Here is a 143,173-nt window from a genome sequence, read left to right as displayed (position 1 = left end):
TCAATCTAACAATCTTGCTGCCTAAAAGCATCCACGTTGAAAAGGAACTGAAACAACTTACAGTAAATGTTTGTACCTCTCATACCATTTATATGCTGCTGCTATTATTTACTCATGGACGTGCCCCTTCTCACATCTTTCTTACACAAAGTATTTCTATTAATTATGCAAAAATCTAGTCAACATTATATTGAAGAACCAAGAAACAAAACATAAAGAAATACAGTGCAAATTGTGGACAGAAGCTCACATATGACAGGCTAAAAAAAGAGGTGGGTCAGATTGTTTATTGCAATATTTCCACAATTTCAGCCTAAAGACCATCATGAATTTGAAGATTCTTTCCCTTAAGACATCACCAACCTTGTTCCGCTCTTTGTCTAATCCTGCACGTACAACTTTAATGATCTCAGCTGTAAAAACAGAACACGTACGCATCTCCTCCTCCTTGCCCTGTCCTACAGCGGGTCCCTGGAGGCCGGTTTTGGTGAGGGGGAGTTTGCAGGGATTTTAGGGTGAGGGGGATCCAGATGCGTGGTTCCAAGGAAGCTAAATAACTTCAAGGTTCACTTGGTTAAGCGCCGTAAGACATACTTCAGCACTTCCTCGCTTTCTCCCTCTTGCTCTCTGTGGGTGCGCCTCAACTGTATGTTTCTCTAAGGCAGTGTGAGAGAGTGAAAGTTTGTGTTATTCTTCAGTGCATATCAATCCTTCTGCATTTATGCAGCCAAAAGGTGTCTCGTTGAAGGAAAGAAAACCCAGAATCAGGTGCATGATAACACCATTTTAGGGAAAGAAGAAGAAAAACAAACACATAGAGAAGAGGTGAATAGAAATGCTATTGTGTATGAGTGTGAGCGGAGCAGTTAAACGCTTCCATTGCTCTCGCTTTCTCGCTCCTCCTGCCCCTCAGGCTCCATAAAATGGCAGTGGATAGCAGTCTGTCCCTGCGGAGCATCACTAGGATAAACACACACTCATGAATGGCCTGCATTGAGCCAGGGCTGGAAGGAGATGCAGGGGAACATAGAGGTCACAACAGGACCCCTCCTACTGGGGAGAGGTCACCACACTGACCGCCCTCATAGCACCACCACGCAGAAAGCCAAAAACCAGGAGGATAAATTCTTTGGTGAACACCTCCAATGCCATCAAGCCTGGTTCCCTCCGGCCCTCCCTCCTGCATCCCTAAAGAGAGAATTGATAGCCATACGAATCCCCCAGCTCTGCTACTGAGAGACTGATTATTTGTTTAGACTGGGAAAGTCATTAAGTATTAACGACAGAGTATCAATCTGTCAGGCTGTTTAACAGCCAGCTTGTGCTACACTGAAAGAGAATTGAGCTAAAAACAATGGAGCTCCTCCTATGTGTAGCTAAATAAAGTGGATTGTGATTAAATGATGAATTGCTTTCTTCAGCGAGATCAAGAACAAACGTGCAGTTTATAGTCAGCTGCTAACATGGAGGTAATGTGGCAGGAGAAGATGAATGCGTTTGACAACTGAAACTTCAGGCTTATTTTGTTTGCGTCCCCATACTTCCTGTTTTAGCCTGGGCAGAACTGCCGCTCAGGTTTTTGTGCTGCTTGACTGATACCGTGCACTCTTAAATCTGTATGGACACGGGAGTGTAAAGAATTATATTAGCTCCAGAGGTGCTGACAGGATTTCTCTTTTTAGGCAAGCTGTTTCCCCCGCTTCTCATAGAGTTTCTGTCTCATGTGAATTAAGTTAAATTCAGTTAAAGCATCAAACAGCCAAAAACTATATAGTAATTTGAGATGTTCTAAAAGTCTATATAACACTGTTTTATAGGCCACTGAATGCAACATCACAACTTAGGTAATGACTAAAAAGCGCTAATGTTTTATTAGACTTTTTAGTATGGTGCCATGAAAAACTATTTGCCCTCTTCCTGATGTTGATTTTGCATATTCAAATCATTATAACATTATTCAAAGATAACCTGTTTGGATGGAAAATGTGTTTAGAAAGGCATTTCTCTAGGCTTTGAGAGCCTGGTGGACAGCAAAAAGTCTTTTTTGCAGACATTATCTGCAAATAGAGGGAACAGTGGTGAACCTTCACAGGAGTGGCTGGCCTACCAAAACTCCTCCCAGAGCACATTAGTGATTCATTCAGGAGGTCACAAAAGAACCCAAAACAACTTCAAAAGAGCTTCAGGCTTCTCTTGTCTCAGTTATGGTCAGTGTTCATGATTCAACGATAGGAAAGAGACTGGGCAAAAATGGCATCCACCGGGAGAGTTCAAGGAAATAAAACTCTGCTGACCAAAAAGAACACAAAGGCTCGTCTCACATTTGCCAAAAAACATCTTGATGATCCCCAAGACTTTAAGGAAAGTATTCTATGGACTGATGAGACAAAAGTTGAACTTTTGGGAAGGTTTGTGTCCTGTTATATCTGACATAAAACTATAAAAAGAACATCATACCAACAGTTAAACACAGTGGTGATAGTGGTGATGGTCTGAGGCTGCTGTGCTGTTTCAGGACCTGGACGATTTGCAGTAATTGATGGAACCATGAATTGTGCTCTCTAAAAAAAAAATCCTGAAAGAGAATGTCTGGTATAGGTTTGTGCCTTCAAGCTCAAAGCCGCTTGGCTTGTGCAGCAGGATAATGATCCAAACACACCAACAAATCCACCTCTAAAATGGATTCAAAAAACAAAATGAAGGTTTTGGAGTGACCTGCTCAAGTCCAAACTTAAATTAGGTTAAGATGCTTTGTCATAACCTTAAACAGGCCATTCAAAACCATTTGAAACCCTCCAATGCAACTGAATTGAATTCTGCAAAGAACAGTGGAACAAAATTCCTCCCCAGTGATGTGAAAGCCTCATTACCAGTTATCGCAAATGTTCAATTGCAGTTCTTGCAGCCAAGGGTGACACAACCAGTTATTAAGTTTAGCAAGCAATTACTTTTTCACATTTGCCCAGATCAGTTGGGAAAACTTCTTTCCATTAATAAATAAAATTGCCTTTTAAATACAGCATTTTGTATTTACTCAGGTAATCATTGCCTAATGTTACAATTTGCTTGACGGTCTTAAACATTTAAGTGTGACAAATATAAAAAAGACTAAAAAAATCAAGAAGAGGGCAAATACTTTTTTGTGGCACTGTAGGTCATAGATGCACAAAGTTTGCTGCAGCTGCTTAAAACGTGACGATGACAATGGTGTCACATTTTGACAACAAGTAGACTGCCCAAAATTTCACTAACTTAACAGAGAAATGGCCTTTTCTATATTTTAAAGAACCAGTTCCAGCTCTATCTTTACCTCATGGCTGATTGTTAATACAACTTTCTGATTTCTGCATAAGAAAGCCATTTATGCATTTTAATAGTCTGAAATGTAAACTCCAGTCTAAAACTACCCAGTTTAAGGGTGGCCAAAGACGGTGTGAGAGAACTGATGAAGTATGTTCAGGAGAAGGAGCCCCACGGCTGAATAATGACCAGCGTTTAGATGCAAAGATTTATATATGCTTGTTTTGTGACGTCCTACTGCCATCCAACCAGCGCTGTATTTCACCCCCTCTCATCAGTGCACAGTAACTCTATCCCTTCTGGTGACGGGCAGAGAAATGGAAGCATGCTGATCTGTGTAACATATGTGCTCGTGCTGGGTGGAGACCCCGTCCTGGACCCCCTACTGCCTTGTTCCACCTGAGTGCAGAGTGACGAGAGAGGATGGAGAGATCAAAAAGAGGAGACCGGAGCAGCCAATGAATCAATTAGGCTACTGTGAAAACGGCACATGTAGGCAAGAGAGGCCACAGCTGTTAGAGCTGCTGCTACTGCTGAATCTCGGCCTCCATGCAGTATGCTTCAGTGTCATTCTTGCCTCTTTGATACCTTTAAAACTACAATAAAGCTGCACTTTTTATTACTTAAGGCATCATGGGTTCCTTCAGATGACCTTCAGGACATGAAATAAGATGCTTTTATTCTTTTTAAAGCCATTTTTCTGTCTCACTTCTAATCACATTTCCAAACTATTTTTATCTGTCACCTGGTTTCTTTGCTTTTACAGCAAGAGCTCACCATGTAATCCAGTTTTGTTTAAAGTTTCCACATATATTATTGTTAGATGTTTGAGTTGGCTACACGAGCTGCAGAGCTGTACATGAATCAGTAAAAAATAAACAGTCACTGAAGACCATCCAGGGCATCGTTTGAGGAACTGCCTCAGGCCAAAGAAACAAATACAGACGTCAGATGTTGTTTTCTTAGGCTTCACATACAATAGACCATAATTAGTGAAACGTTGCATATGTTCAGCAAAGCCCACCCGAAATATTATTAGAGGAAGATGAGGACATGTCACAGTGTTTATATTATGCATAGATATAGATTGTAGTAATTCTTTTTTTAATAGAAAAGAAATTACGAGTATGTAAGAATACCTGACCAAATACACAAAAATCTTTCACTGAACTTCTACACTCCATGTGTTAATTAAAAGTGTATTTTTTCACATGTAGTTTTCAGATATTTGACAAGCAATAATATCACAAGTGAAGCCCACAGTTCAGATGAGAAATATTCTAGAAATATTCATATATGCACCTGCATGTGTCTCTTTGTGAGACAGATGGCTTGTCCGGTGTTTACCCCGCCTCCTACTCCATAATATCAGTGTCAGGCTCCGAGTGTATGTGGTCCAGGTTGGACAAGCTGTTAAAAACAATGCATGGATGGATATCCATTCTTCCATTTCCCTCAAAATACATTTTGAGTTCACATATTAATTTGTAAACTCTTTCAGGGTGTTAAATCAACCAAATTCCAAAACACGATAAGAGCATGACCTCTGTGTCTTCAGTGCTCTGAATGCCACTAGAATACACTACTCAGCCACATTTAAAACACTGACACCTTCTTGAAGTGCTTATGATTAATTCTAATGGGAGGTATTTTGGTAATACTGTGCACATGGATGTTACTATATAACAAACTGAATGTTGTTGGAAATCACCACATAACTCCCAGACCAGGCAAAAATGTTAGCGATGATTTCTCCAGCAGGACAATGTGTCCAACTACACTCACAAACAGTTCAAGGAGCACAAGGACGCACACAAGCCCTTTAAAAGCCCTCCAAACTCCTTGGATTCAAATCCAATTATCTATCCATGGGATGTACCAGAGAAAGCTAGTTACAGGGAGGGACCTACAGAACCCAGAGGATCGGCTCCAAACATCATGATCCCAAACAATTCCTCAGTGACCCAATTTCCATGTCCCAAAAGGTCAGAACAGGTGACCAACACAACATGAGGTGGTTTTAATATTGTGTACGATTACTGTATATCCTCTTTGTCATTGTTTATAACCTGTTGTGTGTACAGCTTAGAAATACAAATTCATACAAGTAATTAGTAGTTGGCAATTAGTGCCTTTGACCAGTGGCCATGCCATCAGCATGTTACTGACGGAGTAACTTAAGTGATTCCTGGTAAAAGAGATATTTTGCTGTTTGGAGAAGACCGCTTGTATAATGATCGCACTGAATTACCATTATTTGATGGTGGTAATTAGTCTTGGTTTTCGCATTTAGGAGTGTGTGTGCACAGAGGGTATGTGGGAGTGTAAAAGCCACTTTTCCAGCTTAGCCATGTACGAGAGGGCAAAATGGAATCATAAGTGAGGCACTCTAAGCATTGGAGATAAAACATGTGGACCCTCCCTCCCCCAGAGTAACTGTAGATTCAAATGGGATACAGAAGGCAAGTTGACATTATGATAATTTAGTAAACACACAAGATGGACCTCTCTCACTGCTTTGGGAACTGTTGCACTTTGTGTGAATTGAGTAGCAGTGCAGATTTTTTTTTTTTGCCCTGATCGAGTGTATTTAGCTTACATTAGCGGCAAAACTACATTAGGATTCAGATGGTAAATTTAGCCTGCACTAACACAAGAAGTAGATGCCGGTAGTCTAGATGTCAGTAAGTCTGCTGAGCTCTGAATATGTATTCAGTTACCAGCCAGTGGAGCCACCAGAAATGGTTGAATTGACCACCCTGAAGCACAGGGGTTGCTGGACACCCCCGACGGTGAAGCTATACTTTGATAGAGGCTCCTGAAAATGTTGTGACGGAGCGCAGGAAGTTCCTGCTGCCTGGGGAGGAAATATCAAATAAAACAGAATTTTTTTTTCTACTTTGGTGTGATCTTGCCGTTCAAAAAAATTCATGGGAGTTTTAACACTGGTGCAAAGATCAGAACCGAATACGGCATTTATGCACTTTCATTCCCCTGTTTTAGAGAATCAAACCTGTGGAAGAAAAAGAAGGCAAAGGAAAAAGATTTGGTTAAAACTTTTCTTGAATTTCATAAAGATTTCGGAAAAGTTCTCTAAGATGATTATATATCATTGATAGGAGACACCTGAAAGCTGTTTACGCACCCATGCATAAGCTGTGTTGGTGCTCAATCTTTTGCTCTTACTGAGTTGTGATTTTGAAGACCTTTAACAAATAAAGAATATGCCTTTTTTAAGGTGAAGTGTGTGATCGGGGAATCAGAGCTCAGACTCCTAATATGGTGCAGGGAATGATAGTTTAATGTGGCATACATTTCAGCAAGGACCGTATCCATGAGTTGCAGGGCTTGTGTGTTTGTACCCTAACATCTCTGGATCTAATTGTGGGGTTGATCCATTGCTGTGTGAGAATAGCACGTCTGTCAAATGCTTAGGCAGATTTGGGCAAACCTCCAAAAGCTTGAGAAGATACAGCGACACAGAGAGGGGTGCGGTGACTTGAATCAACCACTTAAATATTCAGCTCCAGCGTCTCCCTGTTCCTCTTAGAGATCTAAGGCATCTCCCTTATAGACACTTTGTGGTTGAGTCAATGAAGCTAGAGCTAGAAAGGAGGATGGAAGGAAAGGATATGAAGAAACTGAGGAAAATGATCTGGGGAGGAGATTTAGACAAGAGGCTAAGGAGCAAATGGCCCTACATGTGTGACTTCCAGTTTTAATGTGTCTTTTCTTTTCTTTCTTTCTTTTGAGTGACAAGGCCATCATAGCTGCAAAATCAATGACATGATGCAGAAAACGAGGACTGAAAGTTCAAACTCAAAGTTTGAACTACACCCCACCTGCTAAATTTACCCCTTCCACCAATTTACACATATGCATATACAAAAGTGCAAGATGTACATGAACAAAAAATGTTGGGATATTTTGCTGTGTGCAGCGGCAGACTGTGTTTAGAGGCAGGTTCTGCTCAGAGGAAATGTTTGGGGTCTGCCTTGTGTCAGCTGCAGCCATTGGTGTGGATTACCTGTGGGCGTCATGATGATGAACGGGCTTCTGGAGCTCGGTGAAGTGTTTATGACCGAAAGGCGTTGTTGCATGTAACTAATCAGGCCTGACGCTGGTAGGCGAGCAATGCTTCTTTGGAAGTTCCCTTTGAAAGGCAATGCAACGATGCTTAATGATGTGTAGGATGCAAACCGTCAGCGGATGTTGCAGTGACATCACACAGCTGCTGGACTCAGAGGTATTTGGAATGACCAAGATTGGAGACTTGGCGGAGATGCTGGGGGTAGCCAATTTTTATTCTATTTATTGTTGTAACCTAAGTAGGAGAAGTCTAGGTAACCTCTGTACTTTATTTCAAGTGGACAGAATAATAAATCCTGCTGCAACAAATGGTTTGTTTCAAGCCGCCTGTTATTTTATCATCACATTCTGCACAAGCGTGATGGATAAGCTACGGATCCTAGTTGTTTGCACGAGTGGATAACGTGCCAAAGCAAACACGTGCAGTACTTAAAAAAGAAAAAAGAAAAGAAAGTGAAAAATGCGGTGAGAGGCAGGCAACATAATTCTGCAGCAGATCCCGGATCGGTGGGTTCACACTGAGGTGAGACAGGCAAGATGTAGAACAAATAAAAACACCCCTGAAAAGTCTTCAGCTAAATAAATTATGTGCAAGGACTTGTAAGCTTGCACTTCATGAAGTGGTGAAAGCTCAGAGTTCCTCCCTGGCCTGTCTGGAGCGATGTGGCCTGGAGCCAGAGTCTTTAATTCCTCTGTCAAACAGCACCTCATGCATCTCTATAGCTGTTACTGTAACTGAAAGTCTCATCATGTGTGCTCATCACTGGATTTTCACCACCAATTTGGATCTGTAGGATGGCATCAAAAGAGCTTAAAAAATTATAAAAAGCTTTGTTCTGCTGAAAGAAAGAAAGAAAGAAAGAAAGAAAGAAAGAAAGAAAGAAAGAAAGAAAGAAACGATGTCATTACAAAAGGGGAAAAGCAGAATTTCTCCCAAAGCCACTCTTGTGTAGCAGGTCCTTGCAATTCTGAGCAGCCTCTAATTAGGGTAGTATTCAGGGGTGGCATTAGTTCCCAAACTTTTTAATGGGGTGGAAAGCGGAGCTCCTTTTAGAGAGAGTGGATAAGTGTAGCCACTGTGCCATACACTGAATAGCAGATGGAGAGATTCTGCACCTCCTGGGAGGTATTCACTTTTTTTTTTTTTTACATTGCTCCTTAAACTCCCCACTTTTCCAACCAATCTTATTTTTAATTTTTTTTTTTTTTTTTTTGTATTTTACTTAGTTTTTTTTTATACACATCTGTCTTCACATCTGCAGATACCACAAACTTCAGGCAAGTTGTTCTTAGAATTCCGAAAACATAATTTAACGATCAAGAGTCGAAATTGAGTTTCACACTTTCACATTTACTGTGATGTTGATCACAAAGTGTGTCCTTTTTCACATTTTCTAATAAATGGTTTCTTCATTTTCCTTCATTTATATCAGATGCTAAATAAAAATCTAATGAAATCTTGTAAATTTAATATCTGAAAAACTCAAAAAATGTTTTATGTGCTTTTAATTCAGAATCTTTAATGATTCTTTTGATCAGCATATTTTCCTTATTTCTTTCTTTCTTTTTTGGCATTTAACATAAATGGAAACTGGTAGAAGAATGTCTTTCTAATATATTGTCTTATAGAGGTTAACAACGTCTTTTTTTAAACGTTTTCTTTTTTAAACATAATTACAAAATAGTGATAGAGGTGATTTTTACTATATAGAAACACAGACATACACACGTTAACAACTTTCTTTCCCTCATTGACGACAAAAGACTTCTGGCTTCACGCAGATGGGATATAAATAATTTCACATTTTACAGATTAAAACATTAAAAACATGAAAAACATGACTCTATATACATACACACACACACACACACACACACACACACACACACACACACATATATATATATATATATATATATATATAGAGAGAGAGAGAGAGAGAGAGAGAGAGTTTGAACTTATTTTTTTATTTTTTGGTATAATCTTTGTTATTATTTTTAATCAAAGGACAAAATGCTTCTTACATTCCGTTTAGATAATTAATAATAATTAATAAAGGCCTCTTGAATATTATCAAACGCTTATATTTTTCTCTTTCCAACCGTTCTGTCGTGTCTGTTTTATTTTGTACGGTTGCAAAACACATTTTATCCCAATACAATCGACTATGAATCCTATTTTACATCAGGGGTTTCACCTCAAATCCATTCGATATGACCTTCCAGAGTAGCTGTGCTGCACTGTCGTGTGTGTGTGTGTGTGTGTGTGTGTGTGTGTGTGTGTGTGTGTGTGTGTGTGTGTGTGTGTGTGTGTGTGTGTGTGTGTGTGTTTAAATGATGACTAAATGTCGAGGTTAAGAGTGAGCGAAATAACTTATTGGTCATCTTACACAGAAGTCGTTAAGTGTCCTTATTTTTTTTTAATTATAGATTATTATCACTGCGCTGAATGTTTTTTACGCATGTTCCCAAAGTTTTAGTGTCTTTTGTGGGCTGAGTGTTTTTGCTTTATCCCCTCTCCTCATGACCTGTGACCCCCAAGTATCGGCTGCTAAACTGAGCTTCAGTCATGCTCACGGAGGCTGATGACCACATGATCCGTGACATTTCGTGAAAAGACCCTTCTTTAACACAACTGCAGGACTGTGTGCTGCTGCTGCAGATCATCGCAAAACATTCATTGAGATCATTTCTGAGTTCGGCTACTTGATCCACAAAATAAGCTTTAGAAAACGTTCCTCTCTCTCTCTCTCTCTCTTAAGCGATTCAACTATTCTTTTTCTCCCGAAGAGTATTACTGTCAATTACTTTTCTTTTTTTCATTTTTTTATTTTACATAGACAGCAAACTTTCTGATCCATCTGTTACGCTTTCTTTTATATATTATTTGGCATTTTTATTATTATGGCGGCACTGGAGCCAAAGTAGTGAGAGTTAGCTACAGAAGCTGCTAGTGTTTTAAAAAAAATAATCATTATTCTGCTTAACATCGTAAAATTGAATTTTCAATTTAAAGCGTAGATTTTAATTTTTCATGAACTACCTTAACCAGAAAAATTAGTGCACACTTTACTATTAGATAGATAGATATATTACCATCTGGCGTCTTTATGTAGCAGCTTCTCTTGAGATGCACTGTATTTTTGACATAACTGGCAAAATTATACTCATGTATATATACGTGTATATCTGTAATATTAACGTAATTAAAACAGTGTCATTTTTCAAGTATAGTGCCCTGAATACAAGGATAAATTCTTCCTATGAATGCAATTTCTAAATTATAACGGAGCCCTGTTGCATAGTTTGGATTCACACTTAGTCTCTAAAAGAAGAACTCTTAACGTTAATCGGCAGAGCAAATGTGCAGAGAAACTATGTTTAAAATGAACAGCAGCTTAACTGTTGTGAGTTTAGTATTATTCAAATAAAATCCTGTAGAATAGAGATGTCTAATGTCAAACACGGCGTGCAGACCCATGAGAAGGAAACTCAAACACACATGCTTTGAATACCCGGATATTATATATATATATATTACAGGCCGTATAGACAGATGCTATTTAAACCCTCTAGGCTAGGCCTTAATTACAAGCCACTGCTCAGCAGACACAATCTCGAGTACATGCGTTATTATAATGTGCTACATCACGTTCATCTCTTCATTTTCGCTGTTTAACCTCCTGTATTTGTAAACAAGCCCACACAGTACAATTGACCTCCTTCCCTGCTATAGTCACTCTCTCTCCAGAGTGTAAGCGCGTGCGTGTACCTTTTTCTCTCATTGCGTGTTACATCATCACGCAATAGCTGTTCTCTCGTGGCCTAGTGAACTGGCTCTAAGCGCTGCACCAATTTAGCCATTCTACTACTTAAACACACACACGCACACACACGTCGCTTTGAATAAAGGGAGGCAAACGCACTTACAGTCACGGAAGCAGCAGGGCTGTACAGTACAGGCAACATTATGAAAGCTTATAAAAATTTTAAAAAGCACAGCTCTGACAGACACAGCATCACGACAGCGCAGGTGCTTGGGAAGGCTTTTTCTTCTTTTCTTTCAAGTGTCAAATTAAATGCCCGTGTATTTAAAAACAACACAGTCTGCTTGGATCCATGTGTTAGTGGGTTCTTGCGTGTGGGGCAAATAAAGCTGCATTAAGGCTGTCAAACACTGAAAACGGTGAGTGGATTAAAGGTGATTCTAACCTCCGAAACATCGTGAGCGCTGTTGACTTCAGGAGCAACATTTCATTTTTCTCTCGGGTCTCATACGAGCAGATAATGAAATTCTGGATGAGTAGTGTTTGCTCAAGAGCCCAGGCCGCCTGTCGACACCAGCACCGGGATAATCGCTGAGCTGAAGCAGGCAGAAATACAGCCCCTGTCTCACCCCTCCGACACACTCCTGTCCGCTCACTGTAATTACGAGGATGAGTGTGAAAGAGGTCAGATGGACACCCAGGCCCTGTGCGCATGTTCCAAAGGGCACAGCAATGACTTTAGAGTGCAGTCAGATTTAATGCATTTGTAAATATTATCTGACTGGCACGCACATGTGTGTGTGTGTGTGTGTGTGTGTGTGTGTGTGTGTGTGTGTGTGTGTTTGTGTGTGTTATAAAGAGTTTTGTCTGTTTCTTAAAGCCATTCAGTGGTTACTATATTTGGATCATACAGTTATAGTTAACACATCCGCAGTGTAAAGACACAACAACATCAGCAACACGTCTGTTTCAACAGTAACCGCCAAGAAAGCTCAACATCAATTCATAAATTTATTTCCAAACAAATTGCTTTTTTTCTTCTTGTTTTGCAAAACGAAATTTATTCTTGTTGGAAAAAAACAAAACAATAAACTGTGTAAAAATATCACACTTGAATTACACAATACTTGCCAAAAATGTACAAGGTTTAATTACTGAAATAAACACTGCATATTATTATAAATGTATGACTTTGCTCTGCGTTTCTCTTTAATACAAACATCAAATCAAAACCTTCAAAAAAGGTCGCTTTGATTGGCTGATAGAAAACATTGACGTGTTTGACACAAATACATTATAAGCCTGTTTCAGACACGTGATCGTTTGTAACCTGTCCGTTATCCTGAGACGCCTTTATACAGTGACTGAAAACGAATCACTTCATGGTAGGGAATTTTTTTTAAAAAAGGCTGGAAAGTTAAATTCGTGGTCGAAAGTCTGATTCACACCGAAATAAACAAACAAAAACAATGAACATAAATATATCTTCATGAACAGCATGAATATATAGGCACAAATAGTGTTCTGCATGTCCATCATTCAGCTGCGTGCTAGCAAAACAAACATACAAAAATAATCCTACCTTCAAAGAGGGGCGTTTTTGTTTAGGTTGCTGTCTCTTTTTTTAAGTGTCTTGAAAAGTTTGGAGTTAAGACATTTAACAGGCGCTAGTGCCGCTGACAACTCTGCTCGGAAAGTTTTCAACCGGATGTAAAACCGCTCCAGGATGTATGGTCTGCGGCTGGCTGGCCACTGCAGGCCCCAGAGAGGACGGTAAGACTGGGACAACGACAGGAGAAGTCCTGGAGGGGCTAAGAGACCCTCCGATGATGCTCTCTATGGAGAAGGGGGACCGCTGCACCGGGGAGCTCGATTTCTGGACCGGTGATGCTGCCTGCACGCCGGCTGAGCCCAGACTGGAGCTGAGCTGGGGATAAAATCTACTTCTGGTTAAGTCCGTGGTAGTGCTGGTGGGCATCAGGGACGGTGCAGGGATAATGGTCCCCGAGTGTGAGTGTGAATGCCTCGGGTGCTGCTGCTGCTGCTGGAAAGCAAAAAGCGCAGAGTGTGCGTGGTAGGACTGGAGCTGGATGCCGTATCCCCCGCAGCCGTACGGTCCGTAACCATAGGCAGCGGCAGCGGGCAGAAAAGTGTTGTGCTCGCGCAGCAGGTCTTGCGTCTGCTGCCGCTTGAAGCGTTTCCTCCGCCTCAGAAAGCTTCCGTTGTCAAACATATCAGCCGACTCCGGGTCCAAAGTCCAGTAGTTGCCTTTCCCTGGGTTCCCGGGCTCCCTCGGTATCTTAACGAAGCAGTCATTGAGGGATAGGTTGTGCCTGATGGAGTTCTGCCAGGCCGGGAACTTCTCCCTGTAGTACGGGAAGCGGTTGCTGATGAAGTCGCAGATCTCGCTGAGAGTGAGCCTCTTTTTGGGACTCTGAAGAATGGCCATGGTGATTAAGGCGATGTAGGAGTAAGGTGGCTTCACCAGGGTGTTCTTGCCCGCCGGCTTGTAGGTATCCCTTGAAGAGGTGGAGCTGTCCAGGCACGGAGGTGGAGAGCCGGCCAGGAGGATACCGTCATGCATCTGCGCTACTTCATCCACGTAGGAGCGCGTCTGGCTGTCTCCATCCTCGCCTTCTCCGACCACGTCTATGTCGGTCTCTTCCGAAAGGATGGAGGCATCCGACATCTCTGAGCTCAGAGTCATGGCTCACGCACGGCCGTGCCCCTCCGACGCCAGATGAGGAAGACCGTGAGATGCACAAGCTGTCCCTTTCCTCCCTCTTCAGCAACTCATATGAGGAGGGGGAGAGGAGAGGAGCACGCTTCGCCACCGGTGAGAATTGTCCCTCCGTTTTGTTGCTATTTCCATATGTTTACAGGCTGTTTCCTTTTCCCAAAAAAAAATCAACAACTATGAGGAGCGACCCCCGTCGATGGCAGGCTGAGAAACTGTGCTGTGAAACCTGCAAAAGGGCCAAACCTGAATCAAACAAGGGGCGGACCTTCTCGCGGTATTTATACTACTGCTCTGATCACATGGCGAGGAAACGTCACCACGACGAATGAAAAGAGAGGAACAAATTCAATCACAAAAAGGGACTGAAAATGAGCTATGAGTGTTTTTATGGAAAAAAAAAAAGTTTGGTGTGGCCTGCATCCTTTTTAGTGGCCATTCACGGTGGCCTACACTCCGCACATAACTAATCTAAAGCTTTTATTCCACGCAGTGTTTTCAACATTTTTTAAAAAAAATCTTTAGAAAAGTCTAATTGGCAGTGTGGTCGTTGTAGGATCCGAGAGGATATTTTGACAAGCTTTTTTTTTTTCTTTGTTGAACTTTGTTAAGTTACCGAATGACATAAATTAATGGAGGCAACATCTGGATTTTTAATTTCCAAACAAACTACGCAGCGATGTATATATAAAATCATAAAGGCGTGAAATACACGCCCCCCACCCACGATATTTACATTTCTTATCAAACAGCCTTTGTCAGAGCCTGCTGCACCATACTCAGGCAGCTCGGTTTGCGTGATCCGGTAGTTATCTAGATTATCCGCGAGCCATTTGCAATGGAAAAGAGTCAGCTGTTAACTCGAATCAGTCACGGGTCACGCATGCAAGGCACAGAAAGAAGGCCGTGCCGTGCGTCTGGAGCACTTTGCACTGTGTGTGTACGTGTATCTGTGCCTGTTTGGACATTATTTGGCATTTTCAACATTTTCACTGAATTACGGCAATTAGGTGGGTTTTTTTAAATCAAAATTTATTTTAATGTATTTATTTTTATACTGTGTTTATTAGATTTAAATTATCAATCGGCCTGCGTTTTAGGAAGCAGTATAAACACGTGATAAAAATGGTGTCAATAAAGTTAAAATTTTCAGAAGCTGCAGAATTTGTGTAAGCCAATTAAAACCCACGGTAATATATATTATACTTCTAACCTAATTGTTCTCCTTGCAGATACAGTTTGACTCTACCAGCATATAGTTTAGTTTATATTATTTGTTTCTTACTTCGGGGAAGCTGCAGTAAACCAAGTCAAGATGAATATGTCTGGCTTATTAAAATATGAATATCGAAGGACTGTGTTTTACGCGCCGCCTGACTTTACCTCCATATGTGACAGTTTACAAGTTGTCACCCTGCCACACTTACCCATTTTTATAGGAAACAACAGCAGACGTGACAAATAACTAAAAACAAAGCACGCACATTTAACAAAACAGCCTTTTAAATTATTTAGTTAATTGAATTTGATTTTTAAATATTTTTCTAAATTAAAAAAAGGAAGTCATCACTCAGGTTTTAATAAAGGCAGCTGACTTTTAAATGAAATTTCCACTTGGGGTATAAACGTGTGCTTCATTAAGTCTGACAGATGCTTAGGTCCTGTGTAGGACCTCTCGAACCTTTTAGACGTTCCCATTTGTCTAACGCCATCTAGTGGTGAACTTGTCTCAAAATTAACAAAATACTACCGGTCTACCTCCTCCAAGGATTCAAGCTCCTTTAACTGCACAGAGAGCCAGAAATATGGCATGTGGTATTTTTTAAATATGGGAAACAACATTTTTGAACAGTTTAGCATCCTCGCATAAAGCTTTAGGTTCCAACCAGCCCGTTTAGATTATTCATTATTTATAATGATTTACTGTCATGGATCAAACTGTATTTCTGATATCTCTGCTTACGCCAGTGATCGTGGTCCTGCTTACCACTTTTGCCACTTTCCTCTTTGAAATGATGTGTACTATTATTGTACCAACAGATAAAGTTCGCTATGATTAAATGAACTTTTTAAAATGAGAGATTTCAAATAAATTCATCTGTGCTATTTATCGGTGCAAAATAGGCCTATGAGAGGAATTACTGCAACAGCTAAGACTGACGCTTCTAAAACGATTATATGTTTTAAATGTAAGCCCAGTTTACCTGCATTAATAACCAATTATCAGTCTGTAAGGATCATATTTCTGTTCTCATCACGAATGATAAGGTAACACTCGAAACATCCAATCTTTCGTATAAGAGAATTCAAAACAAACAAGCAAACACAATCAGTTTCAATGAACTGAAGAGGAATTTGTGTTCATTAAATAATTACATTTTACTCTTTGCATTTTAGTCTTTCGTAGCTTATCCCCCAGTTTTGAAACCATATGCGCAGAAGATGATGACTCACGAGTCACCGACATTTGGAAATCCTGAAACTTGACATCAGATGTGACGTTTTATTAGCAACGTTCCTGGACTCCTTTGACGCTACGAGTTGTTAATTTGTGTGATGAGTTAATGAGTCCTCTTTTTTCTGTAATGTACTCGGAATGTAAGTGACCCAAAAGAGTCAAGACGGAAGAGTGGTTTCATTAATGGTCGTATCCAACCATCCACTATCATTAAAAATAAATAAAAATAAAATAAATAAATAAATAAATAATAATAATAATAATAATAATAATAAGAATAATTATTATTATTATTATTATTATTATTATTATTATTATTATTATTAGTAGTAGTAGTAGTAGTAGTAGTAGTAGTAGGAGTAGTAGTAGTAGTAGTATTAAAAAGACACCTCTAAAGTGTCTTTAAGTTCAACCAAGAAAGCACTTTCAGTAGCTGTTTCAAGGCAACCCTGCCTGCCTCGATCTTGCTCTGATTAAAACTCCTAATGTCACCAAAACGCTCCGTCTGAGTGGAGCATGTGATTAATGTGTATCACATGCAGAAAAGGGCAATGATGTGTTGCCTGGAATGTGTGTCTATAAGAGCCGTCATAGACAAATAATTAATAAGCTAAAAATAAATAAATAAAAACACTCAATAAATTGAATTCAAGAGAGAGTTTTTGCCCTGAGAGGACACCTGATAGAATACTTTGTCGAGTCCGTTTGTCATATTTTAAGATTGACTGCTGACATTTTATGCTGATGTTTTTGGTTTTGCGCACACTTTCCGTGCAGACACAAAGTCGTTCGACTTTCCCTCCCGATCAGTCATCAAACCAAATGTATCGACTTAGTGAAAATTAGTCGACTAAGTGCCTTCATTTGTAAGACTTAGTGGAAAAATGTCGATCTCAACATCTGAGGCTTTGGAAGCGTTACAGTGCGTATATGTCTCAATGCATGCTCAATCATCCAGGTAAGGAAATCTCAAAAAGTTGATTCTGTTCATCTGGACGTAGTTGTCAGTGGGAGAAACCTTCAATCACTCATCCAAGTGATTTCTTCAGTCTCGGGAAGTTGGCATAATTTCCCAAGTTTTTTTCTCGCTCTTTTTGTCCCTCTCGGGTCCTGGGACCACTTCAGCGCGACTCCTGTTACAAAATCACGCTTTTTACGTTATATGGTTACACGAGGACAAATGACCTGATGTAGACTCATTTGAAGTGTAGTAGATATACAAATATACAAAACAAAACAAGGTGCGAAGTATTGTAATAATAATAATAACGATAATTGGCTTAAAACAGGTGCATAATGTAATTTGTTCATTCTTTGTTTTCGCAGAATATGTTTAAATGAATATGGACACATTCCCCTGTGGCACACTATATGTAACTTTAACTGATTGGTTTTAGTGTTTGCTATTTGTAATAACAGAAAGCATAAATATATTCAAAGAGAAACCCCCAAATTAAGACCAAACAAAAAAGACATAAAACTGAGCTGAAACTAGAACAAAATACAAAGAACAAAGAACAAATATTAATGAACACCATAAGCATGAAACAATAACAGAAACAAATAAATATTTCCTTGCAATTGACTTGACTTTCTTTGACTTACTGTTCTTTTTTGACAGCAAGAGTAACTCGCTTTGGCACACAATCTAAGCACCATTAATAGAACGTGATGCAGACATTTGTGAATATGAATGAATACCATGCACATGAAGCAATAACAGAAATGACAAGCAAGACAAGTAAAGGATGACAGACATCGAGAAGACTGAACGAGACAACGTCACATGAAAAACATATAAGAAAGTCGTTAGGAATGTGTTTTTGGAAGGGATTTTAATAAAGTCACTGATTCTGTGAGCTTTGTCTTATTGGGCAGCGCTAAGGGTTCATGTTGGCAAAAACAGGACTTAGATTTACGCTTCACAGTTGGACTGTGAAAGGGTTCATATGGGGGTCAACATTTTGGCTATGAAGCTTGGAGACTCATTCAAATGTGCTTTAAAAGTGATCAGTAAACTTCGTTATTTCATTAAATTTCATTAAATTTCATTAAAATAAATTGAGTTAAGAAACATTTGTGCCATCCAACAGCTTACATCAGCGAGCCCTTTTTCACTCATCTGTACAGCAATGAAAAGAGATGTTGTGACTTTGTCTAATTTGCCCAGTGGAAACATATATATAGGGGGGGGGGACCTATGAACTTTGTGGGACACCATAGGTAAGCTGCTGCTGGTGAATAGTTATCCTAAGGTGAGCCAGCAGTTTGTTTCTATAAACCAACTAACTTCAGTATCCTCAATGCCAACCTGGTATTCAGAATGACTTATCTACCATGTCAAAGGCTGCATTTATGCCTTAAAGAATCAAAATTACACCCTTTTCCCTATCATCTGCTAAAAGGACATCAGTGGTTAACCTGAGGACTAAATAGTTTGAATAGTTTCTGTGTTCTAAAGCCTGACTGATATATCACATATTCTATTATAATACATTAAAGTGAATATGAGCTGGATAGGATACACCACGTTTCCCAAAATTTTGCAACATTAAAAAAAATAAACTAAACTTAAATCATTAAGAATAGATCTTACAAGAGGTGGACTGGGAAACTGCATGTTTAAAAGCCCAAAGACAATCAATTAATACAAGGATGAAACTCCTCCAATATAAGTGGTTGATGAGAACTTACATAACCTCAGTCAAACTGAATCGCTGGTCGCCTGTCATCCCAGATAGCTGCAGTAAATGTTTAGACGAGAAGGGCACTCTGCTCCACTGTGTATGGAGCTGTCCAAAATTACAACAGTACTGGAAATTAATCACGCAAACTTTATCTAAGATTGTTGGAGTAAATATACCTGTTGAAGCAAACATGTGTGTGTTGGGTATATATCCAAAGAACTGTGACTTTAGCACCAGACAGCTAAAATTAATTGACTTTGGCCTCCTGCAAGCTAGGCGCTTAATATCTTTGTATTGGAAGAAAGTGGATGTACCCTCAAGTCATATGTGGGTGTTGGTGAAGGAGATGGCATCATGTATTGTATTGGAACGACTTACTTATATTGTCAGAGGAAAGGGAGTAGATTTTGAAGAAATATGGTTACCTTTAACTGAGTTTCTGAGATATTATGAAGGGAAATTAATTTAGAAAGTGATACTTGGTGCTGAGTTTTGGGTTTCTTTGTGTGTGTGTGTGTGTGTGTGTGTGTGTGTGTGTGTGTGTGTGTGTGTGTGTGTGTGTGTGTGTGTGTGTGTTTTTTTTTTGTTTTTTGTTTTGTTTTCTTTGTTATCTGTTTCTTTGTTTTTGTTGTTTTTATGTTTGGTTCGCGTCTTGCTTTGTTTGTTTTACCCATGCTGTGCATTGGTTTTGTTTTATTTTATTGTTTATTTATTTTTATTATTATTGTTGTTGTTTCTTTTAATTTATATTTGTTTATTTTGGGGACTATGTTCTTTAATATAAATCTCATGTTAACTGTACTATTATTCTTTGCTTGTTCTGTAATATAAAAGTCAATAAACATAATGTTTAAAATAAATTTAAAAAAAAAAAAGAATAGATCTACTGAGGCTTGGTTTCTTTTATAAACATCAGCCACTTTGAGGAATTTCACCTTCGAGGTTGTAGCTAATCCCAAACCAATTATAATCTTGTGGCTCTAAGTAGGATTTGGATATAATCCCTCATCTTTTTCGGTTCATTACAAAGACCTGAAAACAGAAAATAACCTAATTATAAGACATACTTCAGCAAGCAATCAGCTCACTTTACAGGCATTAAATTTCACATTGTTCAGGGTTGGGGTGCAGTGGTTAGCACTGTCACCTCAAAGCAAGAAGGTGCTGGGTTTGAACTGCCTGGTTAGCTGGGGGCTTTCCTTGTGTTGTTTGCATATTCTGCTTCTACCTTTGTGTATCATCGCACAATTAAAAGACATCCTTGGAGTCCTTGGTAAATAAATTGGTGATTTAAGCTGACTGTAGGTTTAGATTTAAGAGTGTAATTATCTGTCTATCTCTGTAAATCAGCAATCAGTCCCAATTACTTGATGATAAAGGCATTTCACACAGTGGGGCTGAGTTGGGATGGCATGCTTGTTACCTGATAGTGTTAGTCTAATCGGACTATTCATTTGTTTTAAGCATTGCCACATTATGGTCATGTTTAAAAATGTATCTATTAGTACAAACCCCTTTGAGATATCTCATTTTCATGGCAATCCAAGTGCATACAGTTGTTCAATAGCAACTACTTAAGAGATGGCAGAATAAATAATAAACTTTCATTCATTAGTAATCCAGCATAGAGACAGACATCAGGAAATCCACAACAAAAGCTGGCCAAAGTTTCCAACAATAAATAAACAGTATGGTGTGATGATCACCAAATATAATTGCATATAATCCGCAGGTATAAAAAGCAGAAAGAGCAAGCAAAACTGACATCTGTGTTGATAGAAGGAGCTCTCAATCTTTCTCAAATTAGATTAATTCTTAAACATGCAGATAATGAAACAAAGTTTTCATGGGACTCTGTGAAAAAGAGTCCCATAAAAGCACACCCCATCATTCAGTAGCTTGTAGAACCACCTTTAGCAGCAATGACGTGAAGTAATTGCTTTCTGAATGACTCTCAGTCTCTCAAATCATTGTGAAGGAATTTTGCCCCCCTCTCCATTACAGCGTTCAGTTCATTGAAGTTTGCAGGCATTCATTTATGCACAGCTCTCTTAAGGTTCCTCCTACAAGCATTTCAATTGGGTTAGGGTTTGGACTTCGGCTCAAGCATAGCAACACCTTAATTCTTTTCTTTCTCAGCCATTCTGCTGTAGATTTGCTGGTGTGCTTTGCTGCAAGGTGCCCAAGCCCGTTAGTAGGAAAAAAACCAAATAGTCACCCCTCCACCACCATGCTCGACAGTTTGTATAATGTGTTTGTGCTGATATGTTGTGTTAGGTTATCACCAAAAGCGGTACTGTGCATTATGTCTAAACATCTCCACTGTGGCCGCGTCTGTTTAAAGGACCTTATTCCAGAAGAGTTGTTGTTTGTTGCAAACCTGGAATTATATCAAAATTATCCCACTTTTCTATGGCATAAAATAGCCTGTGTAGTTACAAAATGATTCTGTATTGTCTAAGAGGCTTTAGGCCTTAAACTCTCATAAATAACAAGTCCCTAAATTTACCCTAATCAAGAACTTTCAGGCATGGTTGGCAATGTGCAAGAATCTCGAAAGCGTTGCCTGGAAAGCAAAACTCAGGGCAGGAAACCCAACTCGTGCTAGTTCGCTCTTCTTCTACTACGTCACTTCCTCCCTCCTCTCTCGCTTCCATCTTGCTCCCCGCATGTGTTTGCTGTTAGTTTACAGGTCAGTCAGGAGCTTTAAATACCTTCTTCTCTCCTCTTTTTTCCACTGATCTGACGGCAAGAGGTAAACGAAAGCCTTTTCTGGCTAGATGGCTGAAATCTGCCGTGGTGTGAAGCTAACCGTACTGACGGGCTTGTGAGAGGCTGTGACTGACAGGCCGATAATTTCCCCAGTTAGCTTAGAAGCTAGCAGAAGTTAGCCTGCAAGTTCTGGCACAAAAGCTAAACCACACCTCGTTTCGGTTCAGTGTTCATCAGCTAAAATAGACCTGCTGTTACCGGTGGTGCTTTCGCCTCAATTTATTTGAGCAACAATAACTTAATATTGGTCTACCTTTGGTAGTTCACACTTCAGGGAAAAGGCGTTTGCTAATTAACCTGTGAAGCGAGCAGCGCTTGCTGTGACGCTCACGGCTCCTTTCTGGCTTTTTAAAATGTCTGCTTGCTGTTTTTAATATCTTATTTTACCGCTTGTTACCACAGCCACACCCGCCTTACTTTTGTTTGTTTATTTTCATCTAATTTCCTCACAGGCATGTCTTGCCCAGCACTGTTGTTGTGAATTTTCGCGGCACACAGTATATTTTTTGTGAGTCATTAGCCAAAGTGTATAGTGGGGGGAGAAAACGAAGTTTTGGTTAGAGCCAATTGGTCACGTGGTTAATTAGAGGCCATCAGCAGGTGTGAACGTAATCAACAGAACACGTATTTAATATGACAGTTTCTTAATACGCAAATTTGTGCTATTTAAACAAATGGATCAGTGTACGCAGCTCGGTTTATTAAACATTTAAGTTTACAAAGGCATACAAAAAACAAACAAAACAGAGAAGATAGCTGGAAATGCCAGAGTGGCCTTATTAAATGAAAAATAAGAACAAATACAAACCAAATATTTTGTTTTGTAGATTATTTAGAATAACACCACTGTGTGTGTTTGACCTCCTGTAATTCACGTGGTCACATACACAGGAGTTTGTAAGTCAGGGTTGTCAAACTCTAGGCCTTGCTGTCCTGGAGGTTTTACATATCACCCTGGGTCAACACACCTGAATTAGTTATTACCAGGCCTGTGGAGAACCTTAAGACATGTTGAGGAGGTAATTTGGCCGTTTAAATCAGCTGTTTTGGATCATGGAAGCATCTAAAACTTCCAGGACACCGGCCCTCAAGGCCTGGAGTTCGACACCCCTGTTGTAAGTGCTTGGTTAGCGTTTATTATGTAGGTAAGACGGCCTCTGATCAACACATGGAAGGACCAAAAATACAGTCTGTGTGAGCCAGTCAGTGACTGGACTAGCTAGAGTTAATTTCTAAACAGCAGACTGGGAAGTGACTGTATTTTGCCAGCTGGCTTTTATTAAATCTGGTCAAATGTTAAGACCGAAATGTTTCAAGTCGGTGTCCGGCCAGATAACGCTCTGCCTTAATAATGGGGCAAACCATTATTAATCTTTTTACTGGTGTAGATGAGTATAAAGGTGTCATTTTAACTGCACTGCTGTCTCAGGGTGCTGCTTTCTTATCTGCATGTTGCACTTTATTTTGGTGCCTCCTTTGGGGTGGATTAACTTGTTTTGCTTACTTAGTTTTCGGATAATTACATTTACATACTGACATAATAATATGCAACTTTCCTGCCTTTCAGATGAAAGAAGCAATAATGAATCAAGAAAAACTTGCAAAGTTACAAGCGCAAGTCCGCATCGGTGGAAAGGTAATGCACGCAAAGCAGATCTAGCATCACATGAAAATGGGTAGATTTTTTATTGCAAAGCATTTTCTGAGTGTAAATCTGCTGCTGTCTTCTTTTCCCTTTAAATGTGAATCTAGGAACATTAAACCTGAGCTCAAGCAGCTGAATTTTCTATAGTTAGTTTCTATGACAACCAACAGTTTGATCTATAGTTTTGTTGTATTGCAGCAGTAATTTTAGGCAGCGTTGCGTACAGTATATAAATAGAATAAAAACACCCTCCCTCATTTGGGCATAAAACATCACTCAGGTTATGTTGACTAAGAAACATGTTTGTGCGAATGCCCACATTCAGGGAACAGCTCGCAGAAAGAAGAAGGTGGTCCACAGAACAGCAACCGCAGATGACAAGAAGCTACAGTTCTCCTTAAAGAAACTCGGTGTGAACAACATCTCCGGCATTGAGGAGGTGGGGCATATATCACTCTTGAGTTATCCCTTTGCTTGTGATTTTTCTTACATGCACCAGTACAGATTGTTATTTTTATCACTAAGAATGGGAAATGTGTTTTGATCGGTTCCAGGTCAACATGTTTACAAATCAAGGAACAGTCATCCATTTCAACAATCCCAAAGTGCAGGCCTCCCTCGCAGCCAACACCTTCACCATCACCGGCCACGCTGAGACCAAACAGCTGACTGAGATGCTGCCAGGCATCTTGAACCAGCTGGGAGCAGACAGCTTGACGAGCCTCAGGAGACTCGCCGAGGCTCTGCCCAAGCAAGGTCGGTAGCCTCAAGTTATAATGTAGCGTGTAGTTGACCACACTTTAGACTCTGAGCATGTTTAGTCAGATTTTTAGCGGTTTTCAGATATCCACTTGTTTCTGTTAATCTGACACACATTTTATGGTATCAGCTTCATGTCTGCTTGCACAGCCATTTTTTGTAAGAGTCAATGTTTCTAATGCATAGAAACTGTTAGCCAACTAACAGTAAATCAAAGAAGTAGAGGAAGAATCCTTACTAGCAGTTAGACGCTGAGTCTGTCGTCAACGTCTGACTGCTTGTAAGCTGTCAATCATACAGTGTGGTTAGATCTGATGGTACTGTACTTTAACCCCAGAACAATAATTCTCCGTTTTTAACCCCACCACTTACATCTGGTGACACCAGTATACCAAATAAAACATACCTCCCATCAAATTAAATACAACAATACTTAGCAAACTAAAGACTGAATGCGCATCTGAGATTACAGGTTCACGTCTCTCCTGCAGCTTGTTCTGCAGTTTCAGGTCCGTTGCAGAGTGAAAATGCAATAGTTCTAAAATCTGACTGCAGTGAAGACCACATCTGTGACAACAGAATAAGAAGACTAGCTGTTAATGTTTGTAATCTGTGTTTTGACAGAATTTCCATAGCAGGCTTTGTTGCCACTAGCCGTTCCTAGAAGTCCTGTATGATTTTTTTATTTATTTATTTTAAACCTGCTGCAGCAGACGGCAACACAATCCATCCATTAGCCAATTGAGGGGCTGGAGGCCATTCCAGCTGTTATAGGGCGAGAGGCAGGGAGGACCCTAGGCGGGTTGATACTCTTATCACAGGGCTAACAGAGAGACAGACAACTGTTCTCACTCAAATTCTCACCTATGGGCAAATTAAGCTTATCCAATAATCTAACCCAAATAATTTCATGCCTTTGGACTGTGGGAGGAAGCCGGAGTACCTGGAGAGAACACACAGAGCTCCACGTAGAACAACCCCGGCCAGATGGTGGATTCAAATTTAGAACCTTCTTGCTGTGAGGCAGCAGTGCTCTGTTTAAGTAACTTTTAAAATGTAATCTGCAAGAGAGAAAACCCACGGCCTCATGCGTTATATTTTGCTTGTACCATATTGAACTAGCACTGTGGATAGTTTGGTCCGTGTCCTGGTAAAGTCTCAGTGAAGCCATGAAGAATGCCATCAGTGTGATGGACTGATGAAGCCAGCTGTGTCTGAAAAAAGCTTTGGTTTAATTTGTGGCTACTCTAAGGCTTCTCACAGATCTGTTCTCTTCTTACAGCTGCAGATGGAAAAGCGCCAATTGCTGCAGTAGAAGAAGAAGATGATGTTCCAGGTGAGCAATTTTCATATGTTAAATCCAAGTGTCTGAGCATTTTGCTCCACCACTCAGAATCAAAGACATGGCCGACATTTCTCGAGAAAAATCTGTTTCCCTCACATTACAGATTTTTTGCGGTTCTGTTTGGAAATCCTGCTTTACACTTGTCATTTATTGCTGCGGGATTTTTTTCTTCTTTCTTTCTGTTAGCTAAAAAAAAAAAAGAAAAAATCATGGTGGGTTTGCTTTTCTTTCTGGCTCATAAAAAGGGGTCATATGAAGGGGACTCATCAGTTACTTTTTGACAATGGTGCAGTGCTGGGTTTTGTTTGAATCTCATGTTCTTTGTTTATAGGATTGTAAGATTCAGTTTGCTTTTCTTTGTGAAGAAAATGGACCGAGCACATGAGGTTGCCATTACAATAATCTCAGCTTTTTTTTTTTCCCAGGGCTTCTCTCCCTCCAGCTCGAGCTCTCACTAACGTAACAAACGATTACATATGTACTCTGCAGTTGAAGCCCGATGGCTCAGGGGTTAACATCCATTGCCATCACATTGTTTTTGGAGTTAAGGATTTCTTTTTGTTCTCTCACTGAAGGAACATGTTTGCTCAGACCTTTTGAATTGTTTCCATTTGAACCCCCGACCCTCAGAGCTTTGAGTTGGATAGGTGGGTTTCTCACATTTCACGGGGTAATTGGAGCCAACTTTTTGATGCCCTTTGCTGTCATTTTTACAGCTGCTTTCAGTAGTTATAAGGGCCTCATATGTCGAGCACATTGCCGTCTGTGTGTAGGAGTGGGAGAGATGAGCAAAGAATTGCATTACACAAAGTATCCTGTTTCACATAAACACACACTTCCTGAATTGTTCTCCAGCACCTTTGAGTCACTTGTGCAGATGGGATACGCATTTACTTTCTTCCCCAATCAATCAATTTAATGTCTAATCTTTTGTTTCAGATCTGGTGGAGAATTTCGATGAAGCATCCAAAGATGAGGCCAACTAGAGGGGCTGGGACTCCAGAGTGTTGAAACTTGACAGGACCACGTGGGGCACAAGATGTTGTAATGTCCTTTTTCAAGGGGTGGAAAATTTAACAGTTAAAGTACCTGAGAAGATGGAAAAACACGTCAAATTATTTTTGGCTTGTGAGCATTCTGTAACATGTGCAACACCTGAAAGTACTTGCATACTCTTAAGTGAATTATTTTTGAGTAACTTTTTTTTAGAATAGTACTCTGTGTTAAATCTCGAGTAGCAGTATTTCCGTGAAAGGTATTTTAGTACTCATTCCACCTCCTCTTTGCCACCAGACTTCCTTAATGCTTGATGTGCTGTGTGGTCAGAGTGAGAGAGTGTTTGTAAAAATGTGGTGTTAAAGGCTCACGTTGTCCTTCTGTTTCCTCCATGTTACTGACCCACTAAATCTGTGGCCTCTCTAAAAACACCATATCTGGAATAAACCTTTGCTACTGTCAATAAATAGCTAAAAATTCTGTTTTTGTCTTTTGTGTTCTTGGTCAAGTACAGTTCTACAATTGAAACACTGCAACTGCTCTTCTGTAGCCATTCCCAAACTCTCTGTGAATGGTACTCGTGGCCATTGATCAGTGGTTGTTGATCAATGGTCATGAGAATTTGCATAATTATGACGAAGGAACTGACCTCCCAGCCCATTGTTCCTTCACTGGGCTGGTTTCAGTCATTATGCAAATGTGCTGTTTATAAGATTGGGAAAACCTGCAGTCAGCTGAGACTGAAGTCACTTGGATCAGTGACGAAACGTTTCTCCCACTGAAAACGTCCAGATGAACAGAATCAACTTTTGGAGATTTACTTACCTGGATGATTGAGGATGCATCAAGAAGATGCTCTTCTGTAGATTTGGTGAGAAACCATAAACTGCAGGTTAAACTTGTAACATTGTTTAGTTCCTGTAAGGTCAGGGCAGTTGCAGACATTCTTTGTCTGCAGATAGTAACAGGGAGGTAAAGTATTCAGTAAACTTTAGTATGTTCCACAATTTACACTTATGAAAATGAGGGTAAGAGGCATGTTTTTGCTGGGCGAGTAACGAGGGCTGTCAATCCCTCAGTTTTACTTTATGGTCAAGAAAATGGGGAGGGTGAGTGTGACCGTAAGTGTATATTAGAATACAGTTATAACAACTACAGAATTATCTATGATGACAGAAATATGAAAAAGTCTTGAATCATTATATTTTGCTTCTAAGGAACCATACTTTAATTTTGGTTGAGTGACAAAACTGTCGCGCACTGTTTTTAAGTACTTTACTAGCAGCCTGTTGCAAACACTTTCCCCCCTCCATTTGTTTAGTTGTCTCTATGGAAAATGCCAAAAATAACAATTTAACAGACAGAAAATTGTATTTTTCCAGCAACGCTATGATTCCCAGAGACCTTGGATGAAAACCTTGCATATCTTGGTATGAAGTGTAGCGTGCCCTTAAAGAAATCAGGGAATCTGGACAAGTGGAGGACAAAAATGGCATGCTTAACACATGAGCAGTATCCAGTCCCAATACAAGATCGAAGATATGCATCTGGTCCTTTGTGTCATCCATCTACTTTTCACTGATGCCTCATGAGAGATGGTCAGTATGAAAGTTTGACTTGACAAGCCATACTTAAAAATGATCACTATATACGGAGGAGATTGGGATTTTGATTTCACCATAAAGAACACATCTGGAAACACGGTCATAATCATGGATAGGCCTCCCCAAAGTCCAGACCGCAACAGGGGTCAGCAGTCTGGGATCATCAGCCAACATCCAAGGAGCTTTGGGTGTCTTTCAAGAAGCTGGAGAACTATTTCTGAAGATTACTTAAAAAAACAGAAGCTCCCCTAAGAGAGTTCAGGCTAAGCACAAAGCATGTTGAATAGAAAACTATTTTGAAATGCCACAACAACAAAGATGGTTAAAGATAATTTAGACAACGCTTTAAATAAAAGACCAACGGCCTTTGAAGATGGCTGCTGAAGAGTCAAGATTTGCTTCAAGGACTCTGCTTGTAGCTAAAACTTAGGTCAGAGAGGCAATGCTGATTTCACAATTTTATTTTTAAAAAAGCCATTTTCCAGTTTTGTGAGTAGCTGACGCTGCAATCTGCATGAGCAATTTTGGAAATAAAACATTTTGGATACAAAGAAACAGCAGCTAAATGAAACAATGTGTCAAATTAATTAAACTTGGCAAAATAACAATTTTACCAGCCATTTAGGTGTGTGTTAAAATGATCCAGGGAGGGGGCATCCCAGCAAATCCCCCCCCCCCCCCCCCCCCTCTCTCTCAAACTGACTGAAACGCTGTGGCAGGAGCTTAAAAGAACCATTCATAAACGAATGCCTGCAAATCCCAATAACTGAAGTAAAAGAGAACTACTAAAAGAAGAGTGGGCCAAAATTCCCCCACAATGATGTAACCGCATACAGAAAACAAGCGCCTCAAGTTATTGTTGCAAACAGTGGATCAAACAGACATGTTAAAACTTATTTTCACAACTGTACCTTTCATTTGTAATGAGTATGTTTTTATTTTTTCCCCATTACATTTTATTTGCTTGGTTTTTTTTTTTCCAGAGCATTATGGCCATTGAAGCGTGAAACTCAAATTTTCTAGTGCTTTTCAGGGTAAAATTGTTCAACACAGGCTTTTCTTCCCATCTTATGAACAATATAAAAAGAAAAGCTTCACAGAATCGCAGAATGTGATGCTGTTGGTTGTACTTTCAAAAGTTTGATGTTTAAGTTAAACTGCTTAACTTCATTGACTCTTGCACATCAGATAAATATCTATAATAAACACAAGTATTACTATTTTCATACAAACAGCACCACAGCATTTTTGTGTGTCATTTAATTTTTGTGTGATCTCTTTTAAAATTCACAACACATCTGAACATTTTGTATCACTACACAAAGAAACAAACTGACATCATAACAGTTTAAATTATTAAAATAAATAAATTCAATACATCAAACACAAAGATCTTCAGTAAACGGACCACAAACAGCTTGACAGAGTCATAAAATCTCGTGCCTCAGAAATATCCCGAGTTCAGAGAGTGTGAACGTGAAAATATTACAATAAAATAATGTAATAGAAGATAATAGGTTAGTCTTAGAACACAAAGATGGGCCAAAGGTATTAAATTACAACAACGTAAAAAGTAAGCTCTTTGCTACTTTAGAGCAAAGTCAATTCCAGTCTGCACTGCTCATTTGGCAACATACTACAGGTGGAGGGGAGTGGGTGGTGGGCTGTACTGAAGAACTCAGCATGCTCTTTGACAACCAATCAGTGTACATTGATTGGATATGCAACTCCACAGTCAATGTTGAAAAAAGGAAAAAAGTGCAGAGCTTTAAAGAGGGTTAAAACTGATGTTTCACACACCACAAACCTTCACTTGCATCATGAATAATATGAAGCAACGCTGATGAAATATCTCTTAAGGGAACAAAATACTCCTGCAGGCTGACAGACTGGCCATGCTACATGATTGTCCAGCGCACAGCAGCATCTCTTCAGTATTTGTTCTCCCTCAAGCGCAGCAGTTCACTCTCTGATCCCCATCAATAACTTTAGCAAGTGTGCCTCCATCACCTGTTGAACTAAACAGAGAAACATACACTGAGGTCATTTAACTGAACTGTGGGCTTTGTGGAAACAAATCCTGATTACCGCGATAGTTTAAGCATTAAAAGTGAAAATTAAGAACAATATTTACATTTCCATGTGACCATTCTTCACTCTGAGAAAGGAGAAAGTGTGGATCTGGCAGGAAAAGGCGACTTTGTGTTTATCTTAGCAGACTTTTACTTTTATGGAAACAGCAGCACTGTCAACAAATTCAAATCAAGTTTTACAGGACAAACGCCAGGACACTTACTAATTTTGGGCTTTGGCAGCAGGACAAAACCTAATTTTTTTTGGTAAGTTCATGCCATGACCGAATGATTCATTATAGGGAAAAAAAGAAATCTCAAATCTAATTTCGCTGTCCTCAACCCATAAGGTATCAAGTTTTTACAGAGGGAATATGCCTGTATATATTTCAAGCATCCCCCTCAGAAAAGATCCACCACAAACTATGTGGCAGATATGGAACAACAGCGCTGTGCTGACCAGTTCCAGCACACGCGGTGAATGGAAGATGGCCTCCTTCACTACATCCACGAATCTTCTCTGTGGTCTTCCTCTTTTCCTCCTGCCTGGCTGCTCTATATTAAACATCCTTTGTTCAATTGATCCTCTACCCCTCCTCTGCATGTCCAAACCCTACTCTCTCTAAAGATATTAGCTGAACAGGTAAAATGAAATGACGTCATAACAGTGCCTGGTTGTTTATTCCTTTGTTCCTAGAGTATTTAATGTTCCTAGAGTATTTAAAAGTAGAATGGGAGGCAGAGCCTTCAGTTTTCAGGCCCCTCTTCTGTGGAACCAGCTTCCAGTTTGGATTCGGGAGACAGACACTATCTCTACTTTCAAGATTAGGCTTAAAACCTTCCTTTTTGCTAAAGCATATAGTTAGGGCTGGACCAGGTGACCCTGAATCCTCCCTTAGTTATGCTGCAATAGATGTAGGCTGCCGGGGGATTCCCATGATGCATTGAGTTTTTCCTTTCCAGTCACCTTTCTCACTCACTATGTATTAACAGACCTCTCTGTATTGAATCATATCTGTTATTAATCTCTGTCTCTCTTCCACAGCATGTCTTTTATCCTGTCTTCCTTCTCTCACCCCAACCGGTCGCAGCAGATGGCCGCCCCTCCCTGAGCCTGGTTCTGCCGGAGGTTTCTTCCTGTTAAAAGGGAGTTTTTCCTTCCCACTGTCGCCAAAGTGCTTGCTCATAGGGGGTCATATGATTGTTGGGTTTTTCTCTGTATCTCTGAAGTGCCTTGAGGCAACTTTTGTTGTGATTTGGCGCTATATAAATAAAATTGAATTGAATTGAATTGAATTAAAGAAACACACTCTCTCTCTCATTTTTTATAAATAAAAGTATAGTTCTGGGGTTTGTGCAGCAAACTCTAAAGTTAATACATATTAGAATATAGTCAGGGTTACTCCAGAGACAATTTGGTTACTGAGACTGTTCCAGCATGTTTCTCAGCTGTGTTTTGCTCTTTTTCTCACATACCATTTCGGTGGCCCATGGCTACAGCCATGTCCATCGCATTGAAACCAGAATCTGACTCTATGGTAGGATCAGCACCGCTCTCTGGAAGACATGCAAACATACAAAATTTCAATCACTGTACATCATTTTCTATTAGAACTCAACACAACTGCTTTGCTTACCCTTTAACAAATATGAACACAGATGTTCCTGCAAGTCAAAGATTTCTGCTCACCTAACAAGATTTCAACACAGCGCACATGGTTGCCATGGACAGCGTACAGCAGAGGGGCTCCTCCATTCTAAAAACCCACAGAGATAATAACATTTAATACCAAGATCACAAACTGAGCGGAGGCACTACTTTAAACTAACCACACTTTTTTATAATAACATACCCAGTCATATTCATTGACATCGACTCCACAGTCAATGAGCATCTTCACAATATCTGTGTATCCCTTACTGCAAGCCAAGGACAATGCGCTCTCTCTCCCTTTGGCTAGGAGGTTAGGGTCAGCACCCTACAGCAAAAAGTGTCACAGGATGACAAACAGACAGTAAGTGAAGAAGTCTTGCTCGGATATAATAAACATACAAACAGAATAAAAGGTTTTCAATGAATATTCCATACATTTTGGAGCAGAAACTCCACCACAGCGATTTGTCCGTGTGCAGCTGCCCACATCAGCGGGGTGAAGCCCTCCTCATCTTGCAGATTGATTACAGTCTCTGTTAAAATAAATATGGAAAATAAAACATAATGGTGTATTTAATCTCCATCTACTGGTCTAATTACATTTTTAAACTTTATATTTTGCATACACAAGTAATTATCAAGATTCAATATCTGCTGGTAAACTGATGAAGAACTGTTGTTTTTCTCTTTTATGTGAAGGTGAATTCAATGTCTGAGAAAGAAGGATTTAAAAATTCTGAAAAAGCAGAACCTTTAAACATTTACAGTTAAAAAAAATACACGCTTATCCAACAGCAATGAAAAATAGAATTAGTCTCTTTTGGAGATTTGGAAGAAAAAGGTCGAGTTTCTATTTACTATCCCTACTAATATCTACTTTTAAAGTCTCAGCAGTGAACAAGTTAAATGCCCCGAGAAGCAGCAGATAAAAGGACATATATGAAACAAACTGGAATGAGGCTTGTCTAAAGGCACAAATATAAATAAAGCATCTTCAATATAAGTAGCTGATGTGGACTTAACCTAAACATGTTTAAATGAAAAAGGAATCATTCTTCACTTTTCATGGGAATGTCCAAACATTCATAAATTCTGGAAAGATGTCATCAACTGTCTGTCAGAGGTGTTCAACTTCAACATCCCTCTAAATGCTAAACTGTGCCTGCTGGGAATTTACCCAGTGGGCTTCTGACAAACACAGAAGCACTATGCTGGAAGAGTATGGATGCTCCTTCTATGAAACATGGGATAAAGGAACTTTCAGAATGTATTAGTCTGGAAAGAATAACATTGTTAAAGGAAAATGGAAGAAGTTTGTTCATATGGTTGGTTCATGTACAGTTCACACCTCTGCGAACTAAACATTATAGAAGATTGAAAGTAGACCTAGTCTGTAAAAATGTGGAATCATTTATATTAATTTATGTGTTTCTATTTTAAAGTGTTGCACTTCATTGGTATATAATTTATGCATGCTTAACGGTGTATGTATGACAGTGATGTTTTTGGTTATTACTGTGGTGCAATTTTTCATTTAACTAATTTTGGATGGCTTGAACTCCATGACAACAAAAACTGTAATCCTTTGACAGCCTACCTTGTTCAATCCTGCTAGCCAAAAACACCATCTCCCCTTGGGCTGCCAGCTGATGAATGGATAAAGCTGAAAGGAAACAAATGCATGTGTAACATTTACATTTTAACAATTCCGCTCACATAAAAACAACGAAAGAAACTGAAGTTGAAAGAAATGATGGTACTTACAGTGCACCAGAAGAGGTGTGGAAGACACCTCATTGCCTCGATGTTTATTGGTGAGAGTGGTGGACTGTTTGATTGGCGAGAAATGTTTGGTGGTGGATGGTGTGTAAACATGACGCACTTGTATACCCGGGGAAGGTGAGGTTTGGATGTTGCACTCGGCTGACAGAAGTAAAACACGTTTATTAGTATTGTGTATTCGACACAATCACAAGTTAATCTAAGACGAAGAAACAGGGTTTTGCTTTTTTTCTTACCTTTAAACAAAACGGAAGCCACCTCCAGATCAGAGTTCACCTGATCCTGGATGTTCTTACTGTCCTCCTCGTTGAGCGACTTTACAAATCTTGAGCAAACATTCATGTCGAAGCGGTTGGGTAATATGAATTTGATGCCCATAGCCACATTTTGGGTGTTTGTGTCGTCTGGGCTTGCACCCACCGACTGCTCAGTCTTTATGGCACTCAAGTCAGGCATTACACAGATCCCCTCCATGTCCTCGGAGACCAGAGGGCACTCTGCGGTCCCATCTGAGGCTGACACCGTAACGTTGTCCATCCCCGGATAACTTACTGAGCTTTCACACTGAGGTTAAACGGTGTACTATGCACGCTTGAAACACGGAGGAAATTTATGCTAAAAATCGATGGAAATCAGCACTCTGCGTCAGAGTCATTTTCATTTATCCTCGCCTGCGTACTAAAGGGACACAGAAAAGCCTTGCAAACAACAGCGTGTGAAACATATTAACTAGCAAACAACTGACGGTGGTTAACCAGTACTTAGCATGCTAGCTACTGTTAATGTAACCTTCGGCCCGGTACGCTGTGTATGGAGAACGGATTGCTAACCTTTATACAAATTAACCGCAACTATCAAGAAAGAAATATTTATTTTATAAAATCAATTAATCTAAGTCCATAAGACATTTTTTTCTAGATAAATTCTATGTAAGCGTCGCTCTTTTGTCGGTGTTTTGATAGATTGCACATGCGCAATTGGACGTCTTTTAAACGTCGGTGCATCATCTTTTAAACTCCCCCTAGTAAGTTCCGACCGGAAACTACATCACACAAACAAAATACCAAAGCTGTTATTTAATGGTAGGCCATTTAATTGACGGTCTGTTACAGTTTGAAGCAAAGTTACCATAGTTTTGTATCTTCTATTTATTTTTTATTTTTATTTCATTTAAAAAAATTTTTTAACTCAGTTTAGTTTTAGTTAGTTTACAGAGTGAATTTTCTTATTTTAGCTTTTAATGTTTGAATTTATGTTGAATGTTTGAGTTTATTTAACAAATTATCATATATTAAAAGTGAGGATATTTCCTCTATATCTTTGTTTTATTTGGTTTTATTTGGTTTTCCAAGTTCACAAAATCATTTAGTGAAGTCTGGGGAAAAAAAGGTTATTTATCTAATGCTTCAAATATATTTACCATCTATCCTGTTCACTCAAACAAAATATCCAGTGTGCAGCAGGTTTCTGGGCAGAAATGCCATCTTGATCCTAGAGGTCAGAGGAGAATGGCCAGATTGCTTTGAGCTGTAGACAACAGCCACTCAAACAACCACTTGTTACAACAAATGTATGCAGAAAAACATACATTGAACACAAACACTGAAGCAGATGGTCACAAGACCACAATTGGCGCTGCTCCTATCAGCTAAAACCAGGAATCAAAGGCTGCAGTTGTCACAGTCTGTGGATTATAGAGACTGGATGTAGAGAAAAGGACCCACATGCAGTCGTGTGGAGGTAGCCAGAATAAAACAAAAAGTGAGCCCCTTTTCTGTTCACAAAAGAGCAAAGTGGCCATAATCCAAAAAGTGAAACATAAATCCAAAAAGGGGAAACTGAAAACTACAGTATAACCACTAGGAAACACACTCATGCTGAAAACCACCAGGGGCAAGAGAGACAGGAACAGAAACACATGGTCTGACACAGGACAATGGGGGGCTGTATATGTGCAGAAGGGCAGTTAAGGGAAGCGGAGACAGCTACATTACACTTTAAAGTAACTAGGAGGTGCAAGCTAGAGCAAGTACACCAAGAATACATGAAACATACATGAATACCTGAAATATAAACATTAAACAAACCAGGAATCAGAACAGAATATTCAAATAAACACTAGAAAGTCCAAAAACTCTGAACCACTGGGTCAAATCCCCCAATACCATGACAACAATTTGCACAGGCAGGCTCATCAAAATTGGACAACAGAAAATTGAAAAAGTGCTGCCTCATCTGATGAGTCTCGATGTCATCTGTGAATTTTGGAGGGTAGGGTCAGAATTTGGCATAAAAGAGTATGGATCCCATTCATCCTGCCTTGGAGCAACGGTTCAGGCTGCTGATGGTGATGGAGTAATGGTGTCGGGGGATATTTTCTTGGCACACTTTGGGCCCCTTAGGACCAGATGAGCATCATTTAAACACCACCAGCCTGCCTGAGTATTGTTGCTGAACATCTCAGCCCATTTATAAAGACAGTGTAACCCATCTGCTGATGCCTGCTGCCATCAGAATAACACACAAAATCCCAAAACTCAGATCATCTCAAATTTGTTCCTTGAATACACCACTGAGTTCACTGTACTCAAACGGCTTCCACAGTCAGCACCTCTCAGCACACAGTACAGCACCTTTGGGATGTGGTGAAATGGAAGATTGGTGTTGTGGATGTGCAGCCCACAAATCTGCAGCAACATGTGTGCTGATGTCATGTTAATATGGACCAAATTCTCTGAGGAATGGTTCCAGCACTTTTTTGACTTTGAAGAATTAAATCAGTTCCAAAGGCAGAAGTGGGTCCAACCCAGTACTAGCAAGGTGCACCTAATAAAATGCTTAGTTTGCATATGTCTTTGGTTCAAGCTAAAGTCTAAGAGAAATTAATCCCACCTTGTGGATGCATGTTCTAAATAATATTCAAATTATATAATTAAATAGGGGCTTATGTGAGAAAAGCTACAAAAGCTGAAGAATTTGAGCTTGTTTACTTATTCCTTTTAAACTGTTTGCTACACTAATGACAGGGAATTCAAATGTCCTGCCAATCGTGGTTATTTTCATAGCAAGGTCAACCTCACAACACAATAATCCGATTTAAAGGCCGCAACAACTATTTCCTCAGAATGAGTGAAATCCTTTTATTCAGAAATAAATATGGAATGATCCTTCCCCCCCGTCCCCCCTTTCTCGTGTTATGTTGTTTGTTTCACAATCTGTGTATTTCCATATCTTGCTTCCTTGCTTGCTGTCGATGTTCTGAAAGCGTTTGTGTTCTTTGACTTTCTCTGTTTGTTTTGCAAAGTAGAGATTTCTTAATGGTGTGATTAGGCTTTGGAGGATAAACAGTATTTAAGTCCCTGCAGTATTTATCCCTGCGGTCCTAAATAGAAGGTTTAATAGTGTTTTTACTGTATAATTTCTTTAAAAAAAAAAAATCAGACTAACTGCCTGGTATCCATGCCAGCAGCTTTTCTCTAATGCTTCTGTGAGCAATGTTTACTGCTGGTTGATGGCTAATTCCTCACTCATGATTATGCAGTGTTTGAGTTAAACTTGGTAATCTATCACCGTGTTAAACTGCAAAGACACAGACATTACAAATTCTGTGAGAGAAAACAAATACAGTTATTTGAATTATTGCCTTTGAAACCCCTGAATGATTTTTTGAAATGCTTTACATATTTAAGAAATCAGAGGAGGATTTGGAGATTGAAGTTATGATTCAAAATCTGTTTTCATTGGACTGTAACTGAAATGTCTTTTCAGCTGGGGAAAAAAAGGCTTCATTGAAACAGTGTGATGGCAGCTGCGCTGGGACAGAAACCCTTCTTGTTTTGTTGTTTTAATTGTTTTAGGAAAGTGCTTTTGTATCTAAAATATTAGCGCCTTTGTTTCCTGTTGTTTTGAAGTAAAAAAGTGATGGCGATGCTTCTCCCGAGGCCTTTTTGTTCTGTTGGTTTTGTTTCTTCAAGCTTCTAATGAGGAGGTCAAGGGTCCTGGGATGTCCATGAAGTTGCTCCAACAACACCAGGGGGTCTTGATGGAAAAAAAAAAAAACCCTTCCAGGTCAGTTGCACTGAGGAAGCTGTGCCTTGTTAAATGTGACTCAGTGAACCTCAGTTTTTGTGTACCGCTCTTGCCATCTAAAGGAAACGGGAATTGCATGCAGAAAATACAGCAGATTACTGCACCTTAACTACTTTGGAATTTAGTGTATGACATTACAGAGGATGGAAAAGCCTCCTGCACAAGTGTTGTTTATTTTAGTCACTTCTTGGTTACACCAGCAGATGGCACCATAGTCTTATGAATTCTGAAATCGGAGCTTGAACTTGAGGGAGGCTTTGTTCTTCTTTCAAACTTTCTATAATCCTTTGATCATCCAATTAAGCAAGACAGCACTTTTTGGTGGACAGGGTGAAATTAACTGATATTGCCAACTGTGTGAAAGCTGGACCGTCTTTTTAGTTCATCTGCTGCTCATTATTAGTTAGTGGGGGAACAGGGTTTACGAGTGACCAGGGAGCAGGAATTGTGGGAAAGTTGTCTTCTTTTTGTGTTTCTTATTAATGTAAAATGTCAATATAAATTGCCCTCCTCTGTGTGCAACTAAGATGAGAATCCAGCTGAGAATGAAAGAGGTCTTTTCCCCCCCGAGCCAGTTAAAAAGTAAGTATAGAGTCCCTAGTTCTTTTTTCATAAAAAAGAAAATAACTCCTAAAGTAGATCGTGCAAAAATCACCAATCAGCTTACATATTAAATGTGAGTTATGCTTGATACACCTGATGTCACTACATAAAACAGCTGTAGAGCCACATTTATTGAGTCAATAGTTCATGCTAAAATACTAAAAAGAAGAAGAATCATCTCAAAGTCCAGAAAGGCCCTTTCATTTTTACTTTTCCCTCATGCACCTGCCGATGTAAAAAGTCTTGAATAATCAGGCCTCATGTTATCGTAAAGACCTCAAAGTAGCACATCACCTCTGTAGAGCACTTTACACTCAGCCTGTGAGCTTACTTGTGGTTTTAGAGTATTTAAAAGAACAATGGGAGGCAGAGCCTTCAGCTTTCAGGCCCCTCTTCTGTGGAACCAGCTCCCAGTTTGGATTTGGGAGACAGGCACATCTCTACTTTTAAGATTTGGCATAAAACTTTCCTTTTTGATAAAGCATATAGTTCAGGTGACCCTAAACCCTCCCTTAGTAATGCTGCAATAGATCTAGCCTACTTGGGTTTCCCACAATGCACTGAGTATTTCTTCTTTATTCACCTTTTTTCACTGTCAGTGTGTTTATACATCACTTTGCATTGAGCCTAGTTTTGCTGGAGTTTTCTTCCTGGTTTCTTCCTTGGCAACAGTGGAAAGGAGGTTTTCCTTCCCATTGTTGCCAAGTGCTTACTTATAGGAGGTCATCTGATTGCTGGAGTTTCCTCTCTACTATTGTAGGATCTTTACCTTACAATATAAATGGGGTTTGTGGTTGTGATTTGGCACTACATAAATGAAATTAAACTGAATTGAACTGAACTGAAAGCTCGCCTTGATTGATGAGTATACATCAGTATATAAGATTTGTTTCAGCTGATATTGGCCATGTTGTCTGAAGTTGGCTATTGGCAAACAACATGGAATTTATCAGTGTAAGGTCATGACCATTCATACATCCAGTCTAGCTTATAATATTAATAACACATTAGAATTCTGAGAAACACACTTCTTGTGTGTGTATTTATACTATATTTATTACCACGTTAGCTAATGCCAAAAGTAGCCACACCAAAGTGCTAAAATACTCAGTGAGAGACTGTATTACAAATACAAAGTAAAAGTACAACAACTGGACTTTACTGTATCAGCCTGCCTGGTATTTAAAAGATCCAGTATCCCTATCAAGGACGTACACTCTATCTATCCAACTCAAGAAGAAGCTCAAAGAATAGTGATGTGGCATGTTAATGTTGTATTAATGTGTAAGGTGCATTTTAACACTGGGGCTGATAAAGTGGAGCATTTTTTTTTCCAAGGTTAATAATAATTAAAGTGTGGAAGAAGTGTAGTAGAATAAAAATGTGCTTTAATCACTTTGCATTCTTTCCAGTTATTATTAATCTCTAGCTCTCTTCCATCTGTCTCCCTCCCCTTGCCCCCAGCAGGTAGCAGCAGATGGCTGTCCTTCCCTGAGCCTAATTCTGGATGAGGTTTCTTCCAATTAAAAGGGAGTTTTTCCTTCCCACTGTTGCCACGTGCTTGCTTGAACAAGGTCATCTGATGGTTGGGGCTTTGTATTACTGTAGAGTCTTTACCTTAGAATATAAAGTCCCTTGAGGCGACTATTGTGTGAGAAAATGTAGCTGAACTGAAGTGAATTGAATTGACTTTGTACTTACAATCTTTTCACCGCTACTGCTGTGGTTTCTTTGTACTCGGTCACAGTGACATCACTCAGGCTGATCTCTGATTGGAGAAAATTAAAATGATAAACACTAAATACAGGAGCTCAGTTAAAGGAAATGTCAAATAAAGCATTAAATGTCATTATGAGTTCCCTATGCTGGGGACGTTACATTTATAGAGACGGAATTAAGCACATGTCGCCACGTTTGGCCCTGCCTCCCGGAGAGGTTTCACTCATGCTGCCCGGTCCTTGAAGGGGTGGACCAAAAAAAAAAAAAAGAAAAAAAAAAGGACAGGCAGCAAAGGAAAAGGAAAATCATTGGCGACACCTGCAGACTCCTAACCTGCTCTCTCTCGGAGCAAAAACATGGAAACCTGAAAGAGGCGGAAAGAAACTCATTCGGAATAAAAGGTGCATTAATAAAGTATGTTTATTAGTCACAACTACTACGCGGAGCAGAAGCGAGCGGCTCAAACACTTTCCAAATAGACTCCCGGAGCGAGAAAGCGGAGGGAGGGAGGAAAGCGCAGCAGGTAATGGGAAGCTGATTCATCCTCACTCGGAAAAGTTCCGTTTCACGCAGATTTTCATTAAAGCTTAAAGGAAGGAGCAGTGTGCAGACAGCGAAACTGTTTTCATGCACTTTTTAATTTTTGTATATATTTTTTTTACTTGTTAATTGTTCACGTGAGGCGTGGATGGAGTGAAACGCTGGTGCGTTCACAGGTAAAAGGCAAAACGCGCGTTTTCCCCTGTCTATGTTGTCTATTCAAACCCGCTGTTGTGATCCCGGAGAGATATAAATGATGTGTTTACTGACTGTATTTGACTGTTAAGTGCAGGGGTTTCGCTTCCTACTGACAGTAGCAGTGGAGATCATTTATTGTTCATAGGAGTGCTCACAATGTGTGCGGTCCCCCGTTTTCACTTCTTTGTGTGGCTGCTCCGTGCATTAGTGTGAAAGCGAGGTGGTTTTCCTCTAAGTAATACCTTAAATTCTGAGTCTGATAACTCTAATTTACGGAGACACTCATAAGTCGTCATACATCATTCATGAATTTTTGAGCTCTTTTATTAAGTTTAAATACGTCATGTTGAAAAGTGTGGAGTTATGCAGTTGTCATTCACTGTGTGAATAAAAATGCTTTCGACAGCCTGTTTTTGCAGCTTGCCATGTGAACGGAAATTAAATAGTTTAACCGTGCGTCATCTGAAAAAGGGCTGATGAAGACAGGGTTTACATACTCCCATCTATGTATGTCAAAATGCTTTCCAAATGCTTTTTGACAGCGTGCGGTTATGTGTAATCTTTTTTCTGTTTTCTCACGCTCTGTTCTGGCGTGCCTGGCCACGACTCATATCAGGTTTCTCCTTCATACTGAACAGTCAGACTGAGGACAATGAATGACACTAATGCTTCGCATAGTATTAGAAAAAAATAGACAATAAACGTTGGGTTTAAAGTTAATCCTCTGATGGTGGTGTGCCTTACTTTGGTTTCCTGGTCATCCAATCCTTGTTTTCACCTGCAGTCTATTCAAAAGTTGTTTTTGAGCTTGTGAAGCTCAGGTGAGGTCTTCCTTCTGTGTTTGGATGTGAATCTTGTTTTGAACTTTCTATAAAGGGAAGATGAGCAGAACAATCGCATTTGTGGGCATTTAAAAAAAAATCTGTAATAGGATAGATTAACCATCATTAGTTGTACATCACAGTAGTGTAATCCTATGGATATAAGTAAAAAAAACTTATTTCACCCATTGATGTGCAAATCGATTTATAATTTCTATGTAGTCTTTTTTTCTTTTTGATATCCTGTCTTTCTCCATTAAATTTAAACTACCATCAGAATTAGATCCTGCTCTATTCTTAAAAATGTAGCTAGAAATTAAAATAATCATTTCCACCACTGTAAATGAATTGACCTGCCCACCTTTCCTTTACGTACTTTTATATGGAAGAAGTGGCATAATCAAAAAATATTCAACAATCATTAAAATATGTGTATTGAAATGAAAGCCGAGAAGAGTATTCAGTTAATAAATTAATAAACATTAAAGCATGATTCCTGCTTTTGGATGGTTAAAAAAAAACAACAACACAATTTTAACCATAATTTCTTGAAAAGTGTGAAAACTTGCATACTGGTAGATTTTTTTTAAAGGTTCATCTTTTAAAAGCAGGAAGTACTTAATCTACCCAAAACTACAGCTGTTTTTTCATCATGGTTACCATAAAAAAATCCTCAATATTTTAGCCAGGACATTCATGTGGCTTACTTTCTACAATTAAATGAAAATGTTCCTAAAATAAAATCATGGCTACAGTTTATTCATGCAAGGGAGCCATTTATGGGTTAGGGTTACATTAACATTCGGCTCATTTAATGGAATTTTTGCCTGTTTGGGACATGCAAAAAGTCTGCAGAGCCACAAGGCCTGCTGGATGTGCCCCAGCTGATGCAGATGAGTGTCTAGACAAAGCGCAGCCTGCTGTGCAGCTTTGAAGTCATGCACTATTCACAGCTGAGACTGAAGTCACAGTGGATCAGGTGTGTGCTGATGATACAGTTACCCTTTCTACCACGGCTGTATCCTGTCTGAAGGCTATTGTTTTTCCATTCACGCAGGCAGGGCAATATCAGCGAACTAAGCCCTATAAGAGTCTTTATCTTACTCACCTCAGGAAATGTTTTGAAACGTGGCACACAAAAATAGCAAGCGATCTCTTGGTCCTGACTTTGGGAGACGGTGGGGCTAAGAGGAGGGTCAGATCTTGGAGGTTAAAGTTTCACGTCAAACAATAACACAAGTGCAATAAATTTCGTGCAACATTCAATGCTTCAGTTGTAGCATGGCTATAGGTTACATTAGGCGGTGCTGTTATTAACCCGATGTCATAGTAACACCTCTGTTTTGTCTCCAGGTCTTTGGTGGATGGAGAGAAAATGGACGTGAACCAGAGGGAGGTGCCTTTATATGTAAGTGACTACCTCCTTTGCTTGTGTGTGTCTGAGGTGTTTGCATAATGCAGGGTTGTCAAACTTATTCTGCATGATGGAAAGATGCTGTAGTAAATAAAATAAATTGTCATTGGTCATTGCCCAGACTCTCTTGCAACTGCAAAATTGAAAGTCTTTATTAATATACAGAAAAAGTTTTATTTATTTTTCTGTGGACCCATTGTAAAAACAGAAATTTCTACAGGTGATAGTAAAAATTAAAAACAGAAGATTTTCTGTTCAAGTTTATCTATTTATTACTCTGGTGTAATATGAACAACAATGGCAATGTGGGGTGGGGTGTGTGGGTGGGTGGGGTATCTTTATCAGTAAGAAAAGCTGTAAAACTTAAGAAAACACAGTTGAAAGTACAAAATCTATGCCCTCTTTCATATACTCCAAAGCCATCAAGTGGCCCAGATTGAGGTCTTTGCCGGGCTGATACTGACCCCAAGGCCTTATGTTTCAGCAGAAGTGTTTCCCTCCAGCTATCCTCCTCCTCTCTCAGTCCTGACTCTCTCTGTGTGCACTGGTTGACTAGTGAGCCTTGTGTCGCAGGTGAAACCCAACCCAGCAGGGTTTCAGTCCCTGGGGAAGCCAGGCTCTACACAGCCGCCCACCACATGACAAGGGCTTCTGAAAGCATGGCTCCCATAGTGAACATGGGACTAAGAATAACAGAGTATTCTTGGCTCTTTAAAAACTACTGATTACACAAGTTTAAAAAAAATGTGGATTTTCTTTTCTAAAATTGTCAAATTATTGTCTTTTCAACTTTTTTTGTTTTAACTTTTGGACGTTTTAGTTTTGTTTCGCCATCTCTTTCTCTCTTTTCCTTTTTGCCTCTTTCACTCTCTCTCTGCCTATTCTCCTGTAAATGTGGAAGCCTGGGTGGGCCAGTCACTGAAGCGTTGCCAGATTTCTGGTAAGCGGAGTGTCTGCTTGTTTTGCTGTGTCACCAGTTTGAGAGAGGGATGGTGATGGGGGTGGGGGTCGCTTCGAAATCGTTGCCTCCATTCGCTCACAGAATCTGATGGAGGGCCGGTCTCGAGGCCCAGACATGTGAATCATTATGGGCGCTAGAACTTACACATACTAAGAGGAAGTGGTGTCTCCACCCTCAGAGGACACAGCTGAACAGGAGCAACTCTCAGGACTGAATGAGATCCAGATTTCAATGCTGGGCTTTGTGTAGACAAGCTGTGGCACACTGCTGTGATATAAAGACTACTATTGTAGCATGCCTAGTAAAGTTTTATGGCGCACCTCCACGCACGCAACACAGTGTCATGCCCATAGCAAATACTGATGGACGAGATCAATGGAGAAGTGGCTGCCATGAGTTGGATGGAAAAAGTGTTGGGAGTTCCTGTGTGGAAGGAGATTTTATTGAGCTGTAGTTTAGCTTCAGGTTCATGCGAAAGTCATTTTGTTTGTCCAGGTGCATGACTGAATTAAACTTATGCCCCTGAAAGAAGAATGTGTGGCCACGTTGGTGAAATGGAAAGTGCAATTTTACCACAGCAGAGGCTGAACTAACTACGTTTCCAGCTGTAGCAACACCAGCAGCTTGCTTCTTTCTTGGTTTGCCACCACATTCGTTCATACTTAAGGATCTGAAACTATTAATGAAGCTTAAATGTGATAAACTAGACAGCAGATTTTAAAAAATCCCAAAATTCTGCTGTTACTGCTATTATATAGAAATCTGCTTGACATATTTGTGTTCTGGAGGGGTAAATAGTAATTTTTAACATTTTTTGTACATTATTTTATATTTTCCAGGTCATTTTAGTTTATCTAAATCTGTGGATTGCCAAATAAGGTGGTAAATAGGGTAACCATAACAACTGCTTAACATCAGGATGTTAGCAGTGCTGTTGTGATCAAGTTAGCATAACAGCGTTAATGTTTATCTTAAGATGTTATGTCCAAGTGTTTGACCAATCCTGGATTTTTGTTGCCAAGGTTAGAGCTGAGCAGGGATTTTAAGACAGACACTGACACAATATTCAATATGCCGGCCAATAGTTTTTGGCTTTCAGAAATGAAACATAAATAAATTTCCCTAACATTTGTTATGTGCAGTTATTTATTTACACATTTATGCTGTGTCTGACTCTGCTTGGATCACGTGGTTGTTATGTTTGTGGTCTTCCAAACATATGTGGTTCCAGCAAGGAAGTTGCAAAGTGCCTCTGCTGGACAAACTATGCAATGTTAACATTCATAACATAGCTGAAGGGTGTTTTCACCTGGTTCCCTTTGTATTTTAAACTTGAATTTACTGGCTATTATAAATGCAGATACCAATTGATTGGCAAATAGCTAATATTGACAGGTGATAATAAGAATAACCCAGGTTGATCCTGATACCATTATGGTACATTTTGTTGAAAAACAATTCTTTAAAATGGGCTTCATTTTTGTAATCTGGATTATTTTCTGTGAAAACGCTTTTGTATTGGCACATGTCAACATACCTGGCAGGACGATACATCTGTTATAGGCCAGTATCAGTTGTTAATATCAGCATATACTCACACATACACTTTATTAGAATAGAATAGCCTTTTGTCATTGTACAACAAAATTGTGGTTAAATATTTTTCTAGCAGAGGAAGGTTTTGAGCCATCGACCTCTGGGTTATGGGCCCAGCACACTTCCACTGCGCCACTCTGCTTGGGACTCAGTCTCACAATCCCTAATTTAGGGATTAGGTCACTGGGGCTACAGTACGCTAGGTACACTTGGTCAACTGCTCATTAATCCAAAAAGCAACTCAGGACATGTAAACATGGTTAAGATGACCTGCTCGGTTTGAGCATCAGAACTGGGGAGGCAGGTGATCAGACTGGTTGTTTGGTTGTAACCCAGCGGCCCCCAACCCCCGGGCCACGAGAGTTAAGGCTCGATTGTTAAACTTATGGTTTTCAGGGTTTTTTTCAGTTTTTATTGTTATTTTTTTAAATCGTTTTTTCCCTGGGTCTTTTCCCGTGTGTTATGAATACATCCTCCTTTTTTGGTACCGGTACTGATTTTATTTTGTTGTTTTTATTTGCGACACCTTAAAGGCCGGTCTGTGAAAATATTGTTGGACAAAAAAACGGTCCGTGGCCCAAAAAAGGTTGGGGACCGCTAGTTTAACCTACAACATGAAGAATTAAAGCTTTTCTGAAGGCAAAAGGGGTCCAACTTAATAGGAAGGTGTACTAAGTAAAGTGGCTGGTGAATGCATTGTTGGGCTCTACTTAAACCAGTGCACATCTGCTTGCAAGGCTCTTTTTTTTCCTTAACAGCAGCTTTTATCTCAGCGCTGTACTGCCACATTTTGACAAATGAAGATAGATTGGGTGTCCCCTTATTATAATGTTTGTTAGATTGCGAGTGTGGTTTGTGTAGTGTAATGGTGGTTTCCTTTAAACTAGCAGGTATGTGTGTGTGTAATGGTTTATGGGTTTTTTTTCCCCTTTAAGTGCTGTGATGATTGTGTTTGCTTTTCACATGTCAAACCAACAGAAAGACTCACGTTTCCAAATATTTATTGATGCGGAACAAGAAAGTTGGCCATAAAGGATAAAACAACATTACTTCACCAAATAGACACGCTCTCCTATTACAGCTGCTTTCTCAGATGTCCTAATTATTCATTTCAGTACTTCTTGAGAATATTATGTAACAGCTAGTCTACCGACAGGACTTTTCTTTGAGATGAATGGTTGTGGCACTGCACCAGCCCCTTTTGACATGTAGACTAGTTATTAGTATCCCATTTGCACAGCAGATTAAATCAGAGGTATGTGTCTCAGCTGAGCATGAGAAAAGGCCTTCAGCACTAGCTGGTTGTCACTCTCAAGACTCTGGAGTTTATGTTAGTTCAGACGTGAACAGCCCATAGTGTCGCTATGGTAGTGTGTGACGTACTGTCACATACTTGTGGTTGGACAATTGTTTTGCTTAATGTAATGCCTTTGTGTGTGAACGTTCATGAGCATATCATCTTAGAGCATGTGGAAGTAAGTGGAACGGTGGCCTCTGTTGTTCTTTGATCAAATTAAATAGGCTATGAGGGTTTATAGTGACTCTATGATTATAGCAGACTCTATCGCACAGTGCAGGTTTTCTTAATGATACCAAATGTTATTTGTGTTGGTTATTAAACTGAAATAACTATGCTTGAGAGCTGACATCAATAGGTCTTTGCACTGAGGGGAGCTAACTGTTATTGGAGCTGTTTTTGTTGTTGCGGTGGCACTGATCTTACTCCCCTGACGTCACCCGTGTGATAGACTCAGGAGATCATGGCAAAGAGCTGTAGAGCTGACAACTACAGGTTTCCTGGAGACCGGGCAGCAGATTTGATGTTGTTTTTCCTCCCACCCCCTACATTGAATGGACAATAACATGCGGAGGTTATAAGACCATCTCTCTGGTGTATCATTGGATTTAGTGTTTTAATAAAAATAAACATTAAAAACAAAGCAGCCCAGTTGTTATGTCACACAACAGCAAAAGCACCTTGTGGATTCATAGCAGGCATATATGAAAAACCTTGTATTCATAACTAAATATACTCTCCGACCTTCAAACTCGCCACGTGGAAGGCATGAAGTAAAAAACCACAAGGTGTTGAATATTTCATTGTTACTGGATCAGGTTGTGTCATGACGGTGCTCTGGAAAAAAGGCCATAGATCACATCGGTGTGTGTTGTGTCAAATTTTGCCCCTCTTAAAGTAATATTGTCTGAGGCTATGGGACAATGTTGAGACAATTGAGTGGAAACTATATCCTCTGTGCAGGATTCAAAATGCAATCAAACAATATTGTGTGATGTGTCTTTTATAGACATTTACAAAGGAATACAGTATAAAAAATACAGAAAACTGCACATAGCATTAATATCTAAATAAATTCTATTACTTTTTTTTGTAAATGTACTTTTATGAATGACTCTTTATGTGGAGTTAGACTTACAGGAAATAACGAAGGCTACACAAGCAGCAGGATGAAATCTTATCTTCTGTTATGCGGAAAAACAATCAGAGATAAGTGTGCACTAAGTGGTACTGCAGCTAACCGCTGAAAACGGAGAAACTGCAGCTTGAGTCAGACCCGTTTATCACTTCCAAATAGCAGCCTCGCAAACAACAGGAAGATAGCAACTCTTGAAACCCCCAAGGGTTTCGAAAGAACAGGGGTAAAGGTTAGAAATTTGACTGGAGCCAGATTTTAAGTGCAGTTGAAATGATTATAGACTTTTTGTTTTGTTTTTTTTGTTTCCATGGGAAAGCTTGACCTATACTCGCATGTATAATATAGGTCAAGACATGTTTGAAGACATAAAGAAAAAAATTCCTTGAAAGTGAAATCACTGCATGCACTCAAATGCATTAGAAAGTGACATGTTTTAGATAAGAGTATTGCACACAATGTATCTGGAACGTCAGAGTCCAAGAAGATGAATTCCAGTGTTGAGCTATCTATACTGACACAAGGACAGTGTTTACAGAGAACAGTTGTCCTTCCAGCATATTCCTGATTCGATGTCATTGTGTTTTCTTTGCAATGTATGAGCTGGAAGGCAAGAAAACCTTGGTGGTTTTTGCTGGTGTTTGTGTACAAACAGAATAAGTCAGTGCCGTCATGTTTCCTGCTATGACAGTCGTATAGTCGGATAATGCAGGAAAAAAAGCCAAAGTGGGTTAAAAAGTAGAATCTCTTCATAGGATAGATTGTGAGAACTTAAGAGCCCCTGTTTTCTTCCAGGGAAAACACAACAGGAGGGTTAAGTACAAGGAGTGCAGTAAAAGTTAAATCGCCCATTTTTTTTGCCTTTTTAACCTCTTAAGCCCCAACGCCCCCTGATACGGGCGCAAAAAGCAGTAGATCAGGTAGGCTTGGGGCTTAAGAGGTTAAGTTCAGGTTTCTTACAGTATAGGTCACACTTAGTGGCTCGGTCACACTAGATTTAAAATAGGATGGCCTATTTTTACATTTTGCATCCTAGGAACAACTGGTGGTTTCCCAATAATTGCATAAACTTTTTTTGTGTTTGGTGGTATTATTGTAGGGTCTGCCTTACAATATGAAGCGCCTTGAGGCAACTGTTGTTGTAATTTGGCGCTATATAAATCAAATTGAATTGAATGGAATTGACAGATTGTAAGTAGTTGCCGTGATCATTTGGTCACCAAGAAGTTGAATGACAAGCCACAGGTTGCCTGGTGGGAGGCAACTTGTCTCCAAACAGTCACAGTCTGACTTTGACTGACTACAACCACACTGTGACAGATTGGTAAAGATTTGCAGATAATTGTTGTCTGACTTAAAAACGCAGATGGATTGCCAAGATGAGCACAAGTCACCTGGGACAAGTTTCTTTGCAAATGTGGGCTTGATTCAACCGGTTGCCAACTGACTATACAATCAAGGTTGCTGAGCATCTGTGCCATTTTGTCTCTAATTTTATGAAGGAATTTCTGAATATATATTTCAAATACATGAGGTTCTGGCTGGACTCTGAATGTAAGTAGTTAATGCAAATTAATGTTTAGTGAGAAATTCTGTGCATGTTGACGGCAATAGATTTGCAACAGGTTCATGATTATCATCGATGTATCAGAGTTAATTGCTTTGTTATCACATCCTCTTGCACACTGACAGCAGAGTGGCTCTGTCTTATTACTGTTTTATCATTGTCTTGATGCACAAAAGTTGCTCTGAATGGCAACTGATTGCAAGTTCTCGCAAACTTGGTACACATCTTTGAAACATCATCATTGGACTCAATCGCATAAGTTGGTGATTTCTAGCCAAAGTGATATAATATTCTTCAGTTCTACTAGAAATCATGCTCAAGGGTGATAATATTACCTGACTTTCTGTTTCTCAAACCAGGGACAAGTGGAGGCTCATGTAAGGCTGCAAACCAGAGTTTCTGAACATGCAGATTTCTACATTGTTGTACAAGGCTCTAGACTTGCACACGTGATTACAGCAAAAAGAGCCAATGATGGCTTGAGTCTCTGCTTCACAGTTCCAGGTATGTCCTTTAGTCAACCACTTTGGCTCTCACGTTGTCATCACTTCCTGCTTTGATTTTTTAAATGATTTTCTCTATATTCCACAGGCCACAACCTTGAGGAAGTTGTTTCTGTCACATCGTACTTTCACATCGAGAACAACGTCAAACCTTGTGAGGGGGAAGCGTCCTTTAAGTACGTTAGGGATGATGCCCAGGAAGTAGCAGAATACCTAAGTGAAAACAGAGACCAGCTTGACCCCCAGAGCTTCTTAGAGATCCTGAAGAAGTTTCCTTGTTGCGCACAGGGAGTGGATGATGAGCTCTTTGTTGAACAGTTAGCTCACCTTGAGCAGGAGGTGGAGATCAATAAAAGTTCAGCTGATCTTCGGCTGCTGGATGAGAAGATCACACATGCTTTGACTAACATGGATTACCCTCAGCAGTGGAAAACAGATGGCCAACCTAAAGAAGGTAATGAAATGAAACGTCCAACTTTAAGTCGGAGGTTAGTTTCTAGAGACTTCAGTAACCACTTGCATCTCAGGTTTCTACCTCTAAAGCCCAAATGTGTTTTCGTATTATTTTTGCTTCATGTTCTTTTTCCATGGTAGAATAATTGTACAGCACACATCTTTAATGACTTTAAAAAGTACAATTGTGGGTACACAACTTTGAATTTATTTTGAAGCTTTCATCCACACAGGCTCAAATATATACCGTATTTTCCAGACTACAAAGCGCACCTGAATATTAGCCGCACAAGCTAAAATCAGGGGAAAATCCTGTTTTGTACATACATTAGCCGCACCTGACTAAAAGCGGCAGGTGTTTCAATGTTGACTTATCATATGTAAGAGAATATGCACAAAGGGAATTGTCAGGAAAGAGATGGCTGTTTGGAGACACACCCCTTTTATTAATATTTTGAAAAACAAGTTATGGGTACATATTTGCATAACTTTTTAGGGTATATGTACAAGTAGCGGTAATTACAAGTACGAAACATGTACTGTGCTTCATAAACGAGTAACAAATGTAGTACATAACAATAACCTACAGCACACCAGAAAAATAGATTCGGCCTACCTTTTAGGCTCAGATGCAGTGACACGGCTTTAACAAGAAGAAAAGTCAGTCATTCACCACCATCTTTCTCTTCTTCCTGCGCACTAAAACAACCAAAGTCCTCTTCTCCAGTGTCAGATACGAACAGGCTCATCCACACTCCGCTTCTCTCCTTTGTTGTCACTTTCAAAACCAAAGAAATCCTCGTTGTCAGTGTCAGAGTCGAACACCCTCTGAAGGGCCGTGGCGGTGTCCTCCTCTCCATCATGCAGCAGTCCAGCCCTTCGAAATCCGTCGGTGATCGTGGATGTTTTCACACTTTTCCACGCTGTCAGAATCCACCGGTGGAGTTGGGCATAACTTGCTTTTCGCAAGTTTATCGCCGCTCGTCATCCAGGCCTCCCGCTGAACGCGTAGCGCTACTTTGAAGTTTGTTTTTTGCGCTACTTCGTACGGCACTACGTTGCCTGGCGGACAGACATGTGACCAACATACCACTCTTGAACCCCGATACTGTGTGTCTGATCACATGCCCTTCCGCCAGGCAACGTAGTGCCGTACAACTTCGGAACAAACAAAACAAATCGTCTTACGATTTGTTTTAGAAATGTTGTTTTAGAAATGTTACTCAATCCATAGAAAAGCCGCACCTGACTAAAAGCCGCAGGGTTCAAAGCTTGTGCAAAAAGTAGCGGCTTATAGCCCAACAATTACGGTACATGCTTTGACTTTAAACTTTTACGTGGTGCTGAAGATTCTATTATGTCTTTTAGTGTGACAAGGTGAAGGCCTATTAACATCTCGTTAATAATCATGATTCACTACAACTGTTTTTTTGCCAGCATAAAAACAATTTGTTTGACAGCACTCATTAGATTGACCAATACTCTGAAAAATGGGAATGTCCAAGTAACTCAGTGAAGATCTAAGAATAACGGTAGAATTACACAAGTTGAGAAGGTCTCTTGAAGCCATTTCTAAATAATCAGAGATTGCAAGATCATTAGTTCAAACAACTGTAAGCAATCACAAGCTTTTTGGATATGTTGGCACTTGCCAAGGTCTGGAAGAAAACCCAACCTGTCAGCCTCAGATGAGAGGAAATTGGTTAGAATGTTCAAGAACAACCCAGGAACCACCAACTCAAGCCTGACATGACCTGTAAACTGCAGGAATATCAGTCGCTGTTCTCAGTGGAACGGGTTTTGCATCATCAACAAATGAGAGGGCGCTGATAAAGGAAATCAACTAAAATTTGCAGCTGCCCACATGGACAAGTCAAATCCCTTCTGGAGAAAAGTTTTATGGGCATAAGACAGAAATATTGAGCTCCTTTGTCACATTGACAAGAGTTTGTTTGGAGGCAGGTAAGGTAAAGGTAAGGTTTTCAAACCCAACTGTCAAGCACAATGGTGGTAGCATCATGCTTTGGGGCTGTTTTGCTGCTGTGGTACTGATACCAACTGAGTGTTACAACAGGAGAGTGATACACAATCCCAAATACAGATCAGAAAGGCTTTTACCAATTCTGCTAAAAAGAGTGGTCAAATATCCATCCAAAATTATGCTACAAGCTAGTTAAAGTGTCTGGTCAATGTGCAATTGTTATCGGGAAATTTAACCAAATACTGTTGTGCCTTTGTGCTTTAGAGAAAATCCAAAATAAATGTAAACTTGTGCATAGATTTTTTTTGGTTTTTTTAAAAAGTAATTAAAGATCTATGCTGTAAAAATATTCCACCCTGGAAAAAGAAATTTTCAAAAAAATTATTAAAAGCTGCAAATTAGCATGATGAGTGTATGGAAACTTGGTCAAGTTTAATATAATAAGGTCAGTCTCTTAGCTGTCTAATGATGCCACTGAGAGTGGATATGCTTAATATCATGACTTCAGCCACACAGCTCTGGCTGTGAGTAGAGAAACCCCACCTACTTGCCAGTCAACACTTCTGTTAATAAGGGACAGCCAATCAGCAAGGTCTGGTATTAGATAATAGAAAACAATAAATAAAAATTGTGCTAGAAAGGAGCACACAAGGTGCCTACTATCTTCACATGTTGATATCACAAAAGTGAAGTTATTGAATCATTTGGAAAACAACTTTTTTGTAGTTTTGAGGAAAGGAACGTATTAATCCTTCAGGTCATTATTGCTCTGGTGTTCAGTGGTTTCAAACCCAATGAGATCTGACTGTGCGGCTCACCTCAGTCATCACATGATTCAGAGGACCAGGCAGCCAGTCGGGCAGAGGCTGGTTTGCTCCAAAGACAAAGTAATTATTGCCATTATTCTTTCTTGGTCAGATTAGAGTTGTCCTGCAGACCTCCGTGGCTGCTAAATCAACTTCCACAACCCTTTGCACTACACTCCCATTGCTAGAGTTTCTGGCATTTAGCCTTAGATTGAGTTATTTATTATGTTTTGTGCTATCCTTTTTAATGAAAAGGATTAAAATGCTCAACAGTATAACAAAATTTTAATGAAAATAAGAAATTAGGAATTACATATCCTGGTCCAGCTGTTTCATTATGCCTTTACAATTCCAGACTGTTTGCATTCATCATAAGCAGAAAAAGCAAATGAGACTATAGGCAGGCTAAAGCAGCATATTCACATGTAGTGGTAAAGGCTGCATTCAGACTGTGTGTGTGTGTGTGTCCTTTTATTTGACAATGTATGTATGGTCATGGTTTGCTTAAAAAAAAAAAGAAGCAAATGCTGATGCAAAGCTTGGGTGTGGTGCAAATTCAAAGTAGCTCTTGGCCCCCATAGCCATGCGGTGCACTATTTGCAATGGCAACAATTTGACAATGACGTGCTTGTTTGTTGAACTTTGCATAAAGAGCATGTGCAGCATTCGCAGCCCTCTCCAAACTGGGTCACAATTTAATGGCACCATTGTTGAGGCAGCAGGACATTTCAGTTCATTTTGGGGTTTCAACAAGAATTGGAAAGGAGAAGAGAAATAGTTGAATTCTTCTGCACATTGTTTCTGCACTGGAAAGATGGTACCATGGTAACTCTCACCCACAGACGGGGGGAAGACCCAGAAGATAAAGTCTTTTTTAAAGTTTCTTCCTGAGCTTACAAGACGACAACGATGTAGAGAGAAGGATTTTACTGGTGGTTTTTCGCTTGCTCTTTCCTGCTGCCCTACATTAGACTACAGACTGTTAAAAGATCAGTCAGTCATAGGGAATAACGACTGCTGACATGTCCTCATACTCATTGTTTATACTCCCTTATACTCCAGTGAGCAGGAGGCTAGATCTAGCAACTGTGTCACAGCAGGTGTTTGCTTAGGAAAGCATTTGGTTTTAGTTGGCAATGATAATATTCATATAGTGCATAAAGGCATAACGCAGAGTCACTCATTCCTTATATGCACAGTGCCCTGCTGCTGTGTTGATGCACTGGAAGTCTATTTGAAATAGCAGGAAAAGTTCTGGATTCTTGAAGCTAATACCGCTTTTGATATTTGGGATTTTCCAAATACATTCATATTGACTAAAAGTCATTTTTGTTTACATGAACAAATCACACAAACAATTCTGACATTGATTACTCAGAAGACACATGCTAAGAAGGCTGTTTTACATGTGTCAGCGCTTTTTAAACATCTCCTCGATTAAAAGATTATTCAGTATCTTTCTCCCTCCAAATAATTCTCTATTTTCTTTTCTTTTTCTCCAGCTGTCAATCCTCATCCCAGAGAAACCCTTCTCCACGTTGCGGTGCGTTTGGGTTTGGTTCACCTTGCCCGATTCTTAATTCACCAACCAAGAGGTCAAAGGGCATTGACTTTACCCAATCAGGATGGAGACACACCCCTCCAATTGGCTCAAAAGTCTGGACAGCATGCCATGTTCATGCTGCTAGCAGCGTAAGACTCTTATTATTTTACTATTGTCTCTTTTCGACTATTGAAAGGTAGTAGTATTTTCCTTTTGAAGGTATTACTGTAATATAAATAATTGCTTTATGAAGTAAATAATGAGTAATGATGAAAAAAATTAAGATGGAAATATACACAAAATGCACATGCATAAAATGTCAGAGAATTTATTTTAAATATGATAAACCTCTAACATTTCCACATGCAGTAATAACATTGTAAAGACTGAGCTTGAGAAGTATGTACAATAGCTGCTATATTGGGGATTATTGTAGTAAATCTCTTCCTCATCAGCTCTCCAGGTCCTGCAGTCAGCCCTCTTCCTGGTGTGTGGTGCTTGTGGTCCAACAGTTCTTACATGCTGAGGTTCTGTCCTGGGACCGACTCTATAGCCCTCTCTGTGAGACATACCCCGGGAAGCTCCCCTCAGGATAGCATCATGGTCCTGCGAGAAAGACTAGAAGACTTCAGTGTTTCTAAAATGGTGAGAATAAACCACAGGGGATGTCTGTTAAAAAATTTAGGGAAGAAAATGCAAATGACTGTTCCGATGCCTGTCTGTGCTTGATATAAAGTTATGTTGTCAAGTTAAGGCCATATCATAAGTTTAGTAAACCCTTGTGTAAACACTCATGCTCTTTAACAATCATAGGTTTTGATAAGAGTGAAGCAGTAAATACATTACCTCTGCAGTACAGTAAAATGAAGGGCACGAGGGAAGAAAACGAATGATGTTAGCTGATGATAACAGGCTTAAGGGGATTACCTTAAAGAGCAAGAAGCCAAAGCAAATTGTTTCAGGCAGAGGATAAGCTTGAGGGGTCGCATCAAGGCCTGTTATAAGGCAAATAAGGATTATTTTGAACTGTGGATCATGTGAAACTACAATAGCAGTGTCCACGAGTTTAAATATGGAGTTGAAAATCAATATAATGAGTCCACCTTTAATGTTTGGACACACTTGAAAATCCTTTTGTGAGCTAATAAAGCAAACAATGGTTCGACCTCTCCAATAACTCTGGACCTGGTCCCTGTTGATAACCCAATCAGATCACTCAGGTCATCAGGTGCAGCTCTTAACTATTCCCAGAATTAGATCTAAGTGAGCTGAGGGAGCTTTCAGTTAATATAGTCCTGTTCTTTGGAACATAATGCCTGCTGACCTGAGGTCAGTTACAAATGGGTCTACACTCCGAAAAACCAATAGAAAGATTTTGAGTTTCTGTTCTCACAGGCTTATAATTAATATCTATGTGTGGATGTGTGTGTGGGTGTGTGTGTGTGTTAAGTAGGGCTGGGTATCGTCACTGATTTCTAGAATCGATTCGATTCGATTTGAATCGGGGAAATTTTGACTCAGTCAGAAATATTATAATTCTGATCACGTATCAGTACATTTCCATATTTTTATAGCTATAAAAACAAAGCTGACACTTGAGACTTTATCAAAGGTGTGAGCATCACAGCAGATGCCTTTGTGTCAAAGTAGCTGAGATAAAACACAGAAAAACATGAAGACAACTTTCCTTTCCTGGGATTTTATAGCAGATAACCTTAAAAATATTCTGCAGTAGATCAAAAACGAAAGAAAGTCTTCAATCAACATATGAACATTACCTGATGCTGTTGAAGTGAAGCAAAGCAAAGTTACAGAGGTTTGATTAGAGACACAGCTAAGCATTTTGCAATTTTGCATAATTTTAAAAAGTTTAAATTTGTTCAGTAGCCTATTGAACAGCAGAAATGAGGCTTTCTTTTTGGAAGTAAGTAAAAGGAAAAAACAGCAGCTGACAGCGCTGTAAACAACGGTAGACTTGTGATGAAGTGTGATTTTATCGTGGTGGAAGCAAAACAGCAAAACTTAGAGGGAATTTGTGACAATGTTTATGTGAAGCGTAGTTTGGATCTTCTTTTGCTGCTGGTTCAGTCAATATTGTTTGGAGAGAGATAAAAACCTGCCGCTTCAGAATCAGCGCAAAAAGGGCGTAAACACAAAGTGCGGACCCGTTGACGGATCAGAATCAGCGAGCTGTCGGGTTTCAGCCCCGACCGTGTCCGTGCCGTCGGGTGAGAAAGCCACATCTCACAGATTCTGATCCGTCGGCGGGTCCGCGCTTTGTGTTTACGTCTTTGTGCAGAATCTGTGTTCCTGCTCTTTTTTTTTTACTGTTTTAGCCGTTTGGTGGTTGTTGAAATTTTGTGAGGTATAACCTGAGATTCTGGCGTTTCGGGCAAAATAAATTTATATTAAAAAATCAATTCAGGATCGATAACACGTTATCCAAGCTAGAATCGATTTTAATTGATAAATCGATAATCAAAACCCACCCATAGTGTTAAGCACATTGAGTTTACATGTAATGAAATGCACTCTATAAACAAAATTGACATTGATATTGAAATTGGTGTAATTTGTACTAGCAAAAACAAAGCAAAGGCCGACCTACACTGAACTTCACATCTGAAGCAAACGCAAACAGAGACATTTGACATTCCTGGAAGATGAATACACAAATGAAAAAACATAGTGATGTTAATAATGGATGTGTGATGTTGTTCATGCAAAGTTTGGTTCAGATTGGCCCATCTGTATGTGAGTACATATGGACATACATACATACATAGTTTGTATATACACATATTATAGTAAGACTGCAGTAGTGACTAAATAATTGTACTTTATCATAATGTTATGTTTCTTTGTACAGTTCATGGCAGTTTTAATTTACTCAAACATCTGTTTCTGTCCAAGATCAATGTGCTCAGAGCTGATACTGTGGTGGGCAAGAGGGATACGGATGAAGGTGTTCAGACTAACAAAGGTAAGTTCTGAATTAAACTCAGTCTAATGTGTAGCATTGTGGTCAATTTGTGTTCATAATATCAGAGAAATTGATTACTTTCAGGCTTTTATCTGAAAAATATTAGGCCAATGTTTATCCAGCCTTTCGTGTACTTTGTATGGGGCCGGTCTCTAACCACATACATAAAATGTGATTAGGAAGAGCAGCTATGTCCAACTTATCACTGTATCCAAGACAGCGGGATAATATGGCAGCGTCCACAAACCGGTGTCTGTTCCTGTGTATCTTTATGGATTAATTCCAAATTTGTACGTTAGAAGATGAAATTAATCACACTAATCGGTCTATATTTATGAGCACAGCAGTATTTCTTCTGTTAAATAACCTCAAAATGCAGTTGATTGTACCTTTAATGCAAGTCTTCACCAAAAATGTTGGAATGGTAGAGAAATAAAGAATGGTCTTCGACCGTACTAATTGACAGTAAATATAAGAAATAGCTTTAATCAAGTTTGTCCTTACCCATGTTATTACTACAGAAGCAGTGGTTGAGCTCAGTCCACACCAAAGCAGTGTCTTGTCCCATATTACATGGACTTTCTGGCTGTGTAACCCCCCCCCCCCCCACACACACACACACAACCACACACACACACACACACACACAACAAAAAAAGGTTCATAAACACACACGTCAGTACTGTTTCTTCCATGAACTTAGTCATGATCCAAATTCTTGATTGACAGATAATAAACTGATCATTGCATTTTTCAATATTTCAGATCATTTACTCTCATATTTGGACTTTGGACTGTTTTGTCAAACAAAACTAGCAGCATAAAGACTTCATCCCAGGCTCTGAGAACCTGTAGCGGCCATTTCTAAACTGCTTTCTGATGCTTTGTAGCCGAAACAAAGTGTTTGATTTGTCAAAAATAGCAATCAAAGGATTTTGCGATAATGAAAATAATAATTACTTACAACCCTGCTATTGTCATCACACTGATCTGCGCGTGCGCAAACAGCTCATGCGTGTTGTCTGCCTGCGGTGGCATGCAAGTTTGGAGACTTTACTCTGGAGCAGTGGAAAAATGAACAGCCACAGATTCACTTGAGCAAACAATGGTATGATCAGACATCCATCACTTAGGACCTAAAGAGACTAGAAAAACACTTTCAACAGACACCATAAAAGGCACAGCCACTGCACATCTGAGCCTTCAGAGAAAACCGAAGAAGCACATTGTTTCTCTTTCCCTGCGGTGACATGTTCAGGCTGGCATGCAGACATGCAGAGAGTAATCTTTGCTAATCTTCGATGCCAGCTACGAATTATTTTCTATCATTCGATATCTGTGTCTCACATACACACACATTTTGTGTTTCTTCAACCTGTGGCTACTCTTTTTGGTAACCATAGAGATGGCAGGTGGCAGTATCGACTCATAAAGGGAAGCAGGAAGTGTACCACGGTATTGACCTTAACCCCGTCGCGACTCTAGCAGTCGTCCATTAATCCTCTTGAAATAACAGCTCCACAGTAGGGAGCTTGTGCTCTTTCTCTGGACCTGCTGGTTTGGACGAGCGCAAAGTCTGATTGGTTAGTTTTCCATTCCTGGATAGCAGAGTCACATCCAGAGAACCTGATGTTGTGCCTTCCACATAACTCTCTTTTTTAGAGTAGCAGCAGCAGCAGGACGAGGAGGAAGATGAGGGTGTTTGTGTGTCAGGCTTCAGCTTTTGGTTAAGTGTTTTTCTTTTGCACAGGCATCAACAAGGAACAACATGTGAAAGAGCATGTGCTCGTGGACAGTGTGAGTATACATACATATGTTGTAGATGTTTGCAGATTTGCCACTTATGGTCATTCCTGGTTTTTCAATGCAGCCATATGCATTTATGACTTTTTCAAGTAAACTATATGTAAATTTAGTGAAAAAGTGTGCATGCTTTTTGTGTTTGCTTAAAGGTTTTTGAAGAGCAGCTCATCCTGTCTTTAGATGACGATGATGATGAAGAAGAGTACTCATCCTCATTATCTGGTAACTGTCTTCTCTTCTCTTCTCTTCTCTTCTCTTCTCTTCTCTTCTCTTCTCTTCTCTTCTCTCCTCTCCTCTTCTCTTCTCTTCTCTTCTCTTCTCTCCTCTCCTCTCCTCTCCTCTCCTCTCCTCTCCTCTCCTCTCCTCTTCTCTTCTCTTCTCTGCTTCAAGTATTTTCAGATGATTTATTCACTGGCCCAACGTTCTGGCCCAGCAATCACAACTTTTTATTTTCCGTTTTAATATTATGGCAATAACTCTTCAGCATCTGGATTAAATGATGAATGGTTAATCCATAAAAAATACAACAACATATTTGTGGCTGCACTGAACAGCGGGGTGTGGGAACAGAACATATTAAGCTAGTACAGAAGCCTGGGGAGGAACTGTTTCTCTCGTGGTCTTAGCACAATATGCGAAGCTCTGTTTTGAATCACATCATTGGAAATCGATGCGGTTGCTGCTTCACAGGCACAGACAGGGATGGGCTTCTGTATTAGGCACAGAGGTGGTATTCGTTTATTAAATGGACATATTGTCCTCCGGGAGTCTTTGGATGATGCTGGTTGCGTCTTTACCCGCACTGGCTCCATAATGACTCAATCCAGGGGTCCAGGAATCTGCCCTGTCAGTGGGACAAAGACAGGAATGGGGTCAGGCTTGTCCCACTCAGACTTTGTCTGAGCTATGAGATGCCCCCCCTCTGGTTTGTCGCCCTGCCATCCCCTCCCCCGATTCTCTCCTGGATCAAACAGTAGAGCTGTGTACTCGAAGCAAGAGGTGGAATGTTAACAAGCTAAAGTGTCCTCGGCTTACAAAAGCTGACATTTCAGATAAGACACATGCATTTACACTGATTCCCTTTTAAATCCAACATCTACTCAAGACTATATAAGCTGAAGCTCATTGGCTAGTAAAAAAAAGTTGAAAAGGATGCTTAAGTGTTTCGGGTGTCACCACGGTTACTGCGAATGCTAATTTTCCTGTGTGATGCTGTGGAAGAATGAAGAGTTTGTTGTAAACTTTGGAGAGACTCTGGTGCTACTGAATGGCGCTTGTAAATGTTGTATAAATGAAAGTATGTGTGTTTACGATAAAGTGTCAGCGTCAAGTAGTGTCGCGTGAAAAACACGAGGCATCGATCCCATTGTTTTCCACAGATTGCAGATTTCTCCTTATATTCCTCAAGTTCTTAAACTGTCTTTTGGCCTGAGTGCTTTAGATGGGATGACAGTGTCTTGGGGCTACTGTGGTGAAAAAGTGTCATTTGGAGTTATTGTTTTTTCCAGATCTGTTGAAATGATCATAACAGTTTCTCATGTTTCACTGACATAACTCAGCGGTGGCAGTTATTGTTGGAGCTAGCTTGTGTTACGATTAGTCTACCAGCCGAGACTTGTGCTGCTTGTGTCTGTCACCATTAGATCCAGTAGTGGAATCTTGGTTCTTTGTTTTTGAAAGGTTCTATTTAAAGGTCACAGCAGATACATAAAAACAAGTCATGGAACTATATGAGAAGTCTGCCTTGTATATTTGAGCTCCATGTGCGCTACTTGTATGTCTTCACTGTGTGAGAGCAGCAAAGAGGAAATGCCTCTGTGATGCCCAGGATTTCCTTTACATTAGTGCAGCCATGGCCGGTCCAGACATCAAAGTCTGGGTGGAAAGTGCACTCATCAAGGAAGGCAATTTTCCACGTGTTTAAAATAAAAATGCCAACCACCCCTCCCCCACAGTTGCCCAAGTAATTATGTACACTGTACATGTTTAACGGGACTTTACTTTGAGACATTGTTCAGGCTACTTTAAATTTACTACATTTCATAGCGAAAGGGAAATATTGTGCTTTTTAAATACATTTAACGGTCACATTACTGTTGTGTTTTTGTTTTTTTGTTTGTTTGTTTTTTACAATATACAGATCATGTGGCAGGCATTATAGTGTGTATATTTGTATAAATACATGCAGAGTTATACAAAAAAGCTTAATCCGCCTTACCTTTAATCTAAACCAAATGCTCACATTTGCTAATTAGCATTAAAGACAAGATTCATCTGAAGTTAACTGGAAACCACTCATGTAGATTAGAAAAGAAGAAAAAATAAGATTCAGAAAAAAGCAAGAGAAAAAAAAATATCGGAACACCAATAAAATATAGATTAAAATATCTGACAGTGTCATAGAGGGTGTGAAAAGTAAAAGCATTTTTTTATTAGTACACATACTTGTGTTAAAAATACTTTGGTAAAAGTCAAAGCACTGATTCAAATTCTTTACCCAAGTAAAAGTGAGAAATTACAAGCTCTGATTGTGCTCAGATTAAAAAAGTTAAAAGTAGCTTTTTGGAGGGCATCTCGACCAGCTATTTTTGTAAAAAGTAAACTGAACCTTGTGCTATATTAATAAAGTAATTAAATAATTAAATGATATTAACACGTGAGAATACAAACTTTTTTGAACAGGGAAATGAGTACAGTCCAACATTAGTGGGATTTCACAGGAGGGAACTCAGTCATGTATATTCTGAGCTCTGCTCCTGTTTATTTTTGTGAGCTGTTTTCTTTGTGTACATGCTGTGATCAGCTGACCTATGTTGCTGCTGGTCTTTGTGGATTTACACAACTGAATCGAACAAGCTGTAAGCAAATGTTTCATGAGCTATCTTCTCTGATTTCCATTCCCTACACTGGCAGTGTACTGTTTATACTGTCATTATACTAGACAGTATTATAAAAGTTGAATGAACCAAAGCATCATCATCTTAAATTCAATTTAATCTCTGCTACCCTTTATGTAAACCAACTCTGACCAGGAACACCTCACCAGCCCAGTACAGTGCTTTACTGTATTCACATCATACACTCAAAAAAATGAAATTGGGTGGTTGTTACATGCATAAGATCCAAACTTGTAATTTGAACTAAATAATTCCATGTTTCCATGGTGAACGTAATTAAATCATGTAGCATCTGCATGAAATTCAGCAACTTAATTTGTTCTTGTTGAGATGACATCGTACAATCTAGTAAGAGAAACATGGAAACATGGAATTATTTAGTTCAAATTACAAGTTTGGATCTTATGCATGTAACAACCACCCAATTTCATTTTTGTGAGTCGACTTACGAAATTCACAAGATCACATTAGATGTCAAACCACAGGAAAATCAGTGGGGTTACAAGAGGCAGACAACCACACCACGTGTATGCTGTTACTATTTCTTATGGTTTAACTTGTCAAGGACAACAACATAAAGCATCATCAAGCATAGCTTTCCTACTTTTGTTAAGTCTGTATTGACAGATTAATGCCATGGTGGTTTGTGCTGTTGCCTCAGAGCAAGAAGATCCTGGGTTCAAATCCACAATGTGGCGAAGTTTGCAGTGGGTTCTCTCTGCGTACTCTGGTTTCCTCCACAGTTAAAAGTCATGCAGTTGTAAGGATAACTGGTTATACTAAATTACCCAAAGGTGTTAAAGTGCAAATGATTGTTTGTCTCTGTATGATAGACTGGCGACCTGTCCAGGATGTACCCTGTCCGTCTTGCCCTATCACTTCCGCAGCCCAGATAAAGATAAGAAGATGGGTGGATTGGAAGTTGCTGTAAATCCATTGATTTTTTTTTTTGTTGAACATTACTTAATATGAATACAACATATACTACAGACATAAGTTACATTTCATTCATTCAACAAGATTATCATTGGTGTAACAAACAAATATTTTACTAGTTCATGTAAGAAGACTGACTTTTATTGTGCCAAAGTGTTTAAACAATATAAGATGGATTTAAATAAATTTAATTAGACTAACGTGGTGCAAACATGTTGATTGAACAAAAGTCAAATTAATTGAATGTTAATGTTAATATTATGTTAAACCTACACACATATATCGTGTTGACACAACACAATCAAGATGGATTAATATAACATGATTTGTTTAGATGGAATATAAGTGGCAAGATAAAATTACGTTCATCCAATGAATTATTTTTTTGAGTGTATACGGATCCAGTGTCATATTTTTAAAAATGAGGACATTACATCCTTTGTCCGGCCCGTCTTTCTACATCTTTTTCTTTCTTACATCTTTCTCCATGTCTGAGTGAAGTTATCTTTTCTTCCTGTGAAATGCAACAGCTGCACCTTTAGCTAGCAACACACTGTGTGACAAACTGCACACAAACAGTTTGTGTGTCTGCTGATGTGTGTTGAACTGTTAGTGACACTGCATTTTAAATTACTTAAAATGCTTAAAATGCTTGCTCCTCCTCCTGTAGTGCTAGCTAGACGCTGAAGTACCGTGACCGCAACTTATGTACATCTGGACTAAAAATGCCATTCCAGATCATTCTGACCCATTTTAACTTGAGCAAAGTGCTATAAACGGTGCATACATTTTTTTATATATTTGCCTTTTTCATCTCTGTGTAGGCAGAAAGCCCTTGTAATGGATACACCAATGAGAACTATTGTTACCTCCATCTAGACTCATATTGGTTTATTGTTTTGAAGTGTGGAGTAATGGTGAATTGTGCCGTTCTACTTAAGTACAGTAACCAAGTATTTGTACTTCATTACCTCAAACCTCTGGTCAGTATAATTGCTTGTTATCACCCACAAACCCCTCAGGGAGTCAGTGAGTGTATCTAAGGCGACCCCTTGCAAAATAAGGGAGCTGCTGGGACCATAGACACTATAAAAAAGTACCTAATTGTATGTTACCCACTGGTTCGTCTTGTTATGAAGACTTAAACTGAGCTTTTTTGTGATTTTAGTGTTTTGAAACCCAAGCTGATGAGTATGGTATGGATCTGACTGTGAATGAGCACCGCATGCTCATCGGCTAATGACTTATTCACATTATGAAATTCATGTCTTAGTCCCTATAGTCTGAAACTAGTGATTGTCCTCTGGGAGTCATCACAAAAATGTCGATTGAGGTCACGTAGTGAGGGAGCACAGGACTGTAAACCAGTGTTTCCCAACCTTTTGGAGCCACTGCACATATTTCACATTAGAAAAATCACACGGCACACCACCAAACAAAAATGTCACAAAAAACATATTGATCATTTTTCCCTGCACACCAGGTAAAGCAGAATTGGCTCAGTTTGTCCCCATTTTTGCTTTCTTCTGGCCACTACTCATGCTAGGGACTTCATCTGGGTTGGAATTTTTCCCAGGACCCAGGTGAGATTGACTACTTTTTCTTTTCAAATATTTATCTATTGCTATTACGCGCTGTGTTTTCTCACTCACAGCATGACTATTATATAATTTCTTCTTTGTCTTCTTCTGTTTTACTGGCAGTTATCAACCCATTTAATTAGAGCAGTTGTAGTTGTAGTACTAGTTGTACTGCCCTCTAGTGGAAGAGAATGTAATTGTTCTGCCCGTTACGCCGGTCGCTTAGAGTACAAATCAGGTGGAACCAGATAATCTTTCACAACACACCTAATCATTTCTCATGGCACACCTATGTGCCGCGGCACTGTAGTTGGGAAACACTGCCGTAGACTTCTATACAAGCAAAAGTCTGTATGCAGGAAAAGGTGTCGTCCCCTGCTGGTCATTAACTCCAAGATCGGAACCTTGACGTAACTGCCAGTTCCCTGCGTCAGCCTCCTGGAACTAACTGTTCCTTTCTACACAAACTCTGACCAGTCTTAAAACCTCACTTCTGTCTAAATACCAAAGAATGTAGTGTTTAGAAACTTTAAGACAAAGTAGATATGAATGTTATGTTGCCCTAAAAAGAGATTATTAATTGGCAACATAGCTCCCGAATGCCAGAGGCAGCACACGCAAACAGATCCTAACCATGTATAGGCTCAGTGACCAGAAAATGTCACAAAAAAATTATATATTAGTCTAACAACTTCAACTCTGATTTCAAGTAGCTTTATGACCTCTTAAATTTTGAAAAAAAAAAAAACCCCATGCACATGGATAGAAAACTCTGGCAACAGTGTTTCTTTTATTCTTCATCATTGGATTTTTATGAGCTCAAATCTAAAATCTAACCAAGGTCATTGCCTGTATTTCTGAACATTATTAAGAATGAGTGTTTATAAACACTATGTTGACCTAGCACTTGAAGGAAAGAGAGAGAGAGTGATAGTGAGCATGACTCAGTGCAAATCAGTAATCTGCTTTTTTTCCCCCTCAGAAAACAAACAGGCTGCCTGTAAGGATCATATGTGGAAGTTTCTATAAAAACAACCCCTTAAAGGTCATCACGTTTTTGCTTTATTCGTGTTAAGCCATGACATTTAAGCAATAGGATGACTGAATTATGGTTAAAAAAAGACTTCAAATAACAGAAAAAAGCAGGAGAGAGAAGCAAAAATGATTCAAAGGTCTATTTTGATGACGTGCTTTTTTGACCACGTCATGGTGAAGTTTCCTTGATTTGTTTGTGTGGGTAAGTCGCCTGATTATTTTATCCTGCCCTTGAGAGCTGTCTCTCTCTCTCGTTTCTGGCTGATGGGGCTGATGCTGGGAGGAATTATTGTAATCAAGAGTGTGCAGTAGTTGATCTTTACTAAGAAAGTGGTGTGTGTGACAAGAAGAAGTAGTCTTTTTGAATTATTCTAAACCAAAGTGAATCTCTTCTGAAGTTTTAACTGTATGCTTGTCATAGTAAATGGAGATCGCATGCCGTCCAGTGAAGTACAGAGCCAGTTCACTCAGGAAGCTGCCCACCCTCTGCTCTCTGCGATCCACAGCAGCGGAAACACCATCGCACAGGTCATACGTCATTCTCTTTCTTTTTACTTATAAAATTTCAGTTTTTGCTTTGCTGCTATATAAATTTCTTTCTTTTTGCTCTTTCCTGTCCCGCCTTATGTTTTCACCTCAGGCGAATGATGTTGACATTAAATACAATGTCAGTGGAGTGACGAGGGACAGTACAGGGACAGATGGCAGTTTATGGGATACCATCAACTCGGAGGAAATTCTTTTAGCCACCGATACCCCTCCGCCCCTTTCAGAAGACTTCTACCCATCCTCTGCATCCGGCTCTCCCCTGCTTTCACCTGTCGATCTGGCCCTCACAAGGCTGATCCGTCCCGCCTCCTCCGAGCAGGCCAATCAGAGAGGCAGTCCACCAATGGAGACCTGTGACCTCAGGTATTAATCAGATGTCTTCTCCGGTGCGTTGTGTGTACCGATAGTGTCTAACTAATTTGTCATTTATAACTCCAATCCCAGTCTGGTGGCTCTGGAAGTGGACAGTGAAGAAGAAAGCGTCGGGCCAAAGTCTCCACTTTCCCCGCTCTCATCAGATGTGGAGAGAAGTGAAGACAAAGAGGAAACTTTCCCTCTTCCCTCTCCTGATCTCACTTGCAACCGTAGCCAGTCTGCATCAGCATATGAACCCACTTCACAAGTAATATACCATCCTCTCATTAAGTACTTCGGCTTATCCGTACATGAAGTGCTCTACAAGTTTTATACTGATGCTTTCAAACATTACTTGTTTCTCATGTAGGAACTGGTTGACGAGGGCCTTCGATTGCGATCCTATTCCCACTCCTCCAAAATCAGCTTACGTCCGGCTCGTTTTACTCGAGATAACCAAGCCTCAGATATCAGCCCCGGTTAGTAACGCTCAGATCGTTGAGCATGATAAAAGTTTAACACATGACTAACAACATTTCCAATTAACCTTTTTATTTTGCTTTTTTTGTCTGTCACTGATGGGGTAGTCTCACATCGTTGGTTGGTGAGAATTCTATTTAGCTAATTTTAAATTAGCTTTCAAGTGACAGATCAGCTGAACTAGATAGCCTTACAACTAATATAATGTACAGTCAACTCTAAGTAAATTAGTGGTTTGAATGGGAAATATGCTTGTTCACATTCCTGCATTTGAGAACATTCAGCCTCTTGTCTGTATAGTAAATATATGTACAGAGAAAAAATATCTATCTTTATCTAAGGGTGGAAACAGTGGGTGTAAGCTAACCTACCTGCAACAGTTATAGTTCACAAATTAGCAAGGTATGCATTGAATAAAAAGGGTGCTTCTATGTGACAGACAAATTCTTGGCTGGAGTCAGTTATTTCTGGAGTCCTGACATCACAATGAGTGTACCAGACCTAGACAAGAAATAGTCTGGCAGAAAACCTCTCCTGGAAAATCACAATTTATCATTTTTAAACAGTGTTTTTGTGCGGACTAAATAAATTAGATGGATTTTGCTAGCTTCCAGCAGAGCCAGGCTAGCTATTTCCTGTTAAAATGGTGAGCCAGCTGGTAACTGGCTGCTGCCTCCAGCTTCATATGAAATGCGTAGACATGACAGTTGCAACCGTTTGAAAAACCAAAACAAACAAACACTTTTTCCCCAAATGTCAATCAAAGTTTAAGGTTTTTCTTTACATAGTTGTTATTAGTAGTTTTTATTCAAAACAAGTTTACGAAACTGAATGAAAAAGTACTGTTTAACAGCTTTTAGCTTAGAGTTGACTGTACATGCTGATAGTCTCAAGTGTCTTTAGTTGATCTATGAGCACTCCTCTATCCACTGTGCCCTGTAGATGCCGTGCACCACAGTGTCAGCCACAGCCGATCTCTTCTTCAGGCCCTCTCTCTGTCTAAATCTCTGTCTTTGCTCCACCCTGGTAGTAAGTACTGGACACCTGCAGCCTTCACATTGTGCTAAGGCTTAGCAAAGCCGGCATGCCACTGTCACTGTTAATGCTTGCATATGTGTGGGAGGGGCGATTCAAGGTTATTATTGTAAACTGATTCAACTCTTAAAAAAAAAGAAAAATGGCTTGAGTCATAATTTGATAGAATTTTATATTGAAACTTGGTGACAACATGGTAATAGTTTGGTAATAATGTGGAAAAAAGCAGTAATAGTCATATAATTCAATTTAATTTTAAATTCAATTTTATTTATATACAGCCAAATCACAACAATAGTTGCTTCAAGGCACTTTATATTGTAAGGTAAAGACCCTACAATAATACAGAGACAACCCCAACAATCGGATGACCCACTATTCGTAAGCACTTTGCGACAGTGGGAAGGAAAATAGTCCCATTTGCCTGGAAGAAACTTCCTGTAGAACCAGATGGCAGCAGATGGCTAAATTCAGATTGGTGTATAAAAACAAGTGTGAAGGAAAAACACTCAATACATCATTGGAAGCCCCCAGCAGCCTGGCCTATTGCAGCGTAACTAAGCAAGGATTCAGGGACACCTGACCCAGCTCTTAACTTTTAATCCTAATCTTGAAGTAAAGAGGGTGTCTGTCTCTTAAATTCAACTGGGAGCTCAGAAGAGGGACCTGAAAGCTGAAGGCTCTGCCTCCCATTCTACCACAAGTACACTAGAAGTCTGAGAGCAAAGTGCTCCATTGGGATGATACGGTACTATGATAGCTTGCTATTTACTATCAACTAAGGTTCAATGTTAGCCTAAAATCTATATAATGGGGTAATTAGGGCTGATATTGAGGAAAAAATGCAAATTGTCAGTGAGGGAAAACCAATTAGTAACATTAACCTATAGTTATATTACATTGCCTGCTGGATGCGTGTCATATTTAAATTCTTTTTTCCCCCACAAAGCACAAAAGTACAGTCTTTATTCGTGTGCAAAACATAAACTACTACAAAAGAAACATGAACCTGAAATTTGAGAATCGTTTCTACAATGACTGCCACTTCAACTTAGATGGCTTGGAGCATATCTGTCTATTTAATCTAACTCTAGAGAGACAAAGAAATACTACCAAATAATGTTTGGGTATTTGTTATTGACAGCCTTACTCTACTTGGCCACACACCAGTCTGCTGGAAAAGGTGATTCTTGGATAGGGCATTGTTGCCTGGAATTTCTTTTTTGGCTTAAACTCTAACACTGCCACTAGAATGCATTTATTTTCTGTTATGCATTCACCAAATCACAACTGGTATTTCAACTTTTGAGAGGCTGCACCTTTCCCACAGATGGGCATAGTTTTGTTGTCATTGCAAATGCCCTCAATGCTTGAGTTTCTTCATTTGTTCATCATATTTTAATCATATACGTTAAACACTTATTAACACAACTTTATGCGATGTGACAAATTCAGAAAACATTTATTCTTGTTTTATACGGACTTTAGAAAAAACACATATTAACCTAAAAAAACAGCAAAATGTAAAAATATACTCTAATGCTCTTCAATCAAAACACATAAAACAATTAGAATCACCAAACTGTAATAACCTTGGCTTGTCTTTGTGTCTGTGTATGGCTTTCGTAATCACAACACGGCTTCGCTTCGCAGCAGCGATGACTGCTTGTGGGTCTCTGACGGGTCAGCACTTGTGATTGTCTGTCTGTGCTACTGCTTTTCATATTATCATCCTGTCCTGATTTGATACCTGAGGACCATCTTTGTTGCTTTGCATAACAATTGTCTCTGTATTCAAATGTTGTCATATGAAACTGAACAGCTTCTCTAGAATGGAAGTAAAATCTGATAAATCTGACAACAAAACTTGTTGCCTAGTCTAAATATTGCTTTACCTGCTGTTTTTCTTTGGGTTATCAATAATCTATTTTTTATTGTTTTCAACTTTAGCGACATCTGCCCCTTTTTTGTGTTCACAGAGCCAAGAGCCTCCAGTATATCAGATCAGTCTCATGAGAAAAGGTATTTATACTCAACGTTATTAGGATTATTTTGTGTTCCAGGGTCTCTTTTCTGTCTCCTTTTGTTTCCTAGCACTAACTGATGTGACCTTTTGGAGCTCTTAATTGAAAGTACTGTATGCGTCAATAAATTTGCAATCTCAAGGGCAGCATATGTAGGTAACTATCATGACCAGGTTGCTTGGTGACAGCAGGCGCTCTGTGAACTTGGCTGCTGGTTTTTGTGAAGCTCTTTTGTCCTGATGACTCAGAGCCTTTTCTTTGGCCTTACTGGTGTTTGATCTATTTTTTTTTTTCTAAGGACAAAAGCGGTAGTGACGCAGAGATATCAATGTGACCCTGCTCTACACCCAACCAGATTTTTTTTGTCAGTGTCACAAGGCTGCTCTGTGTTTTTCATCACTGTGTTGAAATGTTTATGATTTAAATATGAAAGCACAGTTTCCAGTTCTTCCATTAAAAAAGAAAAGCCAATTGATATTACTTACCAATCACTTTTAGGGGACCTACTTTGCGCTTCAACTTTCTGGTTATGTGGATGTTTTATAACAATGGCAGATGCTCATAGTTTTGTATAATGATGACAAACTATGCAAAAGTAATCCCTGTGAGACAAATTCCTGGGATTCTGACTGCTCTAAACACTCACTCGCACAGCTTTCCTTACTCTAGGATTTCTATGATGTCAAAGAGAGTAGATATCCTTAATGTGATCATCTCAGGAGCAGAGAGGGCCAATCTGATGTTCAGCTCTCCTGTTTACAAAAGAAAACTCTTGGGTTTTTTTGTTTTACCAAAGCCCGGTGTTGGATAAATAAGGATTATTTTGAACTGTGACTCATACAAAGCTACTCTAGTGGCAGAGAATATATAAACATGGTGTGTTATGGCGCTGTTCTTTACAGGGAGATCAAGTTTCGTAAGCGTGCCCAGTCTGCTGATGATGAAGGCAGCATGGAGCTGGCAGAGTCCCTACAACATCTCACCCTGTCTGAGTTTCTCAAAGAGTATGTGGGGGATCAACCTCTGTTTGCCTGGTTCCGCGTCATTAACCATCCGACATAAAAGACTAACCGTTAAAAAACGTAACGAAACCTACAGCACGTGTACCTCCTGTCAACAAACCACATTTCCTCTAACAGCAGAACAGTAACAGAATTAGGATCTTTTAACAATATGCACCGAATGTCTTTCTTTGTCATGCATGTCTCTAACTTCTAACAGTTCTTAGTTTTTTTTTACCTGCTTTCACAGCAAAGTGTTGCAGAAATGGAGAACTTGTTTTTTTGGTCTGTGCTTGTAGAGTGGGGGAAGTAATTATTTAATCTCTTACTGAATTTGAAGTTTTCTAACTGGCAACAGTCTCAATTTTTTTTTGAATATCAACCAAAAAAAAATGATTTGCTTGTCATAAGTATTTGATCCCCAAGCAAAACATGGCTTGGTACAATATAGATTCATTTATTGGTCTCTTAGTGCACTTGTGTCCTGTAACCTTAGCCGAAAAATAGCCCCAAAACATAATGTTTCCACCTCCGTGCTTTACTGTGGAGATGGTGTTACTTGGATCATACCCAGCATTTCTCTGTCAAGCTGATGCCGAGGAGCTCGATTTTAGTTTCATCTGACCACAGCACTTTCTACCAAGCCTTCATTTATAAGGTCACTGGCAAACTTAGGAGATGGCTTTAAATGTGACTTTTTAAGCAGGAGATTGTTGCAGTCATTGCATTGTAGTGTGTTACTAGTGGTGTTCTTGATGACCCATTTCAGTCTTGTGCAGGTCTTCTCCATGACGTCCTTTGACAGCTCACTGGCCAGGCCCATGGTGGTGGAGAAGTTGGAATGAAAAAACTGGTTGACATCAGGAGAATGTGTAATTGACTGAGTGATTGTAATCCACAGAGAGAATTCTGGCTATAGGGAGATCGAATATTTATTTCACCCAATAACATCCAGATCAGTTTATAACTCTTGACATATTTTTTTTCAAATTTTTTGTTCGATATTCTGTCTCTTTGCTTTAAAAGGAAATGTTTATTTGACAAATTCAACAAGGGATCAAATAATGATTTCCCCCACTGTAGATAACAGAAATGTTTGTACAGTCTTTTATTCCAGTTCCTGTCCCTAACAGAAACAACACGCTGCACAGTATCAGCTGAAACGATATTTTGTCACGTCATGTATCCGTTAGGTTTGCAGACTTTTTGCATGTAAGAGTGTGTGCACCTCAACAAACCTGTCATGCTTGGTTTACTTTTGTTGACTCAGGAATAAGGAAATCAGATCACGGTAACTAATTTATGTCTTCAATCCAGTTAGTAAGCAGAACACACACACAAACACACACACAAAAAAATAATAACTGCATTACTTACATCAACCTGTCTACAGAATTGAAGAGGAGGAGTTGGATAAATACAACATTCCAGCCAAAACGGAGTCGGAGAAGTACAAAGTCATCCGCACATTCAGTTTTCTCAAGAGCAGGATGTCCAGTACACGTAACAAAAGCAAGGTAAACCCCAGCCACAAAGAGTCCTGCTGTTACACCTATAAACGTTTTCCCTACAACAACAATGTAAAGAATAACTTGCATAACTTCACCTTGTTGTAGATTAGAGCTGGCTTTAGCTACAACATGAAACTCTCAGTCTAATACCTTAAAAGGGCATGCAGTATTTTCAGGTGTTTGCTCTGTAGACCTTGGTGTGATGAAATCCGTAGATTAAAGGATCATTCGTGTTGTTCTTGTGAGCCTATTTATGCTGTTGGGTGATTCCCACGTCTAGACTCAAGTCTTTGCTTTCTGAGAGACACGAACCAGGAAATGTTTCTGGGAAGCACTCAAGGTCAGAGGGACAGACCAAACATGTCCAGCTTCTTTCCTTTTTAATGATTAATCCCCTGTTGTTGAGTCAGCACAGAGAGTGGAAGCCCTCCCTGCTTGTGTCTGTTGTTTACACCACGCTTCATTTCCGTGTCAGTGGACTTTCTTACGGTTTGGAAAAAGGCGGGTCCTCCTGGTGGCCTCGTTTATCCGCTCGCATGCTGGAGAGTTTACCCTGCAAATAGAAACCTTCACAAAGATGTTTATCGTCTTTTGTATTAAGTCCTGCATGGGCTTGAGTTTATAGGTGTAACTGTCAGTCACGTTTCGCCTCGCGTATGTATGGCCTCTTTGTTGACTCCAATGTCTCTGGCGTGGCTTTCAAAGGGGAAAGGGAAGGACAGAGAAGGCAAGGACAGGCAGCCGAATGGACATCGCTTTGCGACAGGGTCCTGTTTAGGCCCCACGGTGTGTGTGGTGTGTGACAAACCAGCTTCTGGAAAGGACCTACTACATTGCTCAAGTTGGTAAAACTTAAATTCCAACCAGCATTTATATTAATTTCTCTTCATGTATAAAAACTTTAAAATTGTGTCTTTTTCCATCACAGCTTGCACTGCGATTGTCCATAAGGGCTGTAAGGAATCTGTCCCCCCGTGTTTAAAGGTGAGTCTTAGCCTAAAGCAGATCGTCCCTTTGTCAGTTGTTTATGTGCTGTAAGCAGACTCCCTCATTTGTATTACTTAGAAACATCAGGAAAAATATGCCGTGTCCATGGTGAAGAACAGGACAGCATCCCTTCCACAGAGTGAGTTTACAACACTTGGTCGCCAGTGATTTTAACCATGTCATGCAAGAGTTTCCTGTTTATAAAACTTGGGATGATTATTGTTATCTAGGCTAATTTGCTTTGCTATCCCGTCACCCCCCTCAGACTTCACAGTGAGAGACAGCCCTTCTCACTCAGTGATCCCCACTTCTACCTCTCTACCCGTCATGACTCCCAAGGAGAAGAAGGACGCCGTGTCGCAGTCTCTCTCACGAAGTTTCCCCAACGTGGAAAGGTTATTAATCTTTATCTTTTACACAATTTGTTGTGGTAACATTCATTAAAAAAGAAAAAAATAGCGACAAGTAGCGATTGTTTGTGTTTTTCCTCTTGGTACAGCCAACTCATTGAGAGTTCAGAGACAGAGTACGATACCCCGAAGCTGAGCAGCCAATCCGAAGAGCTCCTGCCAACTCCAGTGTCTTCCACCTCCGCCGAGTCGTCCTTTGGAGAGGGTAAGGTATGAATAGGGCTTGTTGTTTAAAAGACCCAAAAAGAAACAGATCAGTTTCTGTTTCATTGTTTGCTGCTGCAAGAAAAAGCTGATCAGTGCAGTTTAAAAGGTCAAACTGTAAGAATATTTTTCTAGAAGTATTTTTTTATGAGGGACAAAGGCATATAAGTTGCTGAGTAGGCATCACAGTTCCTCCCATTACTGTAGATTAAAACAGGAAATGTTTGGAAGCAGATGGGTGTTCAAAGAATAATTGGAAAACATTCCTATTTTCTAAAGTATTATATTATAACATTACTGAAAAAAAGTAGCTTTCCACCCATTTTTGATCATTATATTTGACTTTTAAATAGAAACAATGAATAGAAATTCTATTCAAATAGAATAGTTGTAGGAAAGGTGTGATAAAGGCGCGTTCAGGATCCCCAAATACAAAAAAAATTGTATGTAACAGTGAAATGCATATTTAAATACTAACTTTAAGGTTTTTTAATTTTTTTTTTTTAATACTGTCCGAGAGGAGATGCTTTGGGGAAGAAAATGTACTGAAATTTAGAGTGTGTCAGACAAGTCTCAGATTTACACAGCTTTAGTGAACCATTAACATGCATTCCACAGTCTGTAAATAAATCAGGGGTCTTCCACTGTTTTTAGACTTTTATATTCACAGGGCAGTTATCCTTACCAACTCTGAGACGCACTTATAGCATAGTGCTAGTGATTATGATTCAGAGATCTAGTAAAGTTTTGAGTGGCACTTTTAATTTTTTCCCAAAACTTTCTTCTTAAACTTGGGAAAACACTCTCCAAAACTATTCCTAGTTTTTTTATAACATTGTAACAATACAAATAACATTTTAAAATGTTATTGCCTAACCAGAAGTATTGTAGTTTTGTATTTAATTATTTACTTATTAGTTGATGTTTGTTTTTTTCATTTTGACTTTTTGTTTTGAATCCACTTTAGTCAAGAGTGGAATTTCTTGTTAAATTTCAGTCTTTATTGTTTAAAAATGTTGAGTTTTAGTTTTGTTTCTATTAGTTTCAGTGTTAGTTTTAATCTTTTGAATTATTACTTTATGGAGACTATATGATAGGGGCAACATTTTGGTAAATGGTAAATGGTAAATGGCCTGTATTTGTATAGCGCTTTTACTAGTCCCGCCTAGGGACCCCAAAGCGCTTTTACACGTCCAGTCATCCACCCATTCACTCTCACATTCACACACTGGTGGAGGCAAGCTACAGTTGTAGCCACAGCTGCCCTGGGGCAGACTGACAGAAGCGAGGCTGCCATATCGCGCCATCGGCCCTTCTGGCCAACACCAGTAGGCGGTAGGTGAAGTGTCTTGCCCAAGGACACAACGACCGAGACTGTCCGAGCCGGGGCTCGAACCGGCAACCTTCCGATTACAAGGCGAACTCCCAACTCTTGAGCCACGATCGCCCAAAATTTTGTGCCAGATTTCTTTGTGTTATTTATGTTTAACGTTCAGTGTTTATCGAAGCATTTGTAAAATCTTTTGTGCATTCCAACTTTCAGCCAAACCATTAGTGGAAATGGTGGTTGCACTATTTTTTCGTTTTCCAGAATATCATAGCAATTTGTCCAATATTTGAAATGCATCTATCCTTTTTCTTAACCGCTTAACTAGTGCAGGGTCACAGAGGGACTAGTGACACCCTGGAGGGTGTGCCAGTCCATCAAAGGGCTAACACAGAGGGACAGACAGCTAGCCAATTTATGCACACCAGTTAAACTAATATTCAAGTGAGGATTTTAATCTGTAATGCCCCCCTCAACTTGGATTTGTAAAGTTAGAGCAGTCCTTATTTTTCTGTCTTTGCTAATGAAATGCACTAAGCTCAGAGTTCCAACATCTGACTTTAGAGGATTTTTCTTGCTTAAACATTTAAGTACCTGCTGTGGCAATCCTTTGTAACAAGTTAGAATCAGAATACTAATACTAATATTAATCCCGAAGGAAATTATGGGTTACAGCAGGCAGCACGCTAATGGCGCATGCGCACTTACAAAGGAGCCTTCTGACCAAACTTTACACAAACAACACATTGGAAAGACATGTCAGAGAGGTAGGCTGACAGGAAAAGACAACGAAAATACATAACATGAAGTGAGAGGAGGAAAAAAAAACCTCTAGACTATCAATACACCATAGAAACACAAGACAAGCAACAGGAGCGGGTAAAAGGGTGAGAGAGAGCCGGTGTAGACAGCGCATCCGGTCTTGCAGCATGTCTGCGCTGGTCCAGTCGACCGCAATCTTCCCCGGGAGGGGACAAGCATCGAAGGCGTTTGGAAAGGGAGGGGGGATGAGTGTGTATCAGTGTATGTGTGTGTGTGTGTGTCCAGAGCAGCCGAAAGTAACATATAGTCACTAAACTTAACTTGTTTTGGTCTGATGGCATCTGAGGATCGTTTACACGAAGGATTACGAGGTACCCAGTGCTGCTAGGATCAACTGAAGATCAAAAATGTGATCCCAGACTTTCGCATGTGAAGAGTTTAAGTGTGGATTGTTGTATAATCTGTCTCCAGCAACTTCTCTGTGATTCCATCTAAATCTCAGGCTTCACCGATGTCCTGCAGGTGGTTTCAGAACACTGTACTGTGAAGCTTTTTTTCACTATTATCATCTTGTGGGGAGAACATTATAACCTGCACCTTGTTGACATTCTCATAACATTTTGTAGTTCAAGGTTACTCTATTAAATCGTACAGAAAGAAGCATCCAAACTTTCTTTTATCATTCAATTAAAATGCTGAACAGGTAAAAAGTTGAACACCTTGTTAGAGCTTGCAGGTGTCATTTTGTCAAATTTGTGGGGAAAGAAGCTAGGGCAACACGTTCTCACTCCCAAAGCGTAACATTTTACGCTAGGTGACAAATCGTCAACATATTACGTTTTGGGCTACCCACCACGTTCCTGAACGACGACCTCGGAAAAATGAGGAAATGTGAGAACCGTATGGACTCAATCTACACATGTTCGCTCTTTTTCTTCAAATCGCTTAGAAACACGCTATTTAACATCATTAAAGTCCTGGTTAAGATCAGGGAAAAGGTTATAGTTAGGGCTAGGGATAAGGTTAGGTTTAGGGCTGGAATACAGGGCTGGAACGTCTATTACCGCGGGAGCGTCATTGCACTGGATTTCAGCCATAACCCGCCGCGTACCATAAGAACGCCGAAGGCCTCCTTTTGCGTTCCTCAGGAACGCCGCGGCACGTGACAAAACGTCGGCATGTTACGCCTCGGGAGTGAGAACGGGCTGGCTAGGGAGTCTCTTTTTACTAAATAAAATGTTACAGAAAATAAACAAAACTAACTGAAAGAAATTAAAGTGGTTCGTATGCCTCTTTCCATCTGCAGACTGCACAGACTCATACATCCACAGTGACATATCAGCTGATTCTGTGGAATATGAAGCTGAATCATGGAGCCTGACGGTTGAGCACAAGTTCTGCAAGAAGCAAGACAAACGAGCTGTCAAGAGGCAGGATGTAATCTATGGTAAGCAGATGTTGCTGTTGTGAAAGGCGTCTCCTGGAATGCTTTACTTTCTGCATGTGTCAGGATTTCATATGTAAAAGTGTCAAACCACAGAGAATTGTTTTAAGACTGAGTAAGAGATTCAGCTTTTTATTGGCATAATTTAGCACATGTCCCAAATCTAACACCTCCCCCACCCTGATCCAGAGTTGATGCAGACCGAGCTTCATCACCTGCAAACTCTGCACATCATGGCCGAGATTTTCCGGCGAGGCATGAGACAAGAAGTGCAGCTGGACACTGAAGCGGTGGAGCGAGTCTTCCCCTGTCTGGACCAGCTGCTCCTCTTTCACCACGCCTTCTTTGCCGCCATGAAGGAACAGCGACACAGCTCGACCCAGCCTCAGGGCCACAGGAACTACCTCATCCAGAGAATAGGAGACATCTTGATCCAGCAGGTTAGCTGGTGTTCATGGGTATACCTTTGTCTCAGGTGTGGTTAGACCGGATTAGGTCATGTTTGAGTCGCCTGGTTCTACTTTTTGCAGTTCACGGATGAGAACGGGGAGAAGATGAAGCAGGTATACGGGGAATTCTGCAGCCGCCATAATGAAGCTGTCAGCTTTTTCAAAGAGCTCCAACAACATAACAAAAGATTTCAGACCTTCATCAGGGTATTTAACGTTTGTGTCATGCTTTCAAAAACCATTAAATAAAAATAGACTCACTCCCTTTCACCTCACTAGCTCTTTCATAATTGCTATACTTCATTTTTAAAGCAACAAGGGAATAATTCTTTGGTGCGACGGAGGGAGATCCCAGAGTGCATCTTGCTGGTAACCCAAAGGATTACAAAGTACCCAGTGCTGCTAGAGAGGATCCTACACTATACTCAAGGTCAGTCATCTACTGCCCTCTGCTGGCTACAGGCTCTTATGATTACTAAACCTAGATGTTGGGGGGACAAAAAATAAAACCTTACTTTAGTTAAAAAAACAAGAAAACCTTCTTTTTTTTCTTTTTGTTTTTCCTTTGCTCTGTCCATCAGAGGAAACAGAGGAGCACGCAGACCTTTCGAAAGCCCTGGCTCACATTCGAGAGGTGATAGCAGCCGTGGACATGAGGGTCAGCGAATACGAACGGCACCAGAGGTTACAGGAAGTCTTTAATCGCATGGAGAACCGCAGCGCAGCTAAGCTGAAGAGCGGACACACCTTCCGCAAGCAGGATATGATGGGACCCGGACAAGTGCTCAAACACCAGGGGGTGCTCCTGTGGAAGACTGCCACCGGGCGACTCAAAGGTGATACACGATACTTAGAAGTTCATGTGTCATTTTTGCATCCTATCTGATCTAACTGTTTTTCTACCCATCGTTATTTTGCCCAGACGTCCTGGCGCTGCTACTCACAGACACCCTCATCTTCCTCCAAGAAAAAGACCAGAAGTACACATTTGCAACTGTGGTACGCATTCAGTAAAGAAATCAGTAATAAACACTGCACCGTGTAAGGATGATTGATGTTTTGTTTTGTTTTTTTTCTCCATGCTTTAAATGTGTTAAAGGACCAGAAGCCTCCAGTGATTCCACTACAGAAGTTAATAGTTCGGGAAGTAGCGAACGAAGAGAGAGGGATGTTTCTGATCAGCGCCTCAGCGGCTGGACCAGAAATGTATGAGGTCCACACGTCGTCCAAAGAGGAGCGAAACACATGGATGAGGCTCATTAGAGAGGCCGTAGAGAGGTGTGTATGAGGCCCTTGCCTGAGCCTGGTTCTGCCAGAGGTTTCTTCCTGCTAAAAGGGAGTTTTTCCTTCCCACCGTCACCAGATTCTTGCTCATTCGGGTTTGTTTGATTGTTGGGGTTTTCTCTGTATTATTGTAGGGTCTCTACCTTACAATATAAAGCACCTTGAGGTGGCTGTTGTTGTAATTTGGTGCTATATAAATAAAACTAAACTGAAGATTTTATGATGCGTACACATTTGCCTGCCTGACCTGATTTAACTGCCGCTTCTGTTCAGCTGTCCGGAGGACGAAGAGGAATACACAAGTGAATCGGACGAGGAGAAGCGAGCTGCCGAGGCTCGTTTTCAGAAGATCCAAAAGCTACAAGGTATTTTTAACCATTTTGTTTGGGGTGTTTTCCCTGTTGACTGTAATTATTTTAAATGTAGATTTATTACAGGGTTGTTGTTGTTTTCAGATGCTTTGACACTTTTCTCCCAATGCTGCTGTTTTGGCTCTGCAGATGCATTTCTCTTAAAATGTTAAAACACTCCAGATGAACTGCCAAAGGTTCTTAACTTGCCCGCTGCCTTTTATGCATTTGTCAGAATGATGTTTTGCATCTATTGTAATGGAAAAATGTTACATTGTTGTAACTTTGTTGCACTGAAGCTCTAAAAGATGCTTTACAGTCTGATGACTTGCACATGTTGGCTCAGCATATTTGTGACTGTCGCTGTTCATTGAGCTGCAAATGAATTGATGCTCACATATTATCAAGAGTAAAAATATTGAGCGTATAGAAGCATTTTTAAAGACTGAAGCATCTCTGAATGGTTTCAATTACACCACACTGAGTGTCGTCTCTTGCCTAAATGTTCTAAAATATTTGCAAACAATAATAATAAGTAAAGCTTGTTCTGAAGTGCTAAAGTAACAGACTGTTCTGAAGAGTTTCACACATGATTTGGCTACGTTCAGCTGTCATTTAAGAAATGAGCCAAAGCAACTGAGAAAAACTGTAAACATAGTAGCTGTTAACATTTTACACTCTTTGAACTACATGAACTCTTGTACCAGAGAGCCTGACGAGCCAGGACCAGCAGATCTGCTCTAGCCTGGCGGAGAAGCTGCAGATCTACGCACAGCTCTCTGTTTTGAGTGGGAGGATGGAGGCTTCGCTAGCTGAACCGCGACTGCTAGTGCAGCCACACTCAGAGGAGCTTCCCCAGGCTGCTGCGCTGCTGACCGCTGCGCTGCAAGAAGGTGAAACCTTCACATACACTGCACACTTCAGCAAACATATTTTCATATCCACAGTGTTCTCAACTTACAGTACTCCTTATAGTACTTATAAAAACCCTAAACAGTTATTGAAAAGCTTTTGTAAAACCCCTTGAATTGAAGCTGAGAGTTTGCACTTGATCACATCTTGATCATTTAATTAAAAAATCTACTGTAGCAATTAGAGATGGCACGATACCACTTTTTTATGTCCGATACCGATATCATAAATTTGGATATCTGCCGATACCGATATGAATCCGTTATAGTGTGTTTTTTAATCAATAAAACTGTTTTTTTTTAATATCTTGCTGCATTTTGTATAAGTTCATACTCAGGTTTAAATAAACAACAACACTAAGGCTATTCTGTTATACCTGTATGTAAAAAATACACTGCACCCAAAATATTTCATAGTTCAGCAACACTGATCAATCTAATACACTTAAACCTACTCCATCCTCCCTATTCTGGTATTTTAAAGAGTACTTAGCAGAAATCTTAAGCAACCTAACTAATAGGGTTGCAAACTCCCAGCAAAAAAAAAAAAAATAGGGAACCAACCTCCACCTCATGATGCTTAATCGACGTAATCAACTTTAATTTGATGCAGTGTGAAAAACAAAATGCACAGAACTCAATTATTTTTCAAGAATAATTAAATAGATTCAACATCTTTCTTCAACAGAATTGCAGACTGCACAGATGGTATCTTCCCAAAGGAAAAAGTAGTATAGCTTACTAGGGTATATTAGACTTAACAGTTACTATATACAGTGATGGACTTCTATATATTTTACATAAGATTAAAACTTTGGGTGTAAGATTCAGATAATTATTTATTAAAAGCTAGACATTTTAAATGAGAATAAGAAAGAAAAGTATGTCTTTGTGCCCCCTTTTCCCTGTTCATGCCCTATCGGCCCCCCTGGCTAAACTTTGCTAGATCCGCCCCTGGACAGTTACCAGCCGTCAGCTGCATAGAAAAGGATCCTGGTGTAGAAAGAAATATTAATTCTAACAACAGCTTATCAAGCTTAAACGTGCTGCTGTTGTTCAGCCGCTGGTTTCCTCTTTCTGGCGCGAAGTGGGCGATAAACAGAAAAGCCGATCAGCTGATCATTAAGCAGTTTCACAATTGAAGTAGCAGCAAGAAGAGGCAGTCGCTCCAGGTATTGGTTGTTAAGCTTAATGCGGGAATGCTTTACAAACATTCAGAGATGAACTTACACACTTGCTTTACTTCTCTCTGGGATCACTTTCTCGGAGATGAAATGCTGGTTTGGTAGTGAGGCTTCAAATACACACAGCCACTCTATCATGTGAGCACACTGCTCTGACGTGCTACGGTTATGAGCCGAGTTACGCAGTGTCGCAGGTTTTGTGAGGTGCTTTTTAATATTTAATGGATCGGATTACATTTTTTTATTTCTCTCCGATATCCGATCCAGTAATTTACGTCAGTATCGGACCAATTCCGATATGTAATATCGGATCGGTCCATCTCTAGTAGCAATACAGTACAGAGGAAAAATATCCAAAATGTTCCTAATTCCTTTATTTTTGTGTTTTAGATCGTCAAACGAGTTTTAATATCAGTTCAAATTAATGTAAATAATGAAGTTAAAATACATGTCATTGTCTTTTATCTAACTACAGTCCCCTTTGCATTTATGTGTTAATCAAGGACTCCAGCATGTGTACGAGTGTATGAGATGAAGCAAAAATAGGACAACAACATTCATAAACATAAAGAGCAATGCATGCAAAAAGTAGAAACATATTTACACTGTAAGAATAAATCAGAAAATCACAAATATAAGTAAGAGATATAAATAATCTTAGCAAGCTAGCTCTAGCTCTTGGTATAGCAGCTTTCATATTTAAAGGGGTGCAAAAAATGCATGATGCTAAACAGTCTTTGGTGCTAGGTTGAAATGGTTATAATGGGTTTTTTTTCTTTTTGTTCCACACACCCTGTAATCCACTACATGATGAATAAACCCATTTTAGGAAAATTCATAAAGTATGAGATGCTGGCGCTTTAATTTAACAGAGTTACATGATTTTTAAAAGGCCAACGGCTCCGGTGAGAAAACTTGGATTATGTTCTTACAACAAAATTGAACTGTTGATGGCTTCAGTTGATTTAGTAATGTTGTTACTGATCTTACTAGTTTAAGTTTTACACTTGTCCCGTCTGTTTTTTTTTCTAGCTGAGAACCTAAAGGCCATGTTATCGTCCAAGGTCCGTTCACCATCGAGCCACAGCCAGAACTCTGACACAGACTCTGTGTGTCCTGTCAGCCCCGCCATACCCGTCGAGCCCTCAGACTCTTTGGAGGTCTCGCCTGAAGACCCTCGGGGCAGCGAGGGGAGCTGGCCTGAGACCTTTGTATTTCAGTCCACAACTGACTTTCAAAAAGACAATCGAGGCGATGCTGACTTGAAGGTACGCAACCTGCTGTTTAAAATGTGTGCTGTGACTTCACCATATAAACAGAGAAGATAAATTAAATTGCTTTTTGAGTTAAATATTGATGCAGATATCAGGAGGCAATGCCTCCCTCGCTGCTGTACTGCAGAGGTAACGTGTTCCCTGCATCTGAGCACGGCTTCTTTCCACGTCCTTACAGATGTGTGGCTCAAGATTGTTGCTTTAATAATTCAGTGCAGTCTATTAGAATTACATTTTGGCCTTAATCTAATGAATCATTGATAAGTTCATAATAAAGGAAGTCCATTTAGTTTCCTGAGGTATTGCAGCATTAAATATTGATATGGGGACTTATTCCAATAACCATGCAACAGCCTTGCTGCTCTTTGCAGCTTTCTGTGACCTGTGAGGTAAATTACTCTGATAAGAGAGAGTGATAATTTAACCCTAAACAATGTGGTGACATTCCACGCGTGGCCTCCAGGGGGCACAGGTGTTCTGTCAATGCAACTTCAAGCTTAAAGAGGAATGCAGCTTGTAGTTACTTGTGTAGCTAACTAATAGGAAGTGAAATCTTGATGTTCACACATGAAAACTGCAGAAGACCCATTAATCTGCGTTTTGTATCTGACTCTGTCTATTAACAGGTGGCTCAGAGTGTCCAAAATCTGACTCAGTTGCTGTACAGTCTGCAGGTGAGCTATTTTTATTTACCCTCCTCACAGCCCTCATCTATATTAGGCCAACAAAGAAATTAAAAGAAAAAGAAAAACACCTCCTGTGATCTCAGTATGAACAGATACGTTATGTATCATAAGCAGGCTCTCATTCGCCTGCACACTTTCAGTAAACAGAAGCATCACTCTGCTGGAGCTCCAGGAGCTCATCTCACTGATCTGTTTTTTGTTTTGTTTTTTTCAGTCGGGAGACGTAGCAGGATCTTTTGTTTCACTGTACACACGCTCCTTCTTTGGTGTAAAATTTAAATTTGTGTGAGGAGGAGAATGTGGGTGTATTTGCATATGACGTGTTTGCGCACTCTTGCCTATCTACTTAGGCTCGAGGATTTGATCACGATGTGATTTCCATATTCAAAGTTTCATTTTGGGTATGAACTCAGAAAACCACAGGGGGAGAGCAGCTGTGGCTTCCTGTCACTAGTTGCTGTGACCTTAATGCATAAAAATCACTTTAGCCGTGATCGTGATTTCCGTCACATTTTGCCATTCAAATACGTTGCGAGGAGGCAACACGGTGGTAAAAGTGGCAGTTGATCGTTTGCATTTTGATGAACCATGTCGCTTTTGACTTTCCCCTCTCTGTGCCAGGCTGCAGTGACCATCCAGGACAGCTGCTATGAGGTCCAGAGGCTCCTTCTCCAAGAGAGCGGCCGCCCTTCCCCTCGCGCCCAACGGCTGCATCTCCCAAGCGTCCGGGGCAGCGCCCTCCAGGATCAGGAGAAGCAACGTAACCTGGAGAAGCAGAAGGAGGAGGCGGCGGTGGCCCAGCGGCTCCATGACCGCTTGCGCCAGGAGAAGGAGCGCTGGGAGCGAGAGTGCCAGGCTAGGAAAAGTCAGCAGGGGGCGCAGGAGAGCATGCTGGAAGAGAGGGAGAAGCAGTGCCAGGTGGCAGCGGAGAGGCTGAGACGTGAACGTGTAGAGCTGGACGAGCAGCTCGAGGAGTACCAGCAGAACCTGGAGAGACTCAGAGAGGGCCAGAGGAGCGTGGAGAGGGAACGAGAGCGCCTGGATGAGCAGCAAAAGCTGCTGCAGTGCTGGAAGCACGGGCCGCAGGACAGCCCTCCAACTGCGAATCCTCACATGTTCATCCCTCTTGATGGACAGCAGGTATTGGGGGAAACAGAAGTGATAGCCCTTTCTTTTACCAGTGAATCTATGAGCCAGTAATGCCCCTCACTAACACTCGTGACCTCAGTGGGAGCAGATATACAGCATTCATGGAGTATTTCTTGTGCTAAAATCATTAACAAGAAGCTTTTCTCATACAGCCATCAGCCAGGGTTACGCTGGCTCACACGTTCACACCTAGCAGCCCAATCCCCTCTTGACATACGACCCGCGATAATGAGAGCAATTTCAGCACCATTTGTCTTAGTGCTCCGGCAGCTCCGCTCACCAGTAAACATCTTAATGATTGATGATAATTAAACCACTGCAAATAAAAGCTCTGACAAAATAATTAAAACCAGAGGCGCACGGCCTAAGAAACCAATCAATTGTGACCCAAAGGGGCTTAGATTATCGACACTTTGTTTGAAAAGCACTCCAGCAAAATGTCCCACACAGCTGGAAGGCATGGAGGATAAAGGGTGTGCTGTTCCCCCTGCCCTTTAAGTCCCAATATACCTCACGTGGAACTGCAGCAGTGGTGAAACTAATTTAGCACATACATCTATCTGAACCTCCGCTGGCTTATGAGGCTTGTGTTGCTCTGTTTGGCAGCAGGTGTGACTTGTTCAGAAGACACACAGAGAGCACAGAATGGACGGACAAATGAGCAGGCTCAGGTTTCGATATTCCCTCTGTCCCTCATTAATTTACACACAACCGCCACCCCCATCTTGGTCTTTTCCAGGCTAGACGTGATGAGGCTCTCCTGGCTTTTTGCAGTCTTTATTTATTTCCATTCATCTATTTTAGTCGGTCCAACAAAAGCGTGCCGAGACAGTGCAGGTCCTAATGTTTCCCCCCCCACACACACTAACGCTTCAGCCAGAGGCAATGGTTCATAGGGTCAGAGACAGATCAAATGACACACACACACACACTTTGACTCTCTGGTTGCATCTAATTAGCTGTGCTGCCTGCACTCAGCAGAGGGAAAGGCCATGTTTATGTGAAGATGAGTCCTAATATGCCCTTAGCCAAACATTAAAGGGTCGCTTCACCCAAATGACAACATGTTCCCTCACTTACCTTTAGTTGATATACTTTTATTTTTATTTTCTCTTGAGAGTTTTTGCCTTTGCAACAATAAGTGAGTCATTTGTGAGGGAAAAAAAATGTCAGCGAGAGTGTCGTTCCAGAAACAGCTTCTCCATTATTCACATAAATCCACAGAACATACTGTGAGCACTTTTCTTGGAAATGGCTTTCTCTGGAAGAAATTGCCTCTGCAGAAACTTCACAGTGAAGTCTTTATATTATCCACAGAAAGAAATGTTTCAGTACTGCGAGCATCAAAAAATACAATTTCATTCACTTTCTTTGTATTGGAGAGAGAGACAGAGAAAGAGATCCGTTTATTGCATGAAGTGAGAAAATGTCATTTCGAGTGACTCACTTTTTGTCATTTTGTAATTAAAGCTTGAGGAAAGTAGAGATCTTGAAATGGAGGCTTTTCTAGTTGTTGGCAGGTATGTCAAATGTGTTTCCTGGTCTTTTTATGTAAATGCGTGAGTGTATTTCAAAGGTGGATTGTTGACAGATTTCACAGGTGTGAATGCCATCCAGCTGTCAGCATTCATTATTTGTTAATGATCTTATCCTGGAACGAAAATGGGTTTCCTCTTCCTGTTCTCACGGTTCTCGATGATCATCTTGCTAGTCTGGATCGAGCCCTGACATTTCCTCCCTCTCCCTCAGGACTCGGCATCAAGTCGGTCCAGAGGCCATACCGGTAACGGCTCTGTGTTTGTGAACGAGGCCGCGTTAGCCAGTACCAGCGTCAACAACCGCCATGTGCACCACAGAAGAAATGATGCTAGCACACACAATTGTCTCAACTCCCTGCTGGCCCAATCCAACGGCAGACAGCCTTCTGGAGCTAAGACTCCCCACGGCCAACACTCAGACTCCCAGGGATGGATGATGGGGACTGGATACCTCTACAGCCCTGCAGGAAGGCATGGTAAGAATTACCACAAAGTTCAGTTTCAAAGTTAGAAAGAGAAGACACAAATGCAAATCCAGCTTGGGCCTCATGTGTTTTTTAAACTTTTCCAGTCACTTGCTTGCTACTATATTGATTTCCAAACAGATCAAAAACGAATGAAGTAATTGGACTGTATGATACACTGAATTTTATTTGCATTCACATTTTTGGCTTTCAGTGGTTCTAATTGAGATATACTGATGGTCTCGATTTGGTTTTAGTTTCATGGGATTAATCCCGTGCATCTCTTTTCTGTACACTGGTGTACTTACTCTCCTCTGTCAGTTCAATTCAATTTCATTTATATAGCAAAAAATCACAACAGTCACTGTTATATTCAAAGCTAAAGATACTACAATAGTGGGGAGAAAACCACATGATTCAGACAACCTTCTATGAGCAAACAGTGGGAAGGAAAAACACTCAGTGCCTCACAGGAAGCCCCCAGCAGCCTAGACCTATTGCAGCATAACAAATGGAAAGTGCAGGGTCAGCCGATCCAACCTTAGCTATAAGCTTTTTAGAAAGGAAAGTTTAAAGGCTTGTCTTAAAATTAGACAGGTTGCCTATCACCTGAATCCAAACTGGGAGCTGCTTCCACAGAAAAGGGGCCTGAAAGCTGAAGGCTCTCCCTCCCATTCTACTTCTTAAATAATCTAGGAACCACAAGTAAGCCTTCAGTCTGAGAGCAAAGGGGATATGGTACTATGAAGCCTTTAAGATAAGATGGGACCTTCCTCTTTGAGGAAGACCTAATGATACTGAGCCCATCTGAGTCTCTGGTACACTTGTAACAGTGCTGGTTTCAGAGCTTTTGTTTTCCCCGTCTGCTCAAACAGACCTCTCAAAGTTGAGGCTGGGATATATTTTGACAATTCTCTCAGTGAATACCTTTGGTTTGCCAAAAGAGGATCGTATTTTTTATAGCACCAAACAGCTCAATTTCTTATTTCCATTTCTACTACATGTAATATGTAATAAGAACATGCATTTTAGCACAGTGCTACACATTGCATTTACCTCATGTATTTGAACAGTAGCGTACTGTGTTATCACCCTGTCAACATAAATTAGAAATCTGCGCCCTGTGAGAATGTCAACAAACCTTCTGCTTGCACTGGTTTCACCCATGCATGCGAGAGCCTACTGTACACACAAACACGCCGCGCTCTCAAGGCCATATCCACGGTGAGGCCTTGCCTGTCCTCCCACCACCTCCACCTGCAGCAGTATCGAGTCCCCCAAACTCCAGCCCACCTCACAATGCTCGAGCCTGCCAAAGGAAAAAGAAAATCAATGCTTTCTCTATCTATCGAGTGGCCAGGGAGACAACAGCGTGTGAATCACAGTCTGCAGGCGATGGCTGACTGATTGGGACATCGATCTGAAAGAAATCTTTGCAAAACTCATTACAGCATGGCTTGTCATCGCATCAGGTGAAAAGGGGGCGGTGTGAGCGGGCGGGGGGTGGGGCGGAATGAGAGATGCAGTCACAGATTAATCAGGTTGCGCTCTGGAGGTGTCGGCTACATTCCCATGTTTGCCCGTCTCCATTTCTAATCCATTCATCAACGTGCTCGCCCCGATGCTCTCAGCAGGCGGAGAAAATTACAGTTTACATTCGGCCTGTCTCCCTGGGCCCTCGTAAAAACCGGGTCAGCGCAGCCTAATGTGGTGTTCCCGCTATTGTTTACCAGCTTACAGCAGGGAGCACAATCTCTTTGCCATTGATCAGCTTATTAACCTTTCCTCATTATTGAGCACACGCAATGCCCCAGTGAAACCTGAGTCACTTGTTAACAAGCCCGGGGTGGATGTCTGCCTGCAGTCTACAGTGCAGGGTGTGCTCCAGCTGATGTGTAACCACAAGGCTCTTCAGTGGGTCCCTTAAGGGTCTTCTCAACAGTTAATAAAAGACCAAATCGCCACACAAGTTTTTGTGTCTTAGATGCAGTCTTATATTTTAAGAGCTCTCGTGCGATCTCATTCTGGGTCACAAGCTGCCTGGTATGTGGAGGAACCTGGTATCTCCATTCTTTTTTTTTTCGTGTGAAAAGAAAAGGAATCTCTTTCAGATGCAAATGATCCATTGTGCTGTCAGTCACATGGATCAAAATATGATCTCTCTTCTCATCCTCACCTGTGCATGTGACTATTTCTTCTTGTGCACACGACACACACACACACACACACACACACACACACACACCTTTTTTAATTCAGTGGATTTCCATAATTCATTCTGGTTCAGTGTAATCTTGGAGAACCAGTTGGATGGAATCTTTTACGCTGACACTTCATCTGATGAGTCGTATCAGGTTTTTGTTGTTCACCTTTTTACACAAAAGACGAGAGCTCTGTGAGGAGGTTGAGGAAGAAAAGAAAGGTGAAGCCACTTCACTTTATGGCACGCTGACGAATTCAAACCCTGTGCAAAGTGCTGCAGGAGGCAAAAAACCTGCTTTGTGACTTTGTGCTCAAGCATCGCAGCGCACAGTAGCTTCTGAATAGATCATTTTTCTGTGAGTCTGCCACACACTTAGAAAACAGTGGACATAACACAATACAAATAATAATGCAACACATAACTTAGGAATGTTTTTTTTTTCTTGCAACCTTAAAACCTCGCTTCATCAGGACATTTTACTGCTTTTTTTATAACACTGGTTGTGTACAATTTATTTTGTGGAAAGGTGTCCAAGTGTTGTGTATCAGGCATTAAAAATTCCTTGGCATTCAATTAAAAAGCTTCTTTGTACACTGTGAGCCTATATAACACAACGATCACAGCACATGTGGGTGGCTGTAGCTCAGGTGGCAGAGCAGGTCAGCCACTAACCAGAAGGTCGGTGGTTCGATCCCAGGCTGCTCCAGTCTGCATGCCAAATATCCTTGGGCAAGATACTAACCCCGTGTTGCTCTCCGATGCATCCATCGGAGTGTGAATGTGTATGAATGGTAGACTACTTAGCACTTAGGTCAGAAAAAAGTGCTGTGATTGGGTGAATGAATTAGTTGTATAAAGCGCTTTGAGTGCTCAGAACAAGTATAAGAACAAGTCCATTTACATTATTCATTCAACATTAGTTCCCTAATAAACGGTATCGTTTCTTTGACACCAGCGTGTTGTTGTCAGTCCAAGTGCTCACAAAACTAAAATACTGAAATAAAAAGAATGAATTGAGTTCTCTCTGCTTAAGGCCAGCAGCTCCAGGCTGGTTAGATTTAACTAGCTTAACGCAGCCACTTCTTCAATCAAACCCATCAATCCCATCTACAGAGAGCCCGTTCGCTTCCTTTTATTTCATTGTGCTGAAGCCGGCTAAAGTTAATCTGAGCCCTAATTCTGTTTAAGTTTGCTTTTATTTATTGTCAGAATTTAAATGAAAAAAGTAACATTCTATTGTTTTTGTTTTTTTGTTCGTTTTTTATACACAGATCATGATATCCCCTACAGAAAGCTAGAATTCTGTGAATGCTTCAGTCACACGGGGAAAACAGTAGTTGGAGACATATATTCAAAGCAACTGCAACAATATGGCAATAGAACAACAAGCTATGCTTGATGGAGTCAGTCTGCAGTTAGTCTGCTATGAGTGTGCAACCGAATTGGGTCAGGTTGGCAATCAAATGAAATCTCTTTGTGATAATATGTCGATTATGTGTGAAAAATTTCTTGAAAACTGCAGTTTATCTGTTGTCTTCTGCATGCACAAAAAATCATATTAACAACTGGTCACTTTGAGGTTACTTTATTTGTATTTGTAGGTAGATTTGATCTGCAGACGTCAGTCATCCATCCTCACATGCACACTCTTAATACAACAGACAACCGAAAAGCATGCAGCAAAATTCAGAGTCCAACCAGAACCTCGTAGATTTCAATCAGGAATTCAGAATTGCCTCCAATAACGACATATTTGCTGCAGGACATTGATTAAACTGTAAAATCATAGACATACTTGATTTTATATACGAATGTAACCAGAATACAACCTGTTAGTAATCAAGTCAAGTCCACTATTACCAAGCGATGTCTTGCAGAGATGTGTTGGCAGTCTGCCTGCATTTATGAATTGAACGGCAACCTTCAGCAACCTGCAGTCAGTCTGAGTTGGATGGTGATTGTTTGGGATGCAAGTACCCACAATCAGTTTCCGAAAGCAACAAAGTTTGTTGCAATTATCAGTCAACCATCGACTTTTGGTAGACACAAGGAGGTTGGTGTGCTGTTTTTACTCTAGTGTGACTAGTGTGTCAATAAAGGATTTATTACAGCACATACTCTCTTGGTCGTGGCTGCTTCCAAACGATAATTATGCCAGACATTGGGAGCATCATTAAATTAAAAATAAAACGGTGACAATCGCCGGGTGGCTGGTGTTAGAAAATCATTGCTGATTTGAATTTGATCAGGAACTTGGGAGAGCTCTTCCCTGTTTGTAAATCATCTGGTTAAACTGTCAGCACCAATTTTGCATTTGGTTTATGTATGCAAAAAATAAATCAAAAAAATACATACACTTCAAAAAATAGACTCATCTCTTGTTGTGCTGCATTTTATTTCATGCTGTGAACTAAAATGCGATGCTAAGTTGTTAAAGTTGATACTTCTCTTTTGTACACTACTTTCTGCAGAACGAGCACTTGTTTCTGTAGTGTTTGAATTTTGACGGGTCAAACATCAGCAATTTTGGGCTTTCTGACCATTACGAGTACACCAACTCTTAAAGTACTTCATGTATCCATAGTTGATAATGTGAACACACTTCTGCACTCAAAATAGTGAGTTTAAGTATGACACACAGCAGTAGTGTAGTATTTACCTTTCACTGCTGTAGACAGAAAATAAAACAACCCTGTGCCACGCTTTATCAGCCTTGTGTTTATTGCAATTTAAATATTTAACAGCATGCATGTCACATTATCATTCAATCTTAATATTTCATGGATGAAACTCAAAGAAAGAGATTTGGTATTTTTATCTTTACATCTCATCTAGTGGAGGCCTGGCCTGTGTGTTGGCTAACAGAGCTACTCTGACAGACTCTTATATAATTAATCAAACAGACACTTTCCTACAGGGACACAATGAGGCAATTTATAGTTCACGCCATCTGTTACCATGACAGCACACCTGCCCTAATGCTAGACAGCACATGGAGGAAAAAAGAATGCAAGCGTAGCAGAGACAAGTGATAGTTACCACCTACAAAAGCATAGCCTCTTTAAGAGCTAATTGCATCTGAATAATAATGATACTAATCCTTGAAAAAGATTATGAGAACAGCAACTACAGGCTGGTCAGGGTTATAGTATTTTGCTGTGAGAGTACTTCAGCATAACCATATGCTTGCCAACTCGTAGGTGTTAGAAGTTTCATTTGTCATTTCTGGTCCCTTGTCTCCTCCTCTCTTTTTGTCCGCCATCGCTTGCGAGGAGGCTGATGTCATCGAAGCCTGACAATTGATCGTGTTGAGAAAGCTGCTGATAAAAGTGACACGCCTGAGCTGAGGGGGCGTGATGCATAGCTTGAAATTCTCTTTTTTCCCCATTTTCAGACACGGTGCAGGAGGGAGCAGCAGGCTCAGCAGCGCCTAATCTGTATGCTGTTAGTGATTACATAAGTGGGCTAAGCAATTAGACCGAGCTCATTAAACACGTGGCTACGTGTCCCATACTGTCGGATACTTGATCAGTGGTGAATAAATAATGTCTCATTGTTCAATTTCAGTAATTGTATTTCTCCTACAAATGGTGTTTTTTTGTGCCCACTCAGATCACAGCTACAATGGGGAGACCTGGTCACTAACAGCAAGTGGAACTGACCCGTATCCGGTGCGCCCGCATCCTGGTGACCCTCAGCTGGTTTCCTTGGAGACCGACAGTGGAGGGGAGGAGGGCAGGGAGGAAACTATTGTGTACCTATGAACGTTGGTGCATTTCAAACGCTAAAAAAACACTCGGTGAAAGACATTCACGATCAGCATCAGTACTGGACTGTGCCGCCTTAAGAAAGCATTTCTGTTTTTTTACATTTGTTTTTCAGCATGCTTGTTTTCTACCATTGAAAGGTTATTTTGGTCTTTTTTTGGTAAACAGTTTCTGGCAACATTGAGAGAGAAACAGACTCTGTCTCACTTGTCATGCACCTTAGCTCAAAACACCACTGAGTGTTCAGTGTTCCTTGTTTTATGTCTTCTTTCTGTGTGTGTGTGTGTGTCTGTGTATATATGTGGCCATATATTGACTGTCAAAACCCCTGCAGCCCTTTTCCCCTTTCGCCTTCTCTGCTTTTTTACCGTCTCTCCCTCGCTGCTTTTCTCAGGTCCTGCATATCTCACCCCTCCAGCTCTATATTTATTATTATTCCCACTGAGTGAGAGAAAAGCATATACTCCATATCAGTGAAACATCAGCCTGGATCTCTCAGGTGGGCGATTGTTTTGCTTTGGAGTAAACTGTCCCTGTTTCATTCATCAGACAGGTCCTGTATATTTACCAGCTAAAGAGCAATGGGGAGCACAGATCATTAGAAATGAGAGATGAGAGCCGACAACATCAGTCCCACATTTTGCAGTCTTGCCGTCTCATTTATTTCCTTTTATCTGAAGCATGTTTTTCTTGTTTAAAAAAATAAGCCCAGTTATGGTCTTAGTGGGGATGTTGCAGCTGGGCTAATCTGTCAGTTTTATCAGGGAGTAGAAATGAGAAATAAGCTTTCGAGCACTTGAGTATTATTTCCTGCAATACGCAAAAGCACACTCGCTCAAACCACCTTAAGTCCTGAAGTCAAAATTTAGCCTGGCTCTTTGGATTGTCCAACTGTCCATCAGAAATGAAATGAAATGTCCTAAAAGCTGTTGGATATATTTCCATAAAATTTTCTAAAGACATTTGTGATCCTGCTTGACACTTGGCTGGAACGTTTTGACAAATATTGGTTGGATTGTCATGACCTTTGGTACAAACGTTAATGATCTCCACAGAAAAAAATGTCACCGTAATTGAGCCATTAGAATTTCGTCTAGTGTCATGTTCAGGTCAAACATTTAAAAGTGGCAACAGACTTCAGCACCCGCTGTCACACCCATCACATCATCTAACTGGGGAGAGCAACCACTCACTAATGGCTCAGTCACACTAGAGTAAGGAAACTGCTCTAGTAAAAATAGAATTGCAACCTACTTGTGACTAAAGTGATAATTGGATTGATTTCTTTTTTGTTTTGTTTTTTTGCATTCAGCGACTAATTGGAAGTAGTTAGCTTGACCAACTGGTGCAACACCTTCAACCTCTGGGTGACAACTTTTGATTGCAAGAAGATTGCACAGGTCACCTGGTAAGGCATACCTGTCTCCAAACAGTCACAAGCTTGGATTAAAATCACTCAGACATATTTGTCAAGGGTTGCAAATAACTGGCACCTAATTTATAAACACAGACATATTGCCAACAAATTGGAATCAATCTGAGTCAGTCTGTGCCAATAAGTGAAATTCGTCTCGTCTTTTGCAATATGTACTCGAACTGGTTGCCAACTGGTTGTAGTCTAGTTATATGTCTACATAAAAGCAAGGTTGATTTTAAGTGCCTGTGTCCTTTTCAGTTAAATTGCTGTCATGTAGTAACTACTACATTCCTGTTTTAAATCTATGGCTGCACTCTGAATGTAAGTAGCTAATGTTCATTGCACATGGTTCGAATAATTTCAGTCATGCAACTATGTCCAACCACAGTTATTCCTTGCCTGATTAGTGTATTGTAATGGGGAAAGTGCTTACTGCTTTTTAGTCCAGATTTAGTACCAGTGGCAGGAAGAACTGCATAGTTACAGTGATATTTTTTGGCAGCAAGCCTAAACACTGTCATTTCATAGCCATTACAATGTGCTTCTTTCGTAAAACCTAATGTCCCTTTAATTTTGCAAATGCTACAGTTTTGAACAGTTCCTGTAAACAAAATGACCTAACAGGTCTCTCTTTGTACTTAGTGCTGATTTAGTAATATTAGTGTGCTAAGACCCTAAACTAAGACTGAGGAACCATTGAACTACAGTGCTTAAAGCTCAGCATCATAAATATGTTTGCTCAGTTTAGCTGTCTTTCTTTGCTTGCTTCATAGGGTGAAAAATGTCCTAATATAAATATCCTCCCAAGTGCCCAGAACTATAAGAAGTTGCCTTATTGATGCTCTTGTGCTGAACTATTACAATGCAGCTAGCATTTACATATTGCTTCTCCTGATGTTTTTTTTTTTGTATCGAATGTGCCAATGCTTTAGGTGTCTCCTAGTGTTTGTACAGGCACTATAACATGAATCTTGTTTAATTTCTGTTGTATTGTAATCAGACCACAAGGCAGTGAAGTATTTTGATGTTTTGACTTTATACCATGTACATAACTTATGTGCTTTTATTTATTTATTAAAAAAAAAAAAGTCATGTTTTACTGTGCGGTGTGAAGGGTTCTATTGCACAAAGACGTGAACGTGTGTAACCAGGTCTATTTTCTTGTTTTGAGCTCATGTGTTGTACATTCTTGACTTTACTGATAAAATTGCATTTAAAAAGAATTTCCCGCGGTGCTTTGTTTTTCTTGAGGTTTGTTTGATGGGGCTACATGATGGGGTTTGTTACAATGAAACAGCAAAATAGCTGAATCTTAAACAGAGAGCTCAGCATGGGTGACAATAACACTTCAGTTTTTATGTCCTTGGTCTCCTTGTGCAGTGTCTCCAACAGTGTAAACAGATGTGTGATTGAGCTTCCCGTTCAGCTGCCAGCAGTGACAGGTGGCAGACCAGGTGCGTGAATGTCAATGATTTCCTATGTGAGCGCACTGCTGAATTGCAATCATAAAATCTGCTCCAGTATCAGATGAATGCAATATGTTGTTTTTTCAAATACGGATTCCTGCGAACCAAAATTGATCTTTTCACGAGAGGCCAAAAACAAAAACAGAGCTTCCAGGTTTTTTCCTGACAATAAAAGTAATGTATTTCATGTGCTCCACCTGTGTCTCTGCATCTGTTGTGGTTTAAGAAGAGCAGAAGTCTTTGGTAGCAACAGGGTCCCGGCTCTGCCCCCAATTTGCATCTTATTATTTCACAGACTATTGCATATTTTGTAAACGCCCACTTCATTCCATGTCAGCTGCACGCCCCGGTCTTTTTTCTGGCTTAGTACATTTTGCATTTAATAAGTATGATTTTTTTGTTTGTTTGTTTAAAGACCTGCAGTGTAATTCATCATTTTTTGGACTTAGAGTTAGGGTTGCATGTGGTAGCCTAGGTGATCAAACTGGGCTTAGTAAAAGAATTATTATATTATGATTAATATTATTAAGATTTTTACAACTATTATGATTATTACTAGCAGTGCTGTATTAGCAGTGATAGCTGTGACTGCACAGTGGTAGCTGTACATGGTGTAAAAAGTAACAGCTGTATAAAAATATCTGTTTTTAAAAATGACTAAGGAGGAGTAATGATGAATTAAGCGCCCACTAATACTTTATTAATGCTTAATAGCAACACTTTAGCTGTCACATTATATTAATAATAAGAGCTTTTAATTGGAAATGTAGAAATTTGGAAATCAGTACTTGATCTTAAAGGAATAAACAGCCATTACCTGTGGCCTGTATGCTGATCATGGTGTTTTGGACATAGCTAGCAAAGATTCCCCTCTCTCTGCCATCTTCTATGATTATCTTTAACCCTCTATTAATGGTGTAGAACAGTAAAGGTGCAGCAGACAGGGAATACAAATTTGCCAATTCTTAAAATTGAACCCCTGCAGTGAGTGTTAAATATAAACACGTGTATATGTGCAAATGTGACGTTGGATTTATGTGCATAAATATGGCGTACATTCATGACCCCTTCCTTGATCGTGCAGTTTTTATGTGTAAATGCACAGAAAAAGAAACAGTACTTTTTATTTGGAGTAAATATTTGAATCAATCACTATAGAGTTAAGGAGCAAATATGCATACTGCACATATTTCACAATCATTATGGCATGATACATAGAGTATATATATATATATATATATATATATATATATATATATATATATATATATATATATATATTTAAGTATATTTAAGTGTATTTAAGTGTATTTAAGCAGAAAGTAATTTTTCTGCTAGTAACATCATTGATCATAGAGCTTGATTGTTTATTTTTTTATTTTTTCCTTTGTGTGTGAATCTCAACATGCGTCACATAATCTATTAGCTTCTTTTAAACCATATATATATATATATATATATATATATATATATATATATATATATATATATATATATATGTACTTCAGTCGTATAAAACACTAAATGTTTTAAGACCAAAACAGTTCTGACATTCTGAATACTCTGATCTGCGCTCTTATAAACCCTCGAGGCCTTTCAGGTCATCTGGGAACTGCTTCTCCTTCAACTTTTGAAATAAAATATAGTGATGACGCCTTTAGCTTCTCTGTGGTACAGATCTGAAACAAGCTGCTGAGAGATCTGAGCTTTTCAAATGTTAACTGCTGCAAAATTGATGGTTTTCTATTTACCACTGCTTTATTAAATTAGGGTCTACTTTGACACTGAGACTGTACGATAACTTTGTGCCTTTTGGGTAAAACACTATTAGCATTTTTTAAATTATTTAAAAATAATTCATTTTAGTCAGACCTTATCAAGGATCCATTGTATGTATTACTTTTGCTTTAAAATTGAGATTACGCCCATTTCCCTCAGGCCTTCTGGAGCTTTCAGTGGAATAGGGTGTACCTTACCTCATCAGTTTTGAAGGAAAACCAAACAGCTGTTTGAAAAGGAATCTTTTGTGTTTTTGTCTAGGACAAAGGTGTCTGACAAAGGTGTGGGAAGAGAAAGCCTTTTATGATATTGCGAGCTTTTGTATGCATGTCATAGAGGTGCCTGTGTGTGTGCGTGTATATGTGACAGGTGTCATTGTTCGCACAGCCGCATATATTTTTACTGTTATATAAACAAGTACTAGAATACAGTGCTTAAGAGCTTTAGTTAAAAAGGAACTTACAGACAGGGTCAGTTCACTTCAACAGACCTGGTTGGCTGGTCGTCTTTGTTCTTTGTTACACATTCTGAGCAATTTCTTGTTTTTGAGCTGTTGTTCTGAGCTATTTCCTTTGATTTTATTGGGTTATATCTGTCTATCTACATTTGGGAAACATGGGTTGGGGTAAATGTGTATGTTATAAGGGTTAAATAGGCAGGTGCATGAGTTAGGGGGTGTGTTGGTGTAAAGGTTTGAAGTAAGAGGCGGTGAATAAGTTCGGGGGGAAACGGTGGGGTTGTAAGTTTCAAGAGAAATGATGGCCTTGCAGAGCTAACTCATATTCTCCTTCATTTCTTCCCGTTAACGCCTTGTGTGAGCTCCAGCTTTTTATTGTTTTACCTCTTCTCTTTCATTCTTCTTGGTGTTAATTTTCCTCTTGCTCTTGTGCTTTATTTTTCTCCTGTTCCATTTGAACTTTTGGCTCTTTTAAACTAGATGCAAGTGAAGGGTGGTATCATTTATCTTCTTCTAAGCTCCACTAAGCTGACTGCCCAATTTTTTACATGCTTATAAATAATTGTCAAGCTCTTCAGGTGGTCCTTTCCATAATGATTTGAAATCCTGTGAAAACTATGAATACACTGAAATCATCTGCACTGTTGTAGATCTCAATATGGATCAGGAATTAGGAATGTTTCCAGCACGTTGTTCAACGTACATCACAAAGAGTTAAACAGTTCTGAACTATTAGAAAAGTAACTGAGTGTAAAGTTGTGTTTTCGCCCTTAAACTTGACACAGAAATTCCCGGCTCAGCGAGGTCAAAAACTGGAATGTTCTTGCTGTGAGGTGACCATGCAGAGGATCTACTGTGTGGTGCATGTTTGGAACTGCGGAATCAGGAGGCGCTTGACAGAGAAATACGCTCTAACTCAAGCTATAGCAGTAGGATGTCAATCAACCATCTAGATTTTTCCAGTTCAGCTGAAAGTTTCCCGATATCATCACAAACACTTTTCATTTGCAGCTACCTGAGGAGTGGAGCAAAAAGTGTCATAAATTAAAGCATAAACACACTCGAGCTGAAATTAAAGTAATAGCTCTTTAGCATTTCATCCGTTTAGCTTCTCTTTGTCTGGGATCAGTAATTAAAGGTTGTTCCTTATTACGGCACGAGGCTTCTGTCCCTTCTTCCCTAGTTGTTTTTTTAATGACCTCTGTGGAAGGTGACCAATAACACCGACGGAAAAACCGATAAAGGGGAAACATTATCGCTGAGTCATCTGGCAGGTCGAACCACACGTTGCTACAGGCTCTCCCAAGAGGAGGTGTAATGATTTCTGTAGGCACACAGAATAAACATGCTCAGTCCAAATATAAATAACAGCTATTAAAGCTTATCCCAGTGAGTGATGCATTTATGAGAAACCTGCACTATATACAACATATATACAGGTTATTAGATTTCTCTTAGGGGTGAATTATAGTTACAGGATAGACTCAGTATATATACAGACTGTTCAAAATCATACCCAGAGAGGGAAATCTACAGATATAATGACCATAACAACATGATTCATGTTTGTCTGACTTTCAGTACTTTTCAGTGTTTTCTGCTCTCTCTCTTTTACTGTATTTGGTGCAAGCAAACATTTCCGTTCAGATTTGCTTATGACACGCCTTTGCAGCATTTGCAAAAAGTTGCTTCTTTTGAAGAGACATTTTTAACTGACACATCCTCTGATCTTTATGTCTGACCCCCGTTTTAATTGGTCTCACTCATCACGTCCCTTTAAAATCATGATCATCTCCTCCAGCTGTGTCAAAGCCAAGTGTGATGCTGTTTAACCCAAAATAAGTGCTAATTACAACACTTACACACTGTGCAGCTTCTGTGTCATTGCCACGGGTCTGAGCTTCAAAGCAAAGGCAGGTCAGGTACGGCACTCTTTTACAAAATGTTCTTTTATAGCTAAGATTATCACTGTTAATAACATACAGTACAATTATCAGACACTTTCTAGTGATGGGTTGAACCCCTCTTTACCTTAATTCTTCTTGACATGTTTTCAACAGCCTGCCAGAAACATTCGTCAGAGAGTTTGGTTCATACAGACATGATCACACAGTTGCTGCAGATTTGTCAGCTGCACAATCATATGGAGTAAGGTGAACTCATTGTAATGTTAAAGAAACCAATGTGAGATGATCTAAGCTTTGTAAAATAGAGGACTATCCTCATGGAGGCAGCAATCAGCAGATGGGCACACCGTGGCCATAAAAAGATAGACATGGTCAGCATCAGTATTTAGGTAGGCTGCGGCAGTTAAAAGATGCTCATTTCATGCTAAGAAATGATTCTCTGCAATATTACATTAGTAACACAAGCGTGAACCATTGATACCAGGCAGGAAGGATCCACGCTTTCATGTTTATACCAATTCTGACCCTACCATTTGAATGCTGTAGCAGCAATCGAAAGTCATCAGGCCAGATGTTTTTCCAGTTTTCTGTTGACCAACTTTGATAAGCCTGTGCAAGTTTTAACCACTGTTTTCTGTTCTTAGCTGACAGGAGTGGCACTCGGTTCGGTGTTCAGTGATTTGCGCTCTTCAGAATACCTCAGTTATAACAAGTGATTACTTAAATGCCTGTTAATCTTTCGTTGTTAGTCTGTCCATTATCATCTGACCTTTGACATCAGCAAAGAGAGAGAGAACTGATGCTCACTGGACATGTTCTGTAAACTGTGGGGATGATTGTGTGGCAAAATCCTAGCAGATCAACAGTTTCTTAAATACTCAGACCAGCCCTTCTATGGCGTTATTTTTGTGCCACTATTCTGAGCGCACGTAAAAAAAAAATTGAGCGCACGTAAAGAAAGTTTCCAGGTACAAGTGTTGCATTTTGAGGAGAAATTTATTTTGAGCGAAGAAAAGCTAAATTTGAGTGAACAAAATTCATTGCTGCGTGCAAAAAATGTATTTCAGTGTTTGCTATTATCCACACACACACACAATAGCAGCCCCTCTTGCTCAGTTTTTGCATTTGCGCTCGCTCGCAATGTGTTGCTTGCGCTCTCAACATTTCTGCCCGTGCGCGTTCAACTCTTTCTGTACACTGTTATATTTGTGCCACAAAACCAGCCAATCACAGACTTGGATGCAAAAAAATCTGATTGGCTGTTTTGGTCTCCAATCAGCTCGAAGTGAAAAAATGCAATATCCCAGAATCCATTTCATCCAAAACTCAGACCAGGCAGTGGCGGAGCAACACAGAGTGGCGGAGTTTGAAATATTACTCTGTCTGGGTCACGAAATAAACTTTTAAGATATTTTCATGCGAGAAAATATCTTAAAAGAACAAAAGAACACATATCCACACCAATATCATGAGCAGCAGCTTTTACAGCTGTGGCTCCAGCAAACATCAGCTGATACTAAAAAGTAATATTAAATAAATTCTAACAACTTATCAAGCTTGAACGTGCTGCTGTTGTTTAGCTCGACATCCGCTGGTTTCCTCTTTCTGGCGCAAAGTGGGCGATAAACAAACAAGAGAGATGATCAGCTGATCATTGATCAGTTTCATGATTGAAGTAGCAACAGGAGGGGGAGGGGTGAGCATGAGAGAAGAAGAGGCAGCTGACAGCGTAAAGACAGAATAACTCCAGCTTTGTGTCTTTTTCATTCTCGCTGAAATTCGGGACGAATCGCGTTCCTTTCCTTCAATAATTACTTCCTCCAAACCATCAACGTGTCTTTTAGACCCCATTCCTACAAAACTGCTCAAAGAAGTCCTGCCATTAATTAATTCTTCGATCTTAAATATGATCAACCTATCTCTAATAATCGGCTATGTACCACAGGCCTTCAAGGTGGCTGCAATTAAACCTTTACTCAAAAAGCCATCTCTAGACCCAGCAGTCTTAGCTAATTATAGGCCAATCTCCAACCTTCCTTTCATATCAAAAATCCTTGAAAGAGTAGTTGTCAAACAGCTAACAGATCATCTGCAGAGGAATGGTTTATTTGAAGAGTTTCAGTCAGGTTTCAGAGTTCATCACAGCACAGAAACAGCTTTAGTGAAGGTTACAAATGATCTTCTTATGGCCTCTGACAGTGGACTCATCTCTGTGCTTGTCCTTCTTGACCTTAGTGCAGCATTCGATACTGTTGACCATAATATCCTATTAGAGCGATTAGAACATGCTGTAGGTATTACAGGTACTGCACTGCAGTGGTTTGTATCATATCTATCTAATAGACTCCAATTTGTGCATGTAAATGGAGAGTCCTCTTCACACACTGAGGTTAATTATGGAGTTCCACAGGGTTCAGTGCTAGGACCAATTCTGTTTACATTATACATGCTTCCCTTAAGCAGCATCATTAGAAGACATAGCATACATTTTCACTGCTATGCAGATGACACCCAGCTCTATCTGTCCATGAAGCCAGATAACACACACCAATTAGTTAAACTGCAGGAATGTCTTAAAGACATAAAGACCTGGATGGCTGCTAACTTTCTGCTTCTTAATTCAGATAAAACTGAGGTTATTGTACTCGGCGCTGAAAAGCTTAGAAATATGGTATCTAACCAGATTCTTACTCTGGATGGCATTACCTTGGCCTCCAGTAACACTGTGAGGAACCTTGGAGTCATTTTTGACCAGGATATGTCCTTCAACGCACATATTAAACAAATATGTAAGACTGCGTTCTTCCATTTGCGCAACATCTCTAAAATTAGAAATATCCTGTCTCAGAGTGACGCTGAAAAACTTCCAGGCTGGACTACTGCAATTCATTATTATCAGGATGTCCAAAAAACTCACTGAAAAGCCTTCAGCTAATCCAAAATGCTGCAGCAAGAGTACTGACAGGGACTAGAAAGAGAGAGCATATTTCTCCTGTTTTGGCGTCCCTTCATTGGCTTCCTGTTAAATCCAGAATTGAATTCAAAATCCTGCTCCTCACATACAAGGTCTTAAATAATCAAGCCCCATCTTATCTTAATGACCTTGTAGTACCATATCACCCTATTAGAGCACTTCGCTCTCGCTCTGCAGGCCTACTTGTTGTTCCTAGAGTATTTAAAAGTAGAATGGGAGGCAGAGCCTTCAGTTTTCAGGCCCCTCTTCTGTGGAACCAGCTTCCAGTTTGGATTCGTGAGACAGACACTATCTCTACTTTTAAGATTAGGCTTAAAACTTTCCTTTTTGCTAAAGCATATAGTTAGGGCTGGACCAGGTGACCCTGAATCCTCCCTTAGTTATGCTGCAATAGATGTAGGCTGCCGGGGGATTCCCATGATGCATTGAGTTTTTCCTTTCCAGTCACCTTTCTCACTCACTACGTATTAATAGACTTCTCTGCATTGAATCATATCTGTTATTAACCTCTGTCTCTCTTCCACAGCATGTCTTTTATCCTGTCTTCCTTCTCTCACCCCAACCGGTCGCAGCAGATGGCCGCCCCTCCCTGAGCCTGGTTCTGCCGGAGGTTTCTTCCTGTTAAAAGGGAGTTTTTCCTTCCCACTGTCGCCAAAGTGCTTGCTCATAGGGGGTCATATGATTGTTGGGTTTTTCTCTGTATCTATGAAGCGCCTTGAGGCGACTTTTGTTGTGATTTGGCGCTATATAAATAAAATTGAATTGAATTGAATTGAATTGAATTGAATTGAATTTCCCCCTCAATACGGATGTATTGTAATTGGTCCAGCCCAGAGCTGATCATGACCAACTGGCTAATCCACCACCTTTCATTGTTTATACCGTTACAAAAACAAACAAACAAACATAAAAATGAAAAATCACCATCGGCCCACCGGGCAAATGCCCAATGGCCAGTCCAACTGTGCGGTCAGCTGGTGGGTAACCGGCATCTCCGAAAACGTTAGAGCACTTATGCAAATATGTGATGTTTTGATAAATCAAGCAGATATTTGAAGTTTACACAGCACCATTCTCACATGAAAATATCTCAAAAGTAATATATCTCAAAAGTAATATATATCTCAAGAGTAATATTTCAAACTCCGCCACCCTGTGTTCCTCCGCCACTGCCTCGTTTGAGTTTTGGACGAAATGGATTCTGGGATATTGCATTTTGTCATTTCGAGCTGATTGGAGACCAAAACAGACAATCAGATTTTTTTGGATCGAAGTCTGTGATTGGCTGGTTTTGTGGCACAACTATAACGGTGTACAGAAAGAGTTGAGCGCGCACGGGCAGAAATGTTGAGAACACGAGCAACACATAGCGAGCATGCAAAAACTGAGCGAGAGGGGCTGCTATTGTGTGTGTATGGATAACAGGTGGGTAGTAACGAGTTACATTTACTCCGTTACATTTACTTGAGTACGTTTTTGAAAAAAATTTACTTTTAAAGTACCGTTTTTGCACAATACTTTTTACGCCCCTCCCCCCTCTTCCCAGCGCAAAGCACAAGGCTCGCATGCTGAGTGAAGCGGAAAAAAAGTGTGAGAGAGGGTGAGAGAAAGAAAAAAAAAACCCACGGCTCGCGTCGTTCACATCAAAGATCCAGCTCTAAGAGCCATTTCGTTCGCGACCGACACATCACTACTTTTTAGCTGTAGTTAGCTGGATGTCAGTCTTATGTTACAGCAGCTGTGTCGAGCTCGAGCTGCAAGTCATATTTTCGGTGCTACGTTGTAGTGAGATAAGTTTGTGGGTGTTTTGTGCAGCTTCGGCTGTCCTTTCAACTGCTCGCTGGTTAGCTACAACTCATAGCTCACGCTTATAACCTATAAGCTAACAGCTAGCCTGGTTAATGACGCTAGAGTTCAACGCACATGCAAACAGCTCGTCTCTACTGCTTTAACTGTTAAAACAGAAGGCAATACTGCGGCTGACAGGGTTTATTATGTGAAACAGCAGCTTGTTTAGTTTAAACAGTCTGCATTAAGCTGGGCAAACACGGCAATTTTTTTTCAGTCGCGTTATTCAGCTCCTGCTCAAACTGTACGGTTGAAATTTAGGGGTTAGAAGTTCATAGATCACGATGCAGGGTCTCACGGCCTGATGCTCTGATGCGACCTGAGTGCTCAAACTGTGCGTCCATAACATGAAGCTTATCATACAAAATCTGTCTCTGTCTTTCACTCACACAGACACACACACACACACCACCATCAACTTTGCTAAATTACTAATGAAAAACATTGACCAGGCAGCTGTGATTGAGCAGCAGTGTCCATCCAACTTTTTTCATGGTTGTTGTAGTCATGATAATTTTGTGAGGCCACATTGAAAAGCCTCGGATACGGATGCGTAGAGCTGCCAACCAGGCAAAAGAAAAATAGAGCTATATCACGTTATAACGTGATATATCACGCATGAAAAGTATATTGTTCTAACAATATACCTTTCACGTTTGAACAATATAATATCACGTTCATACAATATAAATATTATATAGGCTACATCGCAGCTCCAGTCACGGCTTCCATCACTTTCTCGTCTTTTCCCAGAGTAACAGCCAAACAGGAGGATCTATTGGCTAGCACTGCTTAGCCTTGCATTCGTTCTTATTTTAAACTTAAGCTGGAATTCATTGCAAATTGTTTGTGCAGGATATGAATGACAAGATTTTGTTTTTCTACAAGAGTTAGTAAAAACATCTCCACTCTGATCAAATCTTCTTGCCAAACATCTGCAGCTTGGCAGTGTATACTACGGAGCCCCGCAGGGGACATGGGAGAAAAAACATACATCACCTTTCTTCCCCATTTTGATGCTCAGTTTGAACTTAAGTAGATATATGTGCATGACTCCATTGAGCTGCTTTTCAGTCCTTTCAATTTTGTGTGAAACACAGGCGGATAAATCAGAGGTTTAGGGGAAAAAAAAACATCAAACAGCTCGTAAGAGTTACCTTCCAGGACTTCTATGTTTGTTTAATAAGCTGGAAAAAATACAAATATGTTGTTTCCCTTTGACGTAAATGCAGCATTAACAGGCTCTCCAGCACTGTTATCACGGGACTGCTTTGCAAAGTGCTTTGGGGCCTACATCAGAGTTTTTCCTGGCTCGGAAAAGGCCTTTGGGGGGGTCGAATATGCGCAGCTGGAAACATAAATGCTGTGTACAGTAGAGAAAATGAGCATGCATTACCTCATTTGACAGAAGTCTGTGCTCATTCCTGCGTTCTGGGCTACAAAAACTGTTTTAAAAGACATTTATATTTTATCAGAATATTGGGAGAGGACAGGAAGGGAATTCAATGAGGGTAACTGAAACCTCTTTTGTTTTTTATTATTTTTTTAATCAGTTTCTATTCTTTTTTGTGTCTATCCAAGCCCATCCCTATACAGTACATCTGAATCTAGTTTCTCAGACATATGGTTGAAGGCATCACAACAGATAAAGTTAAAATAAATTAAAACAGAGGAGAGGGACAAAACAGAAACTCATATGTCCTCATAGCAGAAAAGGCACGACTAAATGATTTTCTTATTTGCTAAAGGCAAAGAAATACTTTCTATTAATGGCTATCATGTATCAAAAAAAGCATCTGAATTGATAACCATGGCCTTCTAGTGGTGTTCAAATACACACTGCCAGAGGGCGAGCACAAATCAATACAAGTATGATCTACGTGCGTCTATGTGCATTTCATGGCAGTTTTTTTCTACATTGATTTGGTAAAATGTCCACTTGTATAGTGGTTTCCAGCTATACTGTATATTGCTTTTTTTCAAATTGAGAGGAGAGGAATAACATAAAAATACTGCATCTAACATCTGCCACCAATTGGGTACTTTTCTGCTATGAATTAGTGTATCATTTTTCATCGTGAGCTATTTCCATGAAAGTGTATTCACTGCCTGTCGCCCTGTCAGCGCTCTCATCTTTCTGTCATCAGTGTCATCAGTCGTTCCTGCGATATTGTTGGCACAACAGTATTAGTAAGGCGTGTGCATGCACGCATGTGTTTGTATGCAAGGGATGAAAATCGTTTTAACTGGATGTGTACGCGCTGCGGTCGTTGGCGATCTACGGCCCACATTGTAAATGCTCCTTTTAATTGCAGTCTTGGTGTTTATGCACAGGGTGGAGGTGAACCATCTCTTAGGCATACTAATACACATCAAAGGTTCATATCTGTCAGCACTTGAGGAGTGTCATACTTATGTGATGCTGTTCGTGAGAGCGTGTGGATGAGCTGTTCACTGTGATCCTGCACCGTGACACTGAGGTAATCCCTCACAATAGGTTCACTCATTTGATCAACCCACCCACCAGGTTTTCAATGGGACCCTCATTTTGCTTCTTTGTCCTTTTAAATTAGAGGACTGTCAAGTAGCCATGTGTCATGACGTTTAACAAGAGGTGGTGTAATTACTAGATAATAATGTATTACTAGGGTGTTGTGCAACCTATAGGATAGGTTACTGTCACGGAATGCAGATGTAGTGTAATCCTAAAGCATTTACCACAAAGCATTCCCAACTTTGTATCGTCTGACCTTTATTTTTCTTTTGGAATTGTAAAACTGAAGTACGAGTGATGTATGATCAAACTTGCAATGAACAAATCAGAAAAGAACATTTTTTCTTTTATCAGGTATTATCTTGATATCACATTGCCTTCTTCTTCTTCCCATCACTTTTTTTAGTTTCAATGTTTGAATGTTAGTACAAAATTTTGGGATTACTTTTTTTTAGTTTTCATATATGATTCTAACCAGCTTGCAGCAGATCATAATAATATAATAATAGCAAGATATAATATAGATATGATTTTTCTCAAATCTGTTATTAACATAATACTAGAAAAATTAGCATTTCCTGCAAAAATGCTGTGTGAATGCTGTAAAGCTGAAGCTGTCTGCTGAAAATAGCTGAAGAAGCTGGAGTCAGTATTTTAAAAGTAGTTGAACTTGTAATCATTTTGCTCAACTTGGCAAAAATGTAAAAAACTTGGCAGAAATGCAATAACTTAGAAGAAACATAATAACTTGGCAGAAATGGTAAAACACAGCATAAGTATTGTAATTCAGCATAAATGTTAATATTTAGCACAAACATAACAGTTTGGAAGAAGTGGTGTAACAGTATAACTTAATATACAGTAGTATAGTAGTAGCAGAAATAGTATAATTTAGTAGAAAAGTAATAACTTAAGCAGAAATATTGGAAAAGAAAAATGGCCATCTGAAAAAAGCTGAAGTTTTTTCAAAACTACTTGCTTTTCAACTGTAAAAAATTGGCAGAAACATTAGAAAAGGAAGAAGGAACAGCCAGCAGATACACAAAATTACAAATATGGACACATATGAACACACACATGCACACAGAGACTCACACAAACACACAGGCATGGAGCACAGAGGGGCCTGTGTGGGTCTATGCCAGTCAATGAGTCTGAACTCAATTTGAATCCACCAATCAGAGAGGCTGTGTACTTTTTCCCGCCCAAACAGCTGCACCTGCTGCAGCCTTTACACTCACACAGACAAAGGCTACGTCCACACGTACCCGGGTATTTTTGAAAACTGAGATTTTTCTATATGTTAACACCTTTCGTCCACACATAAACGATGTTTTCGGTCACTGAAAACTGAGATTTTTAAAAACACCTGCCAGGGTGGATATTTTCAAAAACTCAGTTTTTGCATTTACGTGTGGACGAGGAAAACGGGGAAAACGCAGCGTGAAAGGTGTGCGCCTTTTTTGACGTCACACTGTGCGCCACGTTATTGTTTCGCTGAAATGGATTTCTACAATGGGGGATTTAGACAAAATACTGTTACTGTTAATTGTACTCTCTGCAGTGTTTAAATGCTTACATATACACGCACAGTTACTGTCCCTCCACATATAGGGCTTTGGAGGGGCACATCCCCTCCCACCATGACAGTAGGCCAAAAAAACCACACGGAAGCGTCATCTATGGTTGTACGTCGGTTGCAACGTTAGATCACATGATAGGGAGGGCAAAAAGCTGGAAAATGGGCTCATTTTCATCGTTTCCCCTCCTGGAGGCAACGGGAGAGATCTCATGTGTCCGATATTACTAAACAAATGGATTGCAGCGGTCAGATGAGCGGATATCAAGTTCTCTGCCATCCCCAATTTTTTGTTGGTTTGCTCACGGCATTTTCTTTCCGGTGAGTTCTAAATAAATTCATATCTCTCTTAATAGGCTTTTAGTGTTGTTTTGAATGCGCTGAGGTCATAGATAATTAGATAAAACATCCTAATGTGTGATGCTGCAGAACCACGCCATGTTGACGGAGTAGCTTATTATTTGGCATTATTGCAGGCAAACCAGCATATGAAATATGAAACAGAAAAGAAAAGTATGTTTATTTATTTTTTTTATTCAAGATCTGTTCACATGCACTTAGCAAGTACATACACATGAAATGCAAACTATTTACATGGCAACGGACAGCTGGCAACCTCTGGCTGTATCTTGGTCATATGGTCAACGTACTCACAACGTGGAGGCTTAAAAACGGCCAAATCTTGTACCCAACCGTTTGTGAATTAGATGTCTCCAGGAATTCATAATTCCGAAAATGATTGGCCGTGTATGCGCTGACTCCACAGACAAGGTACGCGAAGATAGTGGGATAGGACAACGGCGGTAGGCTGTCTGGGTTTCCTCTCTACGGCCTTTTTTCATACGGGTCCACATTATCGATGCACGCTATTTTTTCCAAGTACCGTCTCATGGTGTCTGGGCGCAATTGGTCGCGATACAGCCCTTTGTCTTTTGCGCTGATTTTAAGCATGGTTCTGGCAGTCCTGCTTCCAACACAGTGTGTTTGTTTTGATTTGTGACCTTCTGACATGGCCCCGCGATCCCATAATGCGTGACGTCACTTCCAAAGCCCTATAGGACTCGGTTCTGCATCTATGCGCCATCTTTGTTTACTTTTTCCCACCGAGGCTTCTAGACTTCAGAATGGCCAACATTTCTACACGGTTAGTAATATATCGCCACCTCCTAGCAGTGTTTTCCTTTATTTTTGCATTATGTGTGGACGGGATTATTTTTTTAAATGAAAACGTAAAATCTCCGTTTTCAAAAACATGTGAACGTAGCCAAAGAGAGACACAGGCTTTCTGCAGTGTATTTCTCATATAGAGGATTCCCCTCGAACAAATGGTAGATACACAGGGGTAAGGCAAAAAACAGCAGATATTATGAAAATATTCTGTTTTTTTCATTTGAGATTCTTGAGTTTAGACATTTAAAATACATAATTCCTCTCTTCCAGTGGTTAAAAGAATATGAGCTACTAATATTAATTCAGATGTGTTCTAGCTCTAAATTTTCTTTTGCCAATAGACAGTTTTTCTTTCAATTCATTTCATTCAAGCTGTTCAGCTAGTTTCCAAGTTCTTCTGTGTGAATTTCAGTTCTGCGCTTTGGCTGTCAGGTGAATATTTCGATGTATTTCAGCCCATTAAACATGTTTTTCACCAGAGATTTCAGCAATTATAAAAATTCAGCTCAAACTATTCAGCTATTAGCTTTCACACTGCATTTTCTACAGGAAATGCATTTTATATACCAGTTTCAGTTACTGTTGTTCATATGTTAACAGAATAAGTTCAAACTGTATTAAAAATAATAAAATCAATATGTTATGTTACTGCACTACACTTAATGGACTTGTGGAAGCATTTTGAGAACCATAAGAGACTCTTACAAATGTTTGAAAGAAAAAAATTATTTAATATAGATGGAGACTTGTAGAAATATGAATGAGTTTATAAAATTTGATTCCTGTCATGGTGTGCTGTGACAGGCAGGTTGTAGGACCCAAACACAGGACTCTTACGTGGAATGAAACTTAAATCGGCAGCTTTTATTGCTGGAAAACATTTTCATTAGAGATAAACGTTACAAAAAAACAAACCAAAACCTCAAGACTCAAGAAACTAAAAACTAAGAAACAAGAACTAGGAAAACAAATCAGGAACTATGAACAAGAATTAAGTAAAGAACACTAAGGGGAAAAAAAAACACACCCAGCCCATTGAAAACTAAAGAAACCCTAAAAACATGAACAACAATCATCAAGGAACATATTTGGACAGTCTCGGTCGTTGTGTCCTTGGGCAAGATACTTCACCCGTTGCCTACTGGTGGTCAGAGGGCCCGGTGGCGCCAGTGTCTGGCAGCCTCGCCTCTGTCAGTGCGCCCTATTGTGGCTGTGGCTACAATGTAGCTTGCCATCACCAGTGTGTGAATGTGTGGGTGAATGGGTGAATGACTGGATGTGTAAAGCGCTTTGGGGTTCTTAGGGACTAGTAAAGCGCTATACAAATACAGGCCATTTACCATTTATATTTACATATTTACAGCTACTGGAACACCGATACCCAGTATGGTGACAGTTTCAGTGTCAGTCAGTGTCTTTTGGTCTGCAACAACAGCAGAACAGACTTTTAAGTCTTTTGAAGAAGCCCTTTTTCTTCTTCTTCTTATTGAGCTGAAGGTCTTTGGACTTCATACTGGGTTCAGGAAAAGGTTCCTCACAGGGAACATCAGGAACTGGCCCAATTTCCAAAAGAGATCCTTTGATCTCAAGATCTTCGCCGTTAAGACTGGATTCGGACTCTGCAAAGGGTTCCTCACAGGGAACGTCAGCCACTGCCACACTTTCTGAAAGAGGCCCTTTGATCGTAAGGTCTTCAGCCCTCAGACTAGATGAACTTTCAGCAAGAAGTTCCTTAACGGGAACATCAGGCTCTGGCACACTTTCTGAAAGAGGTCCTTCGCTCATAAAGTCTTGAGAACTCCGACTGGATGCCCTTTTAGCAAGAAGTTCCTCACAAAGAGGAACTAGCTGAAAAGATCCTTCAGCTAGTGGAACATCTGCCATTGAAAGACCTTCAGAGGAGCGTTCTTCATTTGTGTTCTTCACATCAGGAAGAGTTGAAGGGTGCTCAAACATTTCAGATATCCGGATCATTGCTACATCAGCAATGGCCTTCAGCAACACTGGTGGAAAGTTTGCAATTTTGATCAACAGAATTTCTTGAGGAAATTTATGTCTGATCTCCGTCAGGATGCTGTCGACCATATTGTTTCGGATGGAGTGGGTGAAGATGGTCTGTGTTTCAATTGCTGTGAGGCTCTTGGAGACATGATCCAAAGTGGCCTTGGTGACACTCGTGGATAGGATGCTTAGAGTCTGGGAGGCCATGTTTAGGAGCGGACGAGGAGGAAGCTCCCAGAAGCCCTGGAGAACTACCTCGATCACTACCTTCTGCACGGTGAGCATTTTGGTGTTACGCTGTTCCTGCTGCTTCTTTTTCAGGACTTCAATGTAGTCCTTCACCATGCTGAGGAGTTTAGGTGTTCTGTAGAAAAACATATAAGAATTATCTTTTAAACATATTCAAAGCATCACTTAAATATTGAAACACTGTAGCTGGACTGTTAACCGTATATTGCCCTTTGTATCATACTTACATCACTTGTATCATACTTTGTATCATATATACATGAGTTTCTGAGACCTCGATCTCATCAACATGATCAATACTTGCCATAATTTCAAAATAATTTCAAAAACACCCAATGTATCAAATGCTATATAAAAAAAATATAATAAATACATAATAAAAGTATATCATACACAACATGACATAGCAAAAAAACAAATTTGTGAATTTTGTTTAATAAACATCTCAGTTCCAAAAAATCTGAATTTTCTGGTTATTTTTGGATGGGTTGGGTCTTACAGGGTTAATAACTGTATATTACGTGTGACTCACTGAAATTTAGGAGGCATGGTCTCTGGGAACTGAAGAAGCATTCTAGCTTGAAATTCAACGTCCCTCATTTTATTGATGATGTTCACCGCCCATACCTGAAACAGAAAACACATTTACAGTACAGTTATGTTTAAAGGTTATGTGAAAATGATGAAAAAAAGAAATTTCCAAATTACTACAAGTCTTGTGAGTTTTCTAGTCTTACCAGCCTTAGAAGAGGTTTGGCTTTCTCTTCTTCAGATTCCTCTAATTCAAACTCCCATAGCCTTCAAAATAAAACCACAGAATTTATAACAGTAAAATAATAATAAAAACCATACAAACCAAAAGTCAAGTGTGTCATTTTTTTTTTTTTTTTTACAAACAACTGACCAATCAACTGGAATATATAACTTGTCTTTTTAGTTTTTTTAAGCTGTTAACAATGGTGGACTCTCACCACATTTCACAATGTAAAAAAACCCCAACAAAAATCAAATCTTTCTTTGTTTTAATGTTTTATACGCTTTGAATTTTTCCCCTATTTCTGGATCTGCACTGATTGCTGTAGCACACTGTGTAGCAAACAATGGAAGTTTCTGTCCCTGCTTGTTTTTTTCTAATTCTTTATACCTCTCAGGTGCAACAAAGAATAGCTCAGCAATTGGAGCAGTTGCCACAATCGTGTTCCAGTGCACTCCCAGATGTTTAAAGGCAGCAGACATGGTGCCTCCTTGTTTGAACAGCCTCAAAATCTTGTTATACTGGGTGACCACTTGCTTAGGATTCTGGACTCCAATTGAGAGAACATAATCATTAATGTAATGTAATAGTGTAGTAACATAACACACCACATGAAAAATCAAACTGTTGAGTTAATCACTTTACCTCTTGTTCTTTGGTTTTGGTCATGTTTCTTTGACTTCCTGTGCTTTTTTTTGCTTTGCCCTTCTTCCTCTTCTTCCTGTCTTTATCTGATTAAGTTGTGCTCATGGAGGAGTCAGAACTCTGACCAAAAGACCCATCAGAGGACAGTGAAGATATGCTTAATACCTCACTGGAATCCTGGACAGAACTTGTGGTTCCCCTTGAGAGAGCTAGTAAAACAGTTAAAAAGACAACACAGACAAAATTACTCAACAGAATGCTCAAGCAAAGGAAGCATGTGACAAGCTATGTAATGTTTTTAAGAGTGGACTTACATGCTGCTAATTGCTCCTTTAGATAGTCTCTTTCTTTGGTGAGCTCATCAATCTTATCCTTTTGCCACTCTAGCCTCATCTTACAGATCTCCAACTCTTGTGATTTTCTTCTGTCTGCCAGCTGTGCAGTTGGGGCAAAACTGTCACACATAGAGAAAATTAAAAACAAAATTAGACTTGGCTATAAATAAAATTAATAAAACAAACACAATAATAATAATAATGTACACTTTGTAGACTTTAAATAACAGTAAAAGCATTACAGTGATTGATAAATAGCCTACAATGGTAACATTATAAACTATATTTAGTTATGTATTTAGAAACTGGCCAATTTGACTATAATTATATATTAACGTATTTCAAACATAGTGCATTAGATTGTACAATGTAGAGCATTTATTGTGAATTTATATTGTATGCAGCAAAATAGCTAGAGAAGGACTGACAAACTAAATTACAGAAAGCACAATTATAAGTTACAGCCCAGAGTAACACCAAAGGCGATAATCCTCATTTAATCCTTGAGCCAAGCCACAAGAAACGACTAATAAAATAAACTGAACAGTGTTTTTGCTGATATCGAAAGCTTAAATGTAGCTAAAAGCTAAGCTAAGCTAATCAACCTATAGCAGCTAGCGAAAAGCTACCTGCTAATAGGTGGTGGGTGTTAGCAATGAAATAAGCTAATACAATGAGGTAAAAAAAATACTCACCACTGGTAACACCAACATCCATCTTGTCCACGTTGTTATTCCCCCTTTTTGTCCGGGTTCGCATGTCGGTAGATCGGTTTGGGCTTTCGTATTCATAGAGAAGCCATTACTCCAGCTTGATTATGACCTAGAGGTGAGAGGGCACAGCATCGCGGTCTCCTATTGGTCATGAAGGAGCAAAAGCGCCGCTTCCTCTGTTGGCTTAACAACAAACTGGCTAAAAAATGCGAAATCTCACGCGACTGAAAAAACTCATTAACGAGGAGATTTCGAAAAGAACTGATATTCAGTTTTTATAAAACATCTAGTATGAAACTAGTATGTGTACTACATGCAGAGTTTATAGTATTATATAGGGTATGTTAATCATCTACTTACCTTTTACCAATGACTTTGTATACCACTGAACATCCTGAAACGACTGGCTTGTAACTGATGCAGAGTAGTGTTTATAAATGATTAATCATGACATTAAAACATGACAACATGATTAATAAAAAGTGTTATACATTAGCTTATTCATCATGAACAAAGTGTTTAAAGCAGTGCTTGTAAACTATTAATTGATGATGTGAAATACTTTGTAGATGTTGTAGAGATAATTAAGTAACCATTAACTAATGCTTAACAGATGATTAACTAATGCTTAATAGTGAGCAGTTATTATAAAGTGTTGACTTAACAGAAACATAAAAACATAATAAGTTGTGTGAATGCCTACAGCATCCAGTGGTTGGAGCCTATCCCAGCTAAAGATAAGACCCCCTGGAATATTGCTTACTATATGCTGACGTCCTTAAGGACCAAATATTAACAGCAAGCAAACATTTTCATATTACAGTAGTAGTAGCAGATAATAAGGATGTTTCTTCCTGTTAAAAGGGAGTTTTTTCTTCCCACTGATGCCTAGTGCTTTTTTGTAGGGGATCGACTGATTGATATCTTTCCATAGTCCAGAAAAGAACAAAACATAACAGAACATCAATTTGAGTTATATGAAAGAGGATATGCAAGTTGAGAACTGAGTAGTATAAATCATTTTATTGCTATAACTCTAGAACACTTTAATATATCTGACACTGATAAATGCTTCAAAGAGATTACAATAGAAAAACTAAAATAATGATGTAATGGCAATCAGATAAGGGCAAAAGCTGCTCCCAATGTGTCAATCATGTGAATATTAGCTAGAATATTAGTAGGAAAAAATACCTGTATGAATTTTTGTATGAATGAGACATGTGGTATGAAGTACTTTGAGTGCTTAAGTACAGTAGAAAATACAAGAACCAGTCTATAACAGTGTCATGTTTATATTCTGTACAGCACATTATTGCAAAGGTTCTCATAGTATGAAATTTACCATCAGTATACTGTTAAATAACAATTTCATGATGGCATATGGGTGCTATTGGTTTACTGTAGTCTTACAGGAAAAATATTATAAAACCAAATTGGGGAATCTTGTTTTAATCATTTGCAAATGTGATCAACCATACTGGTGCAACATCTTTATAAGTAGGAAGAATGATAGCCAAATGACAAAAATGAGACCCAAGTTAAAAATAACTGGAAAAATCCTTTAACATGGTTAATTTGAATTCACATGCATATTTTCAGTTTCATCTATCCCTTTTTTCCACTGGACCATGAGCTCCTTGCCACAGTCTGACAGGCTCATTCCTTTGATAACATTCTCCTTGGCATTAGAGGAGGCAGCAGGTAACAGATAGTGAGTTGGCCCTCCTTGGTCATTAAACTAGGTGAAGAAAAGGTCAGACACTTCCATCTGCCTGTTCACTATGGGGAACTGGCAATTATAGCTATGAGGGGTCATTTGCCCCTAGTTGCAGACCCAGCTGCCTGAGAGAAGGCTGAATTTGTTGGTCAAATGTTTGGGTCATCCATCACTGGTGGCTGTCGGTCATCACAAAGAAATTATTTTTTGGGAAATAAAAAAAATATACCTCAAACATAATCTATAAAAAATGTCTGAACCTCCTGGTGTTGACTATCACGTCTTCGTTTTATAGCTATAGCACATTAAAAATGAAAAAAAAAAAAGTTGACTCAAAGTGATTTAGAGACAGGCACATTCAAAGGGTCTTCAAAAAAACACTTTCAAAGTACATGAAAAGCTGAAAGGTCCATTTTGTTGTTTTAACTAATTGTTGTGGAAATTAAAAATTGCAGTGATTTTGTGGTCATTAACATGGGTACAAATTTTGCAAACTGATTGTTTCAATTTTTAATTTAATTCATTTCAATTGATTTTTATTTATATAGCGCCAAATCATACAACAGTTGCCTCAAGGTGCTTTATATTGTAAGGTAAACTAATGAACTAGTTTTCAGCCTCACTCTGAGACAGGATGTTTCTCATTTTAGAGATATTGCGCAAATGGAGGGAAGCAGTTCTACATATTCACTGTAATATGTAGAAGCAGGAGGTCATTAGAAGTCATCCACATTTTTATATCTTTAAGACATTCCTGCAGTTTAACTAATTGGTGGGTGTAATCTATCTTGATGGATAGATAGAGTTGGGCATAATCTGCTTAGCAGAGAAACTGCATGCTATGCTTTTAATTATACTACCAAGGTAAAGCATGCATAATGTAAGCAGAATTGGTCCTAGCAGGGAACCCTGTGGAACTCCATAATTAACCTTAGTGTGTGAAGAGGACTCTCCATCAACATGAACAAATGTGGATTTATCAGATAGATATGATTCAAACCACTGCAAGACAGTACCTTTAATACCTACAATATGCTCTAATCACTGTAATAAAATATTATGGTAAGCAGTATTGAACACTGCTTGTCTGGCAGGACAAGCACAGAGATGAGTCCTCTCAGAGGCCATAAGAAGATCATTTTTAACCGTCGCTAATGCTGTTTCTGTACTGTGATGAACTCTGAAACCTGACTGAAACTCATGATCAGTTAGATGTTTTACAATTACTTTTTCAAGAACTTCTGAAGGTTGGAAAAGGGCCTATAATTAGCTAAGACAGCTGGGTCAAGCTGGGTCAAGTAATGGCTTTTTAAGTAATGGCTTAATTATTGCCAACTTGAAGGCCTGTCATCAGTAATTGATTAATAGAGATAGACTGATCATATTTGTGATTGAAGCATTAATTAACCTCCTAGGACCTGCGTCCACATATGTGGACATCACATTTTGGGTTATTTAGACAAAAATACTCAATTTTGCTTCACAAGGGCCTGATACTCACTTACGAGGACATTATACTGATACTGTTCTATCAAAATTTTAAACAAATATCCTCATATGTGGCTCTTATTTTTCTTAAAAACAAAAATAAGGTAAAAAAAAAAAAAATCTGGTAATTCTTTGTTTTTACATTCATCGGGTCCCAATATGCCCAAATATCAAAGAGAAATTAAAAATGCATGTCGTGGAAGAGTTCAGGTCTTAGGAGGTTAATGGTAGGACTTATTTGGGCAGTTTTTTCATAATGGGGTCTAAAAGGCACTTTGATGGTTTGGAGGAAATAATTTCTTAAATCTAACTTAGAAGGATCAACTGGAGAAAAAAAGACTCTAGTTAGTCTTTATAAATCACGGCAAACTTAAATAAGCTGCCTTTATAAGTTAAACGTATCTGTGCTGATATTGTGGCTGTATTTACTCACTACCAAAATTTTCCAAAATCACTGATAACTGTAAAAGGCTTTGAAAAATAAATACAAACACAAACACCTGATTGTCTCCCTGAGGCCATTAATTGAAAAAAAAACAAATTACAACAGCCACCATTTACAAGATTGTGATCATTTCCAGCTTTGAAAGCAGCATTTCACCACAAAATATCAGCTGCTGGATCACTTTTAAAGGTTTTACTCTCAACTTTTAACTTTTTTGACTTTGAAGAAGTTAAACAACAGATTTAATCATAAACACTGGATAATTGCAATATCAAACCCCATTGGCTCTGCTGGACGAACATTTGAACATTCGCTGCTAATTACCAGTGAATCTCTGGAGCCCAAAAAATGGTATTCAAAACAAACCTAGTTGAATTAAAAGCTATATTCTTAATTACAAGACGAGATGCAGGAAGCAGAAAAATCACTTTTATTTTGTTAAAGCAATGGTACACAGCTTGCATATTGTTTGTGTTACAGAGCAATTGGAATATGTTATTATGTTATTCTCTTAGGAAATGGCATTTTATCTCACTTCTCTCTCACTCTCGCATGAAATACTCATTCACAGATCATATGATTGTGAAGGAATGCTTGAAGACTGAATGATAACTTATAAGAACTTGTTATTGCGTGTAGGAGTCTGATTTGACACTATCTGTACGATTCAGCAAGATATTTCATTAAAACAAGATGATGAATTTATGGAGGTCACACAACTCTTGGATAAATGAGTATTTAAACACAACTTTGTGGTAATCTAAAGGACGTTGAGAGGTTTAGTTAAATAGTCATGTAAAAATAGTTTTAAATACACCTCATGATTTAAACTATTTCAAACGTTTACGTATTTTGTACTCTGAACCACACGTCAACCTCAAAGTGGTGCTGGAGGAAAATTTTGTGGCAGGCTGTTCAATACTATTTGAAATATTTAATACAGACTGAAATACTGGACTGTCCAACTCACATATTAATGGTATGGCTAATAATAACTATGGAGGTTTATATATTTGTGGCGCTATTGTTGCAAATAACTAAGTGAACTATGTATTATCAACATTACTTCACTTCTAGCCTCTAGAACATCCCCTTTCAGTGTGTTGTTTCTTTGTTGTGAATAATAACCATCAGTGCTAAGCAACAGTTCCTCAGAAAATTCCACATTACTCTGAAAGTGTAGAAAAAGAAAACGTTTCCTCCTTATACAGCCGAGCACAGACCAGTACCACCCGTATGTGTGTGTGTGTGTGTGTGCTGAGGCTAATTATTATTATTATTATTTTAACACCTAGTTGCTACACTGAAATTAAATTTCCTGTTAATCATAAACGCCTACTGACTATATGACATGTAAGAGTCATTCCAATTTTTTTTATCCCGACCACAGTTTGGTTATAGTTTTGCACTCAGATCAGGGCTGCTGCTCAGGATAAGCTTAAAGTCTGTCAGGTGTAATATTTTGGTAACATTTTATTCAGAGTTCGGACACATTTCGGTGTATTTGGGTTAAGCTAGGCGGTGGTCACGGACGGTTGGTCGTGCGAGATAATGCTCATTTGGTCTGAAATTGGATCTTTGGATCACCTTTTTGGATCTTTTGATGTCTTTGATGTGATTTCCCCTCCAGAGGAAACTGCTGCTCTTCCCTTTTCACTCCAGGAGAAGGAGAAACTGTTCAGAACTCTCATATACAAACACACACATGCTCTCACACACGCACACAACCAAACACAGTTATATCCATAACTCTGGCAGTTCGGGCATGAGTTAAAAGGATTTGGTCTCATTAAAACATTTTGGAGGATATGGGGGAAGAGGGATCAGGCTTTATTTGAGAGCCTGGGGCTGGGGAGCAGAGTACTTCAATCACAGAACAATTGCTTTAAAATCACAGCCTCTTTCTGTGTTTGGTTTCCCCCTGCTCTCAGCTGAATTACTGAGGCACTCTGCGTGTTTGTTGTTCACACTGCTATTTATGATTGATGTTGGTGTGTTGCACTGTGAAGCCATAATCAAATGTTATTTCACAGAAATTTAAAACACATTTCAAAGCTTTATAGCTCTGAATCTATTTTTGTTTCATTTCTTTATCTGTCAGAGAGCGACAGTTGTTTGGATTCACACTGATATTGTAATTATTTTGATTATTTGCACTAGGTGATTGAAATAAATCTAATAACTATATTTAATTGTTTCGTTGCATTTTTAGGGACACAGGTTGTTGGAAGAGTGGGTCAAAAATGACCTCACATTGTGATGCAGGTGATGTGTGCTATATTTATAAATTCACTTAACAATGTGTCTAACACATCAAATGTATAGCATCAAACCTACAGACGTGAGGCTCACCTTTCTGGGTACACAATGTCTGATTTTAGGCTGTCTTTGACTTTTGCCTGCATTGCCCAAGTGGTTAATATTTGTATTTCCAGTCCCAGACTACCAAACTACTGATGAACACCCAGACAAATGGTGCTGCTATTGGTATATCAACAACCCTGAAATATTCAAATCCCTAGCAAAGCCCCATTAATGAAGAAGCTGTCAGATGATCATGTTTGACATTTCTCTGTGTTTATATTTTGTGCTCTCTGGTCTCACAGGGCTAAATGCATTCGACGGTATGTAAAAAGGTAATTTCTCATAAACGGGCATGAACAGCAACTCAGGAAACACTGGGCACAAGTCTTTTAATAATTATTAATTCAGGACAAATGAGTTTTAGCACTATTTTAAATGTTTGTAGTTAGTGCTTATAAAAGCAGCAGTTAGAGCTTCATCGGTGGATAGCAGTCAGAAACCCAAATCAAGCCCATTTAAGGTAAGGTTACACTGAAAAAAATGGAGTGTCTCAAGGCTGTCGGACAGACTGCAGTTCATTTTCAGCTGGATTTCATTTGCACAAAAAACACATGGAACATCTTATTCTGACGGTTGTTTAGGTGAGAGTGAAAGATGGTCCTGTAACCCCGTGTAGAAACTTTGCCAAGAAAATTGCAACGGATGTCTGGTGTCTGCTGTGTGAAGTCATTTAGCTGATACATCATGCCAAGTTAATACTTCCATAACAGTAAATACTGTGTGTGGTAGTAATAACTAAGAAAAAAAGACACGGTATCTATGTGAGACATTATGACACAGCTCATTTCTTAAAAAGTAAAAAAGATAAATAATGTTTATCAACTTTAGAAGTTTTAGGGGGGGGGAAAGCAATATTTCTTTCCAAGTGATTACAGTGTTTTCCCTCTTGCAAGGAATGGAAATGCATTTTCCAGTGAACGCACAAGACCAGTGCTATAAATGCCTGCAACCGTTTAACTGAAAACTTTGTCTTTAATCAAAACAAAATGTTTCCTAAATGCTGCGTTACAGCCCTGTAAATCAGCCTCTCCCAAATCTGCCTTGAAACAGAAAAGAAGGTGAAAAGAGGAAGTAGAATTTTTTACAATGCTTGGCTTTGTTTCTCAGCGAGCGGGGATGCCAGATAAACAGTCAACCTGAGCTTTGGCTTAACAACTTGATTGAAGAACAAACAGGATATGCGTGATATTAAAACGACCCAAGGACCGTGAGAATTCATCTTCAGTTTACTGTGGCTAAGGGAATTTATTCAGTGGCTGATACTGTTGTAGTGTCGCTAAAAAGTACAGAGATAGCAAACTGAAAGTTGGAAAGCATAAACTGAGATTAGATCAATAGCACCCCGAACTATGGAATTTGAAAAGCAAAAGCAAATTTTTTAAAAGGTAGATTAAGAACATGTTTAAAGATTCATCTCTACACCAAATTTCCAGTTGCTAGGAAGAATGTGCTAGCTAGTTAGTTCACACATATTAGTTCATCATTTCACTAGTTGGTAAAGAGTTCCTTTTTCACAGTGTCATGGATGTTTGGTTGGATCTTTGTGAAGATAGCCCCTGGACATCTTGGGTTCTCTGATTCCCCAGGCCTGCTAGTTGACACATCTGGCTGTAATTCTGAAAATAGTGCACCTACTGTCTAATACATTTTATTAATTTACGCCAAGAATAATTGTTAGATCCCCTTGTCGTCTCCTTTGCATATATTGTTTCGTTTATCATCCACCTATCCTCACAATTTGCTTGACAAGACAGTCTTTACAGAGTAAAAATACACTCTGGCAGCTCCATTTCTTTTTCCTCATATGTTGAACTGAAGTTGACACCATGGTGACTCACTCTTGGGGTACAAAGTGGCAATAGGAGATGGCAGAGCCTTTGGGCAAGCTGGTTAGCACCCATACTTCAGTAAAAATCTCTGCAACACAATATATCAAAGTGCCAGCCATAATGTCAACACTCATCAAATTCTCTTAAAAGTTTGTTTTTAATTTTTCCTAATGTTAAAAAAATGCCTTACACATGGCTCCTTTCAAATGCCCAAAGGAAGCCTTCACATGGAAGCATTAATCCAGAACCCAGACAACAACTGTCAATTACATTTTAAAAGCAAAAAGGAGGGTTTTCTTATCAACTCCATTGGTTGACCACACCTCTCCCATATTTATCCACACTCATATGAACACATGGCACAACCACAAACCCCTGAACCCTGTATGAATTTTCATTCCAAAAGCTTAAAGTGGTGAAGTGAATATTCAGATACAATGCCACAATTACCATACTAGCAGCAGTTTCAGGGGCCCAATTAGTAGCAGAAAGACCAGGAGAAGAATATCCGTTTAGGCTTTCTCTATGCTAACAAGTATCGTGTGACAAAGGTGAAAGCTTGCAATAGACCCTATTTGGATAATTAATCTGACATTTCAAAATGTTGTGATACAGAAAAAAATGTTTGCTCTGCTGCTCCATTTGTCTCATAAAAGTGAAGTCAGGACTTAATATGAATTTTTATAGCAATGAGTTAAGAGTCTATTTATATAAATGCACGTTTGCCACGAGGAGGCCTGACACACACTTGACGCACATGTGATGGAAACCCTCCAAGCATGACTTGTGTGTTCTTAACTTAGTGACATTTAATGAGGGAAAAGGATTTTACACTTACTGGATCCTCTTAAATGGCTATAGAGGAAACTTTGATGTGCAAAGTTGTAGCCTGTTAAAGTTTCCTTAATATAAGGAAATCCTCATTAAATAACAAGTGGCCACCCAGTTGGTCATGGATGAATTGGTGTTAGTGGCTGTACTACTTTTTAAAAGGGCAATTTAGCTACTTGTCACCCAAGAATAAAAGCAGGAAAGAAAGAAAGTGAGGCTATTTAGCCCGAGCAGTTACAGTAAGTAGAAAAATGTATGTTAATGTACTGGATGTAATAACCAAGGAGCTTATGTTCTTTGGTAGTGTTTATGTGCATGTCATTCTGTGTGTAAATCCAATAGCTCAAAAAGCTTTGAATGAATTCTGATTAAACCTTGTAAGGGTTAGAGTGGGCTCATGTTAGCAGTCCATTAAAATGTGGCTTACATCCACCAAGGTCTTAAAGGTCAGCTTAATGATTTATTGGTAAAAAAAACAAAACAAATAACTTATAACTTAGAAACTATGATCATTAGAATAGAATAGCCTTTATTGTCATTGTACAAAGTACAACGAAATTGGAGTGCCACTCCCTTGGTGCAACGTGCAATAATAAATATAAATGTAAAATATAAAAAGTACAATAAAACAACCGAAGTACTCAGACAATAATAAGTATGATATATACAGGATAGCAGCATAATATCATGATAGTATGTATAGCAGCATAATGTAGTGACAATGGCAAGTATGGTATAGTTAAGCAGGTTCTGGGAAAGAAGCTATCCCTGAATCTGTTTGTCCTGGTTTTATGTGACCTGTACCGTCGGCCTGACGTGAGAGTAGTCCTTAATAATATTGCCAGCTCTGCTGAGGTACATTGCAAGTGTGGGGTGTATTGTCAACATATAGAAAGTACCATATAAGCTTTAAAATACCACATCACATGATCTCTGACCCCACCTTCAAGGTCAATTGATTGATCTGAAAGTGATAATAATGCATGTATAGGGCTAAACTAAGTTTCCTTGAAGCATTCCTTTGATTGTCAACATATATATAGGGAATGTTGTATGGGGATTCAAAATATCATGTTACTTTGACCTCCGACCTTATCTTCATGGATAAATAAGTTCAAACTTTAATAAACTGTCTCTTATCTTTAAAACTGTGATTTAAATTCTACTGCCTCTGTTTGTATTGTCAGGATTTAGGAAATATTGCTGGTATATTGGGGATTCTAAATCTCACATTATAGTTAGCTATAATTCCCTTCATAACATAATGTTAGTGTAATCAAAGTAAACATCTTTCATGCTACCCTTATCTGACTTCTTAAGGGGTGTTTAAAAAGAGCAAAGAAACAAAAATTAATCTATATAAAATAAAATACTACTTCCTTCGACATAAATACTGCCCAGAGAGTGATCTCAGAGTACTTCATGTTTCACATATGTGACCAGGTAGACCAGGGGTGCGCAATTAATTTTCCCAAGGGGCCCTAATGAAAAACTGGGTCTGTTGTGGCGGGCCACACCAATGAGCTGAACTCAATTCAGCTCAGTATTAACTGTAATGCTTTATAGTGTTATTGGCGCTTCACAACAGTCCCAGTTTCTTATGTTGCCCCTTGGGAAATTTAATTGCCCACCCCTGATCTACTCTGACAGACTGAAAAAAATAACATGAAAATGTCTTTCTTCAGAGCCACAAATATGTCACTTGTGTCCCGCTACTTATAATTTGTGTCAAATGTTGTTCGGATGTCTCGGCTGAGACGACTCAGTTATGCACGAACATTATGCTTTACGTGATAATCCTGCAGCTGAATGCTAGGAATGCTATCTTTTCTGGAGCACAAAGAGGATGTGCATTATACCAAAACAAGGTATGGAAATCTAATCCAGCCTCTGTGCCTCTGAAAAACAGCAAGCAGACGGCTGTTTTCCAGCTCAGGGAAACATGTTATCTGTGTGTGCCCTGCATTCCTTTGTCCTTATTAATGGCAGTTTTTTTTTTTTAATCTCCCCCTTTCCCAGGACGGGAGTGTGCAGCACAGTGGTATACTGAAAGTTATTCACGAAGAACGTAATAATCAGAAAGTAGAAGGGAGGAGGTGGGAACTGTTCCTGACTGGCTGATGGGCCGCTGCACCTCCTCGGTGCCTGTAGGAGACACAGATAGATATGCTCACTCTAAACAGGGTGACTGACAGCTTCTGTCTCTTTCTGCATTTCATTTATGCTTCAGCTTGTCTCACGCTGATAACTCTCGGTGATATTGCTGCCACGGTGGTGATTGAGGGAAGGGAGGAACTGGTTTTTAATTATGATTCATCTGTTGGTCACTCGTCAGTTGAGGCTCTATGTCGCAGCTGTAGGAAAACAGGTCAGCTGGATGTCAACGATAATGATCGCGGATAATGAGAATGTGATTTGTTCATACAAGTCATATCAGGGGCCTTCCCTGCCTTCCCAGAGTTGGCGAATCACCTCCTTTTATTTTACAAGAGGGAAAAAAGCAGCAGAAAAAAAAGACTTGCAAAGGAAGGGCATAGCCTGTGATCCATCAGTTGGTGGAAATGGTTGCCAGAGCATGAAGTCACAATGTCAAACAAAGCTTAGGAGGGACAGAAACGTGACCTTGCCTGGAAATTTCCAGAGTTGTAGCATTTCCAGAGGTCTATTCTGCATAGTGTTTTAAAACATTTGGTGCTTTCCTCCCCCACACCTGATTACCACACCTGACCTACTGTACGTCTGTTATGCCCACACTGAAATGGTTCACCTTGCAGAATTTTGAGATGGGGTTTGGGGTAGTGGAGGGTGGGGGTGGGGTCTAGGAGCAGAGTGAATGATGAATCATGTGAGGAGCACACAAGGATGAGAAAGCGACGCCATCGATCACCTCCACAGTGCCAGAACAGTGCATTTAATGAGGAAATCTGTCTGGTCGAGAGATGGAGACAGTAGCATGTCGCTGTGGGTGGCTGTCAATCAATTTCAAATTCAAGCCTTTGGAAAGCAGTCCATTGCAGTGTAGTTGTAGCATGGCATGAAAGATGTTTTGCAGAATAACTTCTGCTTATAAAAACAAAGCATTAAACAAGCACTAAACCACAAGAAGGAGAAAGCAGAGGGAATTCAAACTTTGCATTGTTGCAAAATTAAACAGAATATTGAACATTGTGCTGATGGATTTCTGAGCAGGGATGCCAGAGAATTTAGTTGTTGGCTTTCTTGGATTTTTATTTCATTTTCCACACAAAAGATACATTATACATTAAAAGAAAACAAAACTATCCTTTCATGATTGAGCTGGGTTGAAATTCTATAGTTTTGTTATAGCCTGATACAGAAACAGTGATACAGGGCAGTATAGGCCCTGCTGACTGATATCATCTTATCTGTAAATTAGATTATATTTACCAAGGTCAGTGGCTGATAGGTATCTTTTATATTACATCAGCTTGGCACTGGCTGAATGCCTGCAGAGAGGGTGAGAAAGAGCCAAAAGACTTTATAAAAACAGTTTATCATCTGTTTGTTTTCCTAGCACAGAGGGAAAAAGAAAGAACAGGACAATAAAATAAACCATGCTGGCACTGGCTGTCATCAAAATTGTTTTTTTTTTTTAATCCATCCGTCCATTTTCTTCCATTTATCCAATTCAAGGTCGTGGCGGAGCTGGAGACTATCCCAGTTGTCGCAGGGCAAGAGGTAGAGTACACCAATCACACTCACACACATGTCTATAGTCAATTTAGAATACCAAATTAATCACCAATTAACCTAATGTCTTGGGTATGGGCTGTCATAATTACAGTAAGTCATGACTAAGTTGTTGGTGTATCCATTTCTCTTACTGCTCTGTGGCTTTGGGCACCAAACTAATTGGGAGCCATAAATGGCAGTTTGTTAAGAGTTGAAATAATTCTGTATGACATCTTGGTGCCTGCTTCTTGCTCTGTGGTTGCAGGGATAGGCTCCAGCCATCTGCCCTCCCACACTGTCTGAACCCTGACCCTAACCTTGATCTGGATACGTGGAAGAAAACGAATGGATGTTGATGATATAGTGCGTAAAATATACTCAGCGCAGTGGAAACAGTACATTTTCTGGGGACTATATTAATTTTATTACTTACAGCAGCAGGTTGTTAGCCAGCTTAAAATGAGCTACAATGCCCATGGTACCCATAATAAAGGGACATGTCATCCAGTCCAATGGCAATCTGGTGCAATACCATGGACTTATTCTATATTAATGTTAGTGATGTAATGAGAACAACTATTCTGTATTAGCTCATAGTGCACTAATATAGACATAAAGCAAGATAGGTTGCTGTCACTCTTCCCAATTACCATAAATCATTTTAATGAGGATGTCAGGGGGTGAATATAATTTGGTTTTGTTAGTCTCATTTTTTAGGATGAACCAAAGACTAATACTGTAACTTGTCAGAGGAAAAAAACAAAGCCTTCATACCCATGGACAAGAGGACGTAATGTAATTCAAGCTCTCAGGAGACTCAATGTACTGAGAAGCCTTTATTAAAACAGAGGAAGAATACGGAGTAATGGCATGTAATGTGGAGTGTTTCTGACAATCTTTTGCGGGTTCATGTTATGGGATCCCGCACACCCGTTGCTTGTTGTGGGAGTGGAAATGAGTTTTGAGGGATTCATTATAACAAGAGCTCCTCTGTTTTTGCCTTCATACATGACCGAGATGACACACACAGACACGCAAAAAAAAGAACAGTAATTGCATTTTTTCCCTCCCCCATTCTCGCCTCCAGTTCATATTACAGCAGAAATATGAGACTGAGGCTTGTGAGAATAGTCGTCTGTGGCAGGTTTGACAGCCAATTTAGGCCTGCAGAAACAGACCTGTCCCCCCAGGCTGGGGGCTAGAACTGTCATACACGCATTCACATACACAAGACCCCTTTCTTCTTCTTCTTTTTTCATTTTTGAAACCCCGACACCCGTTCTTTTCCATCTGCTATGCACCTAGCTTGATTAGAAGCAAATTGAATTCCTCACAAGAAACCCGCTGAATGCACCTATGCATTTGTTCCCATCTGCCTTGACTAAAGCTGTATCAGAACAGCACCAATTTTGTATTATGTTTGAAATTGTATTACTATATGAAGATTAAAAAAGACTGGTTTCATGTTTTGGTAATTGAATTGTGGACTTTTATTGCTTTTATTACGTAGACATATGCTCTTTTCCAGCTCACATCCATATTTGCGTTTCTTTTGAAAACAATCTGTTAAGTCACTTAAAAAAATGTTCCTAATTGGAAATAGCAATTCCTTAAATCCTCCTGTGCATGTTCAAACCTGAATCCAATCCAGAATATGAAGTTGGACAGCAGAAACATGTACAGCAGCAAGCGAGGATCTTCTGTAAATATTCCCCTCATTTCCTGCTTAATATAGTAGACAAAAGTAGATTTATTCTTCTAATCACAGTCTTTGTTCGTACAGCCATACAGCCTTTGCCCTTCTGGCGAGTAAGTGTAAATATATTAAGGATGAAAGCGAGATGTTTGCTTCAGCTGGAGACTAGAAAAAAAATCACATCACAGCATCAGATGGCTCGCAGTCCTTGGCTAACCTTCCTTCTGGGTGTGTTTGATAGACAGAGCGGATCTTTATCTTCTGCGTATATACATCAGTGTACACAGAGGGCTGTTATTATAAGGCTCTGTTGTTTTCAAGGAATTTCACTGTCATGCTCATTACAGCCCCACATTGTCACAGCCTTCATACCAGGTGTGTGGTGTACCTGTATAATAAGTTAATTAAAAGCAGCACAAGCAATCGTTGCTACAGCGCAAAGGTCAATGAAAACTGCTCGCTGCCTCATCCTCTTTTTTTTTTTTTTTTTTTTTCTTTTTGCCTGTCCCGTTTGGCTCTTTTGCCATCAGAATTATTGTCTAAAGGCGAAGAAAGATGCCCAACGGATTTTCTTTACCAAATTGACCATCCCAGCTTTGCCGTAATGGTCCATTTGATTCACCTTTTATTATTTATTTTATTTTCACTTGCTGAATACGGGACAGACTTGACTGGGGGAAAGAAAAGGGAGAAAGAAGGAGGGAAAGAAAAACAGTTGAGAAGAGGGACGGGGGAGAAGGGCAAAAAACAAAAACCAACAGAATAAGCAGAAAAAAAAATACATATATCGATCACCTGGATCACCTGTTGAGAAAGAAAAAAGAAAACAAGCAGAAGAAAACGAGAGTAATAGAATAAACAACATCACAATGATCTATGGGAATATGACAGTAAATACTAAATATTAAACATTATTGTGCAGCACGTAAGATCGACAGCACAGTGTGCTTTGAGGTAGGAGCCAAAAAGGGTGTAGTTTGTGTGTGTGATCACCCGTGTGTTCACCTGTGAGCATGAGCGTGCTTGTTTTTTTTAAAAGGTTCCTTCATGTAATGATCTGCTAGAGGGTGTGGGGGGCCACTGCCCCGTCCTCCAGGGCATGAAGCAGGTATGGAGGAGATCAAAACTCCAGACATCCAGAGGCCCCCAGAACACAAGAGACCGAGGAAGACCAACAGAGGGGCAGCCGTGCCACTGTCCCAGAAAGAGCTGAGGAGAGTCCCAGATGAGGGGTCACCCAGCAGCCACGGAGCAGAAGCCAGGGGGGGTTGCAGTGACGTGCCCGTGAGCTCCGCCGGCAGCCAGCTGTGCCTAAGTGACCGAGCCCCAGGCCGAGAGGCCGAGGGCCCCCCACCTCCGAAGAGGCCCGAGCGAGCCCCAGGCTCCAGGCCCCGATAAGCAGCCGCCAAGGAGTGAGCCGGTGTGTACCCGGACGCCCATCCCCGGACACAAAGAACCACCAACGCACCGATGTCTGAGGGAGTCCGCCCCCGGCAGGGGAAGTGGTGGGGGGAGATAGGCCTCCAAACCTTGGAGGGCCTGAGATGTCCTCAGAGAGGTGGCGTCTGATACCCAACCTGACATATAGACACAGACATACAGGCACACACAGATACAAACATCCATTCCCACCCTCATGCTCTCATATGCACTTACTCCACACTCAACCAACGTGGAGACAGACATAAAGAGACGCTGTACACACAATCACACTCCCCAAGCGTACTCTACGAACTGGGTCTAGGTACCCTTGCCCCTGGAGGGGGGAACTGCACCCAGACCCAGGTGGTGCTACCCTTTTCCCTGCGGTGGGGAGAAGCAGACCACCCCGACTCCGCAGCAGCAGGGAGGCCCCACACTCCAGACCCCAGTTGGACGGCCAACTCCTCCTCCTAGCCCCCCCGCTCCAGCAGGCTGCAGAGAACGAGGGTGAGAGAAGACTCCTAACCTCCCTCCACCCGCTCATTGTAGTGTTGATGTATGTATGTTCTAAGGTGCATTTAAAACCCAGGAGGGCATGGAGCTACCTGCCAGAGAGCAGCAGGTAAGCGCATAGTCCCCCCTGCTAGCCCTCAATGTCTACGTGTATTTAAAATTGAGAGGTGGGCAACGACGCCAGGGGTGAGGTGTACACCCTGATGGTAATTGGGATTCCGTGTAGCGTGCTCACCCCCAAGATCCTATATGTATGTGTAATGAGAGTGTGAGTAATGTGAATGTCTAAGTTGTGGGATAAAATTGAGGCAGAGGCAGCCAGAAGGGGACAGAGGGGGGGGGTTACCTCCTCTGCACCCTGGTGACACACCCCTACTCCAAGGCCCTGCCTGTGTGGGTGGTTGTGGTGGAGCGGGAAGAGGGAGGCTCGCTGCCTCATCCTCAGTGGCAGCACTCAGTCTTTTCTGAGCCAGCACGTGTGTGTTCGGCTGCACACATCACCACACAATGCTAACAATTAAAACAGACGAAGATGCTGGTACAGATCCCCTGCTGAAAATTGAAGTTTGCTCACTTACAAAGAAATGAACAGGCTGTAATTTTTATGGTAGTTTCATTTTAAATTTGAAGTGAAACACACCGTCATGTGTCGTGTGAGCAGCAGCCGCAGCACCATCACCATCTATGATCTTTACAAACACAATACTCCAAGGGCGCGTTGTAATCCATGCCGGTACACGTCTGAGGTCGGGAGTCACTACATTGGAGGCCAGATTTTATCTGTGTAACACTGGCTTTACTCTGTATCAAATATCACAACTCAGTGGCTCTTTTTCTTCCTTTATAAAGATCGTAACAACACACCTGACTATTGAATAAAATATAAAGGTCTTTCTTATTAACCTTGCTGGCAGGTGGCTCTAAGAAGAAGCTGCATTTGAAACTGGACTTTGCGTCTGATTGGTTTCTCCGCAACCCCCTGCCCTCTTTCTCATGTTTGGAAAGAGTGAAAGGAAAACCATGCCTTTTGGGCCGGCGCACAGATGGTGACTGCAGCTCATGTCTATCTGCCTCAAGCTGGAATTCACCTGAACTGCTACTGAATAGCTGCAATATAAAGGCCTACTGCTGATATCCATCTATATCCAACAGATGTGAAAGTATCTTTGGTCAAATTAGAGAACACTTTTTATCCTTCTGTATTTATGTTCGCCTGAAGGAAGTTTAAAGAGGCTCCGTAATACTCCGTGATGAGAAACATTGCAAGTTAGATCTATAAATATCATTATTTTTAATTCACAAACCCCCGCCTGTTCTCAAGTGTCACAAAAATGTACTCCAAGTGTGAATATTGAACGTATTTCTCCTCGGGCTCATCCAACAATTGTTCAAAGAAATCATTTTTGAATTAAAGTTCTCACTAAGCACCACAACCAGGTTTTTCTGAGGTTTCCCAATCATGCTTGAACATACAAGTTACAAATTTTTAGTACGACTTTTTATCTCACTTCACACATAAACCAAATTGTGTGTCTGTATACAATATGAAAAAGTGTTGCCTCGAAGAATGAAAGTGCAGCTCGAAAGATACATTCAGATAAGCAGTTTTAGGTACTGTTGGTTCAGATGATTCAAAGTCTCATTCAGCATCAATACAGGATGATTAGAAGATAACATTTCTGCATCACAATACAAATAGGTAAGTTTTGAAACACTTTTTTCTTTTAACACATTGAAAATATACAAAATCATGGTATAGAAGATGGACGTGGATACCATGACATTGTCCAACAGTTTCGTAAGTCCTGTATTGAAGCCTCTAAGATTTATGGTTTCATGGTAACTTGGAGATGTGACAGTGAGCGCGTTTATGATGTTAGCGCCGGCTGTGGCTCAGGTGGTAGAGTGGAATCGTCAATTGGAAAGTCAATGAATCAATCCCTTGTTCCTTCTGTCCATGTGCCAAAGTATCCTTGGGCAAGATAGAGGTATCCATGGAGTGTGTGTATATTTAATGAAATGTTTAGGTATACATGTGTGTGAGTAAATGAACAAGACCTGTACTAAAAAAATTACTTTTACTTCTCAAAATTAACTATATAGGTGGTGCATGTCAAAGTAACATCCACATAGACGACAGGACCCAAGGTTTCCCAGCAGAACATTGTCTTAAGCAGGTAAACGACACACACAAACCACCAATCACGTGCTGTAAAAGACAATGTGATTCATCAGACCTGGCCGCCTTCTTCCGTTGCTCCGTGGTCCAGTTATGATGGTCATGTGTGCACGGTTGCTGCTTCGACAGTGGACAGGTGCCACGATGAAGAGACAGTCAGTGTTATTCAGTTCACCTGTCAGTGGTCATAATGTTATGCCTGACTGGTGTACAAGTGCCAGTCTATGATGGTGTAAAAAAGAAAACACACAAAAACTGCGTGAAATTGTGTAAAGTGTGAAACTGCTTGCTCATTGCCTCCATTTTGAATCATAGCGTGACCAAGATTTACAAAATAGACTTAATTTATTATTAACATAACCCGAAATGAGTGACTAAGCATGAAAGTGTTTATAGAGATCGAGACAGGAAGACACTTTTCGCATAGACTTCAATAGGACTAGGAGTCTTTTTGCAGCCAAAGCCTTCAGATAGAGATTACAGCTTTAAGGCAGTTCTTTGTAGGCTTCATTTATCCAGTCTAGTAGCTACACCCAGGTTTTATAGTGTCTTTGCCTAGCAAACAAACCCCAGAGAGGAAATTAAATACCAGCTCATCAGATCAGCCTACACACGGTAAACAAATCCAAATAAAACAGCTACACACAAACAAAACCAATCAGTGAGTTCAACATGTATTTATCTTAATGAATAAAATCCAAAATAACTAAGGGTCAGGTGATTAAACAACATATCTAAAACCAGGGATTTCAGTTAGGTACCACATAACCACATAACAGTTTGCACTCCCTTTATAAGACATCACAGGTGACTGCAGAGCAATTTGCCAGCGTTGATTATGAAGACAAAGTTCCCTAAATACAAGTAAAAGCATCTTCAGCAAATTCAAAATGAACAGGTGAACAGAGCATGATGTATAAGATAAAGCAGCATGTGTGGTCATTTATGTGGTTGCGTGTATGTGCAGTGTGTATTAAAACAAGCGGTGAAACTGTTCTTCACATCTGTAAAATGACTGCAGGTGTGTTCCACACTGACACACACAAAAAGTGGATAATCAGTAAATATTCTGCAGAAACACGTAATGTTCCTGTCAGAGCCTCCATAATCATTATCTGCAGTAAAATACATTTAAAAGAAACTCTTGGCTGTCAGTATAAATTGCTCAAAGTCCTTCTAGCTCAGAACCAATATTGTTTGCAGAAACCGCATAAATTCAAAAGCACAAACAGTAGCCGCTCATTCAATTTGGCTTCGTCAAATAGAAATAACCACCCACTCGTGTCTGCACTGCAGCTCCAAGGACAGAGAAGCAGGAGAGAGAGTAGCGCATGTTGTTACTTTTAGGTATTTGATCATCTTGTTATTTAACTGCTTCTTAAAGACACGGCTGTGCTACATACAGTACAGGAGTTTGGCTGACTGGAGAGAGGTTAGCTAGACAACACGGTGCATTCATAAGCATGGCTACAGTTTCTTAGTGACAACAGAGTCATGGACTTGAGGTCTCGCGGCAGAAGTTTGAGCCATCATTCCCCTCCTGGCACAGCTCGAAGCCTCTCAGACAATCAGTGAGGGCAGAGATGAGAGATTTATCTATTTAATTTCGCTTTTGTATTACCTCCTGACAACTCTATTCTGCCATCTGACCAGAGGTCTCAGAAAGCACAAGAAATGATCCCTTCATTCTCTTCTCGTGGTTGCTCCACAGGCAATTGACTACAGTGGTTTCTTTTATTTGTCATGGTTGCCACTGTGGCTCAGCAATAAAACAGCGTTTCTGTAGTTCACACAGGGAATGGACTCAGAATGAGGGCTATGAAAGTTTTTAAATTAGGCTCTACTTGAAAAAAGCAAAACAAAACATACATCGATTCTCTCCTCTGCAGCATTTCTTTCTTTCAGTAAATCCAGTTTTCACAGTTTGAGTTCAAAATGTAATTTCTAAATAATGTAAAACAAGTCAGATGCAAGGAGCTAGAAGCTAGTCCAATAAATCTATATGGAAAATGTGTAAAGTAAAAACCGCGAGCCTTCTAATTGATGATGTAATGGTTTTTTTTTTCTCTTTACAGTCTCTCCAGCTGATCTAACCCATGACTTCATTATCACAATCCCAGCAACAAGGCCGGGAGCTGCAGTGAGGTAATTTGCTGCAATATGGCTTTTATTTGCTGCTGAATTATTAACAGCAAACTGTCATCCATCCCCAGTGAGGCTGCCACACTTAAACAAGAGGGCAGAGCAAAATACAGCAGGGTTAGAAATGAGTGGTCAGCTCATGATGTCACCAGAGCTGTCAGCTCTCACAGGGCTGACTCACTCAAGTCTGCCAGTAATCAAAAGCTGCATCACTAAATGAATCATTCTCTGAGGTTATTTCACACTTACCTCTCAGAAATTGCAGAAAGAAAAAAAATATGGATGAGTGACAGTATGTTTCACATCAGTGGCCACTGCTTTCTGTGTCAGGGACAGTGAGATCCAGGGTCAGAGGCTGAACTGTGACTGCAGAAAGGACGGTATTGGATTGTCAGTCAGACGTGGAGTTGAGGGATTAAAGTGAAATTTCAGTCTCAGTGTCCAGAGAGGAGTGAAAGAGAATCTGAAAGACTTTCGAGCTGAGCCATGATTTTTTATTTCATTTCTCTTTATTTCTGTTTCTGTGGTTTTCCAGGTGAGTTCAGACTGAAGTGAAGGCCAATCACCTTGTTTATTTCACAGGTAAGCTAAATAAACAAAGGCCGTGGAGAAACCTTTCCAAATCAGAGAGACGCAAGCCCAAAGGGACACAGAGACAAAAGTATTGGATCACACCGCTGACTCTATGATGGAAGATCAGAGAGTCACTGATTACATCGGGGGTGTCAAACATAAGGCACATGGTGCAGAATCAACCCAACAGAGACCCCAATCCGGCCCATTGCACATTTTTGGAGAATTTAAAGGAGGACATACATTTTGGTCTTTTAATAGTATTTTGATACTTCTTCTCCTGTATCTGGATGTATTGTTTGAGTGGCAACACCTGTTGTTCAGGAGAATACTGCAGTGGCTACCTGCATTGTAATGGCATGTAGCTGTGTGATGACTTTATCACAAGTGTTGGAAGTTACAAATATAATGGGGCCTTAATAAATAGAAAGCTGCATAATGTTTTATTCTGTCTCCATGTAATTTTGCAACACAGGGTTGTTCTGGGTCTGTTTGTTTTATTGAAGAAAAATCTTAATGCTTCAGCTTACCAAGACATTTGCCACAATACAATACAAAAGTTTGGGGCACATTGTTTTCTGTTTCAGCATGACTGCACCTCTGACTTGATGGGTTTGGTGTAAAAGAACTTGACTGCTCTGCATCGAACATGTTTGAGAGAAACTCAAATGAAAATTGTTAGCCAGGCTTTTTTGTCCAACTTCAGTGGCTAACCTCACAAATTCTCTTCTGGATGAAGATTAGCACATACCACAATCCTTCCAAGCAGAGAAGGGAAGGCTTTGTTAATTGCTGCCCACTCCAAGTCCATTGTTGTTGATAAAACACATAGTCAGGAATCAGCCCCAATAATGCTGCATGACACATTTTCTGCAATCATCAGGACATTTTCAAGTGTTTGATGCAGTATTGATGGAAGTGTACTTCCATCAATACCATCAATACTGCAATTAAAAGTGGGTTTTATTTTAAAGTCCTGTTTTCAAAGCACTTTTTCTAAAGGTTTAATAAGTGTAAATTAAGTAATGGCTTTACCAAAGGTTGTGAATTTTTACTTTTTACCATATGTTTACTATATTGTTTTAGTATATTTGCTAATGAAAAAATAATAAGCTTTGGGGGTAAACAGCAATAACATCTAAAGGTTATGTACAATACTCTTTATTACTTCAGACTGTCATTATAGGAAAGGAGGTGAGAAGCACAACATTTTGTTAATCACCCGATCACCTAGCTTTCCTCCGTCTGTTCACCTTGTGGCCTCTGTAATCACACCTCGCTACACCCTCTGCTCCCAGTAGACAGGAGTCATAATGATTGCTCAACGCCTTTGTTAGTTTAATTGAAGCATCATATCACGCTTGTGTATTCACTCCCATGCTGCTGCTTTACGTTGGGAGACTCTAGTTGTTTTACTAGTTATAAATGCTGAATAAATAAAGTATAGCTGCAGAGGTGATTAAGGTGCACGGCCAATATTGCTATCAACTGCTACCAAATCTGATACAGTCTTTAATTTGGTAACACTAATTTTCCCTACTCTTACACCAACAGTGAATAAGGGTGTAATTCCCCTTTAATTAAATGTAACTTCAATGTATTTTATCAGAAATTAAAATTTAATTATGTTTAGTAGTCTGTAAGTGATTTAAGTAAAGTATAAACAGTTTTTGTAGTGCATTAGTAATTTTAACTATCACAGGTATTTTACAGGATAGGAGACACAAATTACTGCAGGTATTTTAAGTACTGCACAAGTATTTTTTAATTACTGTGTAATTTCTGAATCATAAGTTTAAACCGCATAAACATACAAATTTTGATGGGTTGAGTTTTTTTTTTTTTGTTTTTTTTTTTTTCTTCTCAGTTGGTCAGGGAGAATAGTCCTTATCACAATTACTGAATAACATAACATCCATGATGCACATCAAAATAATGAATATTAAATAAGGATGTAAAAATAGTGTAAAAATGCAAGATTAATGTACTCAATATAATAGCCCCACCCTGAAAAGTACACCACATTTATGATCTAACATGGAATATATTGTTTGCTTTTCTGCTAAATTAACCATGACTTTCTATGATATGTAAAAATTGGTCACTTAGTACATAAAATAGTAGTACTTTTTAAGTATTTCTGTCTATAGAAATAGTATAAATATAGTTACATTATTACATTTAGCTTTCAGATAAAATACATTAAAATTCCAAAAGTTTTTATTATCTGCAACCTTCAATTTCCGAGGCAGAAAGTATTGATTAAAGTTACCTGATACAATAAGCTACAGAGAAGTCATATAAATATGTGGACACTGTTGGGATGCCAGAAACATCTTCTTATAGTTGTACAGCTTAAATATTGACAAAATAGCCAAGTTTTGGCCTTTGCTAAAGTTACTTGAAGATTAATGTATAGAATATATAGACACCTAGACAATTTTACGCTTATGTAACTTATGTTACTTATGACCCAGTAGAAGTCAGTGTGAGTGTAGGGACTTTGACCATGTATTCTCTCATATCTTCTTGTTTTGCTGGACATTTCTGGGTTGCATCCTTTGGGCAGTTTGTGTGTAGCCTTGTAAACTATTACAGCAAGCCTAGAGTGAAGGTTGGAGTCTTTAAGAAAAAACCTTAAAACATCATTAAATTCATCTCTTTTCTTAGCTCGCTGTTATTCATTGATGTATAAAGAGGTACAGATCTGAGTCTCTGTGTAGTCGAGGACATTGCTGTGCTTACAGACTGAGGCAAAGAGCAGAAAGCTGTCAGCAAGAAGCTTGCACCCTGGCTGCTTTTACACGCACTCAAGCCAGCACCAGTGGGACTGTGTGGAGGTGTGGGTGTATTTACTTGCGGTTTTGAAGGTAAGTGCCGTGAAACAATCACAAAATAACTTTTTCCCTTTTATTTGCTTTCTTTAAATTAAAGGACAATTTCAGCAGCGGCTAAAAATGAGAAGCTGCAGACTAAATGTTTGACACGCTGATGTTTTCATAAAAAATAAGGAGAGGAGAGAAAATGGATTTATTATTGTTGAAGCTGAGCATAGATTGCAATCCACAGTTACTCAAAGGAGAGTCAGTCACTAGTGTGATCATGCGATCAGGGTCACACACTGTAATTTTCACACACTGTATGCAGTAAAAATGCTCAGTGCAGAGCTTGTAGGTGTAGCAGGGCACCGACACAAAGATTTTGATTTGAACAACACAAAACAAGGACCAGATTTTTTGATTAGCTGTACTTTGGCCGGTGAATTACCTCATGCTAAGCCATTTGCTTTTGTAGTAGCTCGGGATTTTCCAGTGTTGCTCATAACCTTTGATTAATAACAAATACATGAACAAAGTGAATGCATTTCACTTCTCATTAGGCAAACTAATGTTCTATGTACATGTATACATCAGCATTTGATGTCCATTAATTTGGACAACTTGGATGTTTGTGGTAATGATGCTAATTAGTCAAAAATCAACTTTACTTATAAATTGTCTTCCTTCAAAGTATAAGAAGCCACATTAAAGAAGTATACTCCACTTCTTTTTGAGACCAGTGGACCTTCTGATTGAGCTCGAAGGTCTCTCAAGCAGGAGCAGAGAATAATTGACTGTCATTTGTCACTTATCTTGGTCTTCATGTATGAAAAGAGCTTGCATACAAAATAATTATGCACAGCGGTTGTCATGCTCTTGCTAGCATGCACAAAAATAAAAGTAATGGTGGAATTGGTGCGAGTCAATCCGCAAACTCTTGTTTGGCAACAGCAAACAGAGCAGATTTGGTTGCTTATGATAGGATATGACATTTCTGCATTTCATCCTTCCTCTAAAGAGCATTTTGGCCAAAACAAAAAGTCCAGCTTCTGTTTCTGGTTGCTTAATCCTAACCAATCAACCTGATCACAATTTGATTATTAAAGTGAACGTTGTTCTCATTGACTAAAACTTAAATGGTAACCTTTTCCTTTTTTTCCGCTTCTATTTCGGCTCTGTTTGTGTGAAATAAAAAATTAAAGTTATCTTGGAGAGCTGCCGCAGTGATTTAGGCATTTCCATCCAAACACATACGGATCCTTGTAAAGAGGAGAGATTGATGGTGGCTTTCAAGTCGAGGTAATTACATTTTTCCACAAACACACCATCCTCTCCATAAGCATAAGCAATGGAGGAAGTCACTGATGTGTCTGTCGATTGGGTTTGAATCAAACAGTCTTTCATGATGCTTCTAGCTGTGTTTGGGTTTGCTGTGTCTCTGCATAACATTGTGTACCTCATTGACTTGAGTGAAATTTATAAAGTGGTATTCTATATGAGTGCTTACATCTTTTTATAGAGACTTGGTCTTCTCTCTATGTATCATGGTATGCCTGTGTATGTGAAGATTCTGCCTATAGAGCATATGTCCTCTGCAGGATGTTAGAAACGTGGAGACTTTGTTCATGCTTTTCTGTGATCTTTGTGTCATAGGTAAACAGTGCAACACCGGGAAACTGCGTCTCCTCAGACGTTTTTACATCACATTCATGTTGTAATTTTTTGCAGCTAGCACCTTATGACTCATTTACAGTGGAGTAAGGCTTACATCCTTATAACTTGGAAAAATTGGTGGTTGCCGTAATCATCTTTTGATTGCACAGGTCTCCTGGTGGGAAGCAAGTTGTCTTCAACACTTGGACTGACTGTAATCACGCTCAGACACATTGGTGAAAGTTTGCAAATAAGCACATATATTTAGTTATATTGCTAAATTAAAGTAAGGTTGCTTATGGCTACTATTTCTGCCGAGCTGATTCCTATGCTATTTTGTAATCCTTTGATTTCATGTATCCTTGTTCATTTTGTTTCAGCCCTTTGTGCTTTTCCTGCTAATTTTCTGCACCAACTGGTCCCAATGAGTTATTACTTCTCTTAGTTCATATACATATTTGCTTGTTAAAAATCTGCTGAATCAAACTCGTGGAGCTACCCACTGTGGCGAACCTTTGTGAATAAGGGAGCAGTCGAAAGTAGCTTTTTAATGTATATACACATTGATGCCAAACTTTCTCTGTCCAGGGTATCCTCTTTGGCCTTTATATATATTTTTTAATCTTTTTGTTTGGGTCATTATTTTCTGTAAACTAGTTTATCCATGAATGCTAAACAGAATGATTTCAATATTGCTAGGTTTGGCACCACAAAGCCATCACCACAGGCTCAGTGATTGGTGTGCACTGAATGTGTTTCTGTTGCTTTATTCCAACCGTATGCTAATAACTTGTATTATGCTCTTTTGCTAAACTTAAAAACAAATACATGAAATTAGTTTGGCATAAAGACTGTGAAAATGAAGAAAAACAGTTAGACTGGCTTTGTCTGATGCTAATAAAATTCACCTACCAGTATCTCTGAAGCTCACTAATTACTGTGTTTTCCAGTAACGTCCCCAAGTCTCTGCTGGCACTCTGCATATAGTCATTTTTTTCACTTTGGTTTTCAAAACAGACTTAATAAATAAATTGCATTTATTTTCTCCTGGCTGCAGCCATATCAAACTTAATTATTTTTGCTGACGTTTTGTTGTTCTTGTCTAGCGATTGTGTCACTTTATTCCAAAGTATGCATACAGTGCATTGCTGTATGTCTTGGCATGCACATGCAGCCATGTGTATATTTGTGTTTGCCCTTGAGCATGCCCATAAACTGCTTCACCTTGACTGCAACAGCTTATCATGACCCTGCAGTCCCTTGGCAGCAGGTTGAGTAAGTACTTCATTATGGAAACTACCAGCAGCAGTCCCCTCAGTGCTACACACACTGTCCACCCAGGAGTCCTAATCACCTTGGTGCATAGGGAAAGCATTTAAGTCGTCTTTAATAATGATTAATACACCTCCACTACAACACAAAATAGGCCCCCACGCACCACCATCCATCACCAATATGAAACCGCATCCTCTATAACACTTAAATTACATTCATTAGTGAAGCCTGCAGCACAGCGGCTGCCTGGGAGGTAGAGCGAGCAGTGGTAATTGTTCTTATATCAATCAGTTATGTGATTGGAAAATAAAACAAAATAAATTAGGAAAAATGAGAGTAGGAGGTTTGTTTCACAACAAAATCCCATGCGCAGTTTTATTGAGCAGAAGAGCAGACACTAATGTCATTTTAAAGAGCTATGTTTGATTACCCACAGACAGGCCTGTATCTGCATGTGTAAATATACTTAATAATAGCCCTTAAGTAATGTTGTGTTGAGGAGAAGTGGAGCCTTGTTTTTTGCATTCAGTCTTACACAGCTATGGAAAACAGACAAATGTATGGGAAAAATGGGCACATCCTGTCTTTGATGCTGTCACATTTGTCGTCTTTGTGAGATTGCCTGGCTCTGATTTAGTCACCGGTTTGCCTCACCTGGGGCCAAATGCACAAAACTCAAGACAGGAGGTCAAAATATGGCCATTTTGTCACATACACACACCTGGTTTATATTTCTCTGTCATTACTGAATTGTGTATTTGCATACTTATTTATGTGACCACTCATTAGATCTGTGAATGACAAAAAACACACACACACACACAAACATATATATATATATATCTGTACTGGATATTTCCAGTAGTTTCATGATAGCCGTGTGTAACTGAAATCCATTTTGCATGCAGCATATATCTGCATACATCCATGTATCTGAAAAAACATTGCTGTGGTGTTACAGAATTGCAGATTTCACAAACACCTTCATAACATTTATAAATAAATAAATAAATAATTCAGGAGGCAATTACATTGTTACTAGAAAAAAAATGCTAAAAAGAGATTTCACCATGTGTATAGAAAGGGAGTTGAAACACAGCACACCACAAAAAAAAAATCCATTAGGAGTATCTTTCTTACTTAATGTTTATTTTCTGCTTTATTATATCTTACACAATGCAATTAAGTTTAAGCACCCTCTTCTTTACAAATACAAGCTATGTGGGGTATAGTGTATGTATGGTAACTGTAGCTTAGCAAAGTGACTGG

At 39.7% G+C, this 143,173-nt stretch overlaps 5 protein-coding genes and 1 pseudogene across 6 annotated transcripts; 2 read left to right on the top strand and 4 right to left on the bottom strand.

Moving 5' to 3' along the window:
* Nucleotides 1–12,243: 12,243 nt before the first annotated feature.
* On the bottom strand, nucleotides 12,244–14,129 carry foxd1 (forkhead box D1). Its single transcript, XM_006796850.3, has one exon. It carries the CDS (start codon nucleotides 13,861–13,863, stop codon nucleotides 12,814–12,816), a length of 1,050 nt encoding a protein of 349 aa, XP_006796913.2. The 5' UTR covers nucleotides 13,864–14,129; the 3' UTR covers nucleotides 12,244–12,813.
* A 7,538-nt stretch (nucleotides 14,130–21,667) lies between these two features.
* btf3 (basic transcription factor 3) lies at nucleotides 21,668–27,035 on the top strand. Of its 2 annotated transcripts, none has more exons than XM_006796848.3 (6): nucleotides 21,668–21,730; nucleotides 23,378–23,446; nucleotides 23,781–23,894; nucleotides 24,010–24,211; nucleotides 25,497–25,550; nucleotides 26,499–27,035. In XM_006796848.3, exons 2-6 carry the CDS (start codon nucleotides 23,378–23,380, stop codon nucleotides 26,543–26,545), a joined length of 486 nt encoding a protein of 161 aa, XP_006796911.1. In that variant the 5' UTR covers nucleotides 21,668–21,730; the 3' UTR covers nucleotides 26,546–27,035. The 2 variants fall into 2 exon arrangements, with proteins under 2 accessions (XP_006796911.1, XP_006796912.1); XM_006796849.3 differs by having other exon boundaries at nucleotides 21,674–21,793.
* A 1,802-nt stretch (nucleotides 27,036–28,837) lies between these two features.
* Nucleotides 28,838–34,660, bottom strand: ankra2 (ankyrin repeat family A member 2). Its single transcript, XM_006796847.3, has 8 exons — nucleotides 33,904–34,660; nucleotides 33,650–33,808; nucleotides 33,483–33,548; nucleotides 32,321–32,418; nucleotides 32,085–32,210; nucleotides 31,922–31,988; nucleotides 31,708–31,788; nucleotides 28,838–30,177 (listed from the first exon to the last, which is right to left on the bottom strand). Exons 1-8 carry the CDS (start codon nucleotides 34,202–34,204, stop codon nucleotides 30,122–30,124), a joined length of 954 nt encoding a protein of 317 aa, XP_006796910.1. The 5' UTR covers nucleotides 34,205–34,660; the 3' UTR covers nucleotides 28,838–30,121.
* A 5,858-nt stretch (nucleotides 34,661–40,518) lies between these two features.
* Nucleotides 40,519–96,084, top strand: arhgef28a (Rho guanine nucleotide exchange factor 28a). The gene is made up of 36 exons (XM_035910379.2): nucleotides 40,519–40,601; nucleotides 42,991–43,045; nucleotides 49,967–50,111; nucleotides 50,199–50,564; nucleotides 54,853–55,042; nucleotides 55,349–55,538; nucleotides 57,807–57,876; nucleotides 59,627–59,673; nucleotides 59,829–59,901; nucleotides 66,549–66,655; nucleotides 66,768–67,039; nucleotides 67,121–67,298; nucleotides 67,401–67,509; nucleotides 68,453–68,539; nucleotides 70,525–70,567; nucleotides 71,472–71,573; nucleotides 72,964–73,087; nucleotides 73,787–73,922; nucleotides 74,010–74,065; nucleotides 74,147–74,207; nucleotides 74,334–74,463; nucleotides 74,568–74,683; nucleotides 78,078–78,218; nucleotides 78,405–78,655; nucleotides 78,746–78,871; nucleotides 78,977–79,094; nucleotides 79,246–79,500; nucleotides 79,587–79,663; nucleotides 79,764–79,942; nucleotides 80,222–80,313; nucleotides 81,006–81,191; nucleotides 83,426–83,661; nucleotides 84,294–84,341; nucleotides 84,975–85,493; nucleotides 87,252–87,516; nucleotides 93,320–96,084. The coding sequence occupies exons 2-36, from the start codon at nucleotides 43,013–43,015 to the stop codon at nucleotides 93,469–93,471; spliced, it is 5,280 nt and encodes a 1,759-aa protein (XP_035766272.2). The 5' UTR covers nucleotides 40,519–40,601; nucleotides 42,991–43,012; the 3' UTR covers nucleotides 93,472–96,084.
* A 15,652-nt stretch (nucleotides 96,085–111,736) lies between these two features.
* Nucleotides 111,737–113,430, bottom strand: LOC148102222 (uncharacterized). Its single transcript, XM_087844503.1, has 2 exons — nucleotides 113,348–113,430; nucleotides 111,737–112,930 (listed from the first exon to the last, which is right to left on the bottom strand). Exons 1-2 carry the CDS (start codon nucleotides 113,413–113,415, stop codon nucleotides 111,970–111,972), a joined length of 1,029 nt encoding a protein of 342 aa, XP_087700629.1. The 5' UTR covers nucleotides 113,416–113,430; the 3' UTR covers nucleotides 111,737–111,969.
* On the bottom strand, nucleotides 113,430–121,320 carry LOC148102221 (uncharacterized; annotated as a pseudogene).
* Nucleotides 121,321–143,173: the final 21,853 nt, after the last annotated feature.

Source organism: Neolamprologus brichardi, chromosome 7 (genome assembly GCF_056152115.1).
Source record: "Neolamprologus brichardi isolate AB-2024 chromosome 7, ASM5615211v1, whole genome shotgun sequence".
Taxonomy (NCBI): Eukaryota; Metazoa; Chordata; class Actinopteri; order Cichliformes; family Cichlidae; genus Neolamprologus; species Neolamprologus brichardi.
This window is presented reverse-complemented; position numbering and strand designations above follow the sequence as displayed.

Excerpts from the sequence above, each read along its gene's own strand:
- btf3 (XM_006796848.3), top strand. The coding sequence starts at position 23,378 with ATGAAAGAAGCAATAATGAATCAAGAAAAACTTGCAAAGTTACAAGCG. Across the intron at positions 23,895-24,009 it reads ACATCTCCGGCATTGAGGAG|GTCAACATGTTTACAAATCA; the intron begins GTGGGGCATATA and ends GATCGGTTCCAG. Across the intron at positions 25,551-26,498 it reads AGAAGAAGATGATGTTCCAG|ATCTGGTGGAGAATTTCGAT; the intron begins GTGAGCAATTTT and ends CTTTTGTTTCAG.
- arhgef28a (XM_035910379.2), top strand. The coding sequence starts at position 43,013 with ATGGACGTGAACCAGAGGGAGGTGCCTTTATAT. Across the intron at positions 66,656-66,767 it reads GCGGAAACACCATCGCACAG|GCGAATGATGTTGACATTAA; the intron begins GTCATACGTCAT and ends TTTTCACCTCAG. Across the intron at positions 74,684-78,077 it reads CGAGTCGTCCTTTGGAGAGG|ACTGCACAGACTCATACATC; the intron begins GTAAGGTATGAA and ends TTCCATCTGCAG.
- foxd1 (XM_006796850.3), bottom strand. The coding sequence starts at position 13,863 with ATGACTCTGAGCTCAGAGATGTCGGATGCCTCCATCCTTTCGGAAGAG.
- LOC148102222 (XM_087844503.1), bottom strand. The coding sequence starts at position 113,415 with ATGAGGGACGTTGAATTTCAAGCTAGAATGCTTCTTCAGTTCCCAGAG. Across the intron at positions 112,931-113,347 it reads ACCATGCCTCCTAAATTTCA|AACACCTAAACTCCTCAGCA; the intron begins GTGAGTCACACG and ends GTTTTTCTACAG.
- ankra2 (XM_006796847.3), bottom strand. The coding sequence starts at position 34,204 with ATGGACAACGTTACGGTGTCAGCCTCAGATGGGACCGCAGAGTGCCCT. Across the intron at positions 33,809-33,903 it reads GGCTTCCGTTTTGTTTAAAG|CCGAGTGCAACATCCAAACC; the intron begins GTAAGAAAAAAA and ends TACTTCTGTCAG. Across the intron at positions 32,419-33,482 it reads GGCTAGCAGGATTGAACAAG|AGACTGTAATCAATCTGCAA; the intron begins GTAGGCTGTCAA and ends TTATTTTAACAG.